The sequence below is a fragment of the Myxocyprinus asiaticus genome, chromosome 21 (genome assembly GCF_019703515.2).
Source record: "Myxocyprinus asiaticus isolate MX2 ecotype Aquarium Trade chromosome 21, UBuf_Myxa_2, whole genome shotgun sequence".
Taxonomy (NCBI): domain Eukaryota; kingdom Metazoa; phylum Chordata; class Actinopteri; order Cypriniformes; family Catostomidae; genus Myxocyprinus; species Myxocyprinus asiaticus.
Genome location: NC_059364.1, coordinates 36,347,544 through 36,491,722, shown reverse-complemented (window position 1 = coordinate 36,491,722; position 144,179 = coordinate 36,347,544). Strand labels below are relative to the sequence as shown.

General features: G+C 38.4%; 4 protein-coding genes and 1 pseudogene across 5 annotated transcripts; 3 read left to right on the top strand and 2 right to left on the bottom strand.

The window, feature by feature from the left end:
- Nucleotides 1–21,019: 21,019 nt before the first annotated feature.
- LOC127412183 (calmodulin-1) lies at nucleotides 21,020–28,366 on the top strand. The gene is made up of 6 exons (XM_051648342.1): nucleotides 21,020–21,145; nucleotides 21,826–21,856; nucleotides 24,509–24,652; nucleotides 25,145–25,251; nucleotides 25,350–25,485; nucleotides 27,357–28,366. Exons 1-6 carry the CDS (start codon nucleotides 21,143–21,145, stop codon nucleotides 27,383–27,385), a joined length of 450 nt encoding a protein of 149 aa, XP_051504302.1. The 5' UTR covers nucleotides 21,020–21,142; the 3' UTR covers nucleotides 27,386–28,366.
- A 2,505-nt stretch (nucleotides 28,367–30,871) lies between these two features.
- On the top strand, nucleotides 30,872–38,411 carry LOC127412041 (protein STPG4-like; annotated as a pseudogene).
- Nucleotides 38,412–52,462: 14,051 nt separating this feature from the next.
- On the bottom strand, nucleotides 52,463–124,959 carry LOC127412168 (tetratricopeptide repeat protein 7A-like). Its single transcript, XM_051648319.1, has 21 exons — nucleotides 124,890–124,959; nucleotides 118,366–118,555; nucleotides 114,344–114,507; nucleotides 113,851–114,019; nucleotides 108,622–108,752; nucleotides 108,243–108,367; nucleotides 106,887–106,965; nucleotides 104,697–104,866; nucleotides 102,128–102,191; nucleotides 99,783–99,920; nucleotides 98,822–98,905; nucleotides 98,023–98,127; nucleotides 95,876–95,993; nucleotides 95,675–95,732; nucleotides 87,688–87,760; nucleotides 87,193–87,353; nucleotides 79,820–79,936; nucleotides 79,325–79,428; nucleotides 79,112–79,246; nucleotides 62,682–62,884; nucleotides 52,463–53,060 (listed from the first exon to the last, which is right to left on the bottom strand). Exons 1-21 carry the CDS (start codon nucleotides 124,944–124,946, stop codon nucleotides 52,842–52,844), a joined length of 2,664 nt encoding a protein of 887 aa, XP_051504279.1. The 5' UTR covers nucleotides 124,947–124,959; the 3' UTR covers nucleotides 52,463–52,841.
- Nucleotides 124,960–128,013: 3,054 nt separating this feature from the next.
- LOC127412182 (multiple coagulation factor deficiency protein 2 homolog) lies at nucleotides 128,014–136,539 on the top strand. 2 transcript variants are annotated; one of them, XM_051648340.1, is made up of 4 exons: nucleotides 128,014–128,136; nucleotides 128,588–128,764; nucleotides 133,603–133,762; nucleotides 134,887–136,539. In XM_051648340.1, exons 2-4 carry the CDS (start codon nucleotides 128,592–128,594, stop codon nucleotides 135,016–135,018), a joined length of 465 nt encoding a protein of 154 aa, XP_051504300.1. In that variant the 5' UTR covers nucleotides 128,014–128,136; nucleotides 128,588–128,591; the 3' UTR covers nucleotides 135,019–136,539. The 2 variants fall into 2 exon arrangements, with proteins under 2 accessions (XP_051504300.1, XP_051504301.1); XM_051648341.1 differs by lacking the exon at nucleotides 128,014–128,136 and adding an exon at nucleotides 133,034–133,115 and having other exon boundaries at nucleotides 128,632–128,764.
- Nucleotides 136,540–137,167: 628 nt separating this feature from the next.
- LOC127412040 (paired mesoderm homeobox protein 2-like) lies at nucleotides 137,168–141,139 on the bottom strand. The gene is made up of 3 exons (XM_051648076.1): nucleotides 141,079–141,139; nucleotides 139,587–139,813; nucleotides 137,168–138,084 (listed from the first exon to the last, which is right to left on the bottom strand). The coding sequence occupies exons 1-3, from the start codon at nucleotides 141,137–141,139 to the stop codon at nucleotides 137,692–137,694; spliced, it is 681 nt and encodes a 226-aa protein (XP_051504036.1). The 3' UTR covers nucleotides 137,168–137,691.
- Nucleotides 141,140–144,179: the final 3,040 nt, after the last annotated feature.

The window sequence follows — 144,179 nt, the reverse complement described above, 5'->3', positions numbered from 1 at the left end:
ACAGCTCCCAACCCCCTGTCTGACGCGTCGGTCTGTCAAACAAAAGGGAGAGCAAAATCAGTAGAATGTAATAACGGTCTGCCACAAAGCGCAGCTTTCACTTGCATAAAAGCCTGTTTGCACGGCTCCATCCCTTTCTAGCGAGATCAGACAGTGGGCTGGTGACATCCAAATAATTAGGCACAAACCTTCTATAGTAGCCAGCCAGAAAACCCTTTTTGGTCTTGGGCAGGCCGCAATCGCTACGGTCTTATCAATTTGTGGACGCACCTGCCCGTGGCCCAAGTGGAACCCCAGATACCGTACTTCCACTCGTCCAGTTGCGCACTTCTTAGGGTTTGCTGTGAGTCCTGCCCGTTGCAACGACCTCAGAATAGCCCTCAGATGCTGCATGTGCCGCTGCCAATCGTATATAATGATGTCATCCAGATAGGCATGTCATATATAATGATGTCCAAATAGGCAGCGGCGTAAGCAGTGTGTGGTTTGAGGACTCTGTCCATAAGGTGCTGAAATGTAGCCGGGGTCCCAAACAAACCGAACGGAAGGGTCACGAATTGGTGTAAGCCAAACAGTGTGGAAAACACAGATTTCTCGGGGGACATTGGCATTAAGGAGATCTGCCAATAACACTTTGTCAAATCCAGTGTCAAGTAAAAGCGAGCTGTTCGTCAATACGAGGCATCCATGGCAGCATTCTTCCTCCTTGATCCCGGGTTTAGGCACCAATGTAACAAGTTCGAGGTGAAGGTGTAAGGAGGAAGCGGGAGACGGCGAAATCCAACTCAAAAAGGTATTTTATTTTGCAAAAAAAAGAAAATCTTTTCAGCTTCATAAACATATGCAGTCAGCTTCGTGTCTCTCTCTTCCTCTCACTGGCATCTGGCTCGCTCTTAAAACCATCTGCAGTGACAAATAGCTGTTAGAGACAATCACTGACAGGTGATAATCCTTACCGTCCTCATCTCCCGATCACTCTCTCCATTCAAAAGCTGGCACTCGACCACACAGAACGACTCAGTGTTGTTTAGCGAATCACTCAAGTCAATTCAGTCTCACAACATAAAATAAGTGCATTTGTCGCCACCTACTGGTATAAATATGTAATTTGTGGTTACTGAATGGATCCGTGAATCAATTTAAAATAAATGATGAATCAAAATCTCCATCATTATTTGGAAAGCCGCAAACACAGACAAGCAGAGTGATACAAATAACGAAGGATCCCAGTGCTGTTATACTGAAAATCGGCGCTATTTGAACCCTGCTTTTCCAATCCAATTCAGGAACCAGAACTAACTATTGTGTATAATGAATATTTAGAATACTGAATAAAGGCTAATGGTCACAGAGTTTGCCTAGGTCTGCATTACACTCTTATGATTTAGCTTATAAACCATCCATTCTCTGTCCTTGTGTTGTTGCATATACTGTATGTGGATGATTGCATGTCAATAGTACACTAGATTTTATTTCTTTCTCTCTCTCTCTCTCTTTCTCTCTTTCTTTCTATCAAGTATTCCTCACCTGCTGCCTGAGTACATTCAAGAGAAGTTTCACCCTCCCTTCAACTTCGACGACCCTTCCCTGCAATACATCACCCACTGCAGCCCACGTATCCTTGACAACCTCACACCCCGACACAAGCGGCGCAATCGATAACACAGGCCTAGTGCGCCTGCTGTATCTGCTTCATTCAGCATCAGTGCAGTTGTACATTTGTGTTTAAAGGAAATCTCAAACTGAAATAATGTTTAATTGATTATATATGTTGAACAGAGACTTTTTTAAAGTCCTGAATGGCAGAGTGCTCATGCAAAGAGAAACATTACTTTCTCAGTTAGCTGAATACACTGACTCTTGAGAAAAGTTTGTATGCAGTGTTTCATGAATTTCACTATACAATAATCTCTGAAAAGGGGGGCTACGAAGATGTTCAGATAGGCGCTGGGTCATATTTCCCCTCAAAATTTAAAAGAGAAAAAGAAGAAATTCAAATTGTAATTTTGGCATTCATTATGAGTAAGCACTTCCGGGGGAAATTTGGGGAAGAATTTGCTCAATTGTCATGAAAATTATGTCACAATGCAAAAAATCTGAATGGTACAAAAATGAGGCTTCATTTCATTTATGATAAAAAATGTAATCCATATTTTTTCTTTAGATTTTGGGGTCCTTTTTCATGAGATTCTCCAACAGATACTAATAAAACATAATTGCCAGCTATAGTATATTATTTATAAATCCTGCACATGCTATTTCTCTGGTAAAAATAAAAAAATAACCATTTGATACATGTATTTTATCTATAAGTAAAGAATATGGCATCCACAACCCTCTAATGACCTCAAACTACAGTGAATAACAAAGAATGTCAAATAGATAGATATGTATCGATTGTGATATTTGTACACCCAATAGTGCTATCCTCCAATAAAATGAAAACATTTGTGAGTGTTGGTGGTGTTAAAAGATTTTTTCTTTTAAAGTGGGAGAATTGGACGGTTCCTTCTCAACCTTTTGAGACCCGAGTGTGACTGCTGTGTGCATTTTCCATTTCCATTTTTGATTTGTAACTAGTAGCACCTAATTAACATGCAAAAAAAAACAAAAAAAAAACAGCAGGACTACGTTGAGAAATTTTAAATAACACTAAGTTTAAAGTTAGATTTTTATCGAATTATTTATTATGTTTTTCTGAGTGTTGGTTATTCATGTTTTTGAGACGTTACAGACATCACATCAGAAATTAGCATAATTATTTCTGATTAAAAGTAATGTCCTGCATCATCTAATCACTGTCAATCATGTTAAAATAAAATGTTGCATTATAAAATTCTGAATCTATGTACTGATTACCATTGTCCCATTTCTGCCAAACATGTTGAGTGGTCCAAACATCATCTGCAGCCTGAAACTGAACTTTTGAACGGATTTTAGGATTGAATGCACTTAATAATAATTCCTTACATTTATATAGCACTTTTATAGGCACTCAAAGTGCTTTAAATAGTATAGGGGGAATCTTCTCAACCACCACTTAGCTGCATAGAGAGCTATAGGATGCACCCTTTCTCCCTATTTAGTGAATGACTTAACCTCCAGTGTGCTGTCTGCACTGGTCTCTTAACAGTTTGAAATGCACCTTATTTTCATCCTAACTCCATATAAATCCTCTGAAAGCAACATTGTTCAGCTTTTGGATGAGCCCATTTATTCTCAATGTGATAATGCACAGTGAATATAAGAATGCATTTACCAATGTTAATGAATAGAACCGTATTGTACAGTGATAACAAAATAAAATATGACAATGTATATTAAAATGAAGTGAAATGTCCTACAGATGTGTTATTACTGAAAGTTATTCAAAACAACATCTTCTGAGGGAATAATGTCCCAAAATCCATGTATGTGGACATCGTGTTTATCAGCGCGCTGACACGTGAAAACTAAACAGATTTTTTAAAGTGGCATATCAAACGAAATTAGAGATGCTACTCTTTACACCCAAACAGGTTTCAATGGAAAAACGTGAAGAGGTTTCTGACCAGATGCACTTTTGTTGGCGCTGTGTCCATAAAAGCGCTTCAAGGAAATCAATGTCATGTTGTTGTGTCACTTGACTCGGTGTGCCAGAAGTTTAACCCTTAAATAACAGTCTAGAGTGTTGTGAACAGTATTCAGTTGGTTTTCATTCATTTAAATTATGCGTTGCGTATAGCAAAGCCAAAATACAACGTCCACACATGTGGACACGGGGTCGCACGAGGTTAAAAATGAAAACAAGCAGTGATGTCCCACTTTTGTAGGGGCCTTGGTTTGTACAACATACATTGGGGATCAGAGATCACTAGTGAAAATGCTTTTATTTTGCATTCTTCTCTAATTTGATTTACAAAATGATGAAAATTACAATTTCAGAATTCCATAGTATTTGGAATGTGCCCCTAATGCTCAAATGACAGCATGCACTCGAACTGACATGGACTCCAAAAGTTTGTGCAAAACCTGACGATCATGTTATCCATCATGATTTGAGAATGTTCTAATCTTGTTTGCTTCAATGGAAGACAGTAATATCTGACCTTCTGTACAAAGAAGTTAACATTAGTGATCTAGGAATAGTGCCGAATCTTAAATATTTCTTCTTTATTTTATATCAAACTTTTGTTTGTGTTACATTTTTCAACATCTTTGTTTATGTACAGCTTTAAATGAATAAAATCACGGATGGTCTCAGATATTTGGAACCTCTAAATGATTGCATGTGGGCTATAGAATAAATAATTATGTCAATGTTGGCATTGTGAAGGTGTAGTATCAACATTTCACCACTTAGTGGCAGCAGTGTGTTTTTGTGACATGGTGGGTAGTCATTCTTGAGAGGCAAAGGGCAGACACCTGCACCTCTCCCAATGTAGAATGAATAGTGTGTGTGTGTGTGTTGCCCCTGCAGAATGAGATCATCAGAGTTGTTTGCAGCCTTGCACTGCAGAGTTAGGCCCACATAGGAAGAGGGGGTCAAGGGCAGGACAGTGGCCACATGTACACTTTCTCCCTTCCTTCATCCCCCACCTCCTCTCTCTAGCATCCTTATCACTCTCTCATCCTAGCCTCTCCACAGAACTGTGCTATTTGTTGTCATAAACCTTTCGATTCTCTTCAGTTCTCCTATCAGCCCTTCATCTCTTTTTTTCAATTAATATTTGCAAATCCTTTGTTCAAAAAGTCTAGGATGTTGTCCACTATCAACCCCTTATTTTGGTTTTAGGAATGAATTCTTTGTGTTGATGCACAGCACTAGCAAACTACGTTTAAATGCTTAAAAAAATATATTTATGTCATCAATTACACACCACATGTCCCTCATGTCATTCTAATCTCATATGATGTTTTTTCTTCCATGCGACACAAAAGAAGCGGTTAGGCAGAATGTTCAGTCTCAGTCACCATTCACTTTCAGCGTTTAAAACAGTGACCTTATGTGTTTCACAGAAGAAAGTAAACGACTGTTCACACTGAATGCGTTTTTGCGTCACACCAAATGGTATGAACAGATGCTAAATCATACGAGTTTGGATTAACATGAGTAAATTAGATAGGTAAAGTGAGTCAAGACAAACTTTGATGTTGATTTGACAAAGCCTTGTCTGAAAGTAGTAAAATTCATTTTGAAGTTTGATGGTTATACAGACACTACAGAGAGATACAAAGCAAACCAGCCAACTAGCTAGATAGATAATCAGACAAACCATCAGATTGAGAGAGAGAGAGAGAGAGAGAGAGAGAGAGAGAGAGAGAGAGAGAGCGAGCGCAATTTAAAGCAGATTAAAACAGAGATTACTTAGCAGAGATGGGCCACTTCTATTGAAATGAATGGGAGAAATTGGAACACTCAGACAAGGAGCTCTGAGTGCCCAAAGGTCAATGGATGTAGAAAGGAAGTTCCGCCTTACAGTTAAAAGACCCAAACCAATGATACCAATATTGTCAGATTTTATTGCTTATTTGAAATATTTTCTTTGATCGTAATCTTGATCATCCATTATTGAGATTTTGGTTGTTCTCCATTCAAGCTGGACTGGCATGACTGGAAATAGCCTCCCGAAAGCATTCCAAACATGGCCGACAGTGGACTGACTTGCAAGAAAGACTTTGATTAAAGCCTTGTGTGTGTTTGTTTACATTTGGATTTTTTGACAGTTGGATTTGTAATAGTCTTGACCCTTTTGAACATTCCGTCATGCTAACTAAGGCTGTGTCTCGTTTGGAAGGCTGCATCCTCCGGAGGTCGCATTTATCGGCCGCATACGTCATCAAGGCTGTCTCATTTCAGAAACGCGAGTAGGACACTTCGAATGCGACCTTCGAATGCGACCTTCTTTCACGGGAATTCGGAGAATGCATGAGGTGTAACCTTCGTATGCACTCACAACCCACAATTCTTTGCTTCAACGGAAATGTCTAAAAACAATTACGCCAATTTGCCCATAAATATGATGTTCAAATGCAAGTAATGTTAATTCCCAAGTTGAAGTACCTCAGTAGATGGGTGCAGAGTACAAACAAATATTTTTGTCAAATATATGTGTGGCACAATTATTGGCACCCCTAGAAATTCTTATGAGTAAAATATATCTGAAGTATATTCCCATTCATATTTTAAATTTTTTAGTACACCTGGGTGACTAGGAACATGAAATTATTCAGCCATGACTTCCTGTTTCAGAGGGGTATAAATATGAAGTAACACACAAGCCAAATTCCCTTAGTCATCTATCACAATGGGTAAGACCAAAGAATAAAGTTATGATGTGCGGCAAAATGTTGTTGAGCTTCACAAAATGGAAAATGGCTATAAGAAAATAGCTAATTGAAAATACTCATTTCCACCATCAGGGCAATAATTAAGAAGCTCAAATCAACTGGAGATGTTAAGAATCGACCTGGAAGAGGACGCGTGTCTATATTGTCTCCAAGCACGATGAGGAGGATGGTTCGAGTGGCCAAAAATTCTCCAAGGATCACAGCTGGAGAATTGCCAAAATTTGTTGTGTCTTGGGGTCAGAAAGTCTCCAAAACTACAATCAGACATCACCTACATCACAAGTTGTTTGGGATTCAAGCATCTTCAGTTTGTCAGACACTTTTGGAACTTCAAATGGGACCAGGTTCTATGGTCAGATAAAACAAAAATAGAGCTTTTTGGCAGCAAAAGTACCTCATGGCCACGGTTAAATATGGTGGTGGATCTTTAACATTGTGGGGGTGTTTTTATGCCAAAGCTCCTGAACATCTTGTTTGGATACATGGCATCATGGACTCTATCAAATACTAACAGATCAAAACCTGACTGCCTCAGCCAGAAAGCTTAAAATGGGCCCTGGTTGGATCTTCCAGCAAGACAAAACACATATCAAAATCAACACAAAAAATGGTTCACTAACAACAAAATCAAGATTCTGCCATGGCCATCCCAGTCTCCTGACCTGAAACCCATAGAAAACCTGTGGGGTGAACTGAAGAGGAGAGTCCACCATGTGGACCTCTGAATTTTAAGGATCTGGAGAGATTCTGTATGGAGGAATGGTCTCAGATCCCTTGCCATGTGTTTTCCAACCTCATTATGCATTATAGGAGAAGACTCAGAGCTGTTATCTTGGCAAAGGGAGGTTGCACAAAGTATTGAATAAAAGGGTACCAATAATTGTGCCACACATAAAACTTGTGTTGTGTTTGCAATTGTTTGATATCCATTAGAGAATATATTTTTGTGAATATTTCGAATGTAAGATCAAAAGGATAAACAATAAAGACATATTTTTCACAGCCTTCTTTGCACATATTTACCAAGGGTGCCAATATTTTTGGCCACCACTGTATAATATGTATAATTATATTAATATATAATTAAAATAAAGTATTAGACTAAAAGTACACCTGTAAAATCTATTTTCTTTTCTCTTTACATCATTATAACTCTTTTAAAATTTACCTCATGCATTCCCTTCCAGAGGGACTTTGTTCCTTTCTCACTCAAAGCGCTCACGCTTGTTAAAGAGTGGTGTGCTGTCATAGCAACCATGATACGTTCTGTTTCCGTTTGTCCTACGAAGGCCGTCTCATTTAAATGAGACTTGTTTAAAGGAGGACGCTTGATATACTGCAGCCTTCAAAGGACGTGTCCTACCTTGCACACAGCCTTCGAAACGAGAAACAGCTTAAGTCTAACCGCTTTTTGCCTGCGATGGTTCTTGATGGCTCGGTCCCATTCTTTGAATTGGTGACCATTGTTCATGGTTCAATCAATGTCTGAGTCAAATGTAAATGCATTACCATATGTGTAGACCCTTCCTAATTTCTATGACAATTAAGCCATCTGAGTGATATAGTTATGGATTAGGGCTAGAAGAATTCAGAAGGTATGTCCCAAACCACACATGTTTTGTAGTGTAAGTAGTGTGAGTAGTATGTTAACATTGAAAATACAGCAAAAAGAAGTGTACATTAAGTACCCGGATGATGCACTTTTCCAACCATCAAAACGAAGTGTGGAATGTTGGACACTTCATGCACTCCATAGATAGTTGTAAATAATGAAGAATGTAGCAGCTAGTGAAACTTCAGTGGATACAGCACCTTTCAAATGTAAGTTGAATGCCTTACCGTCACCCCAAGCTGTGTGAATATGTATGTTGTTTAAGATACAAGTGTTGAACTGAGGTTGGCTAACGTGCTAAAGATAACGGCAACACATCACGTGCACTTGAAACGTCACTTCCGTCAGCTGTTAAACGGTGAATGCTTCTGTGTAGTAAAAAACATTACTACATTAAAACATTGTTCCATTTGGGACAAACATACACTTTGAAAATTCATACACTACATGACTTGACTTGCTTGGATATTATGAATTGTGAACCTACTGTATGTGCAGTGTAGTTTGCTCAAGTATCATGTACAATTGGCTATCATATGTTTGCTTGTTAATGTTACTGGTTTATATTTAATTTGCTTGAATACCATGAATCTATTTACAATGTTAATTGTTAAGTTTCATTTGCCTTTGTAATGCATTATTGATGCTGTGATATTAGCTTTTTAGGTTTGGTATTATTAGTGGTGTTGTATGATCTCTATTGTGGGTCACTGTTGATTGTTTTAGATAGGATAATTGAATTTTTGCATGTCCTCATTGGATAATTGTTTGCTTGTCTGCTGTCCACACCCACTGTCAGGTGTGAGTATTTATATAGGCCCACAATACCTGATGTTTTTTACTGCCTGATGAAGACCCAAGTGGTCGAAATGTTGTCTTTTCTATTAAATTATATGGGAGTATTTATAGCAGTGTGCCGTTCTCCTCGTTTCATGATTTTTGTCCATTTTTGATCATGCACCTGCCTATACTATACTACTTTTACTTTCTAATTTGATAAGAGTCAAGATATTGGGTCTACACCCATTACGTAGGTGCATCCCAAACCGCACCCTTCTGCACTATTCTACATAATTTTGAAGTAGAGGTAGTGAGAGTAGTATTTTAACGCTTAAAAAAAAAAAAAAAAAGTACTCTGATGATGTACAGCACCTCACAAATGCAAGTTGCATGCCTTAACATCACCTCACGCTGTGTGAATATGTACATTGAGATACAAGTGTTGAACTGAGGTTGGCTAATGTGCTAAAGCTAGTGGCAACACATCGCATGCGTTTGAAACGTCACTTCCATCAGCTGTTAAATGATGAATGTTTCCATGTAGTAAAAAAACTTGAAGTGTTCCAATTGTACGATACTAAATTCATACACTCCCTAGCTGAGTGTGTAATGTATATTGTAAGTGCATAGTGTACAGTGCGTCATTTGGGACACAGCTTTTCTCTCTTTGCTTGGATGTGAAATCATTTAATAGTGTTAAATTATATCATCTATGAGTCAAAAGTGATGTCCCATCAAATCTATATAGAGCATTTGCCTTAAGAATCAAACAGAGGCTGTAAACATTTCAAGGAAAGAGTTTTTGGTTGGCCTTATGATCATGCCATTGGACTTCGTACTTTGCAAGCATTTATCTCCCAGCTATAAAACTATAAAGTTTAGGATGTGAACTAAACTCTTTCATGCTGTAACCTTATCTCCCCTTTACGTCATTTCTGCAAGCCCTTGATTTGCTTTTTGCCAACAGTTTAATCCAGAGTTCGCCTCTGAGTAATGCGAGAACAGCTTTTCATTCGTGTGAGGAAACTGTATGTATCCAGCAACATCTGGTTGTAAATCTTTACCAATCTCAATGGTGAAAGTACTTAAATGAAAGAACTTTAAAGGATCCGGATCACTATTTGATGCACAAGGTTTTAAAAGCATTGATCAACCCCCACAACATACTTTTGAGCAGGCATATGACTGAAAAAAGTAACCAAAAATACCATTGCAATACCATGTTGCAGGGAGTGCCATGTATTCTTTTAAGTACTTTGGTGTACCATGGACAAGAACATAGCAATCATTTGCATGGTATACAGTGGGGTCCAAAAGAGTCCACATTGAAACTGGAATTTTATTTCTTTCTTTAAACCTGGGAGTAAATACATTTTCAGGATTTTTACATTTTAAGAAGAAACTGAGGATCTGTTACAAAATCTAGTGAACTGCCTCCAGAGGTAGCAGTTTAAGACAAGAGAGGCGTGCTCCAGATGTGAAGGCTGTTCTAAAATGTAGGTATTTATGCATTTGGCAGATGCTTTTATCCAAAGCAACTTACAGTAAACTTATTACAGGGACAATCCCTCCAGAGCAACCTGGAATTATGTGCCTTGCTCAAGGACACAATGGTGGTACTGTCAACCTTCTGCATACCAGTTCTATGATTTAGCCCACTACGTCACCACCACTCTATCTTAATTATGCTGCCTCCTAAAATATCTTGTTTTGGCCAAATTCTAAGGTATCATCATATGTATCCTTCTCTGGTTAGGCAATCCAAGAATGCACCTTGATGAGCATGGTGGAAAAATAAATCCAAGATGCCGGACGAAGTGAGAGAAATTTTGATTAAAAATATACTTATAATCCATTCAATACTGAAAAGTATAGATAAAAAATAGTTTAATATGATAGAAAACTGCTTTGTGTATTTATTATCATTAGAGTTTTGCAACTCTGCTCTATTTAGCAGAGATGGGCCACTTCTATTAAAATGAATAGGAGAAACTGGAACTCCCAATGGTCAACGTATGTAGAAAGATGCTCCCGCCTTACAGGTAAAATACAGACATCGCCTGTCAATCAACTCAATAACGCACATATGCATTAGCTATACAAGCCGGGAAAATTGCATTTTTTTCGTGTAATCTGAGGTAAAGAAGCACAATTTATGATTCCAGTAATGTCAGATTTTACTGCTGGTTATAAATATTTTCTTTGATCGTATTCGTGACCAACCGTTTATGAGATTTCATTGTTTCCCCATTTACGTAAATATATAGGAGCTGCTCTTTCATGAGTGGAAAAAGCTTCTCGAGAGTGTTCCAAAAATGGCCGCCAGTGGACTGACTTGCTAGAAAGATGACTAGAGTCCAGTCTTGTGCGCTACTCGTGAGGAGTGCTATTTGAATGAAGTGAGAAGTTGCGGCCTATGTAGTGCCAGAGACTATTTAGCAGAGATGGCCCACTTCTATTAAAATTAATGAGAGAAATTGAAAAGGCCAACGGATATAGAAAGTCCCGTCTTATAGGTAAAAGAGCCAACCACCTATTAGATACAGACATCGCCTGTCAATCAACTCGAGAACACACATGCACATTAGAAGTACAAGCTGGGAAAATTGCATTTTTACATAGAAAAATAGCTGCCTGAGAGCATTCCAAAGATGGCCGGCAAGTGGATTGACATGCTAGAAAGATTTTGGTAGAGCGTTCCAAATCGGTCTCTTATGAGGCTCCATTTCAGTTAGAATGCTGCCATAGAAGACAGCTGCCTATCAGTGTTGGGTAAGTTACTTAAAAATAGTAATCCACTACAAATTACTGTCACAGTCTGTCTTCCTCATATCTTCAAGGACTCTTATTTTGAAGTTTTCCCCTGCACTATGTTTCCCAGAATTCACTACCCTAATCACTTCTATCTGCTCATCAACATCCGCACCTGCCTTCCATTCCCTCGTTAGTTTCCTTGTGTATAAATACCCTCTAGTTTTCTTCTTCATTTGTCAGTCCTTGAAGTGTTACATTGAGTTATTGAAGTGTTACGTAGTGTTAAGTTTGCATTTTGAGCTTTAGTGTTTATTCCTCTCCAGTGTATGTTCCACTCCAGTGATTATTATTGAATAGTTTATTAGTGTGTTCTACTCCAGTGTTTGTTCTACTCCAGTGTTTGTTCCTCTCCAGCAATTGTAATTAAAAGATTGAAAGATTCTACTCCTGTGTCTCCACTCTTCCTCTTCCACTCCAGACACCAGCATTACAATTACTAATTATTTCTTTAAAATCGTAATTGTATTACTTTACTAATTACTTTTAAGTTACTTTTTAAAACACCTTCAAAATAATATCTATATTTCTTGTTCATTGTTACACACAAGTCATGCACTCAGCACCTCACATTTCTCCTTCACAATGACTCGTTACGGGGCCATAAATAATATATTAGAAATAAGCATATCCCCATAATGTACTTAAAATTAATTAAATTAATTGAAAGTCAGTAACTGTAATCTGATTACAAGAATTTAAAATGTAATGCATCACACTCCTTTTGACTTTTTGACTTTTCAGATTACAGTAACTAATTACTTTGTAATTGGATTACACCCAACACTGCTGCCTATGTAGGCAGGAAACACAGAGCAAGCTCACTAAGTTTTGGAACAGACCCAATATGCTTTTGTTTTTTGTTTGTTTTTTTCAGGTCACTAATCAAATGTAAGCAAATTTGTCCAAAAGGACCATTCTTTTTTTTTTTCTTTTTTTTTTTTTGCATGCTTTGAAACACAAGTTGCTCTTTGGAACATTTTTCTACAAAACACTTGCAGGTTTTGTGAAGTCAGTGCCATCTTGAGTGCATGCTATCATTAAATCAAAAGAGCACATACCAAATATATTCTCAAATTTACATTTTAAATGCAGTTTTTTACTCAAATTGTTGTGCTGGCAGTACAATGTTTAAAATTCAACATAGAAGCATTTTAAAATTGTGATTTCAGACTTTTGGACCCCAATGTACATAAAAGTACCATTGTAATACCATCTGATACCATGATAGTACCATGGTACCACCACCACAAAAGTGTTTTGTAAAGGATTAAACATCCACACACACACACACACACACACACACCTGAAAACCAACTCTATCTGCTCCAGCATTGTTAGGCCTCATACATTAAATATGACGCAACCTCCAGTTACACAGGTAGACATCTACACCCAAACACCTGTGCTGGCCTGTGAGTATCCATGCCAATCAGCCCTTTTATAAAGACTCCTGCAGTAAATGGTGCTAAGAGAGCAATGCAGGTCTCAATGTTTGCCCTTAAGAGGAGAAATCTCTAGCGTCCTTTCCAAGGCCAGACACGAACCAGGACTTCTGACAAAAATTCCCCCAAAACTGAAAAAATACTCAGACATTTAAAATGTGTGGATTAAAAAGTAAATGCCCCCTCTCTTTTTTAAACTTTTATCCAACCTTTGATATATTTCATAATATTCTTCTTGGCCTATCTTTTTATTTGCTTAGTTCACTCAAAAAAAAAAAAAAAAAAAAAACAATAAAAAAAGACATTTGAGGCTTCAATTTACTTAATTTAAACGCAATTCTAGAACATTTTATCACAACTTGATTTCATTGTGTTCTATCCATTTAAATGAGTAAAATGGAAGTTAACGTAATCCAATTGAGTTGGGACGTCATGAATACTTTTTGTGGTGTAAATGTACCGTAGCATTGATGAGACTGGTCAGGTGATTTCCATCTCTCGATATGTTTTTGTGCAAGATGAATATAAGGGGGGAGACTTGTTCGTGTTTAATGTTTTGTTATGTTGGGATTTAGAAGAGTATCTGTTATGTTGGAGTTTTGGGGGTTACCATTATGGTGAAGAGTGGAGCTTGAGCTAACGATGAGGAAATATAGATGTGGCACATGAAATTGATTGTTTGCTTCATTGAGCAAATGCTGTGATAACCATATCATATATACTAAACTACACCCTGAAGCTCTTTTAAACTGTGTTTAGCATTCTAACATTAACTTTCATTAGCTAGTAAATAAAGAAATAAAAGAGATTTATTCGAGTTACATTGACACGTCTAATTTTGTTGGATTTACCCAATTCAACAAGGTCCTTTCTAAACAAACACTTTGTGTTGAAATAACATAGTAATATTAAGTAAAGAACTTAACACATTTAAAACATGTGGAACCATTGTGCACGATTGTGTCAAGTTCAGTCAAAGAGCTATTTTTTTAAGTGTTCCTCTGCAGACAGCAAAGTGACCTGTAGCGGTCAGCTATCTGTATTAACTGTTTCAGAGTGTTCCGCATAAGAAAGAAAGTAATACGAGTTTGGAATGACATGAGGGTGAATACATGATGTCAGAAATGTATTTTTTGTGTGAACTATTCCTTGATTTTGATTTTAAAGGTAATAGCCATCAGTATCATATAAATAATTTATTTGTGTTTTTACTGTATATGGTTATACAAAAAAATGCCCCTGAAAATGAATTCAGAGGGACAAATAATGCCTCTTAATTAAAAAAGATTTTCTGAAACAGATTTTTCCTGTAATGCATTTATTTATTTTTTATTTATTTTAATTTTTTTTGCAGTAAACACAATGTCTTTTGATTGCCTGACCCTGTAAAGGCTTGCCTTGACTTGAATGGAAACTCTCAAAGTATGAGAGAAAGTTCATTATGTTGTAAGCTCTGAAAAACATCAGGAATGTTCTATGCAGATAACAAGGCGAACCTTCCCTGAAGTGGCACAGTTGTACATGCTCCACAAGAAAGAAGAGTAGAGAAATGGGCTTGAAGAGGGAAGAGTGAGCCATTTCAAGCAAAGAAAACATTTAGAAAAGCATATATACACACAAACACCTTTCCTTCACACTCCTGCCCACGTAAGGTATCATTGCTCATGTGCTACAAAATACTGTTGTAGGGCAAACATGTCATGCAGGTTTATGTTCGTATATGCTCACTGCATACAGTCACAATAACTGAAAATTGCATGAGATTGGAATTCTTCACACCTACAATTGGCTCTTTCATGACAATATTGCACTCAGTCCGTACAAAGAACAAAACTTCTTTTGGACATCTCCAAAATGGTTGGCCATTTTGAACAAATTTCAAATCAGCAGAAAAACCGGACAACAATGGTATAGTACATTGTGCTTCTTTACTTCAAATCACGCTAAAAACACTATTTTCCTGGCTGGTCCAGCTAATGCATGTTCTGGAATAGACTGACAGGCGATGTCTCTATCTAAAAGGTGATTGGCTTTTTTTACCTGTAAGGTAAAAGGACTTCCTTTTCTACATCAGCCATATTGGGCGTTCCAATTCCTCCCAGTCATTTTAATAAAAGTGCTCCGACTCGGGCTAAACAGTTTTTGGTAGCAGTGCATGTATCCTTCGTTGCTACCAATGCATTCCATATCAGTAACTTGTAAGCTTCCATGATCCCAGTTAGAATGCTGCCTTAGATGATAGCTGCCTATGTAGGCATCTTGAGTAGATTTTGAAACACATACATTTACTGTAGTCCTTTGCTATAGTAATAAAAGCTGCAGGTTTCAACAACAATTAAATTCATATTCCATCTGGCCATTTTTAAACTTTGTTACACTTTGCATTAATGTTTCCTATGTTAAGGGTTTATAAAAGGGGTTATTAATTACTGTAATGTCTTGACTCACAAATGTTTTTACTTTTCTTGTCACTTTGATGTCAAAAATATTGTGCTAACTTACGTTGTGCTAGTTACATAAAGTCCTTTGCAAACACACTCTTTCTCATGCTCATTCACAGCAAATATCATATAATAAAGCTAATGTTGGCAACTCCTTAATAAATTCTTCATATGTTTCCACTTTACATTAAGGTACATCATAGGTTATTAATGTTGAATAAGTGCTATTAAGCATTCATAACATGTGAGGTCAAATGGTTCACTATTTGGCAAGTATTGCATGACAGTCGCCCTTTTAATTAATGTTTTTATAATCATATACTAATGATTTATAATGTATTTTATGATGTGAAGTAATGGTCATTAATGAACTCTTTTATAAACCCCTAACAAAGGGAACAATAATGTAAAGTGTTACCAATTTATGGCTAAATCTGACCTGAAACAACTCCCAAGGGTGTCTCAGAGAGACCTGAAGAAAAGGAGGTGACCTTTTTTTTCTGTTGTCATCCATAGAAAACGCCTTTATATTCAACAAGTGTTCTCGTTCAATACAAGTCACAGAAAAGCTTTTGCAGCCATTGTCACAAACATGTTTCTTTCTTCGTCATGTATTCATGCACAGTCTGAATCCAGCTTATCTCCCCCTTGTGATTAATATAGCGAGCCCCTTTATGATGTTTCTCATTTTTTTGTTGCATAATCTCTATGAGTTGCAATCCCAGTGTAGAAAAGCAGATTTGAATGAATAGACGCCACTGTGTTGAGGATTATGTGGCGGAGACGGTAGTGAGAGCCAAGTGGACACTGAAGCAGTTAATTATAAGGATCTTAGATCAGACGTCTTGTCATGTGTTTGAGCATAGGGCAGGGTATGAATGGTAACTGTAGCTTTCTGTTTGTGCGTTAATGTGCATGTCCGTTTCCAAGAATAAATTGTGGTCAGTTAAATGATTATATTAATGGGATAGTTTATCCAAAATGAAAATTTTGTCATCATTTAATAACTGCTCCCGATATACTACCAGAGCACATCCCTGTGTAAGATCCAGTTAAGTAGCCTATTGTATTCATTCTCAAACTGACCTCCCCTTTGATACCCTCACAGTTTCAAATCGCTCCCACCTGCAAACTTCACCCGGCCCGGTCCAGAGACAGGTGGCAAGTGTGAGAGAGAAAGAGCAGGCAGCCAAGCATAGAGAAGCAGGCCATCAGATACTCCCATGCATTCAGTGAGTACAAGCAGACCTGAGGATCTACTGTGTTCGTGTGTGTGCCCACAACCCTTCTGCTCCTTATGCCACATCTGACATATCCCTAGATGAGCCTGTCTCAGCTGATGTTATACTTGATTGTATGCACACAACAAGCAAAGAGCATACACACACACGAAACACCATAAGTCATATGTATACAACATCTTAGAAGGACCTATGGATCTGTTTAATGGACATTAGTCAGGGTAGAATTCACATTTAATGTGACGCAAATGAAAACAAGACTGTGAGGTATAGATACACTCAATCCATTCAATATGTCTTAAAGGTGCATTCAGTATTTTTTTCCTCATTAAAAAAATCTAACTCCTAAAGACATGAATTGTAATTTTGCAATATACACTATATTGCTAAAAGTATTCACTCACCCATCCAAATAATTGAATTCAGGTGTTCCAATCACTTCCATGGCCACAGGTGTATAAAATGAAGCACCTAGGCATGCAGACTGCTTCTACAAACATTTGTGAAAGAATGGGCCGCTCTCAGGAGCTCAGTGAATTCCAGCGTGGTACTGTGATAGGATGCCACCTGTGCAACAAGTCCAGTCGTGCAATTTCCTCGCTACTAAATATTCCACAGTCAACTGTCAGTGGTATTATAACAAAGTGGAAGCGATTGGGAATGACAGCAACTCAGCCACGAAGTGGTAGGCCACGTAAAATGACAAAGCGGGGTCAGCGGATGCTGAGGCGCATAGTGCGCAGAGGTCACCAACTTTCTGCAGAGTCAATCGCTACAGACCTCCAAAGTTCATGTGGCCTTCAGATTAACTCAAGAACAGTGCGTAGAGAGCTTCATGGAATGGGTTTACATGGCCGAGCAGCTGCATCCAAGCCATACATCACCAAGTGCAATGCAAAGCGTCGGATGCAGTGGTGTAAAGCATGCTGCCACTGGACTCTAGAGCAGTGGAGACGTGTTCTCTGGAGTGATGAATCACGCTTCTCCATCTGGCAATCTGATGGACGAGTCTGGGTTTGGCGGTTGCCAGGAGAACGGTACTTGTCTGACTGCATTGTGCCAACTGTGAAGTTTGGTGGAGGGGGGATTATGGTGTGGGGTTGTTTTTCAGGAGCTGGGCTTGGCCCCTTAGTTCCAGTGAAAGGAACTCTGAATGCTTCAGCATACCAAGAGATTTTGGACAATTCCATGCTCCCAACTTTGTGGGAACAGTTTGGGGATGGCCCCTTCCTGTTCCAACATGACTGCGCACCAGTGCACAAAGCAAGGTCCATAAAGACATGGATGAGCGAGTTTGGTGTGGAAGAACTTGACTGGCCTGCACAGAGTCCTGACCTCAACCCGATAGAGCACCTTTGGGATGAATAAGAGCGAAGACTGCGAGCCAGGCCTTCTCGTCCAACATCAGTGTCTGACCTCACAAATGCGCTTCTGGAAGAATGGTCAAAAATTCCCATAAACACACTCAAAACCTTGTGGAAAGCCTTCCCAGAAGAGTTGAAGCTATTATAGCTGCAAAGGGTGGGTTGACGTCATATTAAACCCTATGGATTAAGAATGGGATGTCACTTAAATTCATATGCGTCTAAAGGCAGATGAGCGAATACTTTTGGCAATATAGTGTATGTAGGAAATCATGACCACTCACATTAAAATAAAGACTCCAGTCATATCAGTAACCTTATAAAAGCTGTTTTATTCTACATGGAGAGGGACCGCACATGGGGACTGCCATGTTAGAATCACATGACCAGCCGAATACTACTCGCTTAATCTCAGTAACCGTCCTGTTATTGGACACTTTCACTCATTGATTAAAGTAATCATGACAGACTGTGAATACTAAATTTCTACAATGGCATCTGAAACTGAAAACTATTGATTTTAAATGATGCTGCATCCAAGCCACTAGGTGTCAGTGTAAATCCAAGATGATGCAAAGACAAAAGTTACTGAGTGCACCTTGAAAGGATTGTTCTGGGTTCAATACAAGTCAAAACAATATGTAGCCACAAGATGTAAACATTATATGTGTTAACATGATTTTAGTGTAGGGTTCCTAGGGTTTCTTAGTCTAGGTAGAGCATGCCAACGTGCCAGCAACGTCAAGATCACGGGTTCGATTCCCAGGGAACACACAAAATGATTAAAACAAAATGTATAGAATGAATGCACTGTAAGTAGCTTTGGATAAAAGCATCTGCCAATTGCATAAATGTACATGTAGTGTGATAAAATTGCTCACATAGTTTTCATCGTCATGGCAACGAAATTGTAATATTGGATATAACTACACAGATAAGGATAGTAACTGATTTTATCACACTAAAACATGTTAACATGGGTAAGGTTTACAGTAAGCCTTGTGGCTATACTTTTGAAACAGTGTGTATTTTAATGTTTATGGATTGGCCCCATTCACCTCCATTATAAGTGTCTTACTGTAACTGCATTTTTCTTTCTTTCTTTCTTTCTTTCCATTTTTTTTTGTGATAATCAACATTATGCCTTGTATTGAACCCAGAACATTCCTTTAAAGGACTGGTTTACTCAATAATTAAACTTCTGTGATTATTTTGTCACCCTCAAGTCATTCCAAATCTGAATGACTTTCTTCCATTGAACACAAGCGATGAATTTTTGTACAATATCCTGTAGTATATAGAATATTCAAGAGACAAATAAGCTAGAATCAGACTGTGCATGAATGCATGACAAAGAAACAAACATGTTTGTGACGATGGCTGCATGTTAGCATGTTATACAAATGCTTTGAATAAGATGCATTTGTTGAATATAAAGGCGTTATCGTCTTTTCTTGCGGCAAATTTCTCACTCATTATTTTCACATGCAAATGAGTTTGTGATTCACCGCAAATGTTTGCAAAAAGTTTGCAGCTCTTCACCATTAGTGGTGAACCTGCAGCAAACCTTTGGCAACAATAGACAATTTGCCGCAAAGCTCATTTACATGTGAAAATGATCAGTGGGAATTTGCGGCAAGTTTCTGGCAAATTTGCCATGAACTCTCGATTTTTGTAGGGGTCCTCCTCTCGATTTTTGTAGGGGTCCTCCTCTCGATTTTTTAGGGGTCCTCCTCTCGATTTTTGTAGGGGTTATTCATATATTATTCTTTTGCCATTTAATAAAATGGGAATGGGAACTAGGTCTGTCATGCTCCAAAATAACAAATAAAGCAATGCCTGAGTAAATGATGACAGAATTTTCATTTTTGGGTGAAATATTCCTTTATGTTTAATGGATTTCACAACTTGTGTTTTTTTGTCCACTGGCAATTTTTTGGAAAGGCATACTTTCAATATCGGCTAAAATGATCAACACCAAGGCACACAACCCACTAAACCGACTGTAGCTACATCAAGTATCCTTCTCAGTTGCATAAAATTAAATATGGCAGCTACCTAAAGGTCTATACAGTGTATAAGATGTTTGCAAGCAGATTTTTATTGCACTTCAGTTGATTCATACATAGTATCAATGGGATCTGAATTGTCAAAGGGGCTTTTATTTGGCATATTTACAAAGGCACTATACTTCTTGCAGTTTAATGTCAGCAGAGACCACTATAAAACACCGCAGGCAAACTTTCTGCAAGGCTTGCAGGCTGACCTCGCCAAATCAATCTGATAAAGAAATTAAATGGATTGCACTCCATAACTAATGTCCAAATCCTTTTAACAGAGCTGGATTCGGTCAACCATTTGTTTTAATTCATTGATTGCTCAAGGCATATTACTAATAGTGCTGCTCACAGACGATGCCTGGCATGTCCACATAGTTAATTCTGCACAGTGCTTGCTACTAATACTGTAATGAGTCATTTGTATACCATTATTTATTCAATCTTATGGCTTTGGTGGCATCATCAAAAGCGGTCTCCTAAAAACTCAAACGGAATATATACAGAAATCCCCCTTAAACACGTCTTGGATCACTTGATGCTTGAAAGCCACACTATCTCCATGTGAAGCCACTCCGTGCTGAGGGCGATTCATGTGTCTAGCGGGAATGCAGCTCTGTTCGGATCTTAGCGAGTGACGCATTGCGGCTACAAACGGACCAATCACAAGCCGCCTCTCCTCACCAGAACGTCAGTGCTGCGTTTGACGCATCACACTTTAGCAGAATGTATGACTCCGCGAGCGAGCTAGTTCCACACTAAACAGGTCCACATCGCCGGATTTCCAACATATTCGCTATTTTACTGAGTCGCTATCGTATAAAATTCATGGAGCACTGTACTGTGCGCTGACACCTTACAAAAATGATATTTTTCACGATTGTGTCTGATAGGGAAGGAAGTGTTTTGGCGGATGGAGAGATTGCGGTGGGAGGAGTTAATATGCGACCAATAAAGGCGCGTCAAACCCTGTTTGATTGTATCCTGTTTGTTTGCCAGTTGCGGACTGTAGTTACTGTGTGGAGATACATCTGCGGAGATATATCTGCTAAAACAGCGCGATGGTGAGTTATAAACTGCTTTATGGACGTCAAAGTTTATTTCGCGCAAAATGCACTTTTTATAAGCATGATATGTAAATGATGCGCATTACAGTCAGCATGCATGTTAATTCATTTAGGTTGCCAATGCCTCCGTTCTCGTTGAAGACATAGGAGTAATATAGTTCAGTGGCATGTAGACTTCTGCTCAGTTTTAGGTATGCATAGTCTGTAATTGCATATGAAACTCTCAGTTCACTTTATGTTCTTAGGTTATACATTATGTTCTTGCTGTAACATGTTTTAAGGTACGCCAGCATGACGCATTTCTCTTGCACACGCTCCTTTTTGAATATGTTCTCACTCTCAAAAATCGAATGGAAAGCATTGGACGTCTCAGGTCCATTAATTCAATGTAGTCTTCATGAATTAAGTAGCACAAAGACTTTTATGACCGGTGTAGAGGGACTGCGCCACCTTCGGAGTTAAACTGACATGTTTGCATTAGATCCCATTTGACATCCATGTTTTAAATGCAGGGCAGTGACCACCATTGACATTAAGGGGTCCTCATACAATATTCAGATGAGTGGTTGACCAGAATGGGTTTTCAGTGGTTGATTCTTACAAAAGGTCACCAACAGATCTTGAATATATGGTTACATCCTTGTTTTAAATGTGCATTTTCTCTTTTGTCTTTGCAGGCTGACCAGTTGACAGAAGAACAGATTGCTGGTAAGACTTTAACCCCCCCCCCCAAATTTTTCTTGTCCATTGGCACATGGCTGGTGGTGTGGATTCCCTTGGTTTTACCCTCCTCTCCGCCCCTCTCTCTCTCTCTCTCTCTCTGGATTTATATTATTTCCATTTATGGCAAGCCCTGAGACCTGGTTTGGACACATTCCCGAATGAATGGACCGGTTGTAGTGGTGGAAAGCGAGTCACTTTCAGGCTCTGCATGACCGTTTCCTGGGGCTAGTTGTAGTTTTCAGTGAACACACCCATCCCTGTTGGAGAGAATTAGTAACTGTAGGCACTGAGGAACAAGGGTGTGTCCACTGTTGGACTGAACATCTCATTGTCTTTGACGTGAAGTTGCCAATTTACTGGCCTCTCGGTTCAGTTTGAGTCATTTTATAATCAGACATTGGGGATTCTAGTGTAAATATGGACTTTTGGGGACATTATGTTCATGTTCTGAACTGTAACATGGTTCTTCAGAGAGAGAACTATCAAAGCAGGTACACCTTGGTTGAACAAACACATTTCTGAGGTGTGAAGTTCCATAGATAGCTTCTAATGTAGGCTTAATCAAACAGTATGTGGTCTAGAGTTGTGCTAGATAGATTGTTTTCCCAACAGCAGAAGCTGTTTTCTTCATTTAAAGGGTTTTTGAAGTTTGTAGTCCTGTGTCAAAGAGCTTCTAGAGGTGATTTGCAAAGATTAACCCTGGTTTGGTGGAAAAAATCTCCCACTGTTGTTTTTGACTAATGTTTCTAATCGCGGTTGTCATTTTGCAGTAGAGAACCTCAAACCGAATCGCTGTGACACCATTTGGGTCATTGTGGTTGGTCTCCATAGTGACCGTGAGGTCATAGTGGTTTATCCATTAAGACCCAGTCATCAACGTGTATATCCCGGGCAATCGTGTGTGGTCACAACATTTCCGTGCTGCTCTCAAGTCTAGATCCTGTATCAGCTCAACAACATCATGGCAGTGCATCTCCATGTGCTTCAATAGGTCTACGGTGGCCTGTCTCCATAGGAACTGAGTGAGGTCACAGTGCAGGATCTCCATAGAAACAGGAGTCTTGGAGTTGATGCTTTGCATAGGTGCAGTGTAAGGTTTCATTTGTGTGTTGACAAGCCAGTTTTGAAGCAAGTGGTGTTTTTTACATAAGAGACATCACAATTGTCTCATAGGATTGAGATCTGTGGCTTTTTTCCTGTTGTTCATGTTTGTGTCATATAAAACTGGTTTCTGTGTCTAGCTTACATAATCAACTGGTAATTACTGACTATTACTGCAAGGCAAACATACACAATGTATGCAATTATGTTTACTGTCTCCTTCCACTATATTGAGTATGGATGAGTAATATGTTAGAACAGCAATCTGCTGCAACTTAGCTGTCATTCTCTGGTTGTGTGCAGGTCTCTGACCCTGACTTTAAAGGCCCAAACATACTCTTCGCAAGTACATGAACGCAGACGCACCTTGCTATGCAAGCTCGATTTCACGTGTCGTTGCGTTGTGAAATGTATCAGCACTCAATTCATAACCCAACGCAAGTATGCGCTACATTCTTGCCGTTAGAGCGGATTTTCTTCTTTCAATCAACAACTGTCATGGTGGACTCGTGCAGCAATTTGAGTTAAAACCTTTTGAAAAATATATTTGACTTTTTGTTCCCAGTCCATTCAAACAAACTTGTTTTTTTTTTTTTTCTCCGTGCCTCTCCCCACTCCTCAACTATCGACTCATCTACCACATTTGGGCTCCATCTGAAAACGTAGGCTGCTGACTTGCTGCCTAATCAGTTAATGGCTTAACTGACAGCTGTTTTGAATGAATGGAACTCTTTAAGGAAACTGGTCTCCGAACCGTTTGAAAAGCACCTTATTTTCATCCTACCTCTGTAACAGCCTCTGAAGGCAGCATTTTCCTGGTTTCGGACGCAGCACTGGTTTCATGGTCACGCCTATTATATAAAATCTATTGCCCTCTTGTGGTCTGAGGTTTGTAACCGTCAGAGCAATGCAAAAACGCACAATGTATGTAGAATGGGACCACACGTTGGCCAAGCACTCTCGTCTGCGTACTTGCATGAAGTACATTTCGGCCTTAAAAGTCAATGTGAAATGCAACTCGCAACCCATTTATGAGTGTAACAATTTTCAACAAGAAAAAAATAAAGCGGGCTTTTTGTCCATTGGGAACTGGTTAAAACCTGAGAAGTGGGCATTACATACCAGAATGGAGGCTGGGTGAAAAAGTAGGTAGCCTAATTTGTGATGTCAGTGGAAAAGGAAAGTAGTTTCAGGGTAAGCCAAGCTATCCTATTTTTATAAAAGATTACAAAGACCTGGAATATGTTTTAAGATGAGTCATCATGTTGACTTGCTCCATAATTAAACTAAAGCTTCTGTTGCTTTAATATCTTAAAAAAAAAAAGCTTTTGGTTATCTGTTTCATAATTGAATGGTTGAAAGAATTTATTTGAATAACTATATAGCTTTTACAGTGAGGTGTCACGTGTCTTTGGGCATCCCTTCTTAGGAAGTGGCCCCACTGGTTTCTCTGTGTGTTTTTTGTGATCGGTATTTAATTATATTTGGGATATTCTGTAACACAAGGTCCTGTTTCATCTATCTGTTGCCCTGCAGAATTCAAAGAGGCTTTCTCACTCTTCGATAAGGACGGCGATGGCACCATCACGACTAAAGAGTTGGGCACTGTCATGCGCTCGCTTGGACAGAATCCAACAGAAGCCGAATTGCAGGACATGATCAATGAAGTGGATGCTGATGGTAAGGATGCAGGGATGTATCGGTGTTCTTGTTAACAAACAGTGAAGCAAAAAACAAAACGGAAATTACATTTCAATTAAAAATGTAATTAGAATGCTGAAACAAATTATGACTTCAAAACAACCATTTATTTTAGATTTTGGTACATTGTAAAATGAACTTTTACAACCTGCCTATTATTAAACATGGAAAAAGACCACTTAAACTTTAACCATAGCAATAACTACACAACCAAGAGAAATTTAACATTGTTAAACTTTAAAATCATAATAGTTAACACTAAATTTGGCAGCCCAGAAATTCTAAAATAAAAACTAAGTTCTTAAAAAAAAATTAAAAAAAAGGAAAAACTGAAAACTGAAAATTTGAGAAGAAACTGTAAAATCAAAACTTCACTAATTTAAAAACCCTAATAATCTCTAATGACACATCCACAACCAAGTGAATATTGAAAGTTTGGAGTTTGCCTGAATGTGCTCGTTTTCATCATAGGAAATGGGACAATAGACTTCCCGGAGTTCCTCACCATGATGGCGAGGAAGATGAAGGACACGGACAGCGAGGAGGAGATCAGAGAAGCGTTCCGTGTCTTTGATAAGGTAAAGCTTGTTCTGTTCTGCATTGAGTGACAAGTGCTAAACAAAAAGTCATGTGCAGTGTCTGAGCTGGGATTTTCTTTTTTTTTTTTGTGCTTTAGGATGGGAATGGTTACATCAGTGCAGCTGAGTTGCGTCATGTCATGACAAACCTTGGCGAGAAGTTGACTGATGAAGAGGTTGATGAGATGATCAGAGAAGCAGACATTGATGGAGACGGTCAGGTTAACTATGAAGGTAAGATCATTCTATTTTATTTATTTTTTTTGTTACTGATAATTTGTAAAAAAACAAACAAAAATAAACCCACTTTCTTAGTTGTTACAGTAAATTTACATGGACACCAGAAAGCGGCTTATTGCGAGAGAGATGGCGTTCCCGTTTATATGCACTGTATAAGTGGCGTACTCTTTACTCCTGTATACATGTGGCTCGGTCGGTAAGCAGCTTTCTCCACAGCAACGTAATCTCCCAGCAATGCTTGTGTAAATAACAAACATCGTAAACGAGGAGAACTTTGGATTGTCTGGGAATTGTTGCTGTTTGTTTGTTTTCTAAATTTTCTATCGCAACCTGCAGCATAATTGCGCTGCAATAGTGTAAAACTTATGTAAAACTCTGGGATTCCCCCAGTGTACTTGAGTGCATATACGGGAACATGAGGGACCGTCGACATTTAACACTGGCATGTATAAATGAGTATAGGGTATAGTGTATGTGCTTTCCCCACTGTACTCTCAGAAATGTTGAGTTCTTTCCGCTGTTGACTTTTTGTTGGGCGCCATCCTATGACCTTTGTTATTCGCTCTGTTTAGGCACATGCACACTCAAAAACCTATAGGAATGCCGCTTATGCAATTACAAGGCCACATAAGCCGCGTTCTCTGAGAGAAACCCAGGTGTGAAACCGCTTTCTCTTGATCCTTTAAACAGTGTCAGGAAAAAGGCTTTCTCATTTACATGATGATTCAGAACGCGGCTTTCTGCGAAAACACTTCTTAAGTGCATGTAAACGTGGTCACTTTGTCCCAACCAGGCATGAACGGTCTATCAACAAGTAGTTTTCACAATCGCAGCCAATCAGAACTGACTCAATTGGATTTGGACCGATTTCTGTGGGGCTACCCAGTGCAATGTCGCGAAACTGCAATTGACAAATTTAACTGCCGCTCATTGACATGCACAAGCCAACCAGAACACATTCTATGTTTAATATAGAATTATGTAGAGTGGGAGTTTGGTCTGCTGAAGGCAGGGCTGCCTAGCAGTGTTGGGTGTAATCTGATTACAAAGTAGTTACTGTAAGCAAATTACTTTTAGTAAAAAAAAAATTAAAAAAAATTGTGCATTTTGCGTTTTATTTTAAATTCTAGTTATCAGATTATGGTTACGCACTAAGTTAATTAAGTACATTGGGTTACACATTTCTAAAATGTTATTTATGTAGAAATTAAAACCTGATTGTTCATATGTACATCTGTTTGCGTTTCTGTGACATCTGTAGGGCGTACACCCCCTAATGTGTCAGATTAAGGGAGAAACATGTGGTGCTGAGTGTATGACTTGGTGCAATGACGAAAAATGAGAAAATTGACATTATTTTGAATTTGAGCAAAAAACAAACAAAAAAGCTACTTTAAATGTGTAAAATTAAGAATTTGATTAATGTAATCTGTCATTTCTTGGAAGTTGCTGGTAACTTTTTAGTGGGTTAAATTTTTTTTTTTTTTTTTTTTTTTTTTTTTTAGTAACTCATCTAGTTACTTATGACACCTCTAACAGAAACCAAGTGTTCAACAAAAACTATTGCCCATCAGCATGGTACAGTCGTAGCCAATTAAAACATTTTGAATGTTTAAGATGCAGTTACCTGGAGCAGGATTTTAGACCAATGAGATTTCAATGTGGGTGGGGCCACCTATAGTGACAGACAGAAATAGAAACTGAATAATCGAGAAATGTCCTGTCATTGTTGCAACTGGTCATTAACATGGAATCATTTTATATTGCAAATATAAACGGGGCATGGTGTTTGGGTGCATGCTTGGTTTGTGAATTTAAAATTATTTCTCATGGTTGAGAAACTAATAAATTCTCTGTCTCTACAGAATTTGTACAGATGATGACGGCGAAATGAAGGCCTTGTACAGATCCTCTCTCTTCTATAAATAATTTGCCTTTTTTCTGTTTAATTTATCTGTAAAACGTTAAGTCCCCTTCCTCCTCCCCAGCTGTTCAAAGGAACTGCATGTAAACTGCATAGGATCTTCAGTCCTCATCTCCCTTTCTTTTGCTGTCATCGTGTTTTCGGAGTGGCGGTGCGGTTACACGATCAGGTGCTTGTTGCCGCGAAGGGGGTGTTGTGACATGCAAAAATGTACACGTCACTTCTGTCTGCCCCCCCTCATGCGTAGCAAGAGTGGAGACCTGCCAGCTGGTTGTCTCTTGGCAGCAATGTTGGCATGGCAACAGTGTAGAGGAGTAACTCTGCATGGACTATGGACAAAAGTATATAATAAATTATAAGTAATTTTCTCAGCATTGCACTACTGCAAAAAAAGAAGAAAAAAGACACTGGTGTATCTTCAAGATACTCATACATAAACTCTTTTTGTATCTGCTGTTCTATACCAAGAACTTGTTTGAATCTTACAATGCTTTTTAATGTTTTATTCACTTATTAATTTTAGTTTTTCTTTTTTTTTTTTTTTTTTTTTTTTTTTTTTCCCAAAGCCACTTAATGGCATTGTCATGCCTCCGATAGTCCATTCCAAGTTGTATATTTGTTTTCCAATAAAATTGACTATTTACCCATACAGAAAAGTTTCTTTTTGTTTTGGAAAAGTATCTTTTAGCCCTCGATGATTGATTTTAAAGCTCTTATGTTTATCAATATGCATACCGGAGCTGATTTTTAGTGGTTTGAAACCACTCATTAATTTCATTAATTGATGTTTTCAATATTTATTGTAATAGTTGAAATTATTCTATTGTAAATCAGTATACGATGTGTCTCTGAGTCAGCTGGTAAAATTACTATGTGTATTTACAGGATAGGATTGGGGCAAGGCCTCCATATGGAAAACAAAAAAGCTCATTAAAGTACTCTTAAATGACATTTGTTGTAAAAGTCATCCCTTTTTTAATTTGACTATACCTTTAGAATTTCTTAACTGTTAAAGTGTGTTCTAGATGGTAAGAGTGCAGATTTATTTATCAGAAGGTGGTTGGATTTTCTGCATGTTTGGAGTATTTTTCTTTTCAAATCTAATTGGTGGTTTACTGGTCAATCTTGGACAACAATGTAACGATATTCCAGAATTCCATGTTTCTGTATAAACTGGTCTTCTAAATTTATAATATGCCCTGTTCCCCTTCAAATTTAGTTTGAGACAACAGGCTTTTTAAATCTCTTCTAACAATGAGACCATGAAGAATGGCTTGGTAATTCATGGCACTCTTTCTCAGTGTTCAAGCCAAAGTTTTTCTAGCAAATGTCAGTCCACTGGCAGCCAACTTTGGAACGCTCTCGGGAGGCTATTTCCAGTTGTGCCAGTGCAGTTCTGTGCAGTATCTACTTCAATGGGAAAAGACCATCTTGTAAATGGTTGGTCAAGATTATGATCAAAGGACATATTTCAAATCAACAGTAAAAGCTGACAACAGAGGTATCATAAATTGTGCTAAAAAAAATGCAAGTTTTCTTGACTTGTATAGCTAATGCGCATGCATGTTGTTGAGTTGATTGGCAGACAGTATCTGTATCTAAAAGGTGATTGGCTTTTTTACCTGTAAAGTGGGACTTCCTTTCTGCTGCCGTTGGGTGTTTCAATTTCTCCCATTCATTTTAATAGAAGTGGCCCATCTCTGGTTCAAGCACACTGTTTCAGGAGACCGGTTAAACAAACAGTAAACATTGAGACCTTAAGTTGCTTGTTAAGCATGTGTTCCAGGTAGCCTATCAACAGAGCAGAACATTCTGCCCTAATCTCCATGAGAGAGCTCCTTTTCTGCCTTATGGCCTTTGCCAAGTTGTTCATGTGACAACCTTAAAAACTGACATTTAAGAAGAGTTTATGATCTTTTTACACAAAGTTTTGAGAAATAACAACACTAGTTTTATGTTGTTTCAACATCCAAGACTTGAGTAAAAAAACATCCAGAGTAAAATGTTATTGCTCAGAGGTTGCTGTATTGAAGCTCTGGAGGCTTATTAGAAATCTCAATTTAAATTTCATTTATGTATCGACTTTGTCTCAGATGTTTGTCTCAGAAGAATCCTTAGGAGAAAATAGACACCAATTAGACAGTCAGAAAGAATGGAAACACTTTACATTAATGGCTCCTTTGTTAAAGTTTTATAAAAGGGTTAATGACTAATAAGAAATTTACAAATGCATTATAAATCATTAGTATGCATTAGTATAGTATGCATATATCATTATAACAACATGAGTAAAAAGTGCAACTTTCACGCAATACTTGCCAAAGAGGGAGCATTTGAACTTACATGTTATAAATGCTTAATAAATACATAATATTAATAAAAAAACTTTAAATTCAAGATTTATGTCACAATGCCATAAAAATAAAGAGATTAAAAAGAGGGATTATGCCATTTTGCTACTGTCCGCTTTGTGTTTACATTCATTACTGATATGTCTCGATTCACTTGTGTTGTTACTATTATGTCAAAAGAATGGTGCTATTCTGAGTGGTATACAAATTTACCTAGTCCTAGTTACCTAAAGTCCTCTACTTTTCAGGTCTTCATTCTCATTCACAGCATATATCAAATAATAAAGCCTGATGACCATTAAAACATACTAAATTTTATGTAGTCAACAGATTTCTAATGTTGACAACACATTAATAAATGCTTCATATGTGTCTACTTTACATTAAGGTACAGCTTCGTAAATAAATGTTGAATAAGTGTTTTTAAGTATTTATAATATGTGAGGTAAAAGAGCTCACTATTTGGCAAGTATTGAATGACAATCACCTTTTTTATTCATGATGTTATAACCATATATCAGTGATGTATATTGCATTTGTAAATGAGTTATTGGTCATTACTGAACCATTTATCAAAGGGAATACTAATGTAAAGTGTTACTGTAGAAATATAGATCAAGAAAAATTATTGTGGATTGCATCATAGTTCTGATCATTTGATTTTGGAAGATTGGGTGAGAGATGTTTGAGTTCATATTGAGATCTCTGACTTTTGATTGCAGACTTTGGTATCTTGGCAAGTCTGGGCACATTTTTTGAAACCAGGAGACACATGTGAGATTACTGGGATCTTATTGGGAGAAACATTTGATAAGCAGAAAATGTACATACATTTGCTCGCCATTTAATGACATTGCTGGAAAAACAACTGAGACATTAAAGAGATATCTTGTGATTTGTCTTTCCTATGGTAATAACAAGTTAATATTTTAACTAAGTTTTATACCTAGGCCTACTGAATAAATTATGTTATGAAAACTATGGACATTGCAATACAAATTCTTCATTAAGAAGATTAAAAAAAATGAATTAGAGCAAACAAAGAGCAGAAACTCATGTATCCAGTACTCTGGATTAATAGATAAACAGTATTTGTACCTAAGCAATGCTTCTTGTCATGGAGGTGTCTGTTACAGAAGACAAGCAGGTGACCGACAGAACTATGAACACAGGAAGAGAAAAAACATTACCCAAAGAAAAAGGTATAGATAGGGTAAGTCAAGTCTTCTTGTAAGCTTTTACATTTACTGCTGGTGCATAGGTTACTGCAGGAAAAATACTCCAGGAAAGTATCTTTATGCAAACCAGCGGAGAAATTATGTATACGTCAAAATGTGTGTGAAAGATTAATAATACAAGTTCTATCAACATCATCTGTGGCATTATGTCTATTAACACAGAAAATAAATTCGGCTCATCCCTCAGTTTGATTAGATTAAAACAAAAACTGCATTATAGTAATGCACTAAGAAAGAATGGAAGTCTATGAGGCAATGCATTCCTGATCCTGAAGGTTTAAAAGCAGAAATGCGAAGCTCATATATTTGTTAAAGTGCTTGTATTATGTCTTCCATACAAAAACGTGCCTTATTTGATCTGTAAAATTGTCTAAATTGCCCTTTTAGCGGTGGGACTACTTTTCTAAGCAGATGAACTTCTGGTAATTCCTGTGGGTGGATTTTTCAATGTAAACAGTCCCTTTCTGGTATCCTTGCACATATCTTCGAAAGATACCGGAACTATTGGATTTACATCGTCATGACAGGAGTTGAAAAATTGCATATAACTTTGTATAGACATGGTTAGTTAATAATTGAATCACACTAAACTCATGATAATGTGTAATATTTAAGTCTTGTGGCTTTACTTTCAAAACAGTGTGTAGTTGAACACATTGGCGCAAAAAACTGGGTATGCAGCATATGCAAACCAACCTCAAAGGAGGGTGCCTGGACGGCGAAACATTCAAGGGGGACCTGGTCAGATGGCAAGGGGGGAACCCCAATTTGTTTTTAGAAATATGACAAAGAGGTATACACTGACAGAAGTGGCTGGTGGAGAAACACTATTAAGATGAAATTTACAAAAGATCCAGTCATTGGAGAATTTAAAATTTTTTTTTTTAAATGGTCCAAAAGCTTCACTATTCAAAGAAAACAGACAATATGAAGTGTTCACAGAGCAATAAGAGGCTTTTGTGCAAAGAATAAGTGAGGTTTTGGTGCAATAAGAGGCTTCTGTGCAAAGAATAAAGTGAGGTCTCTTCTTTCCACCACCAGAAAACTCCTATTCCTGGCAGTTACCACACATAAGATTTCATAGAGGAGACAAGTCTCAACCCAGTGAAAAGAACGTATGGCTTCAAAGGCATCGGCCGAAACAACCTCATGCCATGTGTGTGTAGAGGGGATGTATTATTGCCTGGGGCATACAACTTCACTGATTCAACCAAAGAGGCTCTCATGCACCAGGCAACTTACTCTTTCAAAAACTGCCCCAGACCTGATAACTACACTTTAGGCATCAGGGACAAGGTGAGTCCGACAAAGTCCTCAAGCGATCCTACAATGGCCCCTAAGAGTATTTGGATACTTAAAGTATTCTTCAAAGTATGAATGTCATAACAAAGTACTGTATCTGACTTCAACTGTCTTCATACATCCACTAAAAAACACTTTAGACCAGTTGGTAGTAATTGCAAAAATGGCTGGAAAAGGTCTAGCTTCATTTGTTTGGATATGCCAGTTGGGTTTGATATTTTGTTATGTAATGCAATGAAAATCCATATAATGTAGACAGCACTATAGTCATTTATGTAATACTTGGTACTGAATGAAACCAAAAATGTTTTCTTATATGAATCAATTTGAATGCTGCCCACTTTTGAATGTGTGTCAAAACAATGACTTTATACAGTACAGTGTTATCCTGTGTGTGTGTGTTTAACCGGATATTAACCTCTCACCTGGTCATTATGATGTTACCTGTCCCCAAATCATCATGCAAGTGAGTAGCCAGCTTCACCACTCAACACTCTTCCACACTCACCTAGTCAGAAAACATTCACACACTGAAGCTCTGAGATGTTTGTGCTCAACATTTTCACTTTCATCATTAACCTCAGCCAGCTCACAGAACAGATCACAGTTGCTTTAGTACAGGACTCAACAAGAATGATGACAGCCAGTCATTATATTGTAAATACAATATTTTCGTAAATACGAGTTTACCACTCGAAAGTTGCACATGAACTTCCAAGTTGAGAATTTCCAAGTTGGGAGGAGATGTACAGTAAACTTTCAACATGGCAAAGGAGAGTACAGTTTATGTAGTGAATGACAGGTTTTGTTAATTTTTCTAAATACAGCTAATTGTTAGCTCTTGCCATTTAGGTCATATTCATGAATGTACATGTATACAGTATCAGCAACTATTTAATGCATGTTGTAATATGTATTATAGTCTCAAAATAAAAGTTCCTCAAGAAATATGTATGAATGAACCTGGCATCATCCATGTTTCCTGTTCTTTCCAACAACAAAGCACTTGAACGTGACGTATTCGTAATTATCACTTCAGAAGTTGGAAGTAGGATAATTCCGATAGCACATGAAGGCAGCATTATAAGTGTAATGGTAGCTAGCTGGTCCGTGATAGCTATGCAGTGTGTGAACCTCACTCTCCTGGCATTAAGAGACGCACTAGCGACCGAGGCTAGAGGTCATGGCTTTTATAGCCTCCTTGCTAGCGCGTCAGACTCCCATGCTGGGGATAGCTGGTTCGAATCCTGCTCGGGGCGGGTTGAGTAGGAACTGGTGACACTGGTGCCGTGACCTGGATGGGAGTGAGGTTAAGGGGGTGAGTGTAACAGTAGCCAGCTGGTACATGATTGTTGTGAAGGGTGTAAACCTCACTCTCCTGGCCTTAAGAGACGCACTAGCGACCGAGGCTAGAGGTCATGACTTTCATAGCCTCCTTGCTAGCGTGTCAGACTCCCATGCTGGGGATAGCTGGTTTGAATCCAGCTTGGGGCGAGTTGAGTAGGAACTGGTGACACTGGTGCCGTGACCTGGATGGGAGTGAGGTTAAGGGGGTGAGTGTAACAGTAGCCAGCTGGTACATGATTGTTGTGAAGGGTGTAAACCTCACTCTCCTGGCCTTAAGAGACGCACTAGCGACCGAGGCTAGAGGTCATGACTTTCATAGCCTCCTTGCTAGCGTGTCAGACTCCCATGCTGGGGATAGCTGGTTTGAATCCAGCTTGGGGCGAGTTGAGTAGGAACTGGTGACACTGGTGCTGTGACCTGGATGGGAGTGAGGTTAAGGGGGTGAGTGTAACAGTAGCCAGCTGGTACATGATTGTTGTGAAGGGTGTAAACCTCAATCTCCTGGCCTTAAGAGACGCACTAGCGACCGAGGCTAGAGGCCATGGATTTTATAGCCTCCTTGCTATCACGTCGGAATCCCATGCCGGGGACTACCAGTTTGAATCCCGCTCGGGGCGGGTCGAGTAGGACCGGTGACAGAAGCAAATTACCATAAACCATAGATTTCTGGCTATTTTCACAAATAAAAGCCCAATGTTTTGTTGTTGTTTTTTTGGTAAAGAAAACGTAACATTTGATGAAAAATAAAAAATATTTCGGAAATTGACAACATACCCACCAAGATTTTAGGTTAAAATTAACATGCACTGTACAAGTAGCCATGCATAAGGGAAAGTGTATAACTGGTCATCATTTCCTTTTTTCATAATTTCAGTTTTTCTACAATTTTTTTTTAGACTAACCATACAATGCACACCACAGGGCATTCCTGAAACTGCTTAAAATTTGTATGTCTTTCTTAATATGTTACTAAACATAATATATATATATATATATATATATATATATATATATATATATATATATATATATACATATATATATATATTTATTTATTATTTTTGTTTGTTTGTTTGTTTTATTTTTTGTTTTTGTTTTTTGTGGTGGGTCCAGTGAAAATACTCACAGGGCAAGAAAAAATTTAACTGGGCCAGCAGAAACAATCCTTATTGTTTCCCCTACTCCTGTTGACTCTCTCGTCTTCACCCTGTCTGCACCATTTTATTCTCTTCTCTCATGACACGCGTCTCTTATTGCAGACACGTGATGTTCCGTTCAGTGGTACAGAGGGTCAGCTTTCTCCATGTAAGTGTCCAGTTTCAATGTGACAAACTCTACCAACCGGAATTTATGTGTACAGTACATGTTAACTGTTCCTTTAAATGTACTTTAGAATGTTTCGTAAAGCATCTCAGCTCCTCTGAGTTTCACTGGCCCGTGCATGTGTCACTGTTTTTACACCTCATGCACTGTGGCTTCAGTCGTGCCGGGAGTGTGTCGTTACTGACTGGTTATTCGAGCTGTGCTGGCAGCTGTCTGGTGTTGATGGAACAGTGAAGATGCTAAGTCATCCTCTGGGTCTCATTAGGGTGAACATTAGGGCATTGTGTGGTTTGAAGAGCCTGTCGTCTCGTGTAAGACAAGTGTTTTGTCAAAGGTTAAGTAGCGAAGAAACCTCAAGCTGAATCACAAGATGACAGATCAACAGATTTTCATAGCACTTTAATAGTTTAGGGGTTTATTTACACTAATGTACACTTAGAAAAATCTAAGCAGGAGACTTTTCTGCCTTTGCTCTCCATTTAATCTTATTGCCGACTAGGAGAAAAAATTGAGATATTAAACAGATCTCATTCGTGATTCTTCTTTTTTTCTCAATTTGAGTTTCGCTGCTCAACTTGAAGGCACTTAAACTAGTAAGGTGAAAAGGCTTAATAATGAATGGCTGGGATTGGAGGGTGCTGAATGTGGCTCTTCTTGATTGTACTTCACACCCTTAATGAAATAATAGCTCAGTGGCTCTACAGACATGTGTAGTATGGCACAGCTATCCACTCTTATCCAGCGGAATTTTGAGCTGGCTGGCCGTCCCATAGAACTAGGCCAGCAATGGCTTGATGCCTGTGAAAACCATCAGAAGCTGACCTCATGAGGGAAGCAAGTTCCCCTGTTATTATGCATTAACACCTCTGGCACAGTTCAACCCACCACACGCACCACAGCACAGACCAACATGTTCAAGTTAGACAGCCAGTGGAATCAAATGGCATGTAATGGTAGCAGGCAGCTTCTGTAGCACAGTCATTGAGTGATGGAAGCTCTTCTTCTCAACCATACTTTTAATACAAATACAGTGTGTCTGTGTTTGTGGATTCAGGCTTAGTTTAATGAATTGCTCTATTGGAGCACTCTAAACGGTTTGAGAAAAGTCATCCTTTTTTTGGATATTAACTCTTTTAATTTCTATTTTGGTACTTTGTCTTTGATTGACGGATCAGAAGGCAGGACCTGTGCCTGGATATTACAACCCGTGACCAAGCACAGGCCCTGCAGTCACTTCCTGCTTTAGGTCCACAGTACCCTGGCTGTACAGTGTGCACTCTGTGAGCTCCATTTCTATGTATTAAGAGACAAATCTAAAGCCATGTCCACACTTATATGCTTTCATTTGAAAACGCAATGATTTTGCTATGTTTACACCTCTCATCCACACTGAAAGCACGTTTTTCCTCAGCCGAAAACAGAGGCCACATCCACACTAATCCATTTTTTTTTTTTTTTTTTTTGAGAATTATTTTCCAAAGTGTGTGGTAATGGAGAGCTTTGCGTGTTTTCGAAACACTCCATTTTCGGTTGAGGAATATGTGGTTCTCCGCATGTGGAGGCTCATGCTACTCTCCACGATCCACGCACAACTTACCACGCGCCCCATTGAGAGCGAGAGCCACTAGGAGGTTACCCCATGTGACCACGAGGAGGTTACCCCATGTGAATCTACCCTCCCTAGCAACCGGCCAATTTGGTTGCTTAGGAGACCTGGCTGGAGTCACTCAGCACGCCTTGGATTCGAACTCGCGACTCCAGGGGTGATAGTCAGCGTCAATACTTGCTGAGCTACCCAGGCCCCAATCTTTGTTAATGTTAATTTTATGGAGCCCCTTAGAGGACAGGGCGGGTATTTAATGCATGCCCTCACAATAAGTTTTGCATTCCCTCGCAATAAATTTAACATGGATTTACTACAGTAACCATATTTTAACCTTGATATTTGTTTTAAAACCATAGTAATAATGCAGGAAAACAAAAACTATGGTAATAAAAATCATAATTTTGTGGTTATTATGGTTTTACTATACAAATTCCATTAAATTTGTAGTAAAACCGTAGTAACCACAAGATTAACCATGGTTAATCTATGGTAAAATCATTGTTACTATATGGATACAGTATACTGTATTGATGTCATTGTTTCTGCCAAAAAATATGGTTACTTAACTTTATAGTTAACTACAATATTACTTTAGTGTAACCATATCTAAACTATGGTATTTGTATAGTCAAACCATAATAACCACAAAATTACTATTTTTATTACCATAGATTTTGTTTTCCTGTATTATCACTATGGCTTCACTACTACAAATATCATGGTTAAAATATGGTAACTGCAGTAAAACGATGGTAAAAATGTATGGTAAATAAGTTTGATTGTAAATAGTGAAACCATAGTGATAATATAGAAAAACAAAAACTATGGTAATAAAAATAATTATGTTTTGGGTATTATGGTTTTACTATACAAATACCATAGTTTAACTATGATTTTACTGTAGTAACATAGTAATAGCTATGAAAACTAATTTAAGTAACCATGTTTTTTGGTGGAATTCATAGTTTAAATACAGTATACTGTATCCATATAGTGACCATGGTTTTACTATAGATAAGCCATGGTATTTGTAGTAAAACATAATAACCACAACATTATTTTTATTACCATAGTTTTCCTTTTCTTGTATTATTAATATGGTTTTACATTGAATATAAAGGTTAAAATATGGTTACTGTAGTAAAACCATGGTAAATTTATTGCAAGGATACATTCCCGCCCTTTCCTCTTAGGGGCTCCGTATTAATTTCAACATATATTAATACATTTTCAAAATCAAAAGTTGCATATGTTAACATTAGTTTATTCACTATGAACTACTACACTAAATGAGCTAACAATGAACAATTGTATTTTTTATAAATTAACGTTAAAATTAAAAAAAGATTCATTAAATAAATGCTGTTAAAAATATAATGTTCATTGTTAGTTCATAAAACAATGCATTAAATAATGTTAATGAATGGAACCTTATTGTAAAGTGTTACCGATATGTTGTACCAGGTTTGGCATCAATGACACTTAAAATAACAGCATTGTTTGTCCTGTGAATGATCGCAGCATCCCAAGTTGGAATATCTGGTAGATACGTATAGAGATTTGGAACATGAGGGTGAGTAACTGATGACATGAACATTTATGGGTGAACATTTTAGAACACCAAAACCATTTTACCTACTGTATGGATAAATGTCAGACTATCACAACTTTTGTGGAACTTATAATTTATTCTTTTATAGGGAACTCCGGGACCTGCCGTGTTTGAGCCCACATGGCCAAAGGGTCAACAGTTAAGCGCTGAGGTCAAAGTGGACTGGGCCCATGACCTCCTCTTTCACAACATACCTCGAACTATGTCCTCCCTTTAGTCCATTGAAACCCATACGTATTCCTCCCTTCAAGCCCCAGACTGGACTATCTGTTAGTTTGACCAGTGGCTGCAGGGGGAATGATTGGGAAACCTGTTTCAGTCATTATTTTTGCAATTCCGATTGGTGATGCTAGTGGTGCCGAAATTACACACTTTAGCTTTGACAGCTCTTACAATAAAAAAGCAATTCATCTTTTATGTTTTTACATAGACAGAATACTCTCAGACGCGCAGATCAAATTCACTCAAGTTACATTTAGCATTAATATCTCGGTTCAGCATTTACCTCTTGACATGGTCTCATAGCAATCTCTGTTATGCCATGAACTGACTGCAGCCTGGCCGCCCATATAATGCACAGAGCTTAGTGATGACTCTCACACTCACATAACATTCATTCATCTTGAACAAAGAGGTCAGTGTCACACAATAAAACAGCTGTTTACAACACTCTCTATCACACAGCAGCAAGATTAACCCTATTTAACAGGTCCTGAAAGATTCTGCTGACATTAATTATAGTGAGAATGAACATGCAGGTTATATAAATTTCTATCAGCAATGCCTTATCTTCTTTAACAAACATCTTCTTTAATGACATGTTTTCATATATGTCTATATAATTGAGACGCACCTTTGAATGCACATTTCAAGGTACATAGGCAAGAAAAAGTATGTGAACCCTTTGAAACTAGCTGGTTTTTCCCATTAATTGGTCATAAATGTGATCTCATCTTCATCAAAGTCACATGTATAGACAAACACAATGTGCTTAAGCTAACAACACACAAACAGTTATCTTTCATGTCTTTATTGAACACATCCCATTAAACATTCACAGTGCTGTGGAAAAAGTAAGTGTACCCTTGGATTTAATAACTGCTCGATCCTCAACCAAGTGTTTCCGGTAGCTGCGGATTAGACCTGCACAACAAAATTCTGAAGGAATTTTGGACCATTCTTCCTTACAGAACTGCTTCAGCTCAGCTATATTCTTAGGATGTCTGGTGTGAATGGCTCTCTTGAGGTCATTCCACAGCATCTCTATTGGGTTAAGTTCTGGGCCACTCCAAATGGTGGATTTCTTTTTTTGAAGCCATTCTGTTGTGGATTTACTTCAATGTTTAAGGTCATCGTCCTGCTGCATCACCCAACTTCTACTGAGCATCAGCTGGCGCACAGCCACACTGACATTATCCTGTAGGATATCTTGATAAACTTGGGAATACATTTTTCCCTCAATGAAGGCAAGCGGTCCAGGCCCTGAAGCACCAAAGCAGCCCCACAACATGATGCTCTCTCCACCATACTTCACTGTTGCAATGATGTTTTCATGTTTCTATGCAGTGCCCTTTTTATGCCATATGTAGTGCTGATAGTTTCAATCTTAGTTTCAATAGTCCACAAAACATTTTCCCAGTAGCATTGTGGAGTGTCAAGGTGGTCTTTGGCAAACTTCAGGTGTGCAGCAATGTTTTTTTTGTTTTGTTTTTTTTGTAAAGCAGCAGCTTCTTTAGTGGTGTCCTGCCATGGACACCATGCCTGTTTAATGTTTTCCATATAGTAGACACATGAACAGAGATGTTAACCAGTTCCAATGATTCCTTCAAGTCTTTAGCTGTCATTCTAGGGTTCTTTTTACCTCAGTGAACATTCTGCGGTGTGCCTTTTGAGTCATCTTGGCTGGACGGCCACTTCTAGGGAGAGTAGCCACAGTACTAAATCGTCTCCATTTATAGACAATTTGTCTAACTGTGGACAGATGAATATCTAAGCTCTTTAAGAAACTTTGTAACCATTTCCAGCTTTATGCAAATTGCACCATTGTGACGCTCCTGTTCTACCCGCTGTGTTCCACGATTCGTCTATTTTCAGTTTCCAGTCTCCGGTGTTGTCATTTGCATCGGCGTATATTCTTAGTAGGTAATGTTTAAAGTATAAGATTTGTAAAAACTGTCAAAAAACATGTCGGTCTATAGTGCCGATACTTCAAAGAGTCAAGATGACCGTTTTATTTTTACAGCACCTCTCCTGAGTGTGTATATGACTTGAAGCGATGGTCCAAGGTTAGTTATGCTGATATAATCAACTAATTGTTTGAATTGTTATGACACCCAACAACTGCACAAGTTGATCTTGAAATACATTTTTCAAAATAACACTTAAATGGTTGTTGTTCTCTGTCTGGATTGCTTCGGTAGTTTTTATATGGCGTCTCAAAATCAGTAACAGAAAACAATTAGAATAATCATGGTGCCACCCAGTGGTTTCTCAGAAAACTTTGGATAATGCTACATTATCTCTCTCTGGTCTGATGGCTGGGGCAGGAATCCACCAAAAATCTATTATTGCACCCTTACCCCATATACAGGGTGTAAAAAAGGGTAAGTCAATTTTGAAGGGAAACCAAAATCATTGTTGTCAATAAAACTATAGCACAAAGTCAGCAGGCACATTAGTACAAATTTAGTACGCACATGCCCAAGATAAGTGAGGAAGTGTTTTTGCGCTGCTAAAATGGTGACCATTTCCAGTCTTCTCAAAATAGAATGAGAATGAGTGAGACTAGTGTGCAGTCAGGTGACTGCTGTTGGACTTCATGCAATCACACTCAGGGTCATGTTCAGAGGATATCAAGCACGACAAAAGTGGCTGGAGGCCTTGTATCATTTTACATGGCAATGGACAGGTGTTGGTACAACAAGTCTATTATATGACTCAAAATACTTTAAAGAGGATGGGCTATGATGAGGCCAGAATGAGATGATCTATTGTTTGTGAAATATGAACCATGCAAAATGTGAATTAGCTTATTTTTGTCTGTCTTGAGAACAACAACTGGTTGAGTTCAACAATTGTGAGGTTGAGTGCCAGGTTACGACTGTGACAGAGAGGCACTTACATGAGTAACAGCCATAAACAGATGTTTTTTTATTTTATTTTTTTAAATATTTTAGATACACAAAGATTTTTAGTGAATGTTTGTAATGTAAAATAGACATGTCACTTGGTTGAAAATGATGCTTGAGCAGCTCTTTCTGTAAAAAGCATAGCTAGTCTGTCTCTCTCCGTGTCAGCTGCTCGGCACGAAAGCAGATTTAAAATCTGGGAGTTTGTGATTTCGCTATTAATTCCAAAGACACAGGTATGTGACACTCCTCAGCTGGGCACTTCATCAACTGTCACAGATAAATATGTCTCGCTATGTATATGAAGAGGTTAACCTCACCTAATGCGCTAATTTAGGCAGAGATAGCAAACTAACGCTAATTACGTTGCAGTTCCATAATATAGATCGCTAACATTGCCCATCTTACACAGCAGCACAATATTATCAGTGATAGCTATTCTTCATCTTCATTGCAAAATGTCCTTTCAGGTATGGCCAATCAGGTGTTGACTGCTACTTGAGTCATCCTCTACATTACCCCCCACTTCCTCCATGATTAATAGCAGTTGGTACCAGATCTATTGCTGCTGTTTAAGTTTTCTATGCATGATTTGATTTGATGGGAATCATGAAACTGATTATTCTCTCCCTAGCCAATCACATTGACAGGGATGTAGCAAACACAGACGAAGGGAAAATATTGCAGTAAAAGAACAGTTACAGTACTTAAAGGAATATTCCGTGTTAAATGCAAGTTAAGCTCAGTCAACAGCATTTGTGGCATAATGTTGATTACCACAATTTATTTTGATTTGTTTCTCATTCTCGTAAAAAATAAAATAAATAATAAATAAATAAAGGTTACAGTGAGTCACTTACAATGGAAGTGAATGGAGCTATTCTTCTGTTAAAACTCATGTATTATTTGAGCTGTAAAGTTGTTTTAATTGTTGTTTTAGTTGTAAAATTGGCTATAACTTTACACAGAAAAGGTTAGCAAGTGATTTTATCACACTAAAAGCATGTTTACACGCATATTGTTCACATTTTGTGGCTATACTTTTAAAACAGTGAGTATTTTAACATTTACGAATTGGCCCCATTAACTTTCATTGTAAGTGCCTCACTGGAACCCAGATAAAGTACAATTCCTAAAAAAAACTACTTAAATTACAATAACGAGAATATTTGTAATTCGTTATTTTATACTCAAGCTATATCTACATCTTCCTGTTTTCACTATAATTCCTATAGCATTACCCAATGTAAGACAGCTATGTCAAATAAGACATTTTAGGAACAGTAATATTGATAAATGTACAAATTATATTTCTACATGTAATTGGACGAGTGTCCTGAAACAAATGCATTAAAGGCGTATTCTATTTTCAATGACACAACTGCATCTGCATTTAATCAATAATTTCTGTTTCATAATAAGCAGGTTAATTCTACACAGAAACCATGGCTCAATAAAAAGCAATTAAAAAGAAACATATGCTATATAGATACTAATCCCTCTCCATTAAATCATAATATTTACTCTACATATTGTAATAAGTTCTTAGAAAATCCAAACAACAGTATTTTCACAATATATTTCTAACAGTATGTAATAATATGAAAAGTACATGGAAAATTATAAATGGTTGAATTAACAAGAGAACACCAAAAAATCTGAATTTAAACATACTTATGAAACAGGTATTAACAGCAATCAGAAGTTTGCCAATGAGTTCAATATTTTTTTTGTCCAGGTGGGCCCATCCCTTGCCTCAAATATACCTGATACTCCTTTACTGAATTTAGAGAAATAATAAAATAACAATAGGTTTTTTCATAGAACTTTCTAAAGCATTTGATACAGTCAATCACAACATTTTATTACAGAAATCGCAACTTTACAGTGTAATTAACATGGAGCTGGAATGGTTCAGAAGCTATCTTTCTAATAGAAAACACTCTAATAGAGTGTATCATGGATTGATTCTATTTCTGAAATGAAGTACATTGAATATGGCATTCCCCAAGGTTCAATATTGGGGCCTCTGCTTTTTCTAATCTATATGAATGATCTATATCTTTACTCAAAAAATGCATTCCATATCCTATTTGCTGATGACGCCAATATTTTTTATCTGACAAAGATGGACACAGGTTAATTTCTTCCATAAATATGGAACTGTCTAATATTGATCATTGGTTTAAAGCTAACAAATGATCTCTTAACATTAAAAAATGTCACAAATGTTATTCTCATCTAGGACAAAAAATAGAACTGACAGTCTTCCGCCAGTGTATATGTCTAATTGTGCCATGACCCGTGATCATTGCACTAAATTTCTTTGAGTAATTATTGATGATAGATTTAGTTGGAGAAACCATATTGATCTGATTTCATTGAAAATAGCGAAGAATATTGGTATATTCAGAAGAATTAAGCCATTGTTACCTAATCAAATAATTTGATATATCCTTATCTGTCATACTATAATGCACATATAAAAGTAACCTCTCCTCTTTGTTCCTTCTTCAGAAAAGATTTGTTAGAATGGTTGCTTCCTCTCATTTTCAAGAAAATTCTCATCCACTTTTTCAATAGATGCAAATTCTTCGCACTTTGCTAGTTTTAATACTATCTGTGTCATAAACCGGTGAGATTCGATACACCTCGATTCTTAACTGTTCTATGAAGACAATATGTCAAAGAATTCAAAATCCTCAGGCTCTGGAGATATTAAAAGACACTTACGTGCTCAAGCTGATTCCCCTCAGGGGCAGGCCGAAAGCCCCGGACTCAATTCGGATGGTTAACTGAAAGAAATCTGGCATGAATTGATGAATGTGTCGGCAATGCTGACGAAGGTCGTTGCAGACTTGGAGGATCTTGCTGTGATACGTCGATTGAGCAATTCCATGGAGATTAAATTCTCTGAGTTGTTTACAAGAATGGGAGACGTCGAGAAACGGATAGATTGTCTGGAGTCATTGGAGAGGGAATTAGCTGCTAACCCGCTAGTGACCAAGGGAGATTTGGAACACGTCTGGGAAAAACTGGAGGATTTGGAGGATCGTAATCGATGAAACAATGCCCGAATTGTTGGAATTCCTGAGCAGGAGGAAGGCCGAGATATGGTGAAATTCCTAGATGGGCTCTTCCAGAGTCTGCTTGACATAACAGGCCATAAGCTGGAAATCGAGCAAGCTCACAGGATCCCTGCTCTGAGATCCATGGAGGGAAACAAGCCCTGATCAATTCTGGACAAATTTCTGAGACCATCCACTAAAGATCTCGTGTTACACGAGGTGAGGAGTAAAGGAAAGCTTTCTTGGAAGAACCACAGCATTTTCTTTTTCCCAGACTTTGCGAATTTTTCAAGAAAGAAACATGAACGATTCAGGGAATGCAAGAATCTCTTACATCAACAGAAGGTTGCTTTACTCTGATGTTTCTGGCCAAACTGAGAGTAGATACTAAGGATGGCGGTAGAGAATTTACATGCCCACAGCAAGCATTGTCCTACATAAAGACAATGGAATGAGTAAGCCATTTGGTGATTTTCATGTTGCCGCCTAGTGGACCTGACTCACTGAACATTTTCTTGACTGTTCGAGGAAACTGGGCACCTTTTTCATTTGTTTTGTGCTGGTTCCGCCCAGCGGCTGGAGTTTGTTTTGTGTAGTATAATTTCTTCGGGACAGCTTGTGGATGAATCTGCTCGTTTTGGGTGCTTATGCCTCCTGTTGGCTGGAGTTGGTTTCGTGGAATATTTCTTGCAGGACATTTGAGTGAGTTTGACTGCTTTTTTGTGTGTGTGTGCTGGTTCCACTAGCGGCTGGAGCTTGATTTGTGGAGGTACACACGTTAGAGAGAGTTAAGTGGATGAATCTACACGTTTTTTTGTGTTTATTCCGCTTATTGGCTGGAGTTTGTTTTATAAATGATCTTCTGTTGTGTAATTCTGTTTTACAATTTTTTTTATAGATACATCGGACTTGAGCAATCTGATGGCAAAGTTTTTGCGGGGGCTCTTATAGGCGTACATGGACTGTTTGAGTTTAGAGGGATGGACGGTGGTTAGCACTGTCGTGCACAAGGTTAATGCACACGTTTTTTTGTTTTTTGTTTTTCTGATTTGATTTCTGGGTTGATTGTTGCACCAATAAGGAATGTGGTCTTTATCATTTTATTTTTACACACAATCTATTTTTTCTAATATGTCAAAATGTAAAATGTTAATATGAGTGGGTTGTCTCTCTCCACATGGAATGTGAATGGATTGGGGCATCCCATAAAAAGAAGGAAGGTTATTTCTTTTCTTAAACGTAAGAAATATGATATAGTGTTTCTTCAAGAAACGCATCTTTCTCCGCAGGAAGCGGACAAATTTGGGAAGATATGGGGTGGACATGTTTTCTTTAGTGCTGGCTCAAGTAAGAGCAGGGGAGTCATTACACTGATAAGTAAACATCTACAATTCAAATGTCTCAACTCATGGAGTTGGAAAGGAATATTAAAAGTGCCGAGGCAGAGCTGAAGTGCCAAATGTCTTTTGATGGCCTCAGAGAATTGACCCGATTGAAATACAGATATAATATTTTATCGTGGAAGGTGGAGTTTTGGCTGTTCAGGCCAAGACAGTCATATTTTGAGTCGGGGGACAAAGCAGGGAAGCTTTTGGCTAGATATATAAAGCAGAGAGAGTCTTTTTCTACCACTCCCTCAGTGAAATCTGCTGGTGGTGAAATATTTACCTCAGCCATTGATATTAATAATGCTTTTAAAGGATTCTATCTTGATCTCTATAGTTCCATGTCTTTGTCTACTGATGAAGACATTAGAAACTTTCTGGAACCATTAGTTCTCCCTAAATTGACGAATGAGCAACAAAATTCTCTTGATTCTGAGATAAACTTGGAAGAGCTTGGTGAGGTAATTAAAGCCTTGCCTACAGGCAAGGCTCCGGGGCCAGATGGTTTTGCCGCTGAATTTTTTAGATCTTATGCTACAGAACTGGCTCCACTTTTATTAGAAGTTTATACGGAATCATTAAAGAATGGAAAGCTTCCGCCAACCATAACACAAGCCCGGATCAGTCTGATTCTTAAAAAGGACAAAGATCCAAGTGAGTGTAAGAGTTACCGTCCAATTTCCCTGATCCAGCTGGACGTAAAAATATTGTCAAAACTTCTGGCTAACCGATTAAGTAAAGTTATGACATCTCTTATACATATAGATCAGGTGGGGTTTATTCTGGGCCACAGCTCTTCTGATAACATTAGGTGTTTCATCAATATTATGTGGTCTGTGGTGAATGATCAGACTCCGGTCGCAGCCATCTCACTTGACGCCGAAAAGGTGTTTGATATGGTAGAATGGGATTATCTTTTTAAAATTTTGGAAATATACGGGTTCAGGAATACTTTTATTGGATTGATTAAGTTACTTTATAAACACCCGGTAGCGGCGGTACAAACAAACGGATTAATTTCAGATTATTTTACTCTGGATAGAGGAACCTGGCAGGGTTGCCTTCTTTACCCATTATTGTTCTGTCTTGCCCTGGAAACATTAGCAGCCATGATAAGAAGGGAAGATGATTTTCCAGAGGTGGTGGCGTGAGGTATGGCGCATGAGCTTTTGCTTTATGCAGATAATATTTTATTATTTGTCTCTGACCACATTAGATCTATGCCTTGCCTCCATAGAATTATTAATTCCTTTTCTAAATTCTTAGGATACAGAGTCATCTGGTCTAAATCCGAAGCTTTGGCGCTGACAGTGTACTGCCCAGTAACGGCTTTCCAGTCGGGCATCTTCCAGTGGCCAAACAGAGCATTAAGTATTTGGGCATTTTATTCCCAGCAAATTTGTCTGATTTAGTTAGAGTTCATTTTGACCCCTTAATAAAAAGGTTTCCAAGCAATGTGGGCAGGTGGGATTCATTACATTTATCTATGATTGAGAAGGTTAATGTTATTAAACTACCTGCTACAATTTCTCCTTGTAGATGTCCCCCCTCTCTTATTTTAAGCAATTTGATAGCATAGCAAAGTCCTTCATTTGGAATGGTAAGCATCCTAGATTGCATTTTAATAAGTTACATAGGACGATTGACAAAGGTGGGCTAGGCCTACCCAAGATTTTGTTTTATTATTATGCATTCGGTCTCAGTTAAGTTAAGTTACACCCTGTTATCTCGCATTTGCACTCGGTATGGACAAAAGTGTCCAGAGTGTTTAATTCGGACATTTATTTAAATGTTTCCTCAAGCATATGGCTGAAACCTAAATTATGTATTAATAAGTCCCCTTTCTGCTGGACAGAGTGGATTGTATGATGGGTTACTACACTCGGTGACCTGTATGAGAGTGGAGTGTTGAGATCTTTTGAGAATTTGGTTCAACATTTTGGGATTCCCAGATCTCAGTTTTATAGGTATTTACAGCTGTGCCACCTGCTCTGTATTGTTTTTGGGAGTAGCACACACCCCACTAAAATGGCAGATACTCTGGGAGAGTTGACTACTGCTTTTGGAAAAGGTCATGAGGCATAAGTGTATTACTCCCTGCTAATTCAGAGTCTGGAGGATGGAGCTTCAGCTTCTCTCAAGAGATTATTGGAGAGAGATTTAAATTTGGTTTTGGAGGAGGGATTGTGGGCTAGGATTCTAAAAAATGTCAAATCTGTATCTAGAGATGCAAGGGTTTGCCTTATGCAATTCAAGACTTTACATAGAATCTATTGGACCCCCTCTAGATTGTATAGGCTTGGTTTTAAAGACACACCCACCTGCTGGCAATGTCAATCAGAAGTTGGAGACACAACCCATGTCTTTTGGGGGTGTGTTAAGGTCCAAGAATTTTGGTTGAAGGTTCAGAGTTGTTTGTGTGACGTTTTGTGCACTCAAATTTTCTTTGTATTTTGGGCGATGGGGCGTAAATTTGGGGGATAAACATATAAAAAATTGGGTTCTGACCAGTATCATGATTGGGAGACATATTATTTTAAGGGGTTGGAATTCGGACGGAGCGCCATAATTTCCAGAGTGGTGTGCGGAGATGGGGAGGCTTTTGAGGAGGTGGCAAACAGAAGGCAAGGGTTTGGGAACGTGTTTGTCAGGAAATGGGGTAATTATTTAGCGTTTTTGGGGGACTCTCGGGGAGGGGATGGAGAGAGAGAAGTCTAGTTTAATTATGTATGTTTATTATATATATATATATATATATTTTTTTTTTTTTAAATTGTGTGTGTATTATTATATGTGACCACAGGGGTGTTCGTTGGGGGGTAGGGTGGAGTTGGTGATTGGTGATTGGAGAGGGATATTTGTAGGAGTTAAATGTTAAATGTTGATTCGTTGTGTATGTGTTGTGTTTTTCTCTGTTGTATATTTTTGAATCAATAAAAAATATTTAATTACAAAAAAATATTCTTCAGTTCAATTCACAGATTCATCATCACATTCATATCGACATGTACCTTGGAATACCATGCAAATACCATGATTCATGAGTTTCAGTACCATGGTGTTAGCATCTGATACCATCACTGCACCATAGTACCTCCACAGTCCTTTTTTAAGGGAGTTATAGTTCTGCATCATCCTACACACGGTAACCAAAAAGATAAAAATACATCTAAAGTCATTAGGTTTGTTTCCAGCTGTTTGATTGTTCCTGTACACCCTAGCCCTCTTTTTGTCATTTTCCAGTATCAGCTTTGTACCTTCCTCATCAAAAAACAAACACATATATCAAACTGTGGGTGGCCAGCTGTCAGGGCTTTAACTCAGTCTGGACACCTGACCTTCCATGACTCCTGGTTCCTGCCCCAGCCTGAAGAGGAACAGTGGTGCTGGCTTGCCACCTGTGAGTAACCAGAGAGCCACCCTGAGGCATGGGCTCACAGTAACACACACAGCCAGGTACAGTACACAGCAGAGTGAAACCCGAGAAACAAGGTCACTTTGTGTCATTAGCACATAATCAATCCAGATGAATAAACAAATGAGTCAGGGCATGACATACACGTTCTTTAGTGATGACCTGTCTGTGCTGTTACCATCCTAAGCATTACTGTAGTCTGTAATAGAGTATTAGTTTTTGCCCACTTCTTCAGTGACATTGGTTTTGGAAGTTATTTTCCCATTTATTTGTCAAAATGGTGGTACATTATAAAACTATTGGATTATAGTCATTCATTTAAAGTATAAAACAATATATTGAAAAATATTTGACTATTTTTAAGATTTACACATTTTAATTATACTGGATGACAGATTTCCTTCAAACTGAATTGAGCAATTTTTAAACGTTTGTCTTTAAATGTGTTATTAATTCAGAATAAATCTGAAGGATTTGATTGTAATTAATGAGGTGTATGAACTTTTACAACTTAGTAAACAAAATTCATAAGTTTTAAACAAATCAGTTAATGGTATATGGTTGGTAAATGGCAATGTAGCTACATTTGCTTCGGCATTAATTGAACCAAATTTATACAATGAAAAGTTAACCATATTTAAATTAATCTAAATCTAAACCATTTATTTAACCCCCTGAGACCCCTGTGTGACTGCTATGTGTATTTTCTATTCCCCTTTTTTATTTGTAACTAGTAGCCCCTAAGAAACCTAAAAAAAAAAAAAATTGTTTTCCTAAAAATGTATGGCAACATATGTGGACAGTGGGACTAAGTTGTGAAATTTTAAATAATACCAAGCTATAGAAATTCAGATTTTTTTCATAAAATTGTTATGTTTCCAGGAGTGTTGGTTATTCATGTTTTTGAGAAGTTGAGAATGGGATTAGTAGGCCCACATGGAATCTGGAATCACATCATGGAATATGAGTTCCACAGAATTGATCCTTCGCAAAGCTCCGCCCCCTCGGTTATGGTCGCTCGCTCTGACAAGCTCTACAGAACTCCTCATAGGAATGAATGAGAGATTGCCGTCAACGGAGTGGCTTTTGGAAAAATATTCTCATAAATGGAATGGATAATATTCTTAAGTGGGCTGGAATGAATAGAGACATTGTAATACATTTTTGTCAAAGAAATTGTTCAATTACATAGTAATTTGATTGAAAACTATGGAGACTGTGGATCAGAAATGAGGCAAATGATTATTACAGTCACTTGAAAGACGTCATTTAATAGCAATTACAAACCTCATGACATTAGTGTCAGTGAAAAGAACTGCTTATAACATCTCATAACACACCCACTATTATGCTGTGAATCCTGAGAACTGAATCAATACGTAAATGAACTAATGTTCAGTTATTAGCTTTAATTTACCTTGGAGCAAATGTAAGTGTCCTCGCTGATGTCATACGTTCATTTGGGAATGAGGAATGACACACTTTATTCCATAGGATGCTCTTCAGAATATTTATTTAAAGTTAAGCACTTGTCAGAGAAGTGGCTGCGGGGCAACAGTTGCTAAGACAGGATTGGTCAGAAACGCTTTTAAGGCGGGGCTTATCAAAGGGTTAATTCAAAGGCCATCATTCACAAGTGCTCATTAAATTACACAATGCCTTTGTGTATTTGTTTATTAAACATTTTCGCTAATTTAATTGTGGTTTTAACTTCCAATAAGAGTGTAGTATTCTCATTAACTTTTCCAACATACCAAAATTTGCACATAAAAAGGCCTGCCAATTAGAAAAACAAACAAACATTTAATGCTTACTACCATATCTTTTAACTGTTTAATATAAAAATACCGGCCCTCAGCCCCGATAGATGATGATACATTATTCAAAGTGTCAGTCATACATAAACTGATATTATAATCAGGAATTATTTTGCAGAGATGGGCCACTTTTATTCAAATCAACCAAGGAGCTCTGAGCACCCAACGGTCAGAAAGAAAGTCCCGCCTTACAGTTAAAAGAGCCAATCACCTTTTAGATACAGACATCACCTGTCAATCAACTCTAGAACACACATGTGCATTAGCTATACAAGCCGTGAAAATTGCATTTTTTGTGTAATATGAGGTAAAGAAGCAAAATTTATGATTCCAATATTATCACATTTTATTGCTGATATGAAATATAATCTTGACCAACCGTTTACGAGATTTCGGTCTTTCCCCATTCAAGTATATAAGAGCTGCACTGTCATGACTGGAAATAGTGTCCCGAGAGCGTTCAAAACATGGCCGACAGTGGACTGACTTGCTAGAAAGACTTTGTTATAAGGAATGTGATGATTAGTAGTATTAGATATAGTAGTATTTGTTTAACATTTAAATGTGGGCCAGTGAGAAATAAAGATTTGTATTGTTTTTTCAAATAAATGATTATGGCAAACTACTTTTTCTTTTATAATGAGACTTTATATCTCTGGATAGTAACACCACCATTTTTTTTAATTTAAGTTCCAAAAGAAAAAGAAATTGTTCAGAAATTTAAAACGTTCATCATTTGTGAATTCAAATCATTGTCCAAATGAATTGCAATGATAATGTATTTATATATTTTTGAATAACTTATTATATTCAGACAAAAAAGACTCACTAACCAACTTAATAAGATCTACATTAATCTAATTATTACAGTAGTCAATCTCATGATTTGTTATAGCCTACATTTATAAATACTCTTTCAATACTCCAGCCAATAATGCTTTAATGGAAATGATGTGGAAGCCATTGAGAACAACACAAAGCTGAAATATGCAGCGAGAGCAGAAAGACCTGTTTTAAAGAATAGAAATTGGAGGATGACAGAAAGATAGCATTTAAAAGAATACTAGTGCATCTGTGCCAAGAGAAATTGTGGGCATCTATACTGTAGATGTGTGCAAGTAAACAAGAATCCCACTTATAACGCTTACATAACTCAATGATCTATGCATTCTGCGCTATTCCTAATTAACTTCTTGATCCCGTCATCAAACAGAACCGACTAAAATAGCACAGCGCTGTTTTCCATGAGGCTTTAGACCCACGTGCTTAAGATCCAACAGCCTCCCCAGAAACTCAAACAACGGCCAGCTGCTAGGCAACCACAGCAGCCCCAGAGAAAGAAGAGCAAGGGTTTAACCAACAGCACTGGAAATATTACATAAGATCTGACTTGTTTGAGCTAGAGGGCTGGTACTAATATGGAATGCATAGAACAGAAAACAATGACTCAGGACGGGATTTCAAAATCATTCTTTATGGGAAGAACGAACTTTAACCAACATACAGTGCAGCAGATTATTGGGCATACAGTTTAAATACTAAAAGAATTTAGTTTAAAGTGAGCTATGACTGGAATGATTCAATAATTTTTTCCCTGAGAAACAAAAAGACTCATCTGAGTGTGTTTTTCAGCATACCTGCATTAAAACGTGTTACATTTACAAAGAAAATCCTTCAAGTGTTCATTCTGAATTGAGTGTTCAAAGATATGCATAGTGGTGTATGTTTGTATTGGTGTATGATATTCCATCATTCATTCCAATCATACACATTCCTTTCATGTACGTACATGTATTAGTGTGTGTATGTGTGTCTGAGACACTATGGACGGGTGTCAGAGTTCTCGTGGGATGATGGTAAAGGGTCGTATAGGGCAGCTGGACTCGAGCTCCAGTGCGGTGAGGAAGCAGTCGGGAGCCTGTGGACTGCCTCTGCTCTGCAACGCCTCTCCCAGCCCGCTCCAGGCCTCATGCGCCGTGCTCTGGACCTGTATTGCGTCCCTCAGCACCTTCTCCCCGAGACCCACACGGCCTGTGCGCACCAACAACTTCCCCTGTGGACAGGAAGTGAGAGATAGAGAGTATTTTGGCCAGACTGTTCCTTTTTCTCTTATATTCTAGGTAAAAACCACAGATGCTTGTGGGGATTGTGTTTACTGTCAATGGGGGATGCTTGTGATGGTGTGTTGATGTTGCGCTTCTATACATTTTATAAAAGTCTTTGTATGTGTAAAGTGGAGAGTGGTGGACTCAAAACTGAGTCAAAAACATTACGCACTCATATACCAGTCTATTTATTATCATTATGAGGACGTTCCTTCAAATTTTTCATACCGAGCTAATGGTATTTAATAAACGGATAGTTCAGTCTCTTCAGTGGGTTGTACTGTTGTTTCAATTGTTCTTTTTTTATTTTTCTGCTGACAAAACATTGAAAAAACACCTTTCAGTAGACAAAAAACTCCAGAAAATGTTTTCATTCCCGTCAAAAATCAAATATGGTTCTTCTCCGCATAAGGTCTATTAATGCAGCAAGTTGTTATTAAATGTCAAACTAAAGGGTGTTGGCTATAAAAAAAGAGAGGAGATCTTTAATATGCCCTGCCCCAACTTCCTAAAAAGGAAAGAAAACTGATAACATCAAGTCATTTTATAGGGTCTTTAATTCATTTATTCATCTCTGCTATATTTGATTGTGATTACTTGGTCCATAGAAGAACTCAAAATAGGAGAAAGATTATTATTTATTTTAATTAATTAATTTATTATATTATTATTTTTAAATTGCATGCATGTCATTTGAGATGTGTGTTTTTAAATTAAGAGAATTATTTTATTTTATTTTATATTGTATTGTATTATTTAAAAAATGTTTTAATTTAAATTACATGTATACAGTATGTGTGTAATTTGTGATGTGTGACTGTAAATTAAGGGAATTATTTTATAATTTTATATTTAAATTACATGCATACGTGTGCATTTTTATATGTAAATTATTTGTATATTGTATTTAACAATTTATTTTATTTAAATTGCATGCATATGTGTGTAATTTGTGATTTGTGTTTGAAAATAATTTTTTATATTATATTTCTTTAATAATTTATTGTATTTACATTGCATGCATATGTATGTAATTTGTGATGTATGTTTGTAAATTAAGGGAATTATTTAATTGTATTATTTTTATATTTAAATGACATGCATATGTGTACATTTGTATTTGTATTTGTAAAAAAATTGTTTTTGTATTTCTTTAATTTATTGTATTTAAATTACATTCATATGTGTGTAATGTGTGATGTGTGTTTGTAAATTAAGGGAATTATTTTATTTTATTATTTATTTTATTTAAATAACATGCGTGTGTGTGCATTTTTATTTGTATTTGTAAATTATTTTTTATTTTGTATTTCTTTAATATTTCTTTTATTAAAATTTCATGTATACAGTATGTGTGTGAGAGTGTGTCTATGTACAGTATATATAACGTTACTGATGTTTTGGCAATGTAAAGCTTTTTAACATACCAATAAACCCTCTTGAATCTGAAATCTAAATGAGAGATGAATATGTATTCAAGCCCTGTTTTCATTTCCTTATTCTAAATTAAATGTGCAATGCTGTGTTTCGAACAATGGTGTAAGTGTATTATGCTAGTGCATTTCAATGCGTTTGTGTACGCCTAGGGTAAAACTGTGTCCTTACTTTCCCTAATCCTGCCAACAACAGCATGATTTACTCATTGCAATTACATTTTCATTGTCCCCTCTATCAGCAAGCACACACACACACACACACACACACACACAATCACACACACACACAGTTGTATTTGTAAGTGGCGGCACATGACTGCTGATTATTCAGCCATTTCACAAGCACATCAGAGTGGAAAATTATTCCACTGTGAAGAGAGAAAAGCAAGACAAGATCTGTGAGGCTTGCAGATTCAATGGCCCCAAAAAGTATTTGGACACTTTGCCACACTTAAAAATGTTGGGATGTTTTTAAATTATATAGCAAAATATCAAAGCAAGTGGCATTTATTGTGAAGAAATATAGCACAAACACTTTTTAAGAATAACATTTCACAAAAAGAAGTTTGTTAGGTTTCAGTTTATAAAGAAATAGATATATTTGTTCAAAATGAAGATAAAAAAGACACTATTAGGACATTGTCTGATTTTCAAACATTAGTGGAACATGTTCATTGTTAATGTGATGATCTACACCAGAGGGGAACTGACTTTATACATCCACTAAAAGCTTTTGAAAGAATAACACAGCTGCAGAAATAGACTGACAGTTCTGTTGACCAATCAGAAATTGGCAAGAGGCTGGTCTGGTGACGCTGCTGTGTTTGAGCCTTATACCTGACTGGCTCAACAGTGGAACAGAAAAAACACAAACAGCAGGGATTGGTCAAATGTAAATATACTTCACAGTCTTCCAGGAGGCTGGCAGCTTTGGGCAAAAATTTGCTATTTGACACATTCAGATGCCAGAGGTGCTACTTGAAATCCTAGTGTAGGGTCACGACCCAGCGCAGGCCTGTATATGAACCCTGCTAATCCAACGGGATACTGATCTGATCCAGCTGGGATCAGTGCCAGCTACTAGACAGAGAACACACATGCTGTGTTCGCACACAGACACAAACACACATGACAACACCATTCATTTACACACGCACAACTACATTTGATAGAAAAACGTTAACACTACGATAAGGTTCCATTTAGTTAACATGAATCTACCATGAACAATGCTTTTACAGCATTTATAAATCTAGGTTAATGTTAATTTCAACATATAGTAATACATTTTTTAAATCAAAAGTTGTATATTTTAACATTAGTTAATGCACTATGAACTAACAATGAACACTTGTATTTTTATTAACTAACATTAACAAAGATTATTAAATGCTGTAAAAAATATATTGTCTATCATTAGTTCATGATAACTAATGCATTAACTAATGTTAAATAATGGAACTTTATTGTAAAGCGCTACCAGAAAAACACACAGAAGACAAAAATTTGCTCGTGCCTCAATGTAGAAATTGCAAGTGTGTAGTTCATTTCCAGGCAGGCAGAAGGGCAAATACACACTCAGTTTACACTGCATCAAAGATTTGCTGCAAATCCATTTGATTTCAATGGGAATCTCTGTCCTAGCCAACTGAATTCAACAGGTTACACTGGCGACTTGGTGTAATGAAGTCCTTGTTTGATTGTAACTCTGGCATCACCCTCCGCTGAAACTGCAATGCAAGCACCTCCTTACTGCAAAAACTGCACAGTGACTTTAAAGGGTCATGGAACACTACAACACATTTTTTTGAGATATTAACAGGTATATATGTCTTGCACACAAGTTAAGAGAATTTCAACATTCGTTATTTTTAATTTCAAGAGGAAAAGGGTTAATTTAGACATTTTTTGGGCTAATTTCGTCTTCCGAGTTTGAAGTGAATATTGAGTCAACGTCACAGGACGTGACGTACAAGGTTTAGACTTTCCATTGAATTTCAGTGACTCTACATCACGGGTGTTCTCGATATTATTCATGAAAAGGAGTGGCCTTTACCCTTTGAAAAGCGAGCGCCGCAGGTTTATCAGTGTGTCGTTGCTATGCACATGACCAGCGCTTCAAACTCTCAAGCGCCTCAGTTGAGAGAGTAGATAGTCCTGCGACGCAAGTCCCCTCCACGCTGCTGACAGAGGGACAGGACAGGCTTTCAGTCAAGGGCAGCACCTTTTAAATGTTCACGCAGCATGCATTTATTAACGTGAGTGTTGTGAGAAATGCGGTGAGGTGGACTGTGTCTGACTGGGACTCGTTTGAGATGAGGTTTACATTGATTGTCCCAGACACAAACGCCATCCATCCATCCATCCATTCATCCATCCATCCATCCATCCATCCATCCATCCATCCATCCATCCATCCATCCATCCATCCATCCATTTCTTAATGTAAGTGTCAAAACCAATCTAAGCACTTATATTTGTGAATAACGCCTTAAAATAAGTCTCAAAAGTTATTTAAGTGTCAAAAACATTCACATATTTTCAATACAGAGTACATGGCTTGGCATTTATTTGCGCATTAAATTACAGAAATAAAATGACCAGTGTGATTCTGTGTGCTGTATTGTGAGCTTACAAAACAGTGTGTAATTTATTTGTGCATTCTGTCACAAGCAATTGTGAGAATCTTTCACGCTGTTACCTGTATTAGTAAAATAATAATGAGTGACTAATTGTTTTGTTCCCTCAGACTTTGGCGTTCAACAATCAGTTGGACTTTAACTTTGCCAGCCATACAAATCTTACAATTCGTCATACATTATCCTGATACTTAGTGAGAACCGGCATGGGCAACTAACAGATGACAGTTTGCTTGCCCCTTTATCTCTTTATCTCTTTATCCCCTGCCCTGCCCCACTCACTAGGGCCCTTGTTCTCACAGCTGTCCACGCCCAATTGAGTTGTATTTTTCTAAACGGTTGAGAGGCAGACTTGAGCTGAAAGAGGACTGTTTCATGACCCTTTAATGCTCACTACCTCCTGTACAAACCGACCTTAACACTCATTCTATGTCTCATTCTCAGCTCACTTGCACTGAGGTATATACAACTGCCTGGTTGCTAGGCATCCCATACAGGCCTGAGAAGGAGTGAAGTGTTATAAATAATGTATTTGCATAATCTAATCAACTGACAGGCCAATAAGAGAGCAAGAGAGAGTGCATATAGAAACACAGAGAAAGGAATTACAGAAAAGAAAAGACACATACAAAGGCAGAACAAGTATTATGATGTTTGTGTGCGTGGGTCCAGTAGAGTCACAGCACAGAGGCTGGTGTGGTTAAACTCATATGCCATAAGATCTATGACTTACACTGAGTCTGACTCAACACAGCTGACATCCCTAAATCAAACATACCCAGCAAGATGCCCTGAGCACACATTCATGTGGATCCATATATGCTATGAGTTTCCATGATGTGTCTAAATCAGCTGTATAAAATGGTGAAGTATTAATCAGGTCCTGTTTCCTCAGTTGCTCCCTCTACGCGCGCACGTGTGTGCATGATTCCTCTTATCATTTAAAGGAATATTTCCCAAAAAATGAACCAACACACCATGTTTGACTTTAATGGATTTCTTGGAGATGCAGAAGACTGACTGAGATTTGAGAGTTAAAGAGGAGGGGAAGATTTTCGGAGAACAACAACTTAAATTGCAGTCTGTTCCTCAAACTAGGCAGTTGTATTGCTTCAGAAGTAGTCAAATTGACTACTTTTATGATACTATTATGGTGTTTTGTTGGAGCTTGACAGTCTCTGGACACTGTTTGCTTTTGTTATATGGTAAGATAGCAAACTGGATATTTTATTTAACATTTTGGTTACACTTTACAATAAGGTTCCATTCGTTAACATTAATTAATGTATTAGGTATCATGCACTTACATTAAACAATATGTTAGCAAACAATATTAAGCATTTGTTAATCTTTGTTAATGTTATTTAATAAAAATACAATTGTTCATTTTTAGTTCATGTTAATTCATAGTGCATTAACTAATGTTAACATATACAACTTTTGATTTATTTAATTTTTTTAGTGTATATTAGCATAACCAAGTTTAATAAATGCTGTAAAAGTATTGTTTATTGTTAGTTCATGTTAACTAATGTTGTTAACTAACAGTGGCAGGCCGTGCATTAAAAGTCTAGGCCTTCAGTGTGATTCATGCCATTAAGAAAACACAGTTTCACAATAAATAAGACACCCTATGCCTTTGGGCATCATACATTATGTAGCAGCTAACTAGTAATACCAATTGACGTTTTAAAAACATGTCCATGCACGAAAGCCAGAACTTGAAATGACACTTAATGCTCAAGCAAGCCTAATTTTAACTGCAGCATGACTGTTTTGTGAAAAGAACGTCTCCCGAACAGACATTCAAAAATCATAATTTTTCATATGAATCTATCTGGAAAAATCTATCTAATAATATTTGCGATTTAAATGTTGCTTGCAATAAATTTCGTTTCGTCAGGGTACACGGTTATGCTGCGTTCCATTCAAGTTGGATGTGGGATATTCCTGCTTGATATCTCCGACCATAAATGCATTCCATTCCCCGATATTTGGAAGATGACGTTTAAGAAAACAAAACTGCAATGCTCCCATTAGCTTAGCAGGGGTTTGACTCTCATTTGAGATGTCTCTTAGCAACCCAACTGTTAAAACAATGCTGCAGCACTAGCATTTGTGCTTCGGGTGTATGATTATCAAAAGAGATTATAATGTTTTATACACATGTTTCTGCAGGCGTTTGTTAAACAAGCTTTAATATCATGTAATGTGGAAACTAACTCATTTATCGATATTACTTAATAAAGTTAATGTTGATCACTTACTTTGTATATCTCCCTGAGTGCCGACATTTTTGTGTGACATCACGCCCCTGCATCTCGGTGAAATCGGAGTTGAGAATTTCTGCACGAGCCTAGAAGTTGTAATTCTGACTTTAAGATGCATTCCATTGCACTTTTCCTGGCAGGAAGTTGTAAAATCCGACTTTCCGAGTTGAATGGAACACAGCACTACTTTTCAAAACTTGATCCGACACTGAATGCTCAAGCAGCCTAATTTACAATAAACAAATGTTGCTATAACAATGCAAAATCACTTACCAATTTACTTGAAGTGAAAATCAGTCCTCCTTTCCTGTTTAATAAATTAAGCAATCACACAGTCATGCAGAACATCTCGTGTTTTTAAATCCATAAGGATCTCTTTCTCAATGGTGATAGCGATAGTGATGACAGTCAGCAAGATCTTGTGCACTTCGCTTTCAAATTACGTCACTTAAAGCGTGATTGCGTCACTCAAGGCCAGCTAGAAGGCCTCGACGGGACATATCCTAAAGATCACACCCACCAAGAACAAATAAATCAATCTGATTGGCTGATGAATCGGACAATCTGACTTTAGTTGCTCATTCACTTACACTGTTGAGGGATTCTGTAGAAATTCTGAAGGCCTGAGGGGGTGGATCTCAAACTCATGCGCTGCTTCAGGCATGTGATTTGTGAAACAGTTGTCACACTTTGGTTGTAAGCATCAAGGAATAAATTCTGACTGGATAAACTTTTTGTTTTTCTCTATTTGTTTGTAGATTAATTAAGAGTGGAAAGCGATTAAAAATACATAGGCAAAAAGGTGATTGAGAATGAAAGGATGAAAAATATGTATTTATTTGGAATGTTAGGCCAGCAGTGAAGGCTTTGCTTGCCCTGAGATGGAACCTTTTTATAAAGTGTTACCAACTTCTTTGATGTTCCATGGAAGATAAAAAGTCATTTGGCTGGGTGAATCTCACAAAACCTGTAAATCACTTTCACCCCAAAATCAAAAGAAAAAAAATAACAATATATTTTGCTTCAGAAAATTAAGCTTGTTTTAAAGATTAAAAGTTTTTTCTGCTTTGTGACAATTTTGTATTTTCATGACAACCACGTACATTCCCCTACCAACTCTAATTACTCTAAGTGAAACAATTTCTTGCTCATTACTGTAATGTGAAATTAAATTTAAAGCAGTTTTACTTATTCACTTTCAACGAGAGAGAGGCAGAAGGCAGCAAAACGGACGCGGTACTCGAAGCAGTGCCACTTTCCGACACATTCACGGACATCCTGCTGCTTTATTCGTGCACGACTGCTTGCGGCACACACTGCGCAAGAGAAAAATACTTTATCTCTCCGTGACTGCTGCTTATCATTGACCAACCAGATGTGATTTTATTCACAACTAATCAAACGTCATTTAGCTTTTACGTAGTCAAAAACAACATAGATAAGAATTTACTTCGAACATCCTACTATGAAAAGTGCAATGGAACGCCACTTGAAGTCAGACTTCCAATTTGGAAACTCGTGGGGAAATCTTCAACTCCGATTTCGCCGAGATGCAGGTGCGTGATGTCACCCAAACATGTCAGCACCCAGGGAGATGTACAAAGTTAGTGATACACATTCACTTTTATTAAATAATATCGATCAATGAGTCAAAGTTCCTACATTACATGATATTAAAGCTTGTTTAACAACATTTGCAGAGACAGGTTTCAAAACATGGTAAATTATACTCTCTTATGATAATCGTTCACCTGTAGCACAAATGTATTGCAGTTTTGTTTCCTTACACATCATCTTCTGAGCATCTGGCAATGGAATGCCTTTATTGTCAGAAATCGGAGATATCAAGTAGGAATATCCCAATATATAAAATTCAAACATTTAATAATAATAAAAATGAAAAACTATTATTATTATTACAGGCAAAACATGTTTTTATGTAATTGTTTTTGTTTTCTCTATTTTATAATGAAATTGTGTAGTTTGAGGATGGTGTTTCTTTATAAATATAAAAGTGTCCCCCAATTAGTTCCAAAAAGTGAGGTAGAGATATTCTAAACAACAACACTGGTATCGGATCGGGATCAGTATCGGTATCGGCCGATACTGAGAGTTCAGTTTCATATATATATATATATATATATATATAGTCTATACAGTATATATGTTTTTTGGTATAACATTGTCCCTGGACATGTTTTCGTGACATTCACCCAGGTTTGGAACGACATGAGGGAAAGTAAACTATGACATAATGTTCCTTTTTGGGTGAATTATCTCTTTAACTCTGCAATACCCTGTCAGCAGAACTGAGAGGCTCTGAAATTCATTGTTCGCGATACCTCTGAGGAAGAACTGCTTTAATGAGAGCATTGCTGCCCTGCTGCACTCAACGCAAGAAGTGTTACAATGAATAGAAGTGGGTTAACAGCTCCCCATTGAATCCAGCTGGCGAATTCACTCAAATTCAATCTCGTTCGGTCATAATTTACTCACCCTTAAATCGTTCCAAACAAGTATGGCTTTCTTTCTTCTTTAATTGCTTTGCTTTCTTTTTTTTTTCGTACAAATAAAGTAAATGGTGACTGAGGCTAACATTCTGCCTAACATCTCCTTTTCCATGTAAGAAGGAAGAAGGAGAGACATTTGGTTTAAAACAACATAAGGGTGAGAAAGTTATGACAGAATTTTCATTTCTGGGTGAACTATCTTTTTAAGTCTGATGGTTTAGTGCTTAACAGTGGTGCAATGTTCTAATGAAGGCAGAATATGTGTGTGTGTGTGTGTATGTGTGTGTGGACTATGCAGGGCATCACCAGCTAGCTCGGAATTAGATCTCATCAGCTCTGGGAATTGATAGTGTACGTCTTTTGTCCAAAAATAGCGGGGAACCGTGCTCTGATTGGCCAAATATAGGGAGAAAATGGCCTAGCTTCACTCCAGTTACTCCAGTGAAGATGAGTAACGAAGGGCCTGACATTATGAAGTCACAATGAGAGAAGAGAGTGGAGGCAGAGCTAATGTTAGCTCAGATATCACTGTGGGTTGTATAGCTGTATGTATGTACTGTAAGCCACATGTGCACTGGCTCAGTCGTCATTCCACGTCACCCTGGTCTCCAAAGCTTTTCTTATTGCCCAACACAAAAAGCATCTTTTTATATGCACCTTCAGATGTCAAAATGTGTGATTCCGGTGTGTATGGTATGTATGTGTATCACTCACCAGGTGCAGCAGTATGTGGTGTCCTCTGGGGTTGATGGCGAGAGCTTCATCATACAGGGTCTTGGCCTCTGTGTCGTTGCCCCTGAGCTCGGCCAGACGGCCTTTCAGCAGCAGCACTGAGTGTGAGGTGGGGAAAAGAGTTCCTGCCTCCTGCACACAGAACTGAGCCTCCTTCATCCGCCCATCAGCCACGAACAACTCCCCTGTTCACATATGACATCACAAAGCAGAGGCAGTGAGCACTCACTATGACATTGTCAATAATGTTTCTGATACCGTAATGGGTTTCTGTGACATCACATAGAAACATCAAAGACAGTGATTGAAGAAGCTGAACTTCAATCTTTCCCTGCTGAAAAGTCACGGAGCCAGACACAAATTTATTTGTCAAGAATCAGTGAATTAATTAGTTCTTTTTGTTATCAGACCTAGGAGAGAAAGTAAAATTCCAATCTTTCTCTGAAGATTCCAACTGTACAGGGCGTATTTAAATACATCCATAGGAAAACAACAACAGATCCTTCCACTGTTTAAAATTAGCCTATATTACTTCCCTTCCCCTCATAATTTTGAAACACATGTCTCTGAAATGTCCTTCTCAGCAACTTTACGTCCAAACAATACTAATGTATTCAAATTATATAAGACTTGCATAAAGGACTTATATAAATTTTGACTTGCACTAGGCTTTAGGCATGCATATAAGACAGCATAATATAAAAGCATAAGTGTAATACAAATGATCAATAATGCTACTAAATGATTAAGAATACTAATAATTATTAATAATACTGATTACAGCATGAAAATTTAGTCTTCAGTGATCTTTCACTGAGAAATATACAATAACCATTTGGATGTCCTAATTGGTTTTGGTGACATCACAAAGACATTAAAGATAGTGATGTCATCTACAATAACATTTCTGATGTCATAAATGGTTTTAAGACATCACATATGGCAATCCATTTTCAAATAATACAAGTGAAAATGTTGACATCAGTAATTAGGCTTGCACTAGTAAAAATTTTAATTCTTGAAATAATTACATCATTACTCACAGAAATACCCATTCTTGAAACCAAACATGAAATTTCAGCTAGTAAGAAACATAATAATTGATATACGTAATTGCATTTTCACTAGCAGAACTGAACACATATCTGTCATTCAATTTATTTAATTAAATATATCTTTAATTAATATCTTACTAGTTGAAATTCCAAATACACAAATCAGCTATGTTCTTCTTACTAGTAAAAATTATATTTTTTTCTATCAATAATTACATTGTAACTACTGCAAAGGCCCATTCCTGATATGAACAATTGAATTAAAACTTGTAAAAATTCTAATATCTGTTGATATCTAGAATTTAGTTTTCACTAGAGGCAATGTTAATTTAAGATATCTGTAATCATGTGACTGTAAGAACGCCTTTTAAGATTTCTTTATTATCTTTTCAATTTAATAATATCTGACATCCATTTCTATGTCATAATCATTTTTGTGATCACAAACAGTTATCCATAAGATAGTGGTCATTCTTTGTGACATGAGCAATAATGATTCTGACATATAATAATGATTGTAACATCACAAAGACACATCACAGACAGCTGAGATATAAGCAATAACCATTCTGATGTCTTAATTAGGTTTTGGTGACATAGACATCACAGAAAGTGATGTTTATCTGTGACATCTGCAAAAATGATTCTGATGTAACAAACGGTTTTTGTGACATCACAAAGACACATCACAAAAGGCAAGCCGGACTGACTTTTCAATTTTCAATTAATATTAGTGAAAATGTTAACTTTTGACAGTAATCAGTAATTAGGTTTGCACTAGTAAACATTTTAATTCATGATATAAAAAAATGACATTATTACTCACAGAAATACCCATTCTTGATACCAAATATGGAATTTCAACTAGTAAAAAACATAATAATTTATATCTGTAATTGCATTTTTACAAGTAGAATTTCACAATTATCTGTAATTTAATTTTTTTTTATATCTATAATTAATACCTTACTAGTTGAAATTACAAATACACATTTCATGTATTGTTATTAGAAAAAACAATATTTTTTTATATCAATTATTACATTGTTACTAGTGCAAATGCCCATTCCTGATATGAACAATTGAATTAAAAATGCTAATATCTGTTTGTGACAAATTCTCTGACTTTTTTCTCAAGGAGGAAGCGAGGGCCGGTTAAATGTTCAACAAAAGTCTTTAGGACCCACTTTATATTAGGTGGCCTTAACTACTATGTACTTAACCATTTGATACAATGTACTTATTATGTACATACATGTTGTTGCATTGTAATTACATTTGAAGTACTTGCATTTAATTACATTTGTAGTTACAGTGTTAACGTTACCCCTAACCCAACACTTACCCCAAAACTAGGGTGGCCAGACATCCCGTTTTTCCCGGCACAGTCCCGTATTTAAGCACTTTTTCTAGTGTCCAGACTTATTCTGAAAAAATTGTGTTTTGTCCCATATTTCCCCTCTCCTAAAATTTCTCTATCGCCTGTGTGGCTTTCTCAGTCACGTGAGTATTCTAATCAAAGGTAGCCAAGGATACGGCTCATAAAACTAATTAAATCACACCGTGTTATTTGAAGTACATGATTGGATTAAACTATCCAATCACAATCCCCTATCAATAGATGTCCAGTTAGTGTCAGTTTGAAAGAGCACACAGATGAAATTGTGGCTGGAAAAATGTTATGGAAGCATGTACATTTAATGAGGATCTTCAAAAAGAGATTAAATTACTAAAAAAGGAGTCACAGGGGCCTGGGTAGCTCAGTGGTAAAATACGCTGGCTACCACCCCTGGAGTTCGTTAGCTCGCTAGTTCGAATCCCAGGGCATGCTGAGTGACTCCAGCCATGTCTCCTAAGCAACCAAATTGGCCCGGTTGCTAGGGAGGGCTATAATGTGGTTCGTTCTCGGTGGGGCGCATGGTGAGTTGAGCGTGGTTGCTGCAGGGGATGACATGAAGCCTCCACACGCGCTATGTCTCCGTGGCAATGCGCTCAACAAGCCACGTGATAAGATGCACGGGTTGACGGTCTCAGACGCAGGCGCAACTGGGATTCATCCTCCGCCACCCAGACTGAGGCGAATCACTACACGACCACAAGGACTTAAAAAGCATATTGTGTTACACTGCAAAAAATTATTTTCAAGACAAGTATTTTTGTCTTGATTTCCAGTAAAAATATCTCAGTTCAGTCCCTTAGTCTGGTAGACCGTTGGGGCACCACACAAAACCGAACAACCAGCTTCCTCCATTCCTCTTGATTCTCTGTCTTTCTCAGGGAGTCGCTCAATGTCAAGCCTGTCCACTCTCGGATGTTGTCTTCCCACCTCTTTCTCTGCCTGCCTCTCTTTCTTTTCCCTTGTACGGTGCCTTGCAGGATTGTCTTGGAAAGTCCTGATGATCTTGAGACATGCCCGTACCACTGAAGTTTGCGTTTTTTCACAGTGGTCAGGAGGTACTCATGAGGTCCAATGGCTTGTCTGATCCTTTGCCATATCTCTTCATTGGTGACATGATCTTTGTATGAGACAGCAAGGATATTTCGGAAGCATCTCATCTCTGTGGCCTTAATCCTTAATCCTGGTTGACTGCTTTGCCCCTACTGTATCATTCTTCTTCTTCTTCAGCTCCCTCCTCTTGTCACACATGTCCAGGACATCAGCTGTGACCCAGGGCTTCTTGACTGGGTGATGTCTGCCAAGGATCTCACTGGCTGTTTCGATCACTGCTGTGTTGAAGGTGATGATCAATGTGTCCATGTCTGTATTGTCAGCATCAAGGATGGTGAGCGGTGCAAATTTCCCACCAATCATTGCTAGGAAGGTCTCTGCAATTTCTGGATCCTTCAGTTTCTCGAGGTCAAACCTTATTCTTGTGTGGCTCTCTTTCATGACCTTCTTTAGATGTAGCCTGGAGGTCATCATCACCAGATCATGGTTGCTTCCAATGTCTGCTCCTGGAAAACTTCAAGTCTTGGCGATGTTAACGCTCAACTGTAGGCGCCTCTTCACCATGATGTAGTCAATCTGATTGTGCTGGTATCTGCTTATGCTGTGCCATGTCCATCTTCTGGATACTTTGTGTTGGCTGAAGGTGTTTGCAAGCATAAGGTCATTGTAGCTAGCGAATTCCAGGAGTCTCAGGCCTCTCTCGTTTGTCTGTGCATTGCAGTATCGCCCACATATTCCTTTCCAGTTCTTACAAGTGTCCTCTCCTATCTTGGCATTCCAATCGCCTTGCACAACCAGAAAGTCTTTCCTCTGTGTTTTATCCATAACTTCTTGTAGTTGGTCATAGAAGTCTTCCACATCTGCGTCATCATAATCTGATGTTGGGGCATATGCCTGTATGATGGTGATGTTAAAAGGGGTTGCCCAGAGTCGGATGGTGATGAGCCGGCTGGAGACTGGCTGACACCCCATAACAGTACTTATGCTGTCCTTGTGAACAAAGAACCCAACTCCATGTTCATGTTTGTCCTCTCTGCCACTGAAGTACAGTTTGTGACCTTCCAAAGTAGTTCTTTCTCCAATGTTCTTCCATCTTACCTCACAGAGTCCTAGGATGTTCCAGCGGTATCTGTTCATTTCATGTGTGAGTTCCTCTAGCTTGCCTGCTGCTCTTAGTGTTCTAACATTCCAGGTGCCAATGGTGATGTTGTTCCTAGCACACATCTTTCTGCTCTCTGCACCAGTAGCATACTTTCCACCTCCGCCCTGAAGCACAACGGAAGGTGCGGTCCTTGGCGACTCGGGCGACGAACGATCTGGTATGTATTTTGTACTGGTTTTCATATCATGTGGCGTGTCTAGGGCATCTGATGCCTGGCGAAGCCCAACCCTCTCCAGGCCTGACCACAGCCAAATTCCTCCAATTCGGTGGCTCGCCTTGGTCACGAACACGTAGCCGTTGAGCTGTTTTACAGCCCGTCTGCCCTTGCCGTTGATTTCGTCTCGGAAGTTCTTCCGCCCGGTGATGCCATGTTACCATCACACTATTTACCCATAGCTGGAAGACTCGTGGGGGCGGGAGCATCTACTGTCCCGTGCAAGTCTCTATGAGAGACATCACAGAGTGAAAAGACATTCAGAGCAGCCTCGAACACTTCTACTCCAGAATCCCCACTCACAGTTTGATTGACGAAACCACGCTCTTTGATGAGTGGGCTTGCGTGAAAAACATTGTCACTCGTTGCATCACTGAGTGGAACATAAACAAGACGGCCATGTCTGAGAGATGGACAGACATTTTTCGTGAGCTTGAGAGCAAGACCATCAACTTCAGAATCTTAGCCAAGGTTGTGGAGTTTGCTTTATGCCTGCCTGGGACATCTGCATCTGTGGAGTGTGTGTTCTCATTAATGAATGCAGCATGGACACCGGATAAATCTTGACTCAGTGTAACAGTCATGAAGGTAATGCTTTTCATCCATCTTAATTTTGGACTGGACTGCTCTGCATTTTACGATAAACTCTTGAAAGGCAAGCACATAGTGAGAAAAATTACTGCCAGTGAAATGTACAAGGTGACAACAGTTACAGATTTACCCTCTAATTCGCATTGATCTGCGCCTAGCTAAGGATATGTCAATTTCATTTTTGCTGGGAGGGGGCGGTCCTGTTTTCCACAAGCAGGAATCTGGTCACCGTACCCAAAACCTAACTCTAATCCTAACCCTTACTCCTAAACCTGCCTGTACCTCAACCTCAGTAACAGCAAATGTTCTTATACGTTCATTGTTTTATCCTTTACCATTTTACCGTGTGCTTTGGGTTTTTCCGCTTTTCTACTGTTTGAACTGCATGTACTTTACCGCGCACACCTGTTTTCTCTCTTTTTTTCGTACTTTTTCTCTGTTGTCTACATCTCGCGTCTCGACTGCGTGGATTTGTTTTCTCCACTGTGTTTTACATGGATTATTGCATCAATCTCAAAACTCTGCTGATCAGGAACCCCATCGAACCACATCGATCTCAAACCCTAGCCACTCAAGAACAACCACAACAACAACAAAAAATTGCAGTAAGTCATGGAATCCGCTCATGTTATTTCTTCCTGCACTGCATGCCACATGTTTACTATAGCTTCTTCCATCAGCAGTGAGGGATTTACATGTGATAAATGTAAGGAATTAGTCAGGCTGACGTAGAAGGTTACTGAGTTAGAGACACGCATCAGAATGCTAGTGGAGGTCAGTGAGAAAGAGAAGCCGGTAGATACTGTTTCGGATGTGGGTAGTACAGCGAGCAACACACACACTTTGGTTCCGGCTGTAGAGCCCCATGGCAGGGCGTTTGGGTGACGTCTCAGTGGCATACTCGCTCAGCAAAGCAACACTACTCTCCCGTTCCTGTTAGGGTTTCCAGTCGATTCTCCCCACTCACTGATGCACCCACTGAGAATCATTTTGAAAGAGCCTTGGTCATAGGTGATTCTATTGTAAGGAACGTGGAAATAGAGGTTCCAGCCACTATTGTTAAATGCATTTCCAGGGCTCGAGCGTCTGACATAAGATCAAATTTACAAGTGCTGGCTAATGCTAAACGTAGATTTTCTAAAATAGTTTTTCGTGTTGGCACTAATGATGTCTGGCTTCCCAGTCGGAGATCACTAAAGATAATGTTAAAGAGGTGTGTGAACTTGCATAGTCAGACACTGTAATATGCTTTGGCCCCCTCCCTGCTCATCGTGGTGATGAGGTTTATAGTAAATTAGAGTCACTGAATGGCTTGATGTCTGAGTAGTGTCCAGAGAGTTTTTGGGGTAGACTTGACCTGCTAAAGAGAGACGGACTCCATCCCTCCAGGGAAGGTGCCGCTCTCCTCTCATGTAATTTGGCTCATAGTCTTAATAGTGATAGTATTTGACTAACTGGGGCCCAAGTCAGGAAGCAGACAAACTGGTTAATCTGAACCTCTGCTTGCTGCCTTGAGATGTCACACAGGTCACATAAACTACAACACAGAGTCTGTATCACCTAGATATCATATAGAGACTGTGTCTGTTCCCTGAACTACCAAACACAAACCCCTCACTATATAATTTAGAAAAAATCTGATTAAGGTCAAACTTAAAAAAAAAAAAAAAAAATTAGATAAAAATCATATAAAGGTAAGGCTACTAAACATTAGATCTCTTTCAACCAAAGCACTAATTGTAAATGAAATTATTACAGATCATAGTTTAGATGCGTTCTGTTTGACTGAAACCTGGCTTAAACCAGATGAATATATTAGTTAAAATGAATCTACTCCCCCAGATTATTGTTATAAACATGAGCCTTGTCTGAAGGGTCGAGGTGGAGGAGTTGCTACAACATTCAGTGAAGTTTTTGGTGTTACTCAGAGGACAGGATATAAACTTAAGTCTTTTGAACTAATAATGCTTAACGTGACACCATCAGATATAAATAAATAAAACAGATTGCCCTGTCTTTTGCCCTCGCTACAGTATATAGATCATGCAGGCCATACTCAGATTTCCTTGGTGAATTTGCTAATTTTCTATCAGATCTTGTAGTAACTGTAGACAGAGCTTTAATTGTTGGTGACTTCAACATTCAAATAGATAACGAAAATGACACATTGGGATTAGCATTTATTGATATTCTCAACTCTCTTGGAGTCAGACAAAATGTGACAGGACCAACTCATCGCCATAATCATATGCTAGATTTAATTCTGTCATATGGACTTTATGTTGATACTATAGAAATTCTACCACAGAGCGATGACATCTCAGATCATTACCTCATCTCTTGTTTGCTGTGATCAGCTAATGTCACTCAATCTACACCACACTATCGTTCAGGTAAAACTATTCTTTCGACCACTAAAAATAGCTTCACTAATAATCTTCCAAAATTGTCTCACATACTTAGTAAGCCAAAAAGTCTAGAAGAACTTGATGTAATAACAGAAAATATAAATACAGTCTTCTCTAACACTCTTGATAGTGTTGCCTCCCTTCGATTAAAGAAAATTAAAGAAAAAAGCCCTGCACCATGGTGCAATGATCACACTCATGCTCTCAAGAGAGCAGCTCGGAAAATGGAGCGCAAGTGAAAGAATACAAAATTAGAGGTATTTCACGGTGCATGGAAGGATAGTGTCTGTAGCTACAGAAAGGCACTAAAAGCTGCCAGGTCAGCATATTATAGCAAACTCATAGAAAATAACCACAACAATCCTAGGTGTTTATTCAGTACTGTGGCTAAATTGGTTAGGAATAAAGCATCAACTGAACCAGGTATTCAGTCGCAGCACAATAGTAATAACTTCGTGAATTTCTTTACTGATAAAATAGAAATCATCAGAAATAAAACAGGAATTATGCAATCAACTGTCACTGCACCTCATAAAACAGTGTCTCATATATTTCCTCATGAGCAACTTCAATCCTTCGCTGTCATAGGCCATGAAGAGCTAACAAAACTTATCAAAGAGCCAAAGCCACAACATGTGTTAGATCCAATACCAACTAAGCTCTTAAAAAAATCTTCACCTCTGTAATCTCAGAACCTATTCTTAATATTGTTAACTCCTTGCTATCCTTAGGACATGTCCCAAGAAACTTTAAAATGGCAGTTATCAAACTGCTTATTAAGAAGCCACAGCTTGATCCTGGATAATTGGCTAATTATAGACTGCTTTCAAATCTCCCATTTATGTCAAAAATACTGAAAAGTTAAAGTCATTCCAACTATGTTCATTTCTACAGAGAACTGGTATATATGAACAATTTCTGTCAGGATTTAGGCCCCATCACAGTACAGAGACTGCATTTATCAGAGTTACAAATGACTTGCTCTTATCATCTGATCATGGCTGCATTTCTCTTCTAGTGCTTTTAGATCTTAGTGCTGCCTTCGACACAATAGATCATGACATTCTCTTGAATAGGCTGGAGAATTATGTTGGCAATAGTGGACTTACATTAGCATGGTTTAGGTCCTATTTATAAGACCGCTAACACTTTGTATGTGTAAACGAGGAATTATCAAATCAAACAAAAATGGAATGCCACAGGGATCAGTTTTAGGACCTCTGCTTTTCTCCTTATATATGCTTTTCCTTGGGAGATATTACCAGGAATCGTGGAATAAGTTTCCACTGTTATGCTGACGATACCAAACTTTATATTTCTTCTAAACCCGACGAAATTTCACAATTCTCCAAATTAGCAGTGTATTAATTAAATTAAAGATTGGATGGCCAGAAATTTCCTTCTACTCAATTCCGACAAAACAGAGGTAACAATTATTGGACCAAAAACCTCTAAAAATAAGCAGCTAAAATATAATTTTACTCTCGATGGATGTACTGTTATGTCGTCTACTACAGCAAAGAAATTAGGTGTTATATTTGATACCAATCTGTCCTTTGAAAATCAAATTTCCAATGTTTGTAGAACAGTATTCTTCCACCTCAGAAATATTGCTAAGTTACGACACATGCTCTCTGTTGCTGATGCCGAAAAACTAATTCATGCATTCATGACCTCAAGACTAGATTATTGTAATGCATTACTGGGAGGATGTACTGCAAGTTCAAAAATCAACTTCAATTGGTTCAAAATGCAGCTGCCAGAGTGCTGACTAGCACCAAGAAATATGACCATATTAGCCTCATTCTATCGTCGTTACATTGGCTACCTGTTACATTTTTTATTAATTTTAAAATTCTGTTAACTACATACAAAGCTTTGAATGGTCTAGCTCCACAGTACTTAAGTGATATTCCATCACGTTCAGTACGATCACAAAATTCTGGCCTGTTAATAGTTCCTAGAATACCAAAATCCACAAAAGGAAGTAGATCCTTTTCCTATTTGGCTCCTAAACTATGGAATAGTCTCTCTAACACTGTTTGGGATGCAGACACACTCACTCAGTTTAAATCTAGACTTAAGACTCATCTGTTTAGCTAGGCATACACCTAATTTATCCATCAACTCACAGTTAGGCTGCTTCAGAAACATTAATCATAATCTATAACTCTGCAATAAATTGAATGGCATCTACGCTAATATTATTCAATTTGTTTCCCTGTCTCAACCTCGGGATTCATATCCCAGAGCAGCCAGATCCAGCTCCGTTCCTGCTTGGTGTCGGACTCCACTGCTACATGTCGCTGAGTGATAACGACAAACAACACTCGGTGCTAGCCAGACATCACTTCGGTCTTTTACGATGGACTTCATAGGATGAACTGATGTCAACTCCAACTGTAAGACATCGGATACTTCATATGCCACTGCCTGAAACTTGAATATAGGATTGACCCCACCGAACCTCAACGAAATGACCTGCCGGTTGAACTGTGATGCACCTCATTGATCTCTGCCTGTATCACCTTTGTCTATTGATGGACTACACTCTCGAAATGGAATACATAGACTATCAATTAATTGTCAACAAAAGCCTTCATCAGCCAACTAACAAAGGAAAATGCATCTATGTGACCTTCTGCAGTTAATACAGGATGGACTTCAAAGGTATTAGTAATTAATCTTACAGTTCATACAAAATCTTTGTTTAAACACTGGACCTTAACACTTACTTAGTTTACAAATTTTAAACCATGACTTGCACTGCACACAAATAACTAACATTGGCATTATATTCATGCTGTTTAGCCAGAGGGGAACTGGCCCCAACAGTGGTTTCTCCAAAGGTTATTTTTCTCCATTAACCAACATCTTATGGAGTTTTGTGTTCCTTGCCACAGTCGCCTTCGGCTTTCTCACTGAGGTTCTAAATACAATTACTATTTAATCAAATTACACAATGATGACTCTAAGACTTTATAGATATTACAGTTTCATTGTCTGTTAAAGTATGATTTTCTGTAAAGCTGCTTTGAAACGATGTATGTTGTGAAAAGCGCTATACAAATAGAAATGACTTGACTAAATGCAGACACACACAAGAACTCAGCTGCATGCGTTTCTCTCTCTCTCTCCCCTCCATCGCTCTGGACTCCCTTTTTATCCCTCTCTAGCTCTTACTGTAACACAGAACAGATGTTAAGAGATAATTTCCCACAGGTGTCAATCCTTACTGTTCTTCCTCTCCCGGCCTCGCTCTCCACAGACATCGCTCGGCCACGCCCACATCACCAAACTGTTGATGTCTTAAATTTAGTTTTCACTGGTGGCAATGTTAATTTCAGATATCTGTAATCATGTGACTGGTAAGAACACCTTGTGATCACAAACACTTATCCATAAGGTAGTGGTCTTTCACTGTAAAATAAGCAATAACAATTCTGATGTCCTAATTGGTTTTGTGACATAGACATCACAGATAGTGATGTTTATCTGTGACATCCACAATAATGATTCTGATGTCACAAATGTTTTTTTGTGACATCACAAAGACACATCACATATGGCAATGACTTTTACATTTTCAAATAATATTAGTGAAAATGTTAACTTTTGACATCAGAAATTAGGTTTGCACTAGTAAAAATTTTAATTCTTGATAAAAAATAAAATAATAAAAAAAAAATGATTTAATTACTTACAGAAATACCCATTCTTGATACCAAATATGGAATTTCATCTAGTAAAATACAATAATTTATATCTGTAATTGCATTTTTACCAGTAGAATTTCACAATTATCTATCATTCAATCCTTTTTTTATATCTATAATTAATATCTTACAAGCTGAAATTCTAAATACATATTTCAGCTATATACTTCTTACTAGTAAAAACAAAAAAAATGTATATAAATAATTGCATTGTAACTAGTGCAAATGACAATTCCTGATATGAACAACTGAATTAAAACTAGTAAAAATGCTAATATCTGTTGATATCTTGAATTTAGTTTTCACTGGTGGCAATGTTAATTTCAGATATCTGTAATCATGTGACTGGTTAGAACACCTTGTGATCACAAACACTTATCCATAAAATAGTGATCTTTCAGTGTGAAATAAGCAATAACAATTCTGATGTCCTAATTGGTTTTGGTGACATAGATATCACAGATAGTGATGTTTATCTGTGACATCCGCAATAATGATTCTGATGTCACAAATGTTTTTTGTGACATCACAAAGACACATCACATGTGGCAAGCCGGACTTTTACATTTTCAAATAATACTAGTGAAAATGTTAACTTTTGACATCAGTAATAGGTTTGTACTAGTAAAAATGTTAATTCTTGATATAAAAAATGACATCATTACTCACAGAAATACCCATTCTTGATACCAAATATGGAATTTCAACAAGTAAAAAACATAATAATTGATATCTGTAATTGCATTTTTACTAGTAGAATTTCAATTATCTGTCATTCAATCCTTTTTTTTTTAATTAATATAGCTATAATATATACATTTTCAGTAGTTAAAATGCTAATTCTTAATATCAGCAATGGAATTACTACTAGTGAAAATGTTACATTTTGACATCAGTAATTAGAGCACTAGTAAAAATATTAATTCTTCATATAAAAATGATGCCATTACTCAGAAATACCCAATTCTTGATACCAAACATGCAATTTCAGCTAGTAAAAAACTATTAATACTAATTTATATCTGTAATTGCATTTTTACTAGTAGAATTTCACAATTATCTGTCATTCAACCCTTTTATATATCTATAATTAATATCTGACTAGTTGAATTTCCAAATACACATATCAGCGATGTACTTATTACTAGTAAAAACATTACTTTATTCTATCAATAATAACATTGTTACTAGTGTAAATGCCCATTCCTGATATGAATAACTGAATCAAAACTAATACAAATGCTAATATCTGTTCATATCTGGAATTTAGATTTCACTGGTGGCAATGTCAATTTCAGATATCTGTGACTGAAACTGGTAAGAATGCCTTTTAAGATCTCTTTAATTAGTCTTCAATTCAATGATATCTGACATCCATTTCCATGTAATAATAATTTTTTGTGACATCATAAAGTCACATCCCAGACAATAAACGTTTGTGTCTGTGATCTGTGATATCATGAGAACCTCTTCATGATATCATGCATAGAGTGATGATTCATGTTTATGAAATGTCTCCGACTTCACGGGCATGACACAGCCATCTGGAACATCAACACTCACAAACACGTATTTGCTGCCACATCCATCATACTCTCAGAGTAAAGGATCGGAGTGAATATAAACATGCTCCATCATTTCAGCCAAGCTATGCACCAACCTTAAAAATCTTGCGTATGTTGCAATTTAGCACAGATGTTTTAAAATGGACCTTTGGCAACATAATTGCAATCGCAAACACACATCAGCCTCCCCCACCCACTCCCCAAAATCACACACTCAATCACACTCACATGCACATACTCATAGAGGCATATTCATCGTCATGTCTAAATAAGGTCATGTATGGACCGCTGTGTAAGCTGAAGTCTTCACACACATCTGCAGCTCTACTCTGGCATTCAGAACTTTCAACAGCACAAACTACAGTACATATCCATTAACAGCTGCCTGCTGTGTGTTTGTATTTGTTTGTTAACACAGAATCCCTGGTAGAACAATTTACTTAGCCATTACACCGAGAAATAAAAGTACTGTTTATCCTCTTTGGAAATGGAGGGACATTCATTTTTAATTTTTCTCCTCCACAATTTTTTGCAATTAATTCATATATGCAGGCCCCATTCCAACTTTGTTTTATTAATCATTTTAACCTTAGGTGTGCAGCGAATTTTTGCTTTTTATAAATGTTGTTTTTTTTAATTGAAGATTAAAGTTAGAAAAAATATCCTGTTTGCGTGCCCTCGCAATAGTTTGCATCCCCTCGCAATAAGTTTTGTGTTCCATCGCAATACATTTTGTGTTCTCTCGCAGTAAGTTTTGTCTTCCCTCGCAATATGTTTTTTGTTCCCTTGCAATAGTTTGCATTCCCTCACAAAAAGTTTTGCGTTCGATCGCAATAATTTTTGTGTTCCCTTGCAATGCGTTTTGTGTTCCCTTGCAATAAGTTTTGTGTTCCCTCGCAAAAGTTTGCATTCCCTCACAATAAGTTTTGCATTCCCACGCAATAGTTTGCATGCCCTTGCAATACTTTGCGTTCCCTCACAATCAATTTTGCGTTCCTTCGGCCCTCACAATAGTTTGTGTTCCCTCAGAATAAGTTTTGCATTCCCTCGTAATAGTTTGTGTTTAATTGCATTAAGTTTTGCATTCCCTCCCAATAGTTTGCATTCCCTCGCAATCAATTTTGCATTCCCTCAACCCTCGCAATAGTTTGCGTTCCCTCGCAATACATCTTGCATTCCCTCGGCCCTCGCAATAGTTTGCGTTCCCTCAGAATACGTTTTGTATTCCCTCCAATAGTTTGCATTGCCTCCCAATAAGTTTTGCATTCCTTCGCAATAGTTTGCGTTCCCTAGCAATATGTTTTGCGTTCCCTCGCAATACATTTTGGGTCCCCTTCCTATAGTTTGCATTGCCTTGCAATAAATTTTGCATTCCCTCGCAATACGTTTTGCATTCCCACCCAAAAGTTTGCATTACCTCGCAATAAGTTTTCATTCCCACCCAATAGTTTGTATTGCCTCGCAATAACTTTTGTGCTCCCTCGTAATACGTTTTGCATTCCCTCCCAATAGTTTGCATTGTTTTACAATAAGTTTTGCATTACCTCGCAACAGTTTGCATTCCCTAGCAATACGTTTTGTGTTCCCTCGCAATAAGTTTTGCGTTCCCACCCAATAGTTTGCATTGCCTCGCAATATGTTTTCCATTATCTCGCAATAGTTTGCGTTCCCTAGCAATACGTTTTGAATTCCCTCGCAATAGTTTACGTTTCCTCAGAATAAGTTTTGTGTTCCTTCCCAAAAGTTTGCGTTCCTTCGCAATAAGTTTTGCATTCCCTCGCAATAATTTTTGCATGCCCTCACAATAAGTTTTGCATGCCCTCGCAATAAATTTTGCGTTCCCTCGACCCTCACAATATTTTGCATTCCCTCGGAATAAGTTTTGCGTTTCCTTGCAATTGTTTGCATTCTCTCACAATAAGTTTTGCGCTCCTTCCCAACAGTTTGCATTCCATCGCAATAAGATCTGCACTCCCTCCAACAGTTTGCGTTCCTTCACAAAAAGATTTGCGTGCCCTCGCAATAAATTTACCATGGTTTTACTAGAGTTATCATAGTTTAACTATGATATTCATAGTAAAAGCATAGTGATCATATAGTAAAATGAAAACTATTGTAATAAAAATAATAATGTTGTGGTTATTATGGTTTTATTATACAAGTACCATATTTTAACTAAGGTTTTGCTATAGTAATATTGTAGACTGTAGTACCCATAGTTTTTGCAGAAATAATTTTTCTATAGTAATAGTGTTGTAAACATGACTGTTGTAGGCTAACCTACAACTATGTTTTGTTTTTGTATTTTGTTTTTTGCCAGAAACCATGGTTTAAATACAGTAAAAAAAAACAGTTTTACTATAGATTAACCATGGCAATTCTTGTGGTTACTATGGTTTTACTACAAATACCATAAAATATGGTTACTATAGTAAAGCCATTTACTTTTTTTGCGAAGGAACGCAAAACTTATTGCGAGGGCAGGCAAAACTATTTCAGAAAAGAAAAAAAAATCCAGTCCTGTCCTCTAAGGGGCTCCGTATTATTGTATATTTGCATTCTAAATTGCAATTGGTCTTCTTTCTTGCATTAATTGGCATACCAAAACGTGATCAGTCTATTTTTTTCTTTAATTAAATTGCCGCCTTTAAACCGCAAAGATGTTTTGTGTTACACAGAACTTCAATTTTTTACTTTGCTACTTTATGATTACTTAATTACTTTTAGCTAAGGTTCACACATTATAAATAAAAGTGGATGTAAAAAAAGGAAATGCTTGTTACATAAGAATAGTGGACTTCTTTCAGAGCAGATAAACTGGGCCCTTACTATTTTAAACTATCAGTCTTACATCATGGCCATTCTCTTAATAAATGGAAAGCTCTGCTTGTACTCTCCCATTCCTGTCCCATTTTAGACAGGAAATGAACCCATGCCAGAGGAATGCTGGGAATGGGAACAAGAGGGCACAAACACCTAATATAAGATCCCTGGGAAACGCATTTCACACAGAGCAGCATACAAATAATGAAAAAATAACATTACAAATAATGTCAGGCCTTTACAGTGCTTCAAGGACTTCCCAAAAATATTACATGAAATCAAAATTGACCTATAGAAAAACAAACAGCATTTTATGTTGACTTGAAGAGGCACTGGTGATTGCATTTCATTGTGATACGGTTTAAAAATCTCAGCAATTTTATCTCTTAATAAGCTGTAATTAATTTATTAATTTCACTTATAACATACCTGCTTGCAGCCATATGCGTTCCAGGGTGGTCCAAATGTAGGCGGGGCCCTGTCTGTGGGTGGAGCTAAGGGCAGATACCTCAGACATGGCCTGCTCCAGACGTGACACAGCTAAAGACGGAGCGCTCTGAGACCCTGACACAAGATTACACACATCTCGGTTACTTGAACACATACAATCACACACACACTCATTCACACACTGATACACACCAGTCTCTGTCTCTTGGAAGTCTGGGAGTGTGAGATGGAGGCCGCTTCCTTTCCTGCTAAGAGGGCCTGGATCAGGTGGTATACTGCTATTGTCATCCTCTTCACTAGAACAGACACCAAAAGCATTAAAATACATCATCTATCACACACAAGCATACACACCCATGAGACACTCATAAAAACACAACTCAAGTCTTAGTTCCATTTAAAAGAAAACAGAACCATACAGTGTTTCCTGCTAGTGGTGTCCAATTTGCTAATTAATTGCATTTTGAGTTGAAGCATCTTCAGTGTAGTCTCTCGTCATTTACTCACTCTCATGCCATCCCAGATCTTCTGACCAAAAAAGTATTTTCTGTTTAGTATTTTTGTGTAGTATGTACAGTATTTTGTATATAGGAAGTAAATAAAGTAAAAGTAACATGAAGGAAACAGAATCGTTAAGTGAAATTGTTAAACACTTTAACGATTAACCATCTATGTAGAGCACTTTACCTGAGTCGAGTGAAGTCATAGCGACTCTGCCACAAGTGCAGCAATCCTTCACATGCCTGTAAAGCTACTGCCGGGCCGAACAAAGCTTCGTCCAGCTTCACTTTGGTAAAAAGAAGACTAAACAAAAACACAAAGACACCAACAATTAATAGACTACAGTGCAACACACCAAAAAAAAAAAAAAAAATGCGCATGAACCTAAAAGTACTTCTACCATGTACTTTTGTTGTGAAATTGTCCAATTTGGGAAAATCATGTTCCATATCTGTCACTCACTCGATGTTGTGTTGATGTAGTGACACTAGGGGTCACTCTTGGGTGCCCGAGACACCTCTGGTCTTTGATAAAAGGCCAATGAAAATTGGCGAGTGGTATTTGCATGCCACTCCCCGGACATACGGGTATAAAAGGAGCTGGCATGCAACCACTCATTCAGATTTTCTCTTCGGAGCCAAACGGTCATGCTCATTGAGCTGAATTCCACTGTTCATTCACCTCTGCTGGATCTGCTGGCACATTTCAGTGGCTTCTCCCTCCTCTGCACTGGTGCACTGCAGAGAACGCCCCTGGGCGCTTCGGCAGAAAACAAGAGAGTATATTTTCTGAAAGAGCTTTTTCCTCTAAAAGAGTATATTTCTCTAAAAGAGCGGCACACACGGAACGTCTTTTTAAAGACAAGTCTTTTTAAAGATGCCTTTCCGATTGTGTGTTATTCCTGGTTGTGGTCGTTATCTCTCAACTTCGTATGGTCATGATCGCTGTCTTTCCCTGCTTTTGTGCGTTTGTGGATGGTTCATGTTCTCATTGCGAGAACATGACCGTGGCAACGTTGCAGTCGCGGCTTGCTTTCGGCTTGCTTTCGGCTTGCTTTCGTAAGAAAGCCGTGACTGCAACGTTGCCACGGCATGGCTTGCTTTCGACAGCTGGCTCCCCGCCTCTGTCCTTCTACCTATGGGTATGAGGCCAGCTCGGCTAGTACTGGGGGCGATTTGGGGACCCCAGTGGGATCGCCTCCGCCGGGTATCCCCCCGAGGACCTCCCATTCCCCAGCACGCTTGTCTGCCCCGGTCGGGCTTCCGAATGAGTTCACCGGCTAGTCTGGCTTCTTGTTCAGAGCCCGCGAAGATGATGAGCTCTCGAGCACAGCATCGGAAAACGGGCTTGTCCAGTCGGACGCAGAAGCCTCAGCTGGGCTTCCCCCCTCGGAGACGATTGCCCAGTCACAGGCTGATGCCTAAATGACGGACATGCTTTCCCGGGTGACCGCGAGCGTCAGGTTAGAGTGGAACCCTCCGCTCTCCCCTGAACCCTCGCGGCTTGATGATTGGTTCCTGGGCTCGCGGCGCCGCTCAAAGCAGCCACGCCCTGCTCCAGTGCCATTCTTCCCGGAAGTGAATGAGGAGCTGACGAAATCGTGGGAGGCACCTTTTACTGCCCGGCCCCGATTCCACAGTTCCCCCGCTCTCACTACCCTTGATGGTGGGGCGGCCATGGGCTATACGGCGATTCCCCCGGTGGATAAGGCGCTCGTGGTGCACCTATGCCCGCAGAGCGCCGCCACCTGGCGCGGATGCCCTTAGCTCCCATCCAAGCCCTGTAGGTTCACGTCGTCCCTGACAGCTAAAGCCTACAGCGCTGCTGGACAAGCCGCCTCTGCCCTGCACGCCATGGCTCTCCTGCAGGTCCACCAAGCTAAGGTATTGAAAGAACTGCACGAGGATAGTTCCGCCAAAGATTTGATGCAGGAACTGCGCTCGGCGACCGACCTCGCTCTCCGAGCGACGAAGGTCATGGAGCGGTCTCTCAGGCGGACGATGGCCACATTAGTGGTCCAGGAGTGCCACCTTTGGCTCAACCTGGTTGAGATGGGTGAGGCCGACAAGACACGGTTTCATGCTGCCGCCATTTCCCAGGCTGGCCTATTCAGCGACACCGTCGAGGACTTTGCCCAGCATTTCTCGGCGGTGAAGCAGCAGACGGAGGCGAGCCAACACATCCTGCCCTGGCGCGGCTCAAGATCCCGCACCCCGTCTGCTTGTCGCCAAGGGCGTCCCCCTGCGGTGACTGCACAGGCTCCGCCGCAGCCCGCCCCTTCGGCCTGGCCCTGGCGTGGAGCCCACTGCAGGAAGCAGACGCCACCTGTCTCACAGTCGGCGCCTAAGAACCCACGGAGGTCGTCAAAGCGCCCCTGAGAGGGCAACCCAAGGACGAAGGAACCCACTCACCTGGAGCTGGTAAGAAGACCACTCCATCCCCCGGTGGAGGGCCAGGTGGAAAATCTTTTGTTGCCTTTTTGTTTGATTTTGCCACATGCCCAAGTGGCTGAGGTACCCAACAGCTCAGCAAAAGAGCAGTTTCCTTCCTCCCTGGGTCACATACCCGGTGTGCACAGTCGTCACCACGACTACCATCCACTGGTTTTTTCTTGCAGGATTGGCACTCCAGCGGTGGTCTTTCTGCCCCTGAGCACCCAGCTATGGCACACAGCCACCCTCCATGGGTTACAAGGACAGGCCTCTTCCTCCCCCGTCCCAGGCTGTTCCAGGGGTGGTCACAAGGAGCCAAGTAAGTGCTTCGATGTCCCTAGACTCAGCACGGCCACGACGTGGTGTGGCACCTCGAGCTCCGCCCCGCCGCGAGGCCCCACCTGCCAGTACATCTGACGACGTTGTCCCCTTGGTCCCCCTTGCACGGAACTTGGACGCGTGGCTTGCACTTTCCAATCCGTCACGATGGCTGATCCGGACCGTCCGACTCGGCTACGCGATTCAGTTCACCAGGTGCCCGCCAAGGTTCAGCAGTATTCACTTCACCTTGGTCAAGAACGAAAATGCTGCTACCTTGCGCGTGGAGATCGCTACCCTCCTACGGAAGGGCGTGACAGAAACTGTCCCTCCAGCCGAGATGAAGAAGGGGTTTTACATACCAAAAAAAGGCGATGGGTTGCGATCCTTCCTCGACACAGACCCTTCCTGCGGTTTGCATTCGAGGGTCAGGTGTATCAGTACAAAGTCCTCCCTTTCGGCCTGTCCCTGTCTCCTTGCGTCTTCACGAAGGTCGCAGAGGCTGCCCTTGCCCTGTTAAGGGAAGTGGGCATTCACATTCTCAACTATCTCGACGAATGGCTAATCCTAGCTCACTCTCGAGACATGTTGTGTGCACACAGGGACTTGGTGCTCTCACACCTCAGCCGACTAGGGCTTCGGGTCAACTGGGAAAAGAGCAAGCTCCTCCCGGTTCAGAGCATCTCTTTTCTCGGTTTGGAGATGGACTCAGTCTCTTTGACGGCGCGCCTTACGAACGCGCACGCCCAGTCGGTGCTGGCCTGCCTGAAGGCGTTAAAACAGAAAACAGCAGTTCGACACCTTTTTCAGAGGCTCCTGGGGCATATGGCATCCTCGGCAGTAGCCACCCCGTTCGGGTTGATGCATATGAGACCGCTTCAGCACTGGCTCCAGACTCGAGTCCCGAGATGAGCATGGCGCCACGGGACACATCGCGTGGTCATCACGCCGCTCTTACCGTGGGCAGGTGTTCCTCTAGAACTGGTCTCCAGGTGCGTCGTGGTCACGACAGACGCCTTCAAAACGGGCTGGGGCGCTGTTTGCAATGGGCACGCAGCCGCCAGATCATCAGGTTCCTAAGAGGCACCAGGAGGCTGAATCCCTCCAGACCGCGCCTCGTTCCCTCAAGGGACCTCTCTGTAGTTCTTCAGGGTCTACAGAGAGCCCCCTTTGAGTCTTTGCAGTCAGTCGAGCTTAAGGCACTCTCCTTGAAGACTGCCCTCCTGATTGCGCTCATTTCCATCAAGAGGGTAGGAGACCTGCAAGCGTTCTCTGTCAGCAAAACGTGCCTGGAGTTCGGTCCGGGTTACTCTCACGTGATCCTGAGACCCCGACCGGGCTATGTGCCCAAGGTTCCCACCACCCCTTTTAGGGACCAGGTGGTGAACCTGCAAGCGCTGCTCCAGGAGGAGGCAGACCCAGCCCTGTTGTTGCTGTGTCCGGTGCACGCTTTACGCATCTATTTGGATCGCACGCAGAGCTTTAGGATCTCTGAGCAGCTCTTTGTCTGCTTTTGTGCACAGGGGAAAGGAAGCGCTGTCGCCCACTGGCTCATTGCCGCCATAACTATGGCATATCTCGCCCAGGACATGCCGCCCCCGGTAGGGCTACGAGCCCATTCTACCAGGGGTGTAGCGGCTTCCTGGGCCCTGGCCAGGGGTGCCTCTCTAACAGACATTTGCAGAGCAGCAGGCTGGGCAACACCTTTGCAAGGTTCTACAACCTCTGGGTGGAACCGGTTTCGTCCCAGGTAGTGGCACGCAATACAAGCGGATAAGCCCGGGATAGCCGGCCGGGTGTATCGCTTGCACATAGCGCCTTCCACCTCCTTTTGAGCTGAAGACGTGCGCCATTAATTCCCAGTAGTGTTCACAAGCTTTGTTCCCTGGTTGACTTCCTCCGAGCCCTGTGGCAGTCGAGTTTTCAGAGAGACTCGCTGCCGGCCCAGTACACGTGCTAACTAAGAGTCATGTTCTGGGGTAGGTGCTCCGCATGTGGCAGTTCCCTGTAAGGCTAACCCCATGTGATGTATATCTTCCGCTAATTCGTTTCCCTGTTGGCAAACTGCGTCTTCCTTGGGCAGAGCCCCTCCATGTTCGTAGTAACTCCTCCCCCGTTGGGTAGGATCTACCTTGAAGACTCTCCACATGGTTGGAAAGACCATGTGACGTATTCTTCCACTTAAATATCCCCCCTCTCTATGGGCGAGGTGTGGTCTCCGCGGTGTCTTCCCCTTGGGAGGGACACCCCCAGCCTAGACCTGGCGGCCCAGTCGGATAATCCCCCTTCTTTTTTAGAGAGTGGAAAAAAGAGAAGGGAAAAAGAGGCCACGACTGGGTTAACCCTGTCTCTATCTCTTGGGTAGTCGACTTGTCCCCAAAGGGCCGTTCGACACTCATAACTATGTTGGGGGAAGTTACGTGTCGACCTGGTGTGCTGGCTATGAGGCACACAGTTGTCTGCCCACCACACACCGCCAGTTCACGTAACACAGTTCAGCCAATTGTGGTGTTTCGTATAGGGGCCCCTAGTGTCACTACATCGACACAACGTCGAGTGAGTGACAGATAGGGAACGTCATGGTTACTTGTGTAACCTCCATTCCCTGATGGAGGAAACGAGACGTTGTGTCCCTCCTGCCACAACGCTGAACTACCCGCTGAAATGGCCGGACCTTATATCGGCTCCTCAGCATAAATCCTGAATGAGTGGTTGCATGCCAGCTCCTTTTATACCCGTATGTCCGGGGGAGTGGCATGCAAATACCACTCACCAATTTTCATTGGCCTTTTATCAAAGACCAGAGGTGTCTCGGGCTCCCAAGAGTGACCCCTAGTGTCACTACATCGACACAACATCTCGTTCCCTCCGTCAGGGAACGGAGGTTACACAAGTAACCATGACGATTCCCACCCTTTTTGAAAAAGTAACTGACATGACTTTTCCAGTCAATTATGATTACTAGATAAGGATTTGTAAAAATTATTTTAGAGACTGCATTCACAATTAGTAATTTATTTTCCCCAACAGTTGTCGTTCACCCCTGTGAAAATCTAGTCATCCTTGTCGATTAATTAGCAATGCAAATTTGTGTATTTTCAGTAAATATTGAGAAAAAATATTTATTTTGTGCTTTTTTACAGTATATACATTAAATTGGCATTATATCTGCCATTAGGAACCCTACTCTCTTGAAACACCCGAAACGGTCGACATCTAGTATGCAACCATACAGTAGCTCTCCTTCAGGCCCGGTTACCTGTCTGGCTTCATACGGAAGCAGTTCTGCAGCTGTCTGGAGATTTTCTTCCCCTGAAGTGTCTCTCTATAAAGGTTTACTGAGTGGGTGGACAACTGTGAGTGCTGGAGGGAGGGGGGTTGAAGGTGTGTGTGGGGGTGTGTGCTCTTCCGAATGTGTGTGTGTAAAGAGGGGCAACAGAGCAGATAAAGCAGAGATACAGAAGTGAGACACTCTGACTGACAGAGGCTCCTCAGAGGGGCCTGATGCTGTGTACGCAGTAGCTCTGAAACAGCAGTAGTGCAGTGACGAGTATACAGGTAAATGTGTATTCACGATGTCAGGTGTCAAGCTAAATAAATCCTTGACTTAAAGTTAACATGAAGCGCAAACAATTTTACTTCCATAATTTTGGGATTTTTTGAGACGAATGAGAAAAATGTAGGACGTGACTTGATATTATCCATTGCAAATAGATTGAATCTTGAAGCTGGGACCTTAACACACTCTTGTGTGTTACTTTGACACATAATCTTGATCCTAACTATTTTCTCTCCACTTGTTCATCTCACTCTCTTTCTTTGTCGTTCTATGCAATGCTAGAGTGCAATACTGACCCCACATTGTGATGCACCAACTCATTGTGAGTGGAATCAGGAACTAACAACCAATTTACCAGCACATATGCAGCATTAATCAGTGGACAGGTTCAGGGTATATAAACAGATTCCTCAATCAGCATCAGAATGAGGAAATAGACCATGATTATAGAAGGATATATTTAAAAGGATAGTTTACCCAAAAATCTATTTTTTTTTTCATAATTTACTCACCCTCATGCCATCCAAGATGTGTATGACTTTCTTTCTTCTGAACACAAACAAACATTTTTAGAATAATATTTCAGCTCTGTAGGTCCATACAATGCAAATGAATGGTGGCCAGAATTTTGAAGGTCTAAAAAGCACATAAAGGCAGCATGAAAGTAATCCATACAACTCCAGTGGTTTAACCCATGACTTCAGAAGCGATATTATAGGTGTTGGTGAGAAACAGCTAAATATTTTAACCTTTTTTACCATAAATTTTCCTCCGTGCCCAGCAGGTGGCGATATGCACAAAGAATACAAATCGCCAAAAACAAAAGAAGAAGAATGGAAAAGTGAAAGTGGAGATTTATAGTAAAAAGGGACTTAAATATTGATCTGTTTCTCACCCACACCTATCATACCACTTCAGAAGACACGGATTTAAACGCTTGAGTCTTATATATTACTTTTATGCTGCCTTTATGTGCTATTTGGAGCTTCAAAGTTTTGGTCACCATTCACTTGCATTGTATGGACCTACAGAGCTGAGATATTCTTCTAAAAATCTTTGTGTTTAGCAGAAGAAAGAAAGTCATACATATAAGGGATGGCATGAGGATGAGTAAATGACAAGATCATTTCCTAAGGTTAGGGGTTTCTTCGAATAGGGAAGAGGACACAAAACCCACAAGTCCCCATATGGCTCTTTCAAAAACAGCTAAACACACACACACACACACACACACACACACACACACATACTTGAAGTTGTCTGGGTACTGGCAGAGGGCGAGTTTAAGTGTATCCAGGGCATGTTGGTAGTGTTTCTGGGCACTGAGCAGAAGAGCCAGCAGGTGTAGAGAGTGCAGGTCATCTCCTCGTACTGTCAGAGCCGACTGCAAGGGCTCCATCGCTTCTGACACCTATACCACACACACAAAGAATGATGTAAATAACATGGACTGAAAAAACAGGCAACATATGAACATCTATTTACCATACAATAAAAGTGATTGGTGAATGCAACTAAAAATCTGTCTAACATCTCCTTTTGCTTTCTATGGAGGAAATTAAGTCATAACTTATGTTTGGAACAATATGATGGTGAATAAATGGTGATAGAATTTTCATTTTTGAGTGAACTTTCCCTTTAATAAGGAAAGAGATTAATGTGAATTTCTTTTCATGGAAGACATAAAGAGCACAAATCTGATATCCTGACTAGTTTCTTCTTCTAGTTAGTGTTAAGCTGCTGACCTGTCGCACGAGGGCAAGCTGCAGAGAGAGGTAAAAGGAGATCTGAGGGTCCTGAGGGTCTAAAGAGCGTGCCCTGTGGTCAGACAACAACACATTCAGTTCAGTTTACAACTCTGTGAAGTATTTGTACTTTTCTGTAAATCTGTCAAACACCCCACAATTTACCGTTTGTTAAAATCCACCCCTTAGATACTTTAGCTTTACAGAATGTACCATAGGAATTAATTGGAAATTGCTTTGAACAGCATGATTTTCAGTAAAATGTGCTCTTAATGTAGTAAAAAAATCAATTTACTTTATTCTTACATGGGCTGGAATCAAGCATGACATTACAAAGCATTTTGTTTATCTGCAGTTTTACTTTAGAGAAATGGTTAAATTATACAGTAACATGAAAAAAATGGCAAATGCTTTTCATAGTTATATAAAAGAGAAAAGCCTAATTTGATAGAAATTACAACTGATTACATTAGTGTAAGTGAACAGAACTGTTCCTAACGTTTCCACAACACACTCGCTATTGTGTAGTTACAATACCAATCCATAAATTAATTAACGTTAAATCAATGTAACAATAATTTACTGGAGTGTCTACAGTATTTGCACTAGGTGTAAATAGCACCTACCACAGAGTGGAAACAGAAATTAAAGACAAACTGTGCCCCTAGTGTGCCTGCAGTCGTGTATGGTGTTACGATGGTGTGAATGTGTTTTTTTCATGCGGACGACCCGGGTTTGATTCCGCCTTTTGTCTCACTTTTTCCCATGCCGTTTCCTGTCTCCACTGTTAATATTTATTTTAAAACTACTTATAATAATAAATAAAAATGAATATAAAGGTTGATTTTTTCGCAGTAATTTAGTCACTGTGAAGGTCGGGATTTGAGAGAAAGGTTTGATCCGGATAAAATTGACCATAGTTTTAATGCAGTTAACCATGGTATTACTACAGTAATATTGTCAGGCAGTTAGACAAGGACCCAAGTTGCAGAGGTGAAGTGATGAGTTTATTGATGAAAATACACAAAACAGGTGACAGAGTCAAATATCCATAAACAAACTGTTGAACAGAACAGACAAGAACTGAAGATGAGATCTGGAGATGATTGATGAGGGACACCCCGGCAGCGAACAATTGCGAGAGGTAAGTAAACACACAGGAAACAGTCCAGTAATAATCCACAGTAGTAAATCCAGATGGTGAAATAAACACAGGAAATGTCCAGACTGGGTAAACAGAGGGAAACCGAGACAAGACAAGCAGGACTAGACACACTAGCAACACGAACAATCTGACAATGAACATGAGAAATGAGAGGGAATATATAAGCGGGGATAATGAGACACACGTGAAGACAATCATCTGTGAGCAATCACCCATGTGGCAGAGCAAACACACGAGGGAAACAAAACAACAACATGTAAACACACAGGAATGCCAATTGATCTCACCCGTCCCGTAACAAATATGGCGTTAATATAGTAACTACGTTTAATATTGTGGTTACTATGATTTCACTACAAAATTCCATAATGATACTATGATTACTGTAGTAAAACCATGGTTAATTTTTGTAAGTGAAGCTTAGGGTTAGGTTTAGGGGTAGGTGTTGGTTTAGGGTGTGTGTGGGACTCAATAGATTAGAAATAAAGAAACACAATAAACATGCTGCAGTGATTTCCCTATACTGCCTATTTAATTAGGGGTGCAAGTAGCATCTAACACTATTTGCACTTAGTGCAAAGAAGATGCTTTTTGTTGCTATTTACACTTAGTGCAAATAGCCTCTGTCTTAATTTACTTTTGTCCTTACTGATTGTTAGTCATGTTCACTTGGAAATGAGGGATGGCACATAGCTTAATCCACAGCATGCACTTCAAGATTTATTTAAACATTTAAAAAAAGACACCACTCCTCCCTAATCCTACAATGACTGACAAGTAATAATGTAAGGTTACATATTGTGGTGGGGTGAGCAAGAGACCGACACAGTGGGTGTGGCGTCAAGCCTCGGAGAGGCATTTATTGGAAATAATAATAAAAGTAACATGTCCATAAAGGGGGATAATAAAGTGTCCAGTGGGAAATAGTGTTCATAACAAAGGGGGAATCTGGCATCCTCGCGGTGAGCTGGGGCTCCGTGAAGTGCGGGGTAGTGTCAATGGAATGACCCAGGCGTGAGCTGGGTCCGTCGGCCGCACACGCTCCCCTCTAGGGTCCACGGCGCGAGGGGAGGCGGCATCCTTAGCGGCCTGTATTCCCAGGCCCGCGGCAGGTGAGAGGGGAAGGCGGCCCGGCCTATAGCCCGTCGGCCACGACGTGTGCAGTTCGGCGACTCATCTAATCGGCTTGGGGGGTCCGAGGAGCGGGTCCAGCGGCGCATCAACTCGTCCGAACCCTCCCAGCTCTGGTCCTGGGCATGCGAGGATGCTAGTTTGTGCACACATGGAGATTTGAAGCCGGCTCCCCAAGAAGAGGTGCACTCTGCATTTAAAAGACAGCGGTGATGAAGCATTATTCACATCAGGTGTGCTTCATTCACCGCTGTCAGAACGAGGCTTATTAATTATGCACCTCTTCTCGCTCTCCTGCCCAACTCCTGTCGTGAGCCTGGCTGAAGGGCGGCCCTAAGAGGCGGGGTGACGATGACGAGCCGGAGGGGCAGATCATTCCGCCACATCATGTAACCCTGGTTCTCTGATAAAAGGAGTGAGGTATCACACTATGGGTAAACGCCTCATGCATCATGGAAGCAATTTTTTATTGCACCACATCTGTCTAATGATATAAGCCACTGTCACCTGCCTTTACGTACTTCTCAGCATATCTCTTCCCCTTGCTGCTGCAAGGAGGGAAGTGTGGTGAGATACCTCACTACTGTTATCAGAGGACCGGGTTACATATGTAACCTTACGTTCTCTTTCAAAGATTTGTTTGGTATCTCACTGTGGCATGTGGAGAACTCCCGGATTGCAAATATTCTGTCCGAAGCAGACTGGCTCCGAATATTGTATGAAACATATCCAAACTTTATTGCCACCCGGGAATAGTTATGGAATAAGATACTTTAAACCTCTATTAAAAACTGAGCCTGTATATGTGTGCTTATACATCAGTATCAGACCTATTCACGCTAAGGACCGTGTGAGCCAGCAATGGCTAGGTAACATTCAGTCTGTAAAATCTCACAAATGTGTGAGGCAACGCCCAGCTTACCGCAGCACAAATGTCCTGGACTGTAATGCCCTTAAACAGCACCCACGATGTGGTGATGCCTCTTTGTGGAATGAGCTCTCAAGCCCTCTGGAGGCTGCATACCGGTGCTATTATAACTTAATATAATAGCCTACGCCACCCAATGAGATAAACGCTGGCGTGATATAGGTTTACCCTTATGAGAGTCAGCCCAGGATATAAAGAGTTAATTACTCTTTCTCAGCGTCCGCATCCTTTATACGTACACACGCAAAGCGCAAACTGGGCACAAAGAAAGAAGCCTTTCTTCCTCTGAAGGGGAAAATGGCAGCATGTGAAAAGTGCCCTAGGGGCAGTGGTGGCATATGAAAAGTGCCCTAGGGGCAGTGGTGGCTTGGCGGTTAAGGCTCTGGGTTACTGATCAGAAGGTTGGGGGTTCAAGCCCCAGCACCGCCAAGATGCCACTGTTGGGCCCTTGAGCAAGGCCCTTGACCCTATCTGCTCCAGGGGCGCTGTATCATGGCTGACCCTGCACTCTGACCCCAGCTTAGCTGGGATATGTGAAAAAAAAGAATTTCACTGTATATGTGCAAATGTATAATGTGTGATAAATAAATGTAATTAATTATTATAAATTATTATAAGTCAACAAGTCCACTGATTAGCCATTAAACGGTGAATTGCTCACCTTTGGCACAAATGCTGGTTTTGTCTCAAGGATTACTCTCGAAAACCCCGGAGTGAAGCGCATACAAGATTGATGAACCGACAAAGCATGTAGTTCACTCACAAGCTTTGCAGTAGCGAGAGTTAACAATAAAGCAGTCTTTAGCGAAAGATGCTTCATACTTATACTCTCTATGGGTTCAAATCCGGGCTGAGCGAGTGCGTTCAGAACCACGGACAGATCACAAGGCGGAAACTGCGGTTTCGAGACCGTATGAGATCCATGCGTAGGTGAAGAGGCCAGGGCAGGTCATAAAGGAGCTGAATTATTTCTGCCAACCACATTTTCCCCGGCCAGTACAGGGCAAACAGTATTACTGAGTGAACATGCTCCCTTACTCTTTTTAGAGTTGGGCCGATCAGGCTCAGAGGGGGGAATGCGTATAACAGCTTGTTCGGCCATGGGTGTGCCAGTGCATCTTCGCTACCCAGAGAAAAGAACAGAGGGCAATGAGTGTTTTCATGCGATGCAAAGAGATCTACAGCAGCCTGCCCGAATATCTCCCACAGCTGACTCACCACCTATGGGTGGAGCCTCCACTCAAGGGATTCCCTCTGGACCCGCCCCGTTTTCATTATACACGGGATGTGATTCACCCGTAATGAGAGAAAGTGCACACTGCTCCACACAATCAGTTTTTGTGCCAGGTTGTGTAGCCACTGTGAACGCATGCCCGGTTATCTGTTTATGTATGCCGCTGTTGTCATGTTGTCAGACCTGATTAAGACATGGTGGCCTAGAAGGAACTGCACTAAGTGTTTCAATGCAAGAAACACTATCAGTAACTCCAGAAAGTTTATGTGCACGTTTTGTAGTCACGATGGCCAAAGCCCATTCACTATTCTGCCTTCGCACACCGCACCCCCAACCTGTGAGTGACACGTCTGTCATCACCACTTTCCTCAGAGAGATCGCTCCCAAAGGGATACCCTTGTGAAGAAAAGTAGGAACTCTCCAACATGCCCATCTCCTGCATATTATGTATTGTAAAGGTGTGAGAAACCCTTGAACCCTTGATAGCTTTCACAGTGCAGGCAGCACTCAGGATTAGCCAAGGCTGCCTGCGCATGTTTTACCCCCAGGCAAGCGATGCACAGGGGGTGCGAGTCCTTGGCTGGAATAATAAACCCGTAATCACACATGCGAGAAGGTTCCTTCTCATTTGATCTGATTGGTTTAGCAGTGCCCATGGTCCAGTGATTATCCTCCTGACTCACTGCAACATGTTAGATCGAGGCAGAAAATCACTTCCTCTCTCTTATTTATCTGAACAAAATGCTATAAATAACACCTTGACGGTGCAGCAATAATACCAACTATGACCGTTGGTAATGTGGAGAGAGACAATAGAGAGATTACCCACCGTAACCTGCTGGTAATTTCTCTGACAATTTACAGTTTTTTGAAAAAATATAACCGCGTCTATCGATGTACCTCAGCAGCTCATCCTTGAAAACAGTTAAACGGCAATTACAGTACTGTGCAAAAGTTTTAGGCACTTGGGAAAAATGTTGCATAGTGAGGATGTCTTCAAAAATAATGCCATAAATTGTTTTCATTTATCAATTAACTTCATACAAAGTCGAGTAAACATAAAAAAGCTAAATCAATATTTGGTGTGACCACCCTTGCCTTCAAAACAGCACCAATTCTCCTAGGTACACCTGGACACAGTTTTTCTTGGTTGTTGGCAGATAGGATGTTCCAAGGTTCTTGGAGAATTCGCCACAGTTCTTCTATCTGTTTCGGCTGTCTCAGTTGCTTCTATCTCTTCTTGTAATCCCAGACTGACTCAATATTCAGTGGGGGGCTTTGTGGGGATCATGCCATCTGTTGCAGGGCTCCCTGTTCTTCTATTCAATTCTATTCTATTTGCAAAAGAAACGTTTGTGAGTCTAATATGTATATTTGCTATTGACGCACTAAAGCTGAAAATATAAATAACCATCTTAAGACAAATGTTTTTGTGAAACATCTTATGTGCCTAAGACTTTTGCACATTACTGTATACCAAAAACTCTGCTGAAGGATAGCTTCCAACTCAATCTTCACTGGGAAGAGAATGAGAATGGCGTAAAGGCAGGTGACAGTGGCTTATATAAGGATGGCGTGGCTTCCTGATCACTGCTGTGACTTGTCTATCATTGGACAGACGTGGTGCTATAAAAAAATTGCTTCCATGATTTCACGCACAAGGCGTTTACCCATAGTGATATACGGAACAAATGTTTGAAAGAGAACCATTGCAACGCTGCAGCATCTCAAACCTGTCAACAAGAGACAAGAATGCCACCAGTTTAATTCATTTTGTGTTTGTTATTTTAGAACAAAGAGATTATCCACCAGAGTCATATTATCATCTGGCAATGTTTAGTTAGCTGCTGTCGACAGAGTTGACGTGTTTTGTTTAAGCGCACAGCGTGCTTGCTTTCTCTGGCGTGTAATGTATGGGAGACTGCAGGGCTAATGAGAAAAAGTACAGTGGAGAAAGACTGGGATATACTGTATAAATGAGTGAAGACACATAAGTTTGTGTGATTTACACCAGGAGAAGATGGACACATCTCACACGTGCTATTGATCCTGTCATTTATAACTAGTTGTTCAGTTCAGTTCTGTACACACTACATGGAATTTCTGAAAATGCGGTTGTCACTACCTGAATTTTTCAGGAGTTAATTCAGTTGTAGTATGCGGTTTTCACTCCTGTAAATGACCGAACTGTGTGTACAGAACAGAATTCAGCACTAAAAGGTGAACTGACAACCGTATGTAGCTGCAGTGTGTATGTGGCCTCTGAGTACTTTGTGTCACTATTATAAGTGCACCAGCAACAATGTTTTGTAAAGCGAATTTAAAACGAAGAAAAAAATATACTATTAGGCCTAATTTTTAAGTTGTTGATTATAAGTATATAAACAATATATTTTAATTGTACTGCAAAATATTAATATATATGCAAATATATAAGTAGTTTGAGAGTGTAGGGAGACTGACTTGATTGCGTCATTCATTCACAGTGCATCATTGGAGTGAGCGGTCACTACAGAGCTTATTATGTCTACTTTGATTGTTGCGATTCTCTGATAGTGGATATTTTGGTTAAGGTTCATTGGTTGTGTGATTCTTCACCAGGAATTCCACTATGTAACATGATTTCTAAAAAAATGAATTTGAAATAACATGGACAGATGGCTTCAACAAAAGTATATGCCATCCATTAACAACCTAGGAGCTCACGGTAGGTCTGTCTTTAAAGGGATAGTTCACCCAAAAATGAAAATTCTTTCATCATTTATTCACCTTCATGCCATCCCAGATGTGTATGACTTTCTTTCTTCTGCTGAACACAAACAAAGATTTTTAGAAGAATATTTCAGCTCTGTAGTTCCATACAATGCAAGTGAATGGTGGCCAGAACTTTGAAGCTGCAAAAAGCACATAAAGGCAGCTTAAAAGTAATCCATAAGACTCCAGTGGTTTAATTCATGCCTTCAGAAGTGATATGATAGATGTGGGTGAGAAACAGATCAATATTTTTTACTATAAATTCTCCTCCCTACCCAGTAGGTGGTGATATGCATTAAGAATATGTAAAAAGCTAAAAAAGCACTTAAATATTGATGTTTCTAACCCACACCTATCATATAACTTCTGAAGATAAGGAGTAAACCACTGGAGTCTTATGGATTACTGCATTCATGTGCTTTTTGCAGCTTCAAAGTTTTGGTCACCATTCACTTGCATTGTATAGACCTACAGAGCTGAAATATTTTTCAAAAAATCTTTGTTTGTGTTAGCAGAAGAAAGAAAGTCATACACATCTGAGATGGCATTACGGTGAGTAAATGATAAGAGAATTTTCATTTTTGGATGAATTATTCCTTTAAAGGTTTATAAGTTATCATTATTGTAACCAGACTGTTGCTCTCTATTTAGCTGTTTTCGAAAAATGGGTATTGTGAAAGGCTCTATATAAACTGAATTTAATTGAAATTCCCACACAAAATGGGTTGTTAAAGCCTGGACAGGCACAACTAAACAAGGTAAACATGAAACGTACTTTTTCAGTGAGCGCAGCGCTCTTCTGTTGAACTCGTCCTGATCTGCTTTCAGTGTAGCTGCAAACACAGAGTTAAAAAGTGAGTCACCTCACACATGAGGAGAGGAGAGGTGATCAGCTGAGCATAGGAGCAGACAGCTGCAGGCCAGAATAATTTTCTCAGATCCAGACTGCGTAATTGTCTGCTTAGTCTGTGCTTACCATCAGAGGCCTGCAGACTACAGCCCAGTCCGATGGCCAAATGAGCTCGAGGTAGAGACTCCTCAGCATACTCTCCTAAGCCAACCACACTTCCTGCGAGAGACACTGCCTCCTCAAACTAACACACACACATGTTTTTAGACATACATTAAGATGTGGTTGCTGTTTTGGATGCTTACTACAAGTAGCTCTCAATTCTTTTGGCTTTAGGATCCAGATTTTACATTTGACATCAAGTAGTGACTAGAGTAGTTTACCATACTAAAAGTCCATGTCTGTTAGCTTTAAAGTCATCTATATGTCAGTTGACATAATTAAACTTTTAGCAGATATACACATTTAAAATGTACAGACCCTTTTGAATACATAAAAACCCTACCGTATTTCAACTGACTTCCTGTTCAAATTCAACAATTCAAATGCTGAACATACTGACATTGTCAGTATCAAGGACCCGCGCTTAAGGACAAGTCCTTGGCTTAAATGACCTGATTTGATAGTAGGATGATAAGAGCTGGTTTGAAGAATCACTGTGTGATGCCGTGATCTCTGCCGTTAAAACCCTGTGCATTAGGGACCTGTGGCTATAGGGCCCTATTGTGCTATAAGCCTCTTATAGTGTGCTGTACTCCACCAGATGTGCCCTAATCTCTGCCAACTTCAAACAAGGCAGCACTGCAATGTATATGTGTCTGTCCTCTGATACATAACATATTTGATTGGTAGTGTTGTGACTGTACTGTACATTGCATTGTGTCATCATTTGAACTACAATGTTACTAATGTTCTACGACTGAGATCATTCATTAGTGGACTGCAGTTCAGATCTGGATACATGATTGGTTCCATCTGGACCATGAATCAGTTTTCACCAATTAATATAATTATGAACATAGCTAGCATAGCATTTTCTATAGGAAATGTGAGCGGTGCTTATTCGTGCAAAACTCGCAGCCACAATGTGTGTAGTGGATGTTTGCCAGAGCGTTCCTATGTGGTTGCTTAGGTGTTCTGAATGTTTTATACTGCATTGCTATGCAGTTCTTTGGGTGTTTTCGGTAGTTGCTAGGGCATAGCTAGGTGGTTGCTGGGGTGTTTGGGGGGTTGCTTACTGGCCCAAATCAGTTTATGGAATTTTTTAAATCCGTTTTACTGTGCTGTGGTACTAAAATAATAAAATAATTAATAATTAGTAATAATAATAATTAATAATAAGTAAAGGCTGTGCCTTTAGAAGTCCCTGATATCTGCTTAGCTCAATCAGTTCACTTAATGCAACTCATTCGGATACATATGTTACTGTAATCTACAGATAATAATACATATGTTTCATTTTGTTTTAAAAAAGTCGTGTAGTATTTTATTTTAAAAAAAAACATCCATTATTTGAGAATATAAACTGGACAGCAGAGCAATCTTGGAGACACTATTAAAGGGATAGTTAACATAAAAATAAAATTCTCTCATCATTTACTCACCCTCAGGCCATCCCAGATGTGTTTGACTTTCTTTCTTCTGCTGAACAAAAAGATTTTTAGAATAAAATTTCAGCTGTGTAGGTCCACACAATGCAAGTGAATGGGGTCCAAAACTTTGAAGGTCAAAAAGCACATAAACACAGCATAAAAGTAATTGATAAGACTCCAGTGGTTTAATCCATGTATTCAGAAGCGATATGATAGGTGTGGGTGAGAAACATCAATATTTAAGCACATTTTCCTATAAATCTCCACTTTCACTTTCACATTCTTCTTCTTTTGTTTTTGACGATTTACATGCTTTGTGCATACCACCACCTACTGGGCAGGGAGGAGAATTTATAGTAAAAAAGGACTTAAATTTTGATCTGTTTCTCACCCAGACCTAACATATCGCTTCTGAAAATATGGATTTAACCACTGGAGTCATGTGGATTACTTTTATGCTGACTTTGCCGTCTTTTTGGACCTTCAAAATTCTGGTCACCATTCACTTGCATTGTATGAACCAACAGAGCTTAAATATTCTTCTAAAAATCTTTGTTTGTGTTCAGCAGAAGAAAGAAAGTCATACACATCTGGGATGGCATGAGGGTAAGTAAATGATGAGAGAATTAAAATTTGGGGGTAAACTATCCTTTATCCGTTGCATCTGGATCTTTTGCTCACCCAGTGCAGATGGTTGATGCACACTTTGGCTGCTAGCAGAGGTGGTATGGGGTCCTTCGGTCTCATGGTAGCGCACTGTTTAAGGACCGACACCGCACCCTCATTCTGTACGATAAATGCATGCACCATTAATAAGGCATACTTTTATGTTACAATGACACAAACTCACACTAGACAAATTAATATTTCCTAATACAGTACAGAGCTCTGTACTGATAACTTGTTGACATACAGGCACATGTGCTTTCACAAACAACATCGCCGAAGGTAGACATGGCTGTAGACTGATCCCATTCCCAACCAGCTAATAATGCTCAAGAAAATGCTACTATACACTCTTGAAAGCCTTTTTACCATCAAACACAATTTTAATTTGGATAAATCCCTCTGCATCTCATTCTTTGAGCTAAAAATCTCATTAAATGTATTTAAATGTGAAGTGTGTATTTGTAAAAACAATGACTGTTTCTAATAGGTTTCCCGAACACTCCCCTAATTTGCCATTGGCCGAAAAAACACATAGTCCCACCCCAAACTCATGCAATTGGTTGAGCATGTTGAGTTGATCTAGGTGCTCTAACAAACAGAGGAATGTTTTGATAGCTCAACAGAGCCACAGTGTTTATACTTTTTGATAAATCAAAGTATGAATGACTTCACTGTAGTAGGCTCAGCGTATTAGTAAAGAGATTGTTTATCGAAATATGAAAATACACTTTTACCTGAATATAAAATATGACCTTTTTATCTTGAAATATGTGATGGAACATCCAGAAATGGTTCAAGATTTCAGGCTCACCTTCCCACTTGCCATCAAAGACAAACCAAGCTGGTACCATAAATGAAACTCATCATAGGAGAACTTCATTGCCCGCTCCAAACACTAAAGATAAACAATCACACGTCAAACAGTCATTAGAGTTATACGAATCTAATCAACCTTCCAGGAAATGCCTGTGAGAGTTAAAACAACAGAGATGAAGCCAAATCATAAGATAATGCGTATAGCATTGTATGGCATTACTAGATATTTCTAGGAAGGATCATGTTGATTTCACTACTGATAGGGGATTGTGTGTTTTCCGTACACATCACATCATGGCACATGCGTGAGAAAGTGAGCTTAAATTTGATGAGGAATGGATTTATATACTGGTGTTCATAAAACGCAGTTGATAGTGCTAGATAATGCAGGAAACCAGTGTGATATGGGTAACCAGTGATATGCCATGGATTCAATATATCTTAACCTGATGGACTAAACATATTTGAGCCTGAAACCTGCATGTGAACATTTGTACACATAAAGCATGATTTATTATCATTACGTTTGAACTTACATTTTGTCTGTTCTAAACTAACAGTCAAATCCTTTACTCACACATAAACACTGACAGTTGCACGTAATTATTAGTGAATGAGATCCATTGAGTTTCGAGCCTGATTCTCCAGTATTCACCCAAGAACAGCTCTGAGTAAACGCTCACCGTCACATAATGGCTCAACTATTGAAATAACCTGAAGGAAGATAGGGGAGAGGAGAAAGATCGTCCACATAGAGAAAGACTGGAGGAGAGAAAGAGAGAGAGAATGAGAGAGACAGCTTGCAAGGCATGGGGAAAGAGGCTAAGGAGACATAGAAGGTAAGAAAGGAAGCTACAGCACAATAATGGCACTGACATGCAGGTCATTTCCATGCCCTCTGTTGAATCAATACGCATATGCGCTGAATCATCCACAAGCACAGAGACTGATCTCACCTCTGAGAGCATGGAGTACTGCCTCCTCCTGGCCATGCCAATGCTCAGCAGGTCATAGACAGAGGAGGCATCCAGCATGCTGGACTCTCTCACTTCCCGGTGCTCTGGTGTGCGGCTGATCACCGCCTCGCCACTTGCCTAAAGGGGGCGACAGAGAGCAGATTAGCTTTTATGTTAAAGGAATAATTCAAGCGAAATTTTATTGGATCATATCGCTTAATAACCTTTTCTGTGTAAAGTTATAACCAATTTTACAACTTTGTTGCCATGACGCCGTAATGCCGTAAAGACTAAAACCCTAAAACAACAAAAGCAATGATTTAAACAACATTACAGCTTAAATAATAAAGTTTTAATAGAAGAATTAATTTAAGTGCTTTTAAAAAATTCTGCCTTTAAACCCTCCAAAAATTTGCCCCATTTATTTCCATTGTAACCTTGATTTTTGCTTCTTCTTTGTTTTTTTAAGAAAAGGAGGGACGGGTCGAAATATTATGCCACAAATGCTGTCAATTCAGCTTCACTTGTATTGAACCCAGAATATTCCTTTAATTTCCAAAAAGGACAAAATACATTATCAAATTATGATAACATAGACCATACGACTCGTCCACTACATTCCAAGACTTCTGAAGCCATTCAAAAGGGTTTGTGTGAGGACCAAACCAAAATTTAAGTTGCCACTCTAAAATCTCTTTCTATATTCTGCATATTTGAATTGATAATTAAGATTATCAGTGCATAAAAATGTAAATTTCAGTCTGTTCTTCACACAAAGCTATCATATGGCTTCAGACGACTTGGATAATAATGCACAAGTCATTAGCCATTTTCACACATGCAACTTGGTAAATTGGAGTAAGACTGTTGGATTACTTTTACTGGTAAATGTACCACATCAGCTACTCACAAGCTTTTAGACTGGATTACACTACACTACTTGTAAAATACCTAGTAATCTAAAAATACTAGGTATCACACACTTACCGCCTATGTAAATGACTACAGACAAAAACTGGGCATCACATAATAAACGACTGAGGATCACTCTGGCTGTTGATCCAATCACAAACTCACATGGAAACACACGCCCCCGTTCTAGGAGACGTATGACTGATGTAAACAAACATGCATGTACGGGAGCACTGCAGTTGATGTTGCTGCTTCTCTGTTCCGAGTCTCAAAAGAAACGGGCCGAGCACATTTGGGTGCAGTCTTGGGTGGAGAGTTGAAACTGTGATGCGAGTTGGAGGTGAGTGGCATTAAATGTTTTCTCCACTTTGAGCGCTTGTTTGCCATCTCCATTTCTTTGTGGTCTAGTGTTGTGGTCGTGCATGGTCAATTTTCATTGACTGCTTACCATATGACTTCTGATTTGAGTCATGGAGCATCATACACTACTTGATTTCCTCTATAGTCAGTTAAAATATCAAATATTATTTATATTATCTGACTAAATGGAATAATTTCACTGTCTGTCCAATTTGATGACATTTTTTGACTCCACAGTAACCGAATCATCTCAGTCTTACGTCAGCATGTCCTGACCTCGTATGTGCTCAAACTGTTAATCTTTTTTTATTTTTTTTTTTTTTATTTGGAATGCCCAATTCCCAATGTGCTTTTTAAGTCCTCGTGGTCGCATAGTGATTCGCCTCAGTCTGGGTGGTGGAGGACGAATCCCAGTTGCCTCCGCGTCCGAGACCGTCAACCCACGCATCTTACCACGTGGCTTGTTGAGCGCACTGCCACAGAGACATAGCGCTCAACTCACTACGCGCCCCACAGAGAACGAACTACATTATAGCGACCACAAGGAGTTTACCCCATGTGACTCTACCCTCCCTAGCAACCAGGCTAATTTGGTTGCTTAGGAGACCTGGCTGGAGTCACTCAGCACGCCCTGGGATTCAAACTAGCGAGCTAGCGAACTCCAGGGGTGGTAGCCAGCGTATTTTACCACTGAGCTACCCAGGCACCCCCAAAATGTTAATCTTAAGACTCTGTTCACACATAGCTTTTCAGCTAATGTTACAACTTCTCATTCAGGGAAATAGCCAGTGCTAAATTTACTGGTATTTTCGAACGGGATCCCTAAACTGAAAATTGCAGTTAATTTTCTGGAAAAGGCTGTCCGTGTGAAAGCATAAAAACAGCATACAGGTTTGGAACGACACAAGGATGATAAAATAAAGACAGAATCTTTATTTTTGGGTGGACTATTCCTTTATAGTTCTTTACAGAATTATGCAATATAGTTCTTAAACAACTAAAGAGAAGAGATGTCACATCAAACAACAAAGCAAAGTAAGGAAGAAAGCACGATGTGAGGAAGAGGGTCTTACCATTGATTCTGTAATGAGGAGCAACAGCACCGCCTCTTCCACCACGTCTTGCGGACAGAAAGCTCTGGGAAACAGGAAGAGGAAAGAACATGTCACACAGGTGTGTGTGTGTGTGTGTATGTGTGTGTGTGTGTGGCATTCTCTAGTTACATATATCATTCTGTAACTCAGCTTTTAGGATAGTCTTCACGGGTATCTTAATTTTCCTTCTTGCCATATCATCATCTTTTACATTTTATAATTATATTATATTATATTATATAAAGATGTAAATCATATAAGTTTCCTTTTATATCTCACAATTAAATGAACATGTGTTGACTTTTGCTATCCACTAACATCTAAAATGATAAACTGGGAATTTTTTTTCCCGATTTTTTTTTGGGAACACTGTTTTAATTGGTAATCAATTTATAGGTTTTGTCTTCAAATATTGCTTTAATTCCTGTTAGTCTTTATAATGCAAAAATAATTGTGAATTTTGTTGTTTTATGGTATAAGTTGGTTTGTCTCACCTTAAAACATTCCATCCTGATTGATAAAATTACAAAAATGGGTTTGATAATATAAAAATTTCCAAAGATAGTTAAAAATATAAAGAATAACAAGCTGACACCCTCATTTAAGCTAACACTATCTGAGCAATGGCTAACTTTAGATCTTTATTTTTAGTCCTGTTAGGCCTCCTGTTCATTTTCTTTCCAAAATAATCAAGTTATAATTAATAAATTTCCCAAACTTAACCAGCGCATACTTTATTACTGAAAGTCTTGTATACCCTTTCATAGAAACACTTTCGATTACAACACAAGCAAGTTCAAACTGTCCAAAATGTACAGCATAAAAATTATCTTTCCATTTTTTTTTTTCCTGCAGACTAATACTCTGTTACTTCAAAATCTGTTTTCTTCTCTCTTGCATTTTTCCTTTCTCTGGTTGGCGTCTGCAGACACACACAGGTACAGTTACAGTATGTTTTATTCAGAGTGTTCTGGCGCAACCTGAATTTTAAAACAGGAAAACAAACCCCAAGTTTGCCGGCAAAGGCCAATATCTAAAGATCAATGTGGCCTATGTTTTCATCATCTTGTAGTGATGTGAGACATACCAGCGCTTCAGTATCAAGCTGATACTAAAACATATTATAATTTAATATTTTAACAATATATTTTAATAATATTTTAGTAATATATAAATTAATGAAACCTGTCTTTCCACAGTATCAATAACACCAAAAACACACTCAATTCAGTATGCTGTCTTGTTGGCGGCTACTTTCCAGCACTCATGTACGTGCCCGCATGCAAGAAGTGCGCTAGCGACACACGATTGCGGCTGTGTGTCTGGTCAACATTCCTGACTTAATGAAATACTGGAAAATGTGTTGAGTTGGCCCATCCAGATGCAGTAAGTACAGAATATTAATATATTTCACGCTGAAAAACAAAAGTAAAATAAACACAGGAATTTTAAAACTTTAAGTCACGAGCCAGGACATTTGCATTTTTTGTAAAACTCTTCTGTTAAGACACAATGCCATAAACCTTGCAAATCTAGCAACTATTTGTTCCTCAAAAGTACCTATTTTAGCCTATTTACAGCCTGCTGTCTTCTAAACTAACTTAAAACACTTGACGAATCAATGAGGTAAAACTGCCAATTATAAACAATGTGCATAAAACTACAGAAAACCAAAAGGGACCATATAGTGTTATTTTTTAATCACGTTTTAAAGTAGACAGTGTTAAAAGCACGCAATTTCGTACCTTCGAGCATATCTGAAGCTGAGGAAAAAATAGTGCGAACTTTAAGATTTAGTGTCAGTAATATTTATTGATTTATTTTATATTATATTATTACATTCCAATATTTCATCAAAGGATGGCCCCATATGTATTATCCCTGAATATCCACTGATCCTAGAACCGCCCCTGACAATAATCTCAAAATATAGCCAAATATCCCCTAATCAAAAGAACTGTTCCCCAAATGACAATTCACGCTGTCATTATTTACTCACTCTCATGTCGTTTTAAACTCGTATGCTTTTCTGTTTCTGTGGAACACAAAACGAGAAATTCTCACTCCTCTTTCACTCATCTTTTCCACACAACAACAGTTCATAATGACCAAGGCTGTCAAGATCCAAAAAGGACTATAAATTTACTTGCGCGTATCATAAAATTTTTTTTAAAATTTCCTGTACGCTATTTTCAAAGTCTTCTGAAGCCATATGATAGCTTTATGCAAGAAATTCAGGTAATTATACACTGAAAATCTCCACCCACTGCAGCACTCAATTCATATTCTCAATTTCACATATTCAAACTGGTGCACCCCGTTCGGTTATGACCAGTGGCGATTGCTTTAAGACTACACGGGAAGCACGGATTCCCCTAAAAATTAATAGTTTAAAAATTCAAGTTTAATATATGTACAAATAATCTGTATAAATTATATATTACTCTACATATTTCAATATTTTGGCGAATAAAAGTTTAAATATCACACATCACTACACACATCACAGAGTCATGATCAAAAAAAAAAAACAGAGAAAGAGTCTGACCCCTCAGTGTTGTAGCGCTGTGGTGGTCTGGATGAGGGGTAGATGGCATCTTTGGGGTGTGTGGCTCCCTCTCTCTTCAGCCAGCCAGCCGGTGGAGGGGACAGTGGACCCCAGTAAGCGTCCTCACTCACTGAACCCAACAACACTTCTGCAAGCCTGCGCGCGACTGTCTGAACAACACAATAAAACACACAACAACTATTCAGGTTTTTGAAACATGATAAATCAAATTTTTTTGCTCTTTAAAATTAAAGAGTTCCATGTTCTATTAAAACATACTGTTTGTTAATCTATTTAAATGAAAAAAAAAAAAAAAAAAACAGATTAAACCAACGATAAGAATAAAATATGGGGAATGTTTGTTAAACGATGCGCTATTACTGCCGGCTCTGCATAACCTTAACAAAGTCCTTGATCATTTCAGTCTGATCTTAACAGTTTGTGAGACACATTGTTTTATGATCCTGTCAAAAATGTAATGCAGACTTTGCAAGGAGGCTGTTATTGATCTATGAGGCAGTTAGAATCTATACTGAACCTGCAAATCTGCAACCTGGTAAGTGCTGTTAAGGTGTAGTCATACTAGATGTTGACTTTGTTTTTCACTGCTACCAAAGTTTAAGTTTGGTGAACTCTGGCCAACAAACTGGTAGAGAGAAAATAGAAAATCTTATTATCACAGATTGACCACTTGGCTGACAAAGAATACAAACTGCATGGTTTGCCGTGTTGCGGGGAAGTGGAGTTAACATTTAAAATGTTTAATTTATTATAATTTGTTATTTAAAATGTATTACAATCAGAATCCCTAAAGTGTGACATCATGTCCTATTGCCCCAATTCCTTGTCGGGCCCAAAGTAATTTTACGTGCTTAACCTCGTGCGACCCCGCGTATGGCTTTGATATACACAAAGCATAATTTAAATTCATTTAAACTGACTAATCTCATTTCAGGAGACTCTGTGCTGTCAGTAAAGGGTTAAACTTTCAATGCATGGAGTCATGTGACAAAACAACATGGCGCCGACCACAGCGAAGTTTGTCTTTGGGAGAAACGGCAACAAAACTACATTTGGTAAGAAACCTAATTACGTTTTAACATTGAAACCTGTTTGAGACAAAAGAGTCTATAGTTTCATTCGATATGCCACTTTAAAAATGTGAGCGATTTATCGTGAAACGCCACGCTGCTAAACACAATGTACACTAATGTGTACTTTAGCACATTTTTTCCTTAGTAATCCTATATTCACTGTGCATTATCACATTGACAATTAATAGGTTCATCCAAAAGGTGAAACATTTTGCTTTCAGAGGCTTTATATGGAGTTAGGATGAAAATATGGTGCATTTCAAACTGTTCTGAGACCAGTGCAGACAAGACAGCACACTGGAGGTTAAGTCATTCACTAAATAGGGAGCAAGGGAGCATCCTATAGCTCTCTATGCAGCTAAGTACATTCAATCCAAACTTGCAATTTAAAGTTCCGTTTCAGGCTGCAGATGATGTTTGGACCTCTCAACACGTTTGGCAGATATGGGACAATGATAATCAGTACATAGATTCAGGATTTATGATTTATAATTTTATTTTAACATGATTGGCAGTGATTGGATAATGCTGGCCATGACTTTGAATCAGAATTAATTATGCTAATTTCTGATGTAATGTCTGTAACATCTCAAAAACACAAATAACCAACACTCCTGGAAATATAATCTGACTTTCTATAGCTTGGTATTGTTTAAAATTTCACAACATAGTCCTGCTGTCCACATATGTTGCCATCAATTTTTAGGAAAACTATTTGATCTAGAATTATTTTTTATTTTTTATTTTTTATTTTTTGCATGTTTTTTAGGTGCAACTAGTTACAAATCAAAAAGGGAAATGGAAAATACACACAGCAGTCACGCTCGGGTCTCAGGAGGTTAAAGTCTAGTGTGACTGCACCTTTACCCATTTCACATGCAAAGAGGACATTTACATAGAAGGCACAGCCGAAAAAAAAAAATGGCCTGTTTAATTTTAAAGGTCAGAAAGAGTGTATAATGGTTGCGAAAAACTGAATTATGAGTGAACATTATATGAACCTCTTTAAGCTAGGTTGAAAAAGGCAATGTAGATGTGAAATGAAGAATACTGTTGATGGGAATGCTTATCACCACGTGTCTTTGTGAACTCTCACCTTACGAAATGTTTGAGACCCCCGACTCTCCACAACCCTCATGACCTGCCTCAGCTGGTGTGTACCCTGAGCCAAGTGACTAACACACACACACACACACACACACACACACACACACACAGATGAGTAGATGTGATTGTGGGATGAAAAATTATTGTGGGACAAAAAATGAAAATTATTCTGAAAGGCTTGGCAGAAGAACAAGACAACACTGATCGTTATTATGGCTGATGTCACAAGAGAACATGAACAACTATGTCAATTATTATAGTGACACAGAAGGAAGTGAATGAGGATGATGCATTCTGACCAACATAATGGCTGTGTTCGGAATGAAATACTAGCTTACTGCTTACAGCTATCTTTTGTTTAACAGTAAGATTATGCAAAAATAAACATTCCAGCCAGTGGTACGTTACATTGCATTCATTACGGTGCATGCTTAATTAACTGAGTGCCATCAAGTTATCGTTTTTTACATAAAAATGGATACTTTGCATTTTTTATCCAATGATTTGTAAAAATGTCTTAACTCTTGGCATTCTGAGCACATAATGAGTCAAGAAGTTGTTAAAATTTTCAGCTGATATTATTACTGGTTCATTTGTCACACTGAAAATGGACGATCAAGTTGAGTGCATTTCTATGTAGCATACAGTGTGCTGTTGTATACTTTACATTCTGGTAAATGTAGTATGTCATATGGATATTCTATGCATACAGAAATGTATAAAGTACACTATATCTTCCTGGGATCCACCAAAAAAACAAACAAAAAAAGTGCATTTATTTATTATTAATATTATTTCTAGTGTTTTGAGCATAATTCAAATACAGTATTTATTTATATGTTATTGAAGAGGATATCAGGAATTATTAAAACAAACAATGGCAAGACACTATAGGCAAAAATTATATTTTAGGTTTCAGGCAAATGTTCTACTATAATATCCTCTGTAACACTGATATAATACCTAGTAAAAGTATAATTGTTGTATATTTCAAATGCTGCCAAATTCAGAGTACTGTAACTCTTAACTAGCACCCCCTGGTTTTTACCATTGTCTAACAATACCAAAACATATTTACCATCACCTCTACTGAAATACTGACACCTGCTGGACATATTGGCACATCAACACCAGACAGAGGTCTTGTTGACACAAGATTACCAGTGGTGTGTTTACACAGCCCTAGGTCCTACAGTGTGTCCACATGCAGCCCACAAATGAATTACCTGAACCTGCGCTACAAATATTGTGTATAAACGGCTTCATTAGTAACTAGTATAATAAAAGCACTGATGTGCAGAGGGTTTTATGGGTAAAGAGTCTGATCAGTAGCATCCAAGCTTACCCTTTGCGCAGCAGTGACAAGTATGCACTCTGAAGAGCTGCCTGGAGGAAGTAGCCCGGGTCCAAATCAAGGGGAGGGACTGATGAACCGCTTTTAGGTGTTTTGGAACTTGGTGTGCATACAGTCTAGCAAAGTGGACACACACACACACACACACACACACACACACACACACAGTAAGACGTAATGCCAACCTGACAGATCTTACAAATCAGATTTTTTAATATTCTTTATAGGATGTTTTTATAGGGGGGACTAGGAACTTTTAACATATTGCGGTTGCTGCTGTAGTATAAAAGCAATACACCACTTTAGGGCATGTGTTGCAGTGATTTTGCCATGGGTAAGGGGTTTAAGGCACTCTGCTTTACACACACACCTTGTCTAGCTCTTGAAGGTACAACAGCCCAGCATCACAGGCCATGAGGTAACAGGTCAGGCACTCTTCATCTCTTTCAGACAGTCTAACTCGGGAAGCACCAGACATAGGCTGATGGTCCAAAGACAAACCTAGATATTTATTGAGATAAATGTTCTCTTTATTGTTATTCGGGACAACAACTGTACAGGAGAGAATGTAATATAGTTTCACCAAGGGGCCAGGCTCTGTAAAACAAACAGATCAATGCACCATTATCCAATTACAGTACAACTGTACTCATATCTTATTACTTGCTTATTAGAATATTATAGCTCATTAGATTTTCACATAATTGGAATGCCTGTGATTCAGAAAGTTACAGTATATATCCCTATTTTGGCTAATTCAGTTGTTTTCACCTGTGAATAAAAGTGCATAAAATAAAAATTAAATTCATTCCACAGAATTCTGCAGATCACCCCCCCCCCCCCATGTTTGATACAATGTCAGTTGTTAATTTATATGGTGCGACTAATACTTATAATTGAGAAAAAATCTTTGAGAAACATCTAAAACAGGAGTAAATGACCGTTGGTCAGACACACAGAAAGATGGAAACAGGTCTTTTTAAATAACATTAGAGGGACTTTCCCATTTATCCAGTCTGTCTGTCTTGCCTCAGCCAGTGTTTTGGCTGAGAAAGACACAGAAAATAGCAATAAACACATAAATCAATGGATCTCTTGGTCAACAGGAAGGAATTGAAGTCTTATTAAATAGATGATTAAACAGTATTATCTCTCAGCAAGCATGACCTGTTACTTTCTGGACCATGTACTGAGAAAATAACTGAATGTTGCAAATAACCACAACCCTGACTTTTGGCTAACATTCTTTGCCATCTCAGATTTGCCCAGACGTCTGCTTTACCCAGAGTCACTAGTTCCATACAAATTTGAGGAACTAAACAGAGCAGAGCTGAAAAATGGGGAACTATGCTATTAGGTTAGCTTTTTCCTCTCTATGTCTGATGAGTTCCCCTTCTATACAATTTGGAAGAAATTAGACAGGAATCATAATAATCTCTAAGCAAGTGTCACATTTTCCTCACATTAAGCCACCCAGACAGACAGACAGACATACCGACAAACCGACCAACTGACCGACCGAGAGATAGACAGACAGACAGACAAATAGATAGATCGACATTGAGACAGACGGACGGACGGACGGACGGACGGACGGACAGACAGACAGACAGATAGATAGACAGAGAAACAGACAGATAGATAGATAGACAGAAGGACAGACAGATGGACAGAGAGATAGATAGATAAACAGACAGAGAGTGAGATAGACAGATAGACAGACAGACAGACAGGACAGACAGATGGACAGTCAGACAGAAGGACAGAATACAGACAAATGGACAGACAGACAGTTAGACAGGCTGAGAGACAGATAGATAGATAGATAGATAGATAGATAGATAGATAGATAGATAGATAGACAGATAGACAGACAGACAGACAAACAGACAGACACAGATAAATAGATACATTGACATTCAGACCGACCGACAATCAGACAGACAGACAGACAGACAAACAAATAGATAGACTGACAGAAGGAATGACTGACCGACCGACAGACAAATAGATAGATCGACATTCAGACAGACATCAGACAGACAGACAAACAGACGGACAGACAGACAGACAGACAGACCGACCGACCGACAGGCCGACCGACCGACCAACAGACAGACAGAGAGACAGATAGATAGAAAGACAGACAGATGGACAGACAGACAGAAAGACTGACAGAAGGACAGACAGAGAGATGGACAGAGAGATAGATAGAAAAACAGACAGACAGAGAGATAGATAGATAGATTGACAGAAGGACAGACAGACAGATGGACAGAGAGATAGATAGATAAACAGACAGACAGAGATAGACAGATAGATAGAAGACAGACAGACAGACAGACAGATGGACGGACAGATAGATGGACGGATAGACAGATGGACAGACATACAGACAAATGGACAGACAGACAGTCAGACAGGCAGATAGATAGATAGATAGACAGGCAGACCGACCGACAGACAGACAGACAGAGAGATAGATAGATAGATAGACAGACAGATAGACAGACAGAGAGACAGACAGATAGATAGATAGACAGAAGGACAGACAGACAGATGGACAGAGAGATAGATAAACAGACAGACAGACAGAGAGATAGATAGATAGATAGATAGATAGATAGATAGACAGATAGATAGATAGACAGACAAACAGACAGGACAGACAGTCAGACAGGACAGACAGACAGATGGACAGACAGACAGACAGATAGACGGACAGATAGACAGACAGACAGACAGACAGACAAATGGACAGACAGACAGTCAGACAGGCAGAGAGATAGATAGATAGATAGATAGATAGATAGATAGATAGATAGATAGATAGATAGACAGATAGACAGATGGACAGACAGACAGACAGACAGACAGACAAACAGATACATTGACATTCAGACCGACTGACAGACAGACGGACAGATGGACAGACGGACAAGCAAATAGATAGATTGACATTCAGACAGACAGACAAATAGATAGATAGATTGACATTCAGACAGACAGACAAACAGACAGACAGAGAGATCGACCGGCCAACAGACAGACAGACAGACAGACCGACGAACTGATCAACTGACCGACCGAGAGATAGACAGACAGACATACAGACAAACAGACAGACAGATAGACGGACAGACAGACAAATAGACAGATCGGCATTCAGACAGACAGACGGACAGACAGACAGACAGAACTACCGACCGGCCGATCGATCAACAGACAGACAGAGATAGATAGATAGATAGCTAGATAGTTAGATTGATAGATAGATAGATAGACAGACAGACAGAGAGACAGACAGACAGATAGATAGACAGAAGGACAGACAGACAGACAGTCAGACAGACCTACCAACCGACCGGCTGACCGACCAACAAACAGACAGACAGACAGACAGACAGAGAGATAGATATTTAGATAGATAGATCGACAGACAGGCAGACAGACAGACAGACGGACAGACATACAGACAAACGGGCAGACAGACAAATAGATACACTGACATTCTGACCAACCAAGAGACAAACAGACAAACAATTAGATAGATTGACAGAAGGAACGATCGACTGACAGACAGACAGACAGACAGACAGATAGATAGACAGACAGACAGACAAATAGATACACTGACATTCAGACCGACTGACAGACAGAGAGACAGACGGACAAGCAAATAGATAGATTGACATTCAGACAGACAGACAAATAGATAGATTGACATTCAGACAGACAGAAAGACAAACAGACAGACAGAGAGATTGACCGACCGACAGACAGACCGACAAACCGACCAACTGACCGACCGAGAGATAGACAGACAGATATACAGACAAACAGACAGACAGATAGACAGACAAATAGATAGATCGGCATTCAAACAGACGGACGGACAGACAGACAGATAGGCAGACAGACAGATATAGATAGATAGATATATAGATAGATAGATAGATAGATAGATAGAAGGACAGACAGACAGACAGAGAGATAGATAGACAGACAGAAAGACAGACAGACAGATAGACAGACCTACCGACCGACCAACAGACAGACAGAGAGGTAGATAGATAGAGAGAGAGAGAGAGAGACAGATAGATAGACAGACAGACAGACAGACAGACGGACAGACGGACAGAGAGATCGACCAACCGACAGACAAACAGACAGACATATATACACTGGCGGCCAGAAGTTTGGAATAATGTACAGATTTTGCTTGTATGGAAAGAAATTGGTACTTTTATTCACCAAAGTGGCATTCAACTGATCACAATGTATAGTCAGAACATTAAAAACGTGAAAAAATAATAGTACGATTTGAAAAAAATGTTCAGAACTTCTTAAACTACTTCAAAGAGTTCTCATCAAAAAATCCTCCACGTGCAGCAATGACAGCTTTGCAGATCCTTGACATTCTAGCTGTCAGTTTGTCCAGATACTCAGGTGACATTTCACCCCACACTTCCTGTAGCACTTGCCATAGATGTTGTTGTCTTGTCGGGCACTTCTCACGCACCTTACAGTCTAGCTGATCCCACAAAAGCTCAATGGGGTTAAGATCCATAACTCTCTTTTCCAATTATCTGTTGTCCAAAGTCTGTGTTTCTTTGCCCACTCTAACCTTTTCTTTTTGTTTTTCTGTTTCAAAAGTGGCTTTTTCTTTGCAATTCTTCCCATAAGGCCTGCACCCCTGAGTCTTCTCTTTACTGTTGTACATGAAACTGGTGTTGAGCGGGTAGAATTCAATGAAGCTGTCAGCTGAGGACATGTGAGGCGTCTATTTCTCAAACTAGAGACTCTGATGTACTTATCCTCTTGTTTAGTTGTACATCTGGCCTTCCACATCTCTTTCTGTCCTTGTTAGAGCCAGTTGTCCTTTGTCTTTGAAGACTGTAGTGTACACCTTTGTATGAAATCTTCAGTTTTTGGGGAATTTCAATCATTGTATAACCTTCATTCCTCAAAACAATGACTGACTGACGAGTTTCTAGAGAAAGCTGTTTCTTTTTTGCTATTTTTGACCTAATATTGACCTTAAGACATTCCAGTCTATTGCATACTGTGACAACTCAAAAACAAACACAAAGATAATGTTAAGCTTCATTTAACGAACCAAATAGCTTTCAACTGTGTTTGATATCACAGCAATTTAGCATGATTACTCAAGGATAAGGTGTTGAAGTGATGGATGCTGGAAATGGGGCCTGTCTAGATTTGATCAATAATGACTTTTTTCAAATAGTGATGGTGCTGTTCTTTACATCAGTAATGTCCTGACTATACTTTGTGATCAGTTGAATGCCACTTGGTGATTTAAAGTATCAATTTCCTTCCGAAACAGCAAAATTTGTACATTATTCCAAACTTTTGGCCGCCAGTGTGTATATATATATTTATATACACAGTATAGATAGACGGATGGATGGATGGACAGACAGACAGATAGATAGAGAGCTTGTGTCACTGAAGCCAAACTGTACAATTTGCTGAACATTTAGACTGAGTTCTTACATATTAACATGATTATGTTATTACCTTGTCATAACTTAATTTTACAATAATCAGTTCAGACTAATGAGCTATAAGTTCATACCTTTGATGACAAAAGCCTCTGCTAGCATGCGTAGCTGGTATAGAGGCTGCTCTTGGCGTGTGAAATCATCAACACCCGCTTTGGCACACATGCCCTGCGCGTCCCTGTAGCGTCCCTGTACATAGTACACTTTTGCCAGCAGTAGCAGAGCTTCATTCAGGTAGCGTGGCTAAAGGACGAGTGGAAAACATCAGATATGAGAAAGTCATGTAAACAAAGAATAAATGTATACATGTCATGCACTAGGGGTTAACATAAAGCTTGTGGTGATTTTTTGTTTTTGTTTATGTTGTGCTGATCGATATGGCAGTTAAAAAGAGAACCGGCTGAAAAGCCTGGGAATTAAACAGTTAAGCCTTTAATATACAAAAACCAAATCTATATTTATTTAGAATGTGGAATTTCAGTTGTTCACAACACTGAATTGAATTGCCTGAGATCCATAAGAGGTGATATACACAAGAAACAGAGAGACTTAGGTACTGTCCCAGACCTCCAGACGTCCCTTGCAAAGGATGCTGTCAAGGTGAGCTTTGGCTCGGGCTAGTTTGGGCTGTGAATGTTCAGTCAAAGGAGTAGAATTCTTCAACAGGGTCATGTTCTCCAGCAGACATTCCTCCAGCAGAGCTTCTGCCAGCAACAGTGTCCTGAAATCATCTACAGACAGAGAGAGAGGGAACCATGGTAAAGGTTGAATGTGGATAGACAACTATAAGTAAGTCATGTGTAGGTTGATTTCCCAGAAAAGTATAAACACTGTATCAAAACATTGCTCTGTTTGTTTGAGCATGCCGACCAGCCCAACATGGCACAATCTGTTTGTCTGACCAATGTAAGATTGGGAAAGTGTACAGGAAACCAGTTTGAAAACATTATTATAAAAAATTATTTTTGCAATTCCGTTTGGTGCTATTGGTGACACTGAAATTACATACTTTGTCTTTAAGGGTAAAGACTAGCACCACGTACAGAGCAGCATAACTACAGTGTAGATGCACTGTATAAACAATTCTGTTGTTTTTACAAAAAAAAAAAAAAAAAAAGGGTAGCTGTGGTTGCCAGAATAATTATGTAAAAAATACAGTAAAAATTTAAACAACTTTACAGAACAACTTGTACATTTTAAAATTAACCTTCTGAAACTGTAAAAATCTGCTTTTCACTTTATATTGTATTGTTAATTACTGTATTAACTACAGAAGGTCACATGATGACATGAAGTTCATCAATAGTGGCTCTTCCTGGAGCAATGACCAATAAACATGTAGAGAGAGTGCTCAATGTCACTTACACAAACACTAAACACCATCAGGGGAACACATGTAAAATTAAAATAATAATATATACATCAGATATAACACAGAACACCCCAAAGTACATAACTGATATTAAAAATAAGAAGAAACATAACTATTCCCATAAAATATCATGAAATATGGTGGGTCACACAGGGAATTCTGGGAACACCTGATTACTGTTTTTTACCGTAATTTTAACAACAATTTACTGAAAAAAGTACATGTACTCTCTTGTTAAACAAAATATAAATGTTAACCATTAATTATATGGGAAAATCATACTTTTTCAATCTAAAAAAAAATATTTTTTTACAACATTTTACCGTAAAACTACATGCATTGTGTTTTTAAATATATTAAAAAATGTTACGTATATTTTACGGTAACTATTCATTGACCAATGCTTTTTTACTGTAGCATGTTTACAGTCTTTTACCATTAAAATGACAGACATTTTTTAAAGTGTGTGATTGTTTTGTTAAGAAATGACTTCATGGCATCATTTTTCTTCCAACATTGGACCTTATCACGACAGCATGGCATGCACTGATAAACATGCCTTCACCTAGATTGCATGCTAATCTACAGCAGTGTTTGATCAGGTTTAAAGAAGCAAGTGTTTGTTCTGGCTCAAATATAAAGTCCTTCTAGAAGGTGCTTTAAAAATGTTGTCTTTGCCTTCATGCATATTTTGTATAAACACTGTAGATGAGGTGCTTCCTGTTTGCTCTGACCTCTCACTCCCCCACTGAATCCAGACTTGTGTTATATGTCAAATCTGTGACTGACATTTTCCCATTTATGAAAGACTCAACAATCTAAGAAGTAGCTAGAGTATCACTTAAAATCCATGCTGGAAGACATTGAAAAGTCAACAAAATACAAAGTTCTGTGGCCACTTTTTAATGGGTAATACAGAATTTGTTTCCCACAGGGACATTTGTGTCTGAGTGCTTGCGGTGGTGAGACCAGACTTGCTGGGTCAGATTTGGACAGTGGTGGGAGTGCCATGTGTTAACCACTAGATTACTGCTGTTGATATAACAACAGGAATTGGAGTTTAAAAAGCATGTCACCTAAACATTGTTGATTTTAATTTGACCATTGTTTGATTTAGCAAGGTGAGGACTGTATATGAGATTGAGAAAGAGAGACTGGGTGTTTAAGACTCTTAGTCTTAAGGGATAGTTCGCCCCAAAATGAAAAGTCTGTTATTATCGATGTCCAAGCTTGTCCATACAACAAAAGCAAATAGTGACCACGGGCTGTCAACCACCAAAAAGGCTAAAATGACCATAAAAGTAGTCCAAACAACTTGTGTATTATATTCCAAGTCTTCCGAAGCATACGAGAGCTTTGTGTGAGGAAGAGACAAAATTTTAAGTTAGAATTCACTGCAAATTATGCTGCCTACACTAGCTCTCATGTCATTTGCATTTGCACACATTCAAAACTGGTAAGCATGATTATCAGTGAATAACGACTTAAATTTCACTCAAAAATGTCTCAAACAAAGCTACTACTATACAGTACATGGCTCCATTAGACTTGTATTATAACGCACTTGCGTCAAATGAACTACTCTTAAGGTACTTTTTAGTCCTTTGGAGCTTGACAGGCACTGGTAGCCATCTGCTTTAGCTTTATGGAAAGGAGCAGCCTGGACATTCTGCTAAGCATCTCCTTTTTAGATTCTTTGTAGAAGGTCACCAAGTTTCCATGCAATTGATCTTTTTCACACTCAGGGCTTTGGAACGTGGAAGTAAACGTTTGCAGGGTAAACTTCCGACAGCGGTGAATAGGAGTGAGTGGGAGACCACAGCAAATATTCTTTTCACTTATCCATTTGCTCCAAGAGCAAAAGAAAAAATCCACTATTACATTTTAATGACTTTCCAGAAGATAAATAAATAGAGAGCGGTGGATTAAGACAGTAAAATGAGAGAAGATGCCAAATTTACTGTCACTCTCTCAGCAGCTGTCATAGAAACCCCCTCGCAGCTGTGGCAATTCGTTTTTTAAAACTAATTCCAGTGTAATATAACACAAAGCATAATTTTATAAACTTACACTCAATATTTAAAAAAATGATCACATAAAAAAGTTTGCTAGATTTACGCTGCTAAATAAGGCGGGAATGCGTCGTCACAGTCTGTGAAAAAGGTCTATTTGTTGCTAGTGGGCATTTCCATTTGTGTATCAGTAAAGTTTGATTTCAGTCAGACTACAACAATAATTCGTCTTTTTAAAGGTGCACTCAGTCATTTTTTATGCATGTCGTCTTGGACTTACACTGACACCTAGGGGCCTGGACGCAGCATCATTCAAACACTATATAATACAATAGTTTTCTGTTAACGATGGCATTGTTGAAATTCACTATTCACAGTCAGCCATGATTAATTTAATCTAGGAGTGAAAGTGTCCAATAACAGGATGGTTACTGAGATTAAGAGAGTAGTATTCGGCTGGTTATGTGATTCTAACATGGCAGCCCCCATGTGCGGACCCTCTCCATGTAGAATAAAACAGCTTTTATAAGGTTACTGATATGACTGGAGTCTTAATTTTAATGTGAGTGGTCATGATTTTATACACACTGTTTAAAATGACAAATACTTTCTTGAGTTTAACTTTTTTAATGTGGAAAAAATTACTGCAGTGCACCTTTAAAATGTCATGTAAAAGGTTTTACTAGTCTGTCTTTTCGCTGGACTAGGCAAAAACCTGCTAAAGTTCAATTATAATTGTGCATGTACTGTAAATGTACTGACTGTCTCATCTCTCATCCCTTTCCATGGACTAAAAAATATGTATATGTAAACTAGGTATGGAATGATAAGAGGGTGTGTAAATTATGACACTATCCCTTTAAATCCAGTTGAAGCTTCTACCTGTATTGACTAAAGGGTGTGCATCTGATTCACACGAGTAACTGGCTTTATACACAATGATCTATAGCTTAGTAAGCGGACACTGAGACCAGTGTCCCAATCACTCACTCTCTCATAAATCATAGTACATTGATAAATCAATCTACACCCAAAGAGAAACGTTTGAAACAAAAGTGCATGTGAGTGTTGTTGCTGTTATCAGTGAACACTAGAAAACACATGACCAAAGTTTAAGAGAAAGGTGCAAAGTTCATGCGCAACAACACACACACACACACACACTCATCTGGGAATCTATTCTATTTTGTGATACGCTCACTTACCATCCTCGTGCACTCGCGCGGCAGTGAGCTGCTCCACTAAAGACGGGATTTTATCCCACTGACACTCGGCGCGGCAGCGGTCGACCTCCGCCTCTAAACGGTACTGAGAGAAAGACAGACGCGATGACATCCCGCCGGCTGCGTCTCTGTGGTCGCCGAACTCCACCGACACCAGCGGAGTGACTGCCGACTGTCAAAGGAAAACTCACTGAGCATGTGCAGAGTTATTACACAAGGAGAAACCCATTTCAATGACAGAAGTATTGATCATTTCTGTTAATAATTAAGTTACATTTTATTATTAGCTTCCCTTTAGTGTTTTAGCATCCATATGACTTTGAAAATACATCAAGATGTACTCAGGGTTCCCATTTCCACTGGACCTTTTCTCCATGACTTTTTGTCGTTTGTAATTACCGGATGAGGTTTCATAGAAGTTTTATACACATGAAGAGCAACTTCTAGCCGATTAAGTATTTTATAGTTGAGCATCACTTAAAAGTTTTTATATTTTTATTATTCAAATTTGCATGACTTTTTCAGATGTTATTTATTAATAACCATGAGTTTTCCAAGCCTAAAAATCCCAAATTTAATATTCCCTGGTTTTTCCAGGACAGTAGGAACCCCTTTTTTTTTTTATTTTCTTTTTTTTTTTTTTACCCCTTTAAAATAAATGCCATAGACCTTCAAAAAAGCACTGGTACTGTGGTACAGTGATGGTGTCAGATGGTAATATCATGGTACTTTAATGCACTATAAATGTATTAATTCCTTAATTAACCATGGTTTTACTATAGTAATATTGTAGTAACCATGACTGTAGTAATCATAATTTTGTGGTTACTATGGTTTTACTAAAATTACCATGGTTAAACTATGGTTACTGTAAATAATGTATCGTAAAACCATAGTTAGTTTTCGTAAGGAATGCACCATGGTATTTACATGGTACTCCCAGCTACAGTAGGTACAATGAAGGAATAGTTCACCCAAAAATTAAAATTTTCTCATTTACTCACCCTCATGCCATCCCAGTTGGGTATGACTTTCTTTATTTTGCTGGACACAAACGAAGATTTTCAGAAGAATATTTCAGCTCTGTAGGTCCATACAATGCAAGTGTATGTTTGCCAGAACTTTGAAGCTCCAAAAAGCACATAAAGGCAGCATAAAATTAATCCATAAGACTCCAGTAGTTGAATCCATGGGTGTTTCTCAATTCTAAGAATGTAGAGAATGGACTTGCATCCTTATGAAGACCAGTCTTGCCAAGCTACCTTGGAAGAACGAACTCAGAAGGACAGGAAGACGTAGAACGCATCTATTGCGAGCTTTACGATGTGCTGCGATCTTCCTGTTGCGCATATTAACCTGCACAGCACATTTGAAGGCAGTGAGAGAACTACTGGCATTATCACAACAGTGACAGCATTAATATCATCACACCAGTGAGGTTTTGCAGGACTAGTGACACGGAACATGCTTTTATATCAATGAAAGTTGTTGTACAGATGTAACAACGTTAAAGAGTATGTGCTGTCCTAATTTGGAAGCGCACTTTATTAACTGTAAGCCATTCTACTTGCCACGGGAGTTTTCCTCGTTTATTCTGGTGAGTGTGTATATCGCGCCAAACACGTGTTTGAACACAGCACTGCAACAGCTGGCTGATCAAATCACAGACATGGAACAACAATACCCGGACTCAGTTATTATTATTCTTGGGGATTTTAACAAAGCAAATCTCACACGTGAACTGCCCAAATACAAACAGCACATTACATGCCCAACCAGAGACAGGAACATACTGGATCACTGCTACACAACAATAAAGGATGCATATTGCTCTGTCCCTAGTGCAGCTTTGGGGTTCTCTGATCACTGTCTGGTTCATCTTCTTCCAACCTACAGGCAGAAATTAAAATCAACCAAGCCAGTAGTAAGGACTGTAAAGATGTGGACCAATGAAGCAGAGCGGGAACTACAAGCCTGCTTCGATTGCACGGATTGGAGTGTTTTTGAGGCTGCAGCCACAGACCTGGACAAGCTCACAGACATTGTAACATCATATATCAGTTTATGTGAGGATATGTGCATTCCTACTAGGACTTATTTAAAGTTCAACAATGACAAACCGTGGTTTACAGCAGAGCTAAGGCAGCTTCATCTGGCCAAAGAGGATGCTTACAGGGGTGGGGATAAAGTCTTGTACAATCAGGCCAGGAACACACTGAATGAGGGAAATCAGAGAGTCTAAAAGAAGATACTCTGAGAAGCTGAAAAACAAGTTTTCAGCTAACGACCCTGCATCAGTGTGGAGTGGCATGAAACAACTCACAAATTACAGGACTCCTACCCCCAACCCTGTTGGGAACCAGTAACTGGCTGATGACCTGAATGTGTTCTACTACAGATTTGAAAGGCCCAATCTCACACCCCACACCCACTCTGACCTTCACTTCACACAAACACCATCACCTCCTGCAACCCCCCTCCTGCTACTCAACCTGCACTTAAGATCTGTGAAGATGGTGTGAGCCGCGTCTTTCGGAAACAAAAGACGAGGAAAGCTTCAGGCCCAGATGGCGTCTCACCAGCGTGTCTTCGATCCTGTGCTAACCAGCTGGCCCCCATCTTCACACAGATCTTCAATAGATCAATAGAGCAGTGTGAAGTCCCATGCTGCTTCAAACGCTCAATCATTATTCCTGTCTCAAAGAAACCAAAAATCGCAGGACTTAATGACTACAGACCTGTTGCCCTGACGTCTGTGGTAATGAAGTCATTTGAGAGACTGTTGTTGGCCCACCTGAAGGACATCACTGGACCCTTTCTAGATCCCCTTCAATTTGCTTATCGAGCAAACAGGTCTGTGGATGATGCAGTCAACATAGGATTGCATCATATCCTGCAACATCTGGACAGACCAGGGACATATGCAAGGATCCTTTTTGTGGACTTCAGTTCAGCTTTCAACACCATCATCCCAGCTATACTCCAGATTAAATTACACCAACTCTCTGTTCCCATGTCTATATGTCAGTGGATTACCAGCTTTCTGATGGACAGGCAGCAGCTTGTGAGACAGGGGAAACTCACTTCTAGCACCTGTACAATCAGCACTGGTGCCCCCCAGGGATGTGTGCTCTCCCCACTACTCTTCTCCCTCTACACCAAGGACTGCATCGCCAAGGACCCCTCTGTCAAGCTCCTGAAGTTTGCAGACGACACCACAGTCATCGGCCTCATCCAAGATGACGATGAGTCTGCTTACAGAAGGGAGGTTGAACAGCTGGCTGTCTGGTACAGTCAAAACAACCTTGAGCTGAACACGCTCAAAACGGTGGAGATCATTGTGGACTTTAGGACAAACACCCCAACACTGACCCTCTCACCATTCTAAACAGCACTGTGGCAGTAGTGGAGTCATTCAGGTTCCTGGGCACTACCATCTCACAGGACCTGAAGTGGGAGACCCACATTGACTTCACTGTGAAAAAGGCCCAGCAGAGGTTGTACTTCCTTCGCCAGCTGAGGAAATTCAACCTGCCACAGGCGCTGCTGATACAGTTCTACTCAGCAGACACTGAGTCTGTCCTCTGCACTTCAATAACTGTCTGGTTTGGTTCAGCTATGAAATCGGACATCAGAAGACTACAAAGGACAGTTCGGATTGCTGAGAGGATTATTGGTTGCCCCCTGCCCCCCCTTCAAGAATTATACACTTCCAGAGTGAGGAAAAAGGCTGGAAAAATCACTCTGGACCCCACTCACCCTACCCATTACCTGTTTGAACTGTTGCCTTCTGGCCGATGCTTCAGAGCTCTGAGCACCAGAACCGTCAGGCACAGGAACAGTTTTTTCCCTCAGGCTATCCATCTCATGAACAATTAAATTGCCCCATTGAGCAATAACTATGTGCAATACACGGTTTAGTCTTTCTTATATTTATCCAACACAACCAACCACTTCTGCCATTTCATTCCTCTTAAAAAATAAAAAAATAAATAGATAAAAAAAAAACATTTGCACTGTACATAACAGATTTGTATTTTGCACTGTACATAACAGATAACAGATTTGTATTAGATTTGCACTACCCATGTGTATGTGTGTATGTATGTATGTGTGTGTCTGTATGTATGTGTATAATTATTTATTTTGTATTTTTTATTATCTATGTATTGCTGCTGTTTTTGTATTGTTTTTGTATTGTTGTACACTGGAAGCTCCTGTCACCAAGACAAATTCCTTGTATGTGTAAGCATACTAGGCAATAAAGCTGATTCTGATTCTGACGTTATAAGAATAAAGTCTGTAAACACTCGTTTTCTCCATGTTTATTACTGTATTAAAATGATGCCCAAAAAACAAATGTTGACGGAGTATAACTACTCTCACAAGCCATCAGAATTTCGCAAGCTTACAGCGGGAAACTCTTGAGGAAAAAACAAAATGATAAATGTCCTTCTTCTGCCACCGTAGTACCGAGTTCTTGCCCACAAGTCACCATCCGATGCATCCTCGATTTCAAGGACACATCCGGGTAATTTCCTGCGTTCTCAGTACTTGCGTTCTTGAAGATTGGAATCGAACTTCGGCAGTGGATGATGATGTAGAATCAGTCCACGAGAACGTAAGAACACAAAAGAACACACATTGAGAAAGAGCCTATGTCTTCTGAGTCGATTTTGGGTGAGAACAGACCAAAATGTAACTCCTTTTTCACTATCTTGCAATTGCAGTCTCTTGGTACGAACATGATTTCAAGATTATTTTGCACGCGCAGAGCGTTAGATGGCGCTATAGGAAGTGTAATCGAGCTTGAAATCATGATCGCCAAGGAGACTGCAGATGTCAAGATTTATAGTGAAAAATGTGTTATATTTTGGTCTGTTCTCACCCAAAACCAATTGGATCACTTCAGAAGACATGGATTAAACCACTGGAGTCTTATGGATTAGTTTTATGCTGGCTTTATGTGTTTTTTGGAGCTTCAAATTTCTGGCCACCATTCACTTGCATTGTGAGGACCTACAGTGCTGAAATATTTTTCTGAAAATCTTTGTGTTCAGCAGAAGTAAGCAAGTCATACACATCTGGGATGGCATGAGGGTGAGTAAAGGATGAGAGAATTTATTTTTATTTTTAGATGAACTATTCCTTTAAAAAAATACCATGGTATTGCCATCGTATGAGTACATGTCACAAAAACTTGGTAGCACCATACTTCCCATATGTCAAAAGTCAAATGCAGTAACTACACCAACACTGAAACTGAGAAAAACAAAAAAAATTCTTAAGTTGCGCGGAAGCATAATACTCTTTGGTTAGTGTGGAAAACACAATTATCACCAAAATGCCATACTTTAATTACTGTTAGGCTTATGCCCTAATCAATTAATTGGATCTACTTCAAACAGTGTAAGCTTTCAGAATCTTTCTGTCATTTAATTTCTTTCTTTTTTGTAATGATAGTGGTGGATAACATTAATTTGTAGCAATAATGTTATTGTGGTGAAAACTGTTGTAATCTTGGTACAATTTGTAAGGCTCAGGATTTGATAAATGTATTTTTGTAGTCCTGTTAAAAACTATTAATGCCATACAAGGGTGCAACTACCCATTTATGGATATGTATGCAAAATCCATCTTGGCATCCATGCATTGCATACATTGCATATATGGTTTTGGCGCCTCTGATGCCGTACAGTCATGAAGAGACAGAGAAAGAAAGATTGACTAATAATTTTGTATGTTTAATGGCCTTTGTGCATGTTCAGTCTTGCATGTATAAAGATGGCCATCATCATTTACTGGGTCGCAACACCATGTGGGTCACTGGGAATGTTAAGCATCAACTAAGGATGTAAATGCACTTTTAAGTGTCTTTATTCTGAAGCAAAGCCTTGTCCTTGACCACTATTTCCCTGAAATCCCTCAACTGCTAGATGACTAAATCTATTTAACCAATTAAATCCTGTTAACTATTTGCAGGGCTTGTTGTAATTGAATTATCAGATCAAGAGAGGGAGCTTCCTACATCATATTGTCTGGAATGAGACCCACAAGGAGTCGTTTATGAAAAAGTACAGGCTGAATTAGATGCAAAAACCTTCCACAGAATGCAAATGCTAATAAAATTAGCTTCAGACACCTGTCCAGGTCCTGACCACTCAGTTAAGATAGTGGCTCCATCTTGTGGATGACTCAAAACAAACCGTATTTGACAACTTTCTTTGGGGTTACACAGAGACAGTGATTAAAGTGCTAAAAATAGCTTACAGTCAGCAATAAACTTGTAACTTATAAAATATAAGCCTATGATTAAGCTATTATGAATCCATATAGTCTAATAAAAACAATCTCTCTTCCCTCATCTACTTGTAGCCATACATTATCCATTAAAACTACATACAATACTAAATGTGCTACGGTTGCTAGGAGACAGCACACACAAATCTATTGGCTATCCTAAGAGTCACATTTCTACAACATCCAGAACGCAATAGAAACTGAACCTCCAGCCTTCGGAAAATAGATTTGGCCTTCTCATTTTCTCTGCAGACATTTGCCATGCAGCTGCGTGCTGTGAACGAGACTCGTTCATTTCTCTCTATGCAGCATTAAGAGACAGCATGGCATGTGGATTACTGCCAAAGGTTCCCTAGCAAGTCAGTCCACTGTCGGCCATGTTTGGAACGCTCTCAGGACGCTATTTCCAGTCATGCCAGTCCAGCTCTTATGTACATGAATGAGGAAAGACCAAAATCTCAAAAACAGTTGGTCAAGATTATGATCAAAGAACATATGTCAAATCTGAAAACACTGGAATTATAAACTGTGATTTTTTACATTTATTTATATATTTATTTATTTATTTATTTTTTACCTCATATTACGCTAAAAAAAAAAAATGCAATTTTCCCGGCTTGTATAGCTAATGCGCATGCGCGTTCTAGAGTTGATTGACAGGCGATGTCTGTATCTAAAAGGTGATTGGCTCTTTTAACTGTAAGGCGGACTTCCTTTCTACATCCGTTGACCTATTGGCGCTCAGAGCTCCTTGTTTGAGCGTTCCAATTTTCCCCATTCATTTCAATAGAAGTGGCCCGTCTCTTCTAAATTATCTCTATTACTGCACAGTGCGCTACAGTCTGCCGCATTATGACGCGTTTCTGAAATCCAATCAGCGTTCAGCTGTCGTGGCCAACCTATTTGTTTTATTAGCAAAGTTCTTCATACACAAATGTACATTTCCAAGTGCTAAGGCCCCTTTCTTCTTCTTCTTCTTTTTCTTTTTTATTATATGGACACCGACAATTAATTGACACTCTTGTTTTTGTATTTTATAATCTAGATTTGGAACACAAATGTAAATTTCTGATAGCCTCCTTTTGCTCCCTTTTATATTGTTTTTATATATAAACAATATAAAAGAGAGCAAAAGGAGGCTAGCAAAAATTTACATTTGTGTTTATATATATATATATATATATATATATATATATATATATATATATATATATATATATATATATATATATATATATATATATATATATTATTTGGACCCACTTTAATAACTCCAAAGCTCTAAGAACGATTTCATTGTAATTATTTCTTCAACTTCAAGAACTTTCATGTCCCAGGGATTGATTTTTATTAAAACTAACAGATTTCATATTTTTTTTCTTTATGTTATGGTCACATTAAAATCTTTATTATTTATTTTTATCTATGCCTTCATCATTAAGCAATTAAGCATTCAAAAACCTTTTATGTATAGATTTTATTGTTTTAGCTCTCTTTCAGACCTGCAGACTTTCGATATTAAACTATGAAAATGCATTATAAAAATACAAATTATTGCATGTTAAAAGGTGCACTCAGTAACTTTTGTTTTTGTGTCATCTTGGACTTACACTGACAACTAGCGACTTGGATGCAGCATCATTTAAAATCAATAGTTTTCAGTTTCAGATGACATTGTAGAAATTTAGTATTCACAGTCTGTCATGATTACTTTAATCAGTGAGTAAAAGTGTCCAATAACAGGACGGTTACTGAAATTAAGCAAGTAGTATTCGGCTGGTCATGTGATTCTAACATGGCAGCCCCCATGTGCAGACCCTCTCCATGTAGAATAAAACAGCTTTTATAAGGTTACTGATATGACTGGAGTCTTCATTTTAATGTGAGTGATCATGATTTCCTACATATATTGCAAAATTAAAATTCATGTTTTTAGGAGTTAAAACTTTTTAGTGATGAAAAAAATTACTGAGTGCACCTTTAAAACTACGATAGCTAATCTAAACCAAGAGTGAAATAAACCAAACATTTCCTTATTCATTGTGGAAAATTGCGCCATTTCCACCATGTAATTCTATTAATTGTGTATAGTACGCTTTATGTTCCAATGATGGAATATTTTTTCCTATTTGATTTTCTGACATAAAATAGTTCTAATATAAAAAATAAAAAGAATTGTTTAATTTTGTAAAAAAGAAAAACAAATTGCGAAGTGTTGCCATATGGTTCGAAAACATGTTTTTCTTTTTATTTCTTCTAGTTATTCTCTAGTTTCTCCTTGAATTAAATCTATATTAAATCATTATTATATGTTCTTTAATGCTGTCGAGTATTTTCACTGTCACTAAAGCCTAGCTAATCCTGACTGTTGTCAGTCAGAAATGAGCACTATGCACTCTTCTTGCCCTTTCCATAAAACATTGCCATGTTCATATTTGTCTTAAAAGAAAAAATACAAATTGTGAATGTGTTATGTATGCATAAATGAAATTATATTAAGGTAAACATTTCCATATATATATATATATATATATATATATATATATATATATATATATATATATATATATATATATATATATAATAGATGCCACTGTCTATAAAAATCCCCAATGGGAAAATGCATTTGTGCAATTCCATTATAGTACAGAGTTGCCATATGGCAGCACAGCAATTTTTCCATTGTGTTACTGTGTCGCCATATGGCAACGTTCATATTTTCTGAATTTTCTGTAAAACTATGTTAGATAAAGTTTATAAGTTAACAATTACATCTAATTAACTTATCAAAGATGCATAAAAAATAATGTAGAAGAAACAGACAGAAATATGTTAAACAGAGTAATTTGTGCAGCACTTCATTAGGTCTCCCCTGTAAAGGCGACCCCATTAAAACAAAATAAAATGCCATGTGGTTTAAAAACAGCTTATTCTTGGTTATTTAAAGACTGTCCTTTTATTTCCACCAATGCATTATGTTCTAGCTTCTTCTGAAAGGTGAGAAAGTGAAAGAAAATAATGTGTTGCCATTGACTACAACGTACCACATTACAGAATTTGAGATGTGGTGGAAAAGACTCTTTTATCTCATTTGCTGTATGAACATAAACTGGTTTTTCCTTTTGAGAAGTCCACAGTGCAAAAAGTGCCCGAAATTAAATAAAATAAATTAAATAGCAAATAAAATAAATTAAAATTAAATTAAAATAAATTAAAATAAAATATAATAAAAAAAAATACAATAAAATAAAAAAGCTTCAAGAACATCTACTTTAAAAACGGGCTTGTCCAATCAGAGTTTAGCTGTCGTGTCCATAAGGTGAAAGGTAGCTACGGCGAGCAAAAGCGGACAGAAAGCGCCGCTGAATAAACTTCAGCAGGAGAAGTTCAGTACAACTCAACTGTGTCTGTACAAATAGTGCGAATATTTAGCCCCAGCTCTTTATATAGAAGGTAAATACATTTGTAGTTTTATGCTGTTAAAGCGTTGTAATGTGTATCGTGATTTAGGCAGAAAGCGATCAGATGACTTCAAACTTCAAACATGTATAGCTGCTGCTGGTGTTTGGGTGTCTAGACTGCTCCTCCAGTTATGTTTGAATATTCACAACTGTCTTTTAATTTTCAGTATGCTTCAGCATTGATTATAGTTCATGCTTTCTGCTAATAGTTATGTCAGTGATCTCTTCTGACAACTGACTTTTCTCTGAAGTTCATCCAGATGTCATTCGCATTGCATATATTTTCTTCAATGTATTCCTGCATTTTATAATCTGTTGTTATGATCCTTAAAGTGTGTGTTTTCTTTCATTGTTAAAATATCACTCTCACACTTATGTTCTGAAAGCAGCCAGCTGCAATACTGATGAACGGGAGCTGTTAATTCTTAACCGTGTGATTTCAGTGTAATGAGATTTAAAGGGAGGTCTGGACAGCTCAGATTATGGGGCTGGTTCCTGCTCTGGTCCGGCTGCGTGCTGTCTGTAAGGTCCCATGGAGGACAACATGGTGAACCAGCCGGTTCAGATCAAGTGCATCCACCAATCATCCGGTTAGACAGGAACATGGTTCAGGATAAAGAGTGAGTAACTTCTCCTTCCATTAAAACTGATTTGAAAGCCTTTGTCCATTTCCAGCTTCAAACTAAATCTACGAATGCTTACCTTAAGTTGCACAATTATTTCTGTGACATTGCTTTCTAAAATGTACTCTCTGCCAAATGACCTATGCACTGGAACAGCCTGTCTGGGGGAAGTTGACATGAAATGCTTTTGGAAAGTTGACATGCCCTGCGGTGTGACTTGTAAAACTCCATCTAAAACTATGTTAAACAACGTTTGCTAGTTCTTTTATAATTATTATGCATGCAGCCTTTATGATCTCATTAATTGAGCGGCTACATGGTGTATTTATACTTTTGAAAATTTCAGTTTGTTACACCGCAGGACCATTTGAAATGAACTGGATTATTCTCACAAAACCTGTCAAGAAAATGTGCTGATCAAATGAATACAAAGGAAATATGAAATTTATATTTTGCATTGGAGAAGATAGAGCCTACATTTAGGATCATTAAGATTTTTTTGCATTGTGATATTATTTTTAGGACACTTATGCACATTTTGCCCCCATTCTCATTACTGTAACACGTCCGAACGTTTTACTATTCCTGTTGTTTTAGACAATGATTCTCATAACCGAAACAGTTTTTTTTATTTTTGTGTATTACAGTAAAAAAGATGCTGTTGTAAACTTTATTTGTTTTTATTTTCTTTATTGAAATCAGCAAAAATGAAGGCAGCACCAAGGAAGTACTGCTATGATTGATATACAAATATACAGTACATACATGCATTGATATATATATATATATATATATATATACACACACACACACACATACATACAAACTACCGTTCAAAAGTTTAGGGTCACGTAATCATTCTTAATTTTTTTCTTTTCACATTTTAGAATAATAGTAAAGTCATCAAAACTATAGAATAACATAAATGGAACTATGGGAATTATGTTGTGACTAAACAAAATCCAAAATAAATCAAAACTGTGTCATATTTTAGCATCTTCAAAGTAGTCACCCTTTGCCTAGAATTTGCAGACATGTACTCTTGACATTTTCTCAACCAACTTCTTGAGGTATCACCCTGGGATGCTTTTTAAACAGTATTGAAGGAGTTCCCATCTATGTTGGGCACTTATTGACTGCTTTTCTTTATTATTTGGTCCAAGTTATCAATTTAAAAAAAAAAAATTTTTTTAAAATAACATTTTTGCTTTATAGTGAAATAAATTAATATAGTGGCACAATTATATTTTTGTCTACAAAACTAATTTCAAACATTTAAGCATACACCTTCAGATCAAAAGATTTTTAAGATCATGAGAAACATTTCAGTCAAGTGACCCCAAACTTTTGAATGGTAGTGTATATAATAGTACTGTTCAAAAGTTTTAGGCACTTGTGAAAAATTTTGCCATAAATAGTTTATATCATACAAAGTCCAGTAAACATAAAAAAATCTAAATCAATATTTGGCGTGACCACCTTTGCCTTCAAAACAGCTCCAATTCTCCTAGGTACACCTGGACACAGTTTTTCTTGGTTGTTGGCAGATAGGATTTTCTATCTAATTAGGCTATCTCAATTGCTACTGTCTCTTTTTGTAATCTCAGACTGACTCGATGTTCAGTGGGGGGCTTTGTGGGGGCATGACATCTGTTGCAGGGCTCCCTGTTCTTCTGTTCTAATCTTTTCTATTTGCAAAGGTAATGTTTGGGAGTCTAACATTTAAATTTCCTATTGACACACTAAAGCTGAAGATATAAATAACCATCTTAACACAAATGCTTTTGTGAAACATCTTATGTGCCTAAGTAGTGTGTGTGTGTGTGTGTGTGTATATATATATATATTTCCCACATTGAGGTAATGAGAATTAGGGGATCAAATGTACTTAACTGTCATGATGTTAAAAAAAAAAAAAAAAAGTCACAATGTACAAAAGAATTAATGGACCTAAGGGGCCGTTTACACGACAACGTTTTCAACTAAAAACGGAAAACTTTTTATGCGTTTTGGCTGTTCGTTTACACGACAACGGCATTTTGGGGCCTGAAAACGCAAACTTTTGAAAACGGGTTTCAGAGTGCAAGTTTTTGAAAACGATGCCGTTATCGTTTCCGTGTAAACATACAAAAACGCGAATATGAGAAAACGATGACGTCATGCGCACGAGTATTACGTGTTATATAAAGAATAATGGATTGATAGGCATAAATTTGAGATGTATAATTATCAGTATGAATACTGGTGTCTGTGCAAATAACAATCAACAATTTATTCATTTGGAGTGTTTTGTATGGAGTGTGAACATTGTACAGTAGGCAGAATCTGCAATTTGAAAATCCTGAAATTAATGTATGGATTCAGATGGGAAAAATTTATTAGTATTTTAAATGTTATTTATTTATTTACTTAATTTTATTTGATGTACCTTTACCCTGCAGTTCATTCATCCACCGCTTATGTATATAGCCTATTGACAGAGATGTGATGCCATGTACAGTATTCAATGATATGCTTAGAATATGAAAACATGAGGCAATGCATGTTAGATCCAGTGTACACAAGACCTCTCTCTCCGTCAGAAGAAATCCATATATCAGAGTTGTGTCTGATATCCAAAACCAGTCAATGTTAACTTACTCTCCTACCAGCCCAAGAGTCAGCAGGGGGAATACAGAAGAAGGCAGGAGACGATGTGATGGTAAAAATGAGCAGAGTTTATTGAATAATCTTGAGAGTTCAGTCTATAGGCATGCACGTGAGTACTTCAAAATAATGCGCGAGACATTCAAAACTACAATGGCGGACTACAGGACTGTGTTTGTGCTTCTCAAGATTTTGAGTTTATTGACGCTTCTCCAGCAAAGTAATTGTAGTAATAAAGCATCCTCATCGTCCGTCCAGACAAAATTGCTCGATGCTTTCACCATCTTCATTGTTTATATTCACCGCTCTGTGGAAGAATGCTTATGTGCGCAGACGCGTAGTGTTCCTTTACAAAGTGACATTGTCAACTACTGGCCTGGCATGCATAATACAGCCTTTTTAGTCGTTTTCGCAGATCCGTGTGAACGGGGATCATTTTGACAACGTTGTTGTCTATATGCGAAACTTTTCAAAACCGCAAAGGAAAAACGTTTCCGTTTTTAGTTCATCGTTGTCGTGTAAACGTACCCTAAAACTAGACTTCATTGTCTATAGGCAAAATATTAATTGTTTCTTTTAATTTTGGAGTAAAATATGACCTGGACATTTTCTTGACAGGTTTCGTGAGAATTACCCAATTACACAAAGAAGTGTTTAAGAGATGGTGACAAGTTACAGGACCTAGGATATATACCTTTTATATATTCACATACATTTTGATGTTGATAAACAAAAGAATGGAGGACGAATAATAAATAAAAAATTATAAAGTGAATAATAAATACACAAATAAATAAATCTGCATATTCATGCATAAATAAATCTATAAATATTAAATGTGTGAGGCGATGTACAAATAAATAAGTGCACCAATCCATGCAAAAATAATATAATGGTTGCAGAAATGCAATTTGTCAAAGGAAATGCAAAATTGAAAGGTGATTTTTAATTCCACATTTCTATATTTATTTAATAATTAATATATTTCTGTATGCTGTTATGTATTTATTTTTCCTTCATGCAACATGCTAATGAGAGGATTTCAAGAGCAGTTCAGGCACCACAGTCAAACTGTCGATACCAAGTGCAACGGTTTTTGGCGGTAGTTTACAGTTTCACCATAGTGAAGAGAAGGTCAATAGCAGAGTTGCTCTGTGAGGTAGCGAGTAGTTTGGAGAATCATAAAAGCGAGATCCTTTGCTAAACTTTAATTTATTGATTGTGAAAATTCAGTAATGTCCTTATTTATGTCATAGTCAGGCGAAGCACTTTTACAATGATCAGCCAATGGTGTCATACATTTCACCTACCAATGTTTGATTGACATCTTCTCATTAGCATGTTGCACAAAGTAAAAATAAATACGGAACTACATACAGAAATAAATGAATGATTTAGGAAATACAGACTTAATCAACCATTAAATTCACATTTCATTTAACATTTTTGCATTTTCCTAACCGTTTTATAATGTATTATTTTGCATTAATTGGTGCATTTATTTAATTATATTTATTTATTTGTATATCTCCTCGCACATTTAGTTATTTATGCACAAATATATATAAAAGATGTATTTACTTATTCATAAATGTATTTGTGTATTTATTATTTTTGCAGGTTTCATCCTCCATTCAAAAGGTCCATGGAGACATTATGTGCCAACTGCCCCATCAGCAAATAACATATTGTGAATACAAAGGTCATACTTTTTTCAGGCTCAAAGGTCATACACAAAACTCATGTTAAAGATTAAATTTGTGATAAATAACTAATAAAATCTTTGTCCGACTTCCAATTATTTTTGCAATTTATTTAGTGGTATAGACCAATATCACCCATTGGTCACCCTGATATAATGTCAGTATAACACTGAATCATCATGTAATTTAATAATGGCAGATGAGACATACAGAAAATCTGAATTCAGAATTTAAATGAAAATGTATTTTACTTTATATTTATCCAAATTGATCAAAAATGTTTAAAACCACTCCAGTGACAAGGCAAGATTCATAGACATTGACAGACTTTGGAACTGACACTGTGCAAAATTATGAATCAGCCAATTTGGCACACTTCTTTTCCTGATGCGATAATCTCAAAATGGTCAGTTATTGGCAGATTAATTGAACTGGCCGATATATTGGTCTAACACTAATTTGAACTTTTCTTCTTTCCTGTTTTAGCCACATCATGGAGCACTTAGAAGGGGTGATTGAAAAGCCAGAGTCGGACATGTCACCTCAAGAGCTGCAGCTTCACTACTTCAAGATGCACGACTATGATGGCAACAATTTGCTGGATGGACTTGAGCTTGCCACTGCCATTACTCATGTGCACAGGGAGGTATGTGCTCTTAAGCCCCTGATTTCTGTGAAATGTTTTGAATAAAAATCATGCATGTTATCTTTCTTTGAAATAAAAGCCACTTGATTTTAATATTTTGTACCTAATGCCATGACATTCATACATTTTAAAGGGATAGTTCACCCAGACATGAAAATTCTCATCATTTATTCACCCTCATGCCATCCCAGATGTGACTTTCTTTCTTCTGCTGAACACAAATGAAGATTTTTAGAAGAATATCTCAGCTCTGTAGGTCCAATGCAAGTGAATTGTTATCAAAACTTTCAAGGTCCAAAAAGCAAATAAAGGCAGCATAAAAGTAATCCATACAACTCCAGTGGTTATATTCATATCTTCAGAAGCGATATGATAGGTGTTGGTGAGAAACAGATCAATTTTTAAGTCCTTTTTTACTATAAATCTCTACTTTTACTTTGACATTCTTCTTTTGTTTTTGGTGATTCGCATTTTTCATGCATATCGCCAACTGCTGGACAGGGAGGAGAATTTATATTAAACAAATCACTTAAATATTGATCTGTTTCTCACCCACACTTATCATATCACTTCAGAAGACATGGATTAAACCACTGGAGTTTTATGGATTACTTTTATGCTGCCTTTATGTACTTTTTGGACCTTCAAAATTTTGGACCCCATTCACTTGCATTGTAAGGACCAACAGAGCTGAGATATTCTTCTAAAAATCTTAATTTGTGTTCAGCAGAAGAAAGTAAGTTAAACACATCTGGGATGGCATGAGGGTGAGTAAATGAGAGAATTTTCATTTTTGGGTGGACTATTCCTTTAAGTGGGGCTTAAATGTCCAAATATTTGTTATCTGGTTCTTGAACATGTAAGTCTGCTAGGATTTCAAACTAATTTTAATGCAGCTGTCTTTTTACTGTAGAACTACCATTCCCCGTTCCACTTTTGCACTGTAGTAGCTCCTACACTATCTGTACAGCATATATCAAGAGATAATGAATAATAAACGTAGTCATGTTGTTTTGATTCTGAAATCTTTCCAGAACATACAATATTTAGCTATTTCACTATTGTTTGTATAATTTTTTATTACTTCCCATTTAAGAATAATAAATGTTTGACTTGGTTTTTAGGAAGGGGGAGATAGTAACCAGCCAATGAGGGAAGAGGATCTCATCAACCTCATTGATGACGTCCTCCAAGATGATGACAAAAACAACGATGGCTACATTGACTATGCAGAGTTTGCAAGGTCTCTGGAGTAAAAGAACACAAGAACAGCCACTGCCTTACAGTGAATGCAGATACCTCTGATGTACAAATATACAGCACATGTGTATGCAGTCACAGTGTATTCATACCCCAGTATAAACTGTAATTAAATGAAAGGCTGAGGGGTCATGTAGCGACATGATGTTTTTATTTTTATTTTTTTGCCATCAATGTTGCACTTACACCTGTGCATCTCTTGTAAGAACGGATCCTTGATGCAAAAACTGACAGCAATCATACATTGTTTTTGAATAAATGCTTTGAGGTGACACTAAATTGCTAAATGAAGCTACACAGAGGGACATAATTGCTGCTCTACTGATGAAGGCATCAGTACACATGCGCTTTCTGCCTTAAATGAAAATCTGTTTTACTTATATTAGAAAATTCTATTCAAAATGATCTGATGGTTTTTGCTTCGGAGAATGCACTTTCACATGTGTTCACAGCATCTACCTAACTGATTTTACCAATCACTGTGCAATGGGCCTGTAAGGCTTGATTGAATCCTTTGGTAACTCTGATCTTTTGTTGCTGATGTTACTTTGGTTGACTTTAACACAGATACCAAAGTACAGCATTGTGCACAATTGAAATATACTTATTCAGATGTTCTGATATTCTAACACAAGGAAAAGATCAGGCTGATTAACAGGATATTCCACCTTAGTAGAGGCCGAATGTAAACAAAGTGTCATCTGTTCATTTACACACTGTAAAAACTACTCATAAAAAGGCAAAAAGAACAGTGTTTGATGTGCAGTATAGTTCATTTATTTCTACCAAAGTTGGAAATGAACACTGATGGCTTTGAATAGAAATGTAATTAAAATTGTAGATATGCTCCATTGTACATTTCATTTGAAATGAGATGTGTTATGAGAACATTTGTTTTCACATGTTTATACCAGTCCTTAAAGCCCTTATTTAAACACGTCTACAACATGTTCAGAAATGAATCTAGTAAATGCTCACTGGTAAATGCTTAGATCTGGAAAATAAATCTATATAAATGTCAATATTTTGTCTAGGTAGATATAGCACTAATTGAGAAAACATGTTCTGTGGAAGCAGCTATAATAAAGACAGAAAATGTTAGTCTTGCATTGTTGTTGAAAAACCTTTTAATCTTCATTGTGTAGCTTCTTGTACAAAAAGATAAAAAAAAATCTTACATAAATTTGTTATGGCTTACTGTACAGTGGGGTCCAAAAGTATGAGATCACACTGTTTTTTTGTTTGTTTGTTTGTTTTTTTACTTAAAGGTGCACTCGGTAACTTTTGTTTTTGTGTCATCTTGGACTTACACTGACACCTAGTGGCTTGGATGCAGCATCATTTAAAATCAATAGTTTTCAGTTTCAGATGCCATTGTAGAAATTTAGTATTCACAGTCTGTCATGATTACTTTAATCAATGAGTGAAAGTGTCCAATAACAGGACGGTTACTGAGATTAAGTGAGTAGTATTCGGCTGGTAATGTGATTCTAACATGGCAGCCCCCATGTGCGGACCCTCTCCATGTAGAATAAAACAGCTTTTATAAGGTTACTGATATGACTGGAGTCTTTATTTTAATGTGAGTGCTCATGATTTCCTAAATATATTGCAAAATTACAATTCATGTCTTTAGAAGTTAAACTTTTTTAATGAGGAAAAAACTGAGTGCACCTTTAAAGCTGTTAATAAACTGAAAGCTTTAGGATTTTGAACAATTTAAAGTAATATTCTGGTTTCAATACAAGCTGCATAAGTTCAGTCAACAGTATTTGTGGCACTATACTGATTACTACTAAAATATTTTCAATTTGTTTCTTGTTTATAAAAAATAAATAAACTAGCAAAAATCACATTTACGATAAGGCATTTACAATGGAAGTGAATGGGGCCAGTCCATAAACACTAATATGCTCATTGTTTCAAAAATATAGCCACAAAATGTAAACATTGTATATCTTAACATGATTTTAGTGTGATAAAATCACTTATCTGTGTACAGTTATATCCAAAATTACAATTTAGTTGCCATGACGATGCAACAGCAGTAAAAAACAGGTGATTTTATCACACTAAAATCAACTTTTGAAACTGTGTATTATAATTTTTATAGACTGGCCCCATTCACGATTATAAGTGTCTTACTGTAACTGTGATTTTTAAATAAACACTGGATGAAACAAAAATATTTTCAGTAATAATCAACATTATGCCACAAATGTGTCTCGATTGATGATTAATTCCCATGTTAATGTCTTTTTTTCCAAACGTCAGATTTGTTTGCTTCCATTGAAGCATGCAAGATGCTCTTTGATACATTCTCAAGGCATGCTGGAAAACACGGATCATCAGGTTTTGCACAAACTTGTGGAGTTCATGCCAGCTCAAGTGCATGCTGTAATTTAAGCAAAAGAGGACATACCAAATACTAAGAAATTCTAGAAGTAGTGTCATTTTTTTCAGTTCAACTTTTCACTAAAATAATTATACAGGTAATATACTTCAATTTGTAATGAAAATGCAAAATAAAAGCATTTTTACTGGTTGTCTCAAACTTTTGGAGCCCCACTGTATATCAGTTGTGTACATTTAAATTCCTGTACCTCACACAAAAGAGCTAGACATGTTTACAACTAATCAATATGCCTATGGAGCGCTCACCACTAACTCTAGTTCCAGTGACTAGCAGATTCTAGTGCTGACACAGAAGCCAGAGAGAGCATTGAAGCAGGTGGAAGACTGGAGGATGGGCCGATGTTGCGCAGTTGGTTGTACCAGTCATCAGGCTGCCTAGTGGCCTGTGATGGAGCAGGGCCTGAGGGACAAGAGAAATGACTGCTGGAGGGTGGATGGATTGGATAGCCTCCAGAGGGCAGCACTGAAGAGAATCGGGGTATGTGTGGCAAGGAATGGGGGCACTGGTACTGCCGCCCCATAGCAGAGGAAGAAACACACATGCTGCCAAAGAGAGACCCGCGCCCTGGCATCATGCCCACTGGCAGGACTTTCTGGGTGATTCGATCCTGCTTCCGCTGCTTGGCACGGCGGTTCTGGAACCATACCTGTAGAGAAAGAAAAACAGGCAGGTTATGAAGCCTTAAACTATCATGGACCTGTTTGGGCCTCCTTTCGGCTCGGTCGGGAATCCATATTACTGAATCCCTCACACGTATAGTTCAATTCTACAATCTATATCAATGGACTTCCACAATAGAGTGCAACAGGCCGGCTTACTTTTTCAGCTGCCTTGGTTTTAGAAGTATTTCCTCCATTAATATCTTCCATAGGGTTTTCATAAAATCCTTTACAAAAGAGTTCTAAGCTGTGAACCAAAACAAATTGCTCCAAAGTGAATCACACCATTTGAAAGTTTGATTTGAAGCAAAAAAGTATTTGAAAATCAGACAAAAAGACAAAGGTACAAGACTGTGTATTAACGTCTTTCATGAGGGAATGAACTACAATCCCATGAAGCATTATGTTACGAATGACATAACTGAATATAAAAAGATGGAAATTTACAGAACTAAATTGGTTTAAAGTTGTTGATTAGAAACAATATATTTTAAGTTTATTGCAATATATTCCGATATATGCTGTACTAATATAAGTAGTTTTAGAAGCGATTGTGCAGCTTGACTATCATGATTGTTTGGCATTCAAAGTGCCCTTCGGAGGGTGATTTATCCCATTTGGAACGCAGGGTGAGAATGTAGGGAGACCGAGTGGGCTGCGTCATTCACAGTGTATCATGGGAGTGGACGGTTGCTGCAGAGCTCTTTTGGTGTGCTTTGTTTGCTGCAATTGTCTGATTGGTGGATTTTTCCTCTCAGGATCATTGGTATTAATGGCTTCAGCAGAAGCTTACACCAATGATTAATAACCTCCAAGCTCATGAAAGGCCTGTCTTTAAAGGTTTAAAAGTTGTTGTTAAAACTGAGAAAATTAATGAGACTTTTACTTCCAGAACATCATTCCAAACCTTTATTGTGACGTGAGAGTAAAAAACAAAGACCCCCCCCCCCCCCCCGTGACAGACCACTTGTATTAAAATGAATGGGAGAAATTGTAACGCCCAATATAGCAGATGTAGAAAAGGAAGTCCCACCTTACAGGTAAAAAAGACAATCACTTTTTAGATACAGACATCGCCTGTCAGTCAACTTGAGAATGCGCATTAGCTGGACCATCCTGAAAAATAGTGTTTTTTTAGTGTGATCTGAGCTAAAAAAAGAAAAAAGAAAAAAAAGCACAATTTATGATATCATTGTTGTCAGATTTCACTGTGGATTTGTTGTAGTCTTGACCAACCATTTTGGAGATTTTGGTCTTTCCCCATTCAAGTAGATAGGTGCTGTAATTTTAATGCCGCTTGTATCAACAGGAAATAGCTGCTTTTCCAAGATGGCCGCAGAGTGGACTGTTCTGCCTTGCAAGGGACTTTGGTAAATAATGACAGACTTTTTATTTTTGGGTGAACTATTTCTTTAACCCTCTAGCCTATATATTTCCCAGTTCTACAGGTTAGTTGCCATGTTACCATACTAGGAAACATGTCTGTTACCTGTATACGAGCCTCATTGAGTTTGGTGGTTCTGGCCAGCTCCTCTCTGTAGTAGATATCAGGATAGTGGTTCTGTCTGAATGCTAACTCCAGCTTATCCAGCTGTTCATTGCTGAAGGTAGTTCGGTGTCTCCTGCGAGATGGTGAAGGGTATGCTCTTGCTCGTCCTCTGCCACCCCTGGCACTCTCAGATGTCCCAGAGTCTTTCTTCGTGTGATTTTGAACATCTGCATCCAATGAGGTAAAATTCAAAGATGTGAATTAATTATGAGTAGACCTCTTTGTCAGTCTTAAAGAAACAGAAATAGTCTTTACAGAGGTCTCTCTCTGGTTACAAGCAATTTCCTATTGACACTGAGAGTTATTGACACCTCTGAGATGATGTTCACTGACGACGAAGGATTTAAGCGCCTTAATGCTTCCAAACAAATGTCTAGGAACTGAAAAGACAGCAGGCTTTGCCACCTAAACTCAATATCGTGAGAGAGAGACATGCCAGAACTCTAAGGATTATGCTGAGCTTAGACCAACAATGGCCAAAAAGGTCACTAATTTGTCAAATTGTGGGACCTGGTTTCCAGGGGCTATTCACAATGTTAGTGTGGGGGTTAAGGATAGGAAGCTTGTGAAACTAAATTGAAATTGGCTATGTTAGTGTCATATCTATTGGATCATAAAATATACTGTACCACCTCAAAAAAGTAGTTGCACCCCATCTTAGGATGGGAGATAAGAATAGAAATGTATGAGAAACAAATGTTAGAGATCATCTGTATTTATTCCCATATTCTACATAATACCGTGTAATGGTAATCTTTATGACTGGCAGTGTGAGAGTTTGGGGCTAGTTGACGGAAATGTCACTTGACCTATCCAGCTGTATTGTAACTACTGATGATTTTAAATCATCAGAATTCTGCTGATTAAAATGTGTCACAAAGGTAACTTTATCTAGCTGACTAACATGCATGATGTTTTGTAGAAATTCTGAAAATGACTTATGATAGTCTTGATGCATCAATTAGCAAAATTAGATTTTTAAGTTAAATTTGAGTTATAAATTGAGTAAATTATAACTGCATTATTTCTAGCTAATATTGCAAACCTTAAAAACTTTTTTTTGTAGAGAAAACAAACTATTTTTGAAATTTATTTCTAAATCATAAAAATATGTTGATAAAATTATATTGTCATGGGTCCAAAATAGCAGCAGGGCATGTACAAATCTTAATTATTACCTTGATTATTATTTTATTAGCTAGATAATACTAGAAACAGTTAAGTAGGTCTATGTTAGCTTTGAGCTATATTTTCAAATAAAATAAAATAGCTTAAAATAAAATAAAATAATAAATAAAATCAAAATGAAGTAAAACTAATACCATCTTAACACTAAACAAACACAATAATGCAATAAAAATTATGCAAATTATTCTTTGTTATATATATTTCTTATATTATTACATAGACCTTCGAAATGCATAATCCTTACCTGCACTTGAGCTGACTGTGACTTCAGAGTATGTTTCAGAAAACTGTTGCTGAGAGTCCATAATAAACTCTCTCTGGACTGTAGGCAGTTTTCAAGTTTGACCTCAGTCCAGACTGAGCTATGCTTTTTCACAACTATCCAGTGTGACATCACAGAGCGGTCACACCTCTCGCCTCACCTGTCAAAGTGATGGTGAATCCTACATGTTCCTTTTACTTTGAGTGCTTATTAATTTTACAAACATTAATTACATGTTTATTTAATTTTATACTGTTGACATAATACTACTGTGTACTTGTGTATGAACAAAAATGTTTCTTATAAATCTGGTTCTTGTAAAGGGATATTTTGTATGATAAAATGGCATGGAATTGAGAATAAAAATTGTAATTGACTTGTTCCACCACCAGGTGGAGAGTAAACAAAAGAAATAAACACAAGAGGACAAGGTCCATGCACCACTCTTAGGCAAAAAAAAAAAAAAAAAAAAATTATTAATTTAGGGGGAAGAAAATTAGGCTAACTTGGATTTTATTTTAAACAGCAAGTGTTCAATAAAATATATGATCTGGAAAACATTTTACAATTTAAATTACTCTGTGTTATAGTATGGTATGGTATGTATGAAATGGTATGCTGTGGTGTGGCATGGCATGAAATGGTGTGTATTGTACAGTAAGGCACAGTATAGTATGGTGTGGTATGGTATGGTATGATATGGTATGGTGTTGTATAGTGTGGTTTGGTATGTTATAGTTTAGTTTAGTCTAGTTTAATTTAGTTTAGTTTAGTATGGTTTAGAATGGAATGGTATGGTATGATATGATATGATATGGTATGGTGTGGTATGGTATGGTGTGGTATGGTATAGTTTTGTATTGTTCGGTACAGTGTGGTTTAGAATGGTATGGTATGGTATGGTATAGTACGGTTTAGAATGGTATGGTATGGTGTGGAATGGTATGGTATGGTGTGGCATGGTATGGTGTGGAATGGAATGGTATAGTTTAGTTTAGTTTAGTATGGTTTAGAATGGAATGGCATGGTATGGTGTGGTATGGTATGGTATAGTATCGTATTGTACTGTACAGTGTGGTTTAAAATGGTATGGTGTGGTATGGTATGGTATTGTACGGTACGGTTTAGAATGGTAAGGTGTGGAATGGTATAGTATAGTGAGGAATGGTATGGTATAGCATGGTGTGGAATAGTATGGCATAGTTTAGTTTAGTTTAGTTTAGCCTAGTTTAGTCAAGACTAGTCTAGTCTAGTCTAGTTTAGTCTAGTCTAGTCTAGTCTAGTTTACAATGGTATGGTATGCTATGGTATTGTATAGTATGGTTTAGAATGGTGTGGTGTGGAATGGAATGGTATAGTTTAGTTTAGTTTAGTTTAGTTTAGTATGGTTTAGAATGGAATGGCATAGTATGGTATAGTATCGTATTGTACTGTACAGTGTGGTTTAGAACGTTGTGGTATGGTATGGTACTGTATGGTATGGTTTAGAATGGTATGGTATGGTGTGGAATGGTATGGAATGGTGAGGAATGGTATGGTATGGTATGGTATGGTGTGGAATTGTATGGCATGGTATGGTGTGGAATGGAATGGAATGGTTTAGTTTAGTTTAGTTTAGTTTAGTTTAGTCTAACCTAGTTTAGTCTAGACTAGTCTAGCCTAGTTTAGTCTAGTCTAGTTTAGTATAGTTTAGTATGGTTTAGAATGGAATGGCATGGTATGGTATGGTATGGTATGGTATGGTATAGTGTCGTATTGTACTGTACAGTTTGGTTTAGAATGGTATGGTGTGGTATGGAATGGTAAGGTATGGTATGGTATTGTACGGTATGGTTTAGAATGGTATAGTATGGTGTGGAATGGTATGGTATGGTGAGGAATGGTATGGTATGGTGTGAAATGGTATGGCATGGTATGGTGTGGAATGAAATGGTTTAGTTTAGTTTAGTTTAGTTTAGTCTAGACTAGTCTAGTCTAGTTTAGTTTAGTATGGTTTAGAATGGAATGGTATGGTATGGTATGGTATTGTACTGTACAGTGTGGTTTAGAATGGTATGGTATGGTATTGTACAGTACGGTTTAGAATGGTATGGTATGGTGTGGAATGGTATGGTATGGTGAGGAATGGTATGACATGGTATGGTGTGGAATGGAAAAGTTTAGCCTAGTTTAGTCTAGACTAGTCTAGTCTAGCCTAGTTTAGTCTAGTCAAGTCTAGTCTAGTTTTGTTTAGTGTAGTTTAGTATGGTTGGTGTGGAATGGAATGGTATGATATGGTATGGTATTGTACGGTATGGTTTAGAATGGTATGGTATGGTGTGGAATGTATGGTATGGTGAGGAATGGTATGGTATTGTATGGTATGGTATGGTATGGTGTGGAATGGAATGGAATGGTATGGTATAGTATAGTATAGTTTAGTATGGTATGGTATGGTGTTTTGTATAGTATAGTGTGGTATGGTATGGTGTGGAATGGTATGTATAGTTTAGTTTAGTTTGGTATGGTATGGTATGGTATTGTATGGCACGGAATGGTATGATATGGTGTTGAATGTTATGGAATGGAATGATATGTATAGTTTAGTTTAGTTTGGTATGGTCAGGCTGGTATGGTTTGGCATAGTCAGGGTTGGGGAGTAACGGAATACATGTAACGGGATTACATATTTAAAATACAAAATATAAGTAACTGTATTCCACTACAGTTACAATTTAAATCATTGGTAATTAGAATACAGTTACATTCAAAAAGTATTTTGATTACTGAAGAGATTACTTTGCATTTTATTGTCATTTGTTTCATTTAATATTTAGTCCTTTCAGATGATTTCTTATGATGTGTTACATTCATACAAGCAGACAGAGAAGTAAGTTTGAAGTAAGTTTGGAGCAGAAGAAATAGAAATAAACCTTGTGTAATTTGTCAGCTTTACGCTAAGCTAAAATACTATTTCTAGCCATTTTACATGCACATGTTACCAAGCACGATCATATATTTTTTTTATCAAGAAAATTCACATTGGATCATAATTTCTTTTTTTCTAGTAAGACCTTTGATATTAGGGCAAAAATCATATTCAT

Bases quoted from the DNA above. Each gene is read 5' to 3' on its own strand.
- LOC127412040 (XM_051648076.1), bottom strand. From the start codon at position 141,139: ATGGACTCTCAGCAACAGTTTTCTGAAACATACTCTGAAGTCACAGTC. The intron at 139,814-141,078 runs GTAAGGATTATG...CATTGGATGCAG, and splicing joins CACAGTCAGCTCAAGTGCAG to ATGTTCAAAATCACACGAAG. The intron at 138,085-139,586 runs GTAACAGACATG...CTTTCTCTACAG, and splicing joins TCAATGAGGCTCGTATACAG to GTATGGTTCCAGAACCGCCG.
- LOC127412182 (XM_051648340.1), top strand. From the start codon at position 128,592: ATGAGATTTAAAGGGAGGTCTGGACAGCTCAGATTATGGGGCTGGTTC. The intron at 128,765-133,602 runs GTGAGTAACTTC...TTCCTGTTTTAG, and splicing joins AACATGGTTCAGGATAAAGA to CCACATCATGGAGCACTTAG. The intron at 133,763-134,886 runs GTATGTGCTCTT...CTTGGTTTTTAG, and splicing joins TTACTCATGTGCACAGGGAG to GAAGGGGGAGATAGTAACCA.
- LOC127412183 (XM_051648342.1), top strand. The intron at 25,252-25,349 runs GTAAAGCTTGTT...TTTGTGCTTTAG, and splicing joins CGTTCCGTGTCTTTGATAAG to GATGGGAATGGTTACATCAG. The intron at 25,486-27,356 runs GTAAGATCATTC...CTGTCTCTACAG, and splicing joins CGGTCAGGTTAACTATGAAG to AATTTGTACAGATGATGACG.
- LOC127412168 (XM_051648319.1), bottom strand. From the start codon at position 124,946: ATGGCAAATGTCTGCAGAGAAAATGAGAAGGCCAAATCTATTTTCCGA. The intron at 108,753-113,850 runs GTATGAACTTAT...ATAAATATCTAG, and splicing joins AGAGGCTTTTGTCATCAAAG to GTTTGTCTTTGGACCATCAG. The intron at 95,733-95,875 runs GTAAGCACAGAC...CTGTGTTTGCAG, and splicing joins TAGTCTGCAGGCCTCTGATG to CTACACTGAAAGCAGATCAG.